The sequence below is a fragment of the Diuraphis noxia genome, unplaced genomic scaffold, assembly GCF_037042655.1.
Source record: "Diuraphis noxia isolate RWA-SAM2 unplaced genomic scaffold, SU_Dnox_SAM2 contig0006, whole genome shotgun sequence".
Taxonomy (NCBI): domain Eukaryota; kingdom Metazoa; phylum Arthropoda; class Insecta; order Hemiptera; family Aphididae; genus Diuraphis; species Diuraphis noxia.
The window spans coordinates 2,865,865-3,010,043 of NW_028301716.1; the positions used below are offsets into that span (position 1 = coordinate 2,865,865).

Consider the following 144,179-nt stretch of genomic DNA (forward strand, 5'->3'; position numbering starts at 1 on the left):
CATGGGTAGACGCGAACCGCTGAGACCCGAAGGCTGCCGCACCTGATCGGTCCAAGGTCGTGTCCTCCCTGGTTCAGGATGTCACTACAACACCGGTTTTTTTACGAGAAGAATGTCGCAGACTCTTTGCCGTGCAGAGAGTCCCTCTCTGCCAGACGGGGGTCCTACCGAGCTGGGGTGAAGGGGGGCCAACGAATTTAAAGAAAGTACTAGAGACAGAAAATAGGCGGAGTAAAAGGGGACGAGGGGGGGACAACGCGGAAAGTTACGAATTAAATGACCCGGGATGATTGTTGCCACAACCATTTGTGCAACACCTGAGTATTGCATAGAGCTATCGTACGGTGATGGCCCCGTGTTAAGCAGAGCACATCCCACACAACCAGAACGGGTAGCACGCTATGGCGTGGAGCACGGCTCCTACACAGTGGTGGTCCCGTGTTAGGCAGAACACACCGTGTATTGACCCCCCATTTATGGTTGACTCCCAGGGTATACTAATACACTGGTATCTGTTTCGACAGACATGGTTATTTTAATTTAGGGATTATGACGTTTGACGTTGAAAACAAAATTATACTATTGTAATAAAAGATATATGGGTCTGTATTTATTTATTGTTATTTGATGGGAGGTATATAAGGTCTCAAGTGTATGATATTGTGGGTACCTTGAGGAGTATCATTATCCGGATGGACCAACTCATAGGCATTTGTAGTTTTGATGCTTTTAACCTTATATGGTCCCTCGTATAATAAAAAGAATTTTGATATTTTTTTATCTATTTGATTACTAAGTTTGTGGGTTTTGACAAGGACGAGATCATTTACTTTAAAGTGAGTGGGGTTTAATTTGGACATTTGACTTTTCTTACGGGATTCTGCTTTTGTTAGTTGAACTTCTTGGGCTAGGGTCAGTTGCTTATGGAAATCGACAGGGGGGTCTTGATGTGGAAATTGTATGAATTGAGTTAAGGGATTGTATTTTGAATGTTGTAGAAACAGAGTAGAGGGAGTTTGGTGGGTGGACTCATGACGTACGTTGTTGAGTGTCCATTCAATATATGGTACATACTGGGGCCATGTAGAGTGTTTTTGGTGACAGTATGTCCGGAACATCCTACCTAGCTCTCTCATGACTCTTTCTGCGGGGTTTGATTGTGGATGGTAAATACTAGTGTGGGAAACTTGGATATTATATTTTTGAAGGGAGGTCTGCCAATATTTGCTTATGAATTGCCTACCATGATCGGATACTATATTTTTTGGGACGCCGTAATTGGGGAAATAATCCGTGGTTAACTTTTTAATACATATTTTTGCGTTGGCGCGTCGGAGGGGATATAATTTTACAAAACGGGTGAAGTTATCTACAATGACGAATATATAGGAAAATTGAAAAATACCGGTAGGGAGGGGACCATAAAAATCGACTAATAATTTATCAAGGGGCTTATTTGAGAGAATGGGTTGTAACGGACCGGCTATGCGAGTGGTCTTCGGCTTGCACTTCTGACACAACTCACATGCCTGCACGATACAACGAACGGTTTTATTAAATGAGGGGAAATAACATATATTTCGGAGAGCGTGAGCAGTTTTAAGGGGACCAGTGTGAGCATAATACTCATGGAATAATACTACTATTTGTTTGACTAAATGATTAGGGATATAAAGGGACCAGTGGGGATTGTGTTGAGAACGTCGGGTAAGAGAACATCATTTTTTAAAATATAAAAGCTGTGCCAGGGAGGTTGCTTTTGACCTTTAAGTTGGGAGATAATTAATTTCATTTTGGGTTCTTTTTGTTGTTCGGATGCAATATTATTAAAAAGGGGAACAATGTCAGGGGGAATAGGTGGTGGGAGTGTATAATGTAAGATGGCGGGGGAGTCTTTGGGGGGTTGGTCGTCGCGACCGAGGGGGTGTCTTGACAGGGTATCTATGGGATTGTCTTTCCCAGGACAGTGAATAATTTTGAGGTCAAACTCTTGGAGTGCAAGAGTCCAACGGGTGAGACGGGAGTTTTTTAATTTACAAGAGAAAAGAAATGTTAAGGCTTTGTGGTCAGTATATAAACTGATTGGGTGGCCGAGAATATATATTTTGAATTTCTGACAGGCAAACAGAATACCCAGCAGCTCCAGTTCAGTCACTGTGTAGTTCCTTTCGGCACCACACAGTGACCTACTTGCGAAGCACAGGGTGTTACGTTGGCCCGCAGCGTCGATTTGAAAGAGTTCTGCTCCAAGTCCTATGTATGAGGCATCGGTTTGGATACAGAAGGGAGTATTAAAATCAGGGTGAGTTAATGATATTTGTTGGGAGAAAGCAGTTTTTATTTTTTGGAAATCTATTTTCTTTTGTTCGGTGAATATCCAGGGGGAGTCTTTGCAAATGAGATGGGAAAGAGGGTGTAATAGAGAAGCATGATTTTGGGAAAATTTTGGGTTCAATTGAATAATGATATTGTAGAGGCTAAAATTCTGTGACGTTACAATATTTTATTAATGTATTTTTTTTAAACATATTTTGCTATACATTTTTATTAAATAATTTACATGATTATTATTTAAAGTTGTAAATTTTTGTAAGTTGTAATATTTGGACCATTACTCAACGCTATCAGTGCACCGTGTTGTAACCTACCTATACACGGATAATCAACTATAATATGTGACACGCTTGCACTGTGCTTAAACTGACCAGTACATGGATAATCAATGGTAATAATTTACCTTCTTGTACTGTGTTTTAACTGACCTATACATGGGTAAAGCACTGTTTAATGAAACACCTTAGCATAATATTTAAATCAACCGTAGCATAATAGGTGCACAGTGTTTCCCATATAAAAAATCGGTATTCAAATGACATATAAACACCATGCCCCGACCCGAAATATAACCGTGTTAAACACCATGAAATACATTCTACTGCACTCAATGTGAAATTAGAATGTTACCCGGGTAACGGATAACGCACTTGGTGGCATACTCGATCGACATGTTTCACAAGAAAAATTCGTTCGACAACAGTTTTCAAGGTACTGAACTTGTTCTGGTATTGTTTTAAGGGATAGGAGTAAATCTATACGGCAGTGTAGCCAACATAGAAAAAAAAAATTATTCCCTATGGCCGTGAGAGCCTCAGTACACTTATTTTCCTGGACACGCCTCGTATTTAGGAATCATGAAGTTCCACCGGCACGAATGGTTTTAATTACAATACGTTTCCTTGCATCTAGTGGTATGTTAATTCAGTGGCGGCTCGTGGGTTTTTAATGAAGTAGTGCACATCAAAAAAAAATATATATAACCAATATAATATATACATATATATATATTATAAATTATATTAAATAATTTTTTTCAAACTTTAATTATTTACCAATTACTTTTTCTCATGCTTATACCTATTTTTACAAGTATAATAATAATAAATACATAATAATAATAATACATTTTCAAGTAAAAATACTACTCCAAGGTACATACAATTAGAAGTGTGATAACGGAACAGTTAATATAGATAAAAATCTGGAGTTTGAAAAATATTATAGCGTAACGTATATATTTAGAATATAAGTTTAATTAATGCTGTTAAGTTTCAATAATATATAACTTAAAATTTAAAACGTAAAAACAAAATGCAAGTTTTCTTGTTTTTTTTTTTCTGAGTATACATATTTTGATGTAATGTGAGTAGTATATATTTGTATGTTCACAGCCAGCTTTTCCACGGTAAAATTTTTTTTTCAAGGGGAAAATTCCCCCCTGGAGCACACTGATTTACCGCGTAACACAATACGGTGATTACACAAGATTGTCCACCTATTTGCCCTTTACACAAAAATATTTACCGTATCAACTATTTTTTCCGTTTTTTTTTAATTTTTTCAATCAAATATCGCTAATTTTTATAAAAATTACAGGGAGATTGTTTTTATGTTTTTAATCATGTTGGTTACACTGTTCTAGTTTTTAAAAATTTATATATTTAATTTCTACTATTTAGTTGCAAGTTAATAATTTTACATTTAGTTACTGCTGATCCGTCGTGTATTCGAGTTGTGTTTTTTCAAGTTATTATTTAAATTAATTAAAGAAATGAATTTACCAAAACTTACAAGCGATTTTCAATCATTAGTTCATCGTATACGAAATAATTCAGTTCCAACCCATCCAGGATATACTTCAATTTATTCAAGATTAAGATCTTTCGAACATTTTCCTTTAAATTGTTTTCAAAATAAATATGCTCTAGCTGAATGTGGGTTAAAATATACAGGAGTAGAAGATATCGTCGAATGCTTTTGCTGTGGACTTATTCTTCATAATTGGAAACGAGAAGATGACGTTTGGATTGAACATTGCAGATATAATCCAAAGTGTATATATGTATTATTAATGAAGGGAAATCAGTTTGTTCAAAAAGTGTTAAGTAAATATTGTAACAATGAATATATTTGTAATTGTGAAACTAGGTCATACGACACCGTTTGCTAAATCATGTCTTTTCATTATATGTTGTAATAAATAAAAAAAAAATATTATAAACAACTTATATGTGTTAGTTTTTAATCTAATATCTCGTGGACGTATAGTTCAGTGGATTAGTGCGTTAGGTTAATTTAATAAGTTAATTTCATGTTTCAGGTAAGTAAGTATAAATAATTCCCTCTACTCCCTTCACTACACACTAATCTACTGAACTGTACGTTCACATTTTTCTACCATTTTTTTTTTCGCAACAGATTTAGTATATAATATGTTTACTGATGAAAAAAAACCTCAGTTCAAAGTATATGTTCCATCAGTTACATTATACTAGATTTTTTCATATTGATAGTCTGAAACATTACTATAAATATTATTCATCATGGTTCTACCTATAATCGTATCAAAATCAACCTTCGACATTCGTCCGTATAGTAAGAAGAGCGTTACAGTCGGTTTATTAATTAATAAACAAATTTCGATTATTGTGTTATTAGAATGTAAATTATCAAAGAAGATAATTACTTTAAACTTAGAACAATGGTTTACACTCATGTCTGAATCTAATTACATTTCAATTACTAATAATTTACACACCAGATGTAGACGAACAAAAATATCTGATAACTTTACATATTCAACTAATGTTAAGCAGAGTTCAATTACTTTACATATCAATGATGATTATATCACTTTATCACATATAGATTTATGTAGACTTAAACAGCTTCAACATTGTGTAGATCTCTACATTGCAGAAAAACAGAAACGTCTACCAAGTTACCAAGCTACATTTAACACAGCTTACGATCTAATAAAAAACGACGTCCGTGGTCTACCTATCAGTTGTCAGAGAAATGAATTCACAAACCAGTATATACAAAACTATGATTTTAGTTATTACACTCATCTGCAAAACGATGACACATCATTCCTATATGAAATATTACAATACCATTTTAATACAATATCAGACTTAATACTTCAGGATTTAATAGTATAAAATAAACAAATATTTATATAATATATTGTATTGTTTATTCAATAAAAAACTCATTTTTTAAAAAAACATATAATAATTAGCCTATTATTTTACTTTTGATTGTACGACGTCCTGGGTCTTGTAGCATCGTGTCAAATATTGACTGCATGGTCTGATTCAAGCTTACATTCAATGTCTGGTCTTTTGACTTTTCGCTTGTATACAACTTAACACCAGCTTCCACCTATAATTATATTTTTTTTTTTTTTTAAATCATGAAATGAAGTGATAATAAAAATACCTATTGAAAAAGATTAACAATAGTTTAAAAAAAGTAAATTAATTATAAATTATTTACCTATCCTTAACCGGAACATTTTCAATATTTGAACATTTATAATGTGTTATCACCCAGTAATCTGTTGGCTTCTCCTCAAATGTAGTTTTTATCGTAATTAAACCGTCACCTTGTCGAAAAGTTAGCGAATTGAAAACTTCCTCATCATATTCTTCTGATCTTAAACGATCACCAACATTGTCTCTGTATGATGCATTCTATAAATGAAAAATATAATTTATATATATATATTTTATTTATAATAAAAAATAATTTAACTAACCATTTTCATCTGCTTCTTATTTGTAGATTTTTTTTCATTCGTCTTCTCAACACCACGTTTTAAAGTGGTTTTTGTTTTAGATGTTGATGCTAACGGTTTAGCTTTAGAGTCAACGGATTCACTGAAATGTTCATTCTATGGATCATAAAAATAATATTTTTTTTTTTATTTAAAAAATGTACAAGTGGTTTTATAACCGATATCTAAAAGAAACATATTTTATTTTTTATGTTTCTTAATAATTATAACCATAACGTTGAGTAGTGTTACGACTGACCTCCAATTTGTTATTTGGTTTTTAAAAAAACTTTACTTACCTCTGATTCTGAAGAAATAATTGATGTTCTATAAGACATTTTTTGAGCTGCGTTGTAGACTGTGTTGAGGACTGAATTGAAATCTTGAGACTGATGAACGTTAATGGTTTTACACTGGCTTTTTATACACAGATATTAGCCACTACCACAATAATTTTATATGTAAAATGCTAATGTTAATAGCAATGACTTGAAAAACCTTTCTACAAACTTGTTTTACATGAACACAAGTGGCATTATATGAATTATTAAAGAAACAGGATCTAAAATAATCACCCGCCTTGAAAATCAGATTTGATATAACAACGTTAATGACCTCAAAAGACTTTTCAACAAACATTTTTAATAATATGAACAATAATAATAGTATAATATATATATATATATAATATTAACATTTATTAGAATCAAAAAAATAATTAGTATGAACCGGATTTCAGATATAAAAACGTTAAAGGTTAATAGCAATGACCTGAAAAAACATTTCCAAAAAAAAAAAAAAAATGATTATATATGAACATGACATTATATGAACTGGTTAAAATATCAAATATAATTTAAAATAAATTAGAATGTATATATTCAAATATACTTCTCATATAATAATGTAATAAGAATTTGCATGAAAGACTACAAACATGTTCTTACATGGACAAAAGAGAATGGTATTAAGTAATATAATGTACAATCACCTCAGGATTATGAGAGGTACCTAATACTCAACGTTCAAAGAGAGGGTTAAACTTTAGTATAAAACACCGAATTTTTAAACATAAAATCATCAGTTCACCAGCAGCACTAACAGACCAAGAAGCTATCAGAACAGCAACCATCCTCGACTCTCCAGCAAAACAGTTGCCGACCATCAAAAACGTAAAAACATCTTCAACAGCAATAGCAACCGTCAGCCAGACTCAGAAAACAGTCAACAGTCAGACTTAGAATACTTCAACACTAACTATGTAAGTACCTATTTTATTATTTTATTAAAACTTTTAATCTTTACTCCTATTTTTTTTAAAAAAAAACTAGAAACTGAATAACAATGATTTAAACACATCATCATTATAATAATATAGTTTTATGATAATATTATCTATGTTTATATGATAAAATGTTAACATCATATTTATAAGATAGTAATCACTAGATAGTAATTACATTTTATTACACATCAGCAATCTACTATTCATGAACATAACCTTAAAATATATACCGTCTCTATTACCATAGAACAGTTAGCACTATCACCGCTTAATATTATCACCGAACGCGATATTTATTATTTTATAATATTTGATATCAATAATATAAAATAATGTTATATTATCATAGTATAATATTCAATATTTACATAAAAATATTACAATTTGAGCTAAGTTTTTATAATTGAAATAAGTAGTATAATATTCTTATTCTAATGAGTATTCAATAAGACTGTCTGCTATTAGATATAAAAAATATGTCCATCTATAACGAAATGTATGTATTCATTTGACATTAGATAGGAGAAAAAATAAATTTAGTATATAACATTAAACACAGTTATACTAATATATGATATTATGTGTTCCTATATTTTAATCTTCATGATTATGTTTTTATAAAGTTCATTTAATTTAGATAAAAATTAAATTATTTACAATACAGTTAGTTAATATATTTTATTACATTTTTTTTCTATATTAAATTGTAGGTATTCATTTAAAATTATTCAAGGGAAAAAAATAAATTTAATATACGACAAATACACAGGTATAAGTAATATAATATATTTGTGTACCTATATTTTTTAAACTTCATGAATATCATAGTATAATATTCAATATTTACATAAAAATATCTCAATTTGAGCTAAGTTTTTATAATTGAAATAGGTAGTATAATATTCTAATTCTAATGAGTATTCAATAAGACTGGCTGCTATTAGATATAAAAAATATAGCTATCTATAACGAATTGTATGTATTCATTTGATATTAGACAGGAGAAAAAATAAATTTAGTATACAACAAATACACAGTTATAAGTAATATATAATAATATGTGTACCTGCATTTTAATCTTCATGATTATATCTTTTTATAAAGTTCATTTAATTTAGATAAAAATTAAATTATATACAATACAGTTGCTTGATAATATATTAGATTATTACATTTTTTTCTATATTAAATTGTAGGTATTCATTTAAATTATTCAAGGGAAAAAATAAATTTAGTATATAACAAGTATACAGTTATAAGTAATATAATATATTTGTGTACCTACATTTTTTAACTTCATGATAATATTTTTATAAAGTCCATTTAATTCCTAGATAAAAATTAAATTGTGTACAATACAGTTGGTTAATATCTTTTATTACATTTTTTCCATCTATCTTTATTAAATTTTATGTATTCATTTAACATTATTCAAGGGAAAAATAAATAAATTTATTATACAGCAAATACACAGGTATAAGTAATATATGATGTGTGTACCTATATTTTTTAAACTTCATAGTATAATATTCAATATTTACATAAAAATATCTCAATTTGAGTTAACTTTTAATAATTTAAATAGGTAGTATAATATTCTAATTCTAATAAGTATCCAATAAGACTGGCTGCTATTAGATATAAAAAAATATATCTATCTATGACAAATTGTATGTATTCATTTAACATTAGACAGGAGAAAAATAAATTTAGTACACAACAAATACACAGTTATAAGTAATATATAATATGTGTACCTACATTTTTAAACTTCATTTTTTTATTTTTTATAAAGTTAATTTAATTCAGATAAAAATTAAATTATATACAATACAGTTGTTTAACATATTTTATAATTAGATTTTTCCGTATATGTTTCTACGATTTAACATACTGTGTATGAACATTAATGAATTTGAAATAATATTACAGACAATGGATTCAAAAAACAAAGATGAACTTATGAATAAATATCAATATAATTTACAAACCATGGAATCATTAAGATTAGGGAATATTGAAGATAATAAAAATAATATATTAGAAACGAAAGAAATTAATAAAAAAATTAAAGAAATAAAACATAACATTTATTTAATCAGGATATGTTCATCATCAAATGAATTTGAAATCAATCAATTAAGAGATAAATTGTTTTCTTTAAAAGAAAAAAAAAGAGAAATATTTAATAAATATGGTAATAAATATATTGATTATGTTAGAAAAATGGAAATCTGTTATGGAGAAAGATATAGTATGGATATGATGATACGTTCTCAAATATTTCACGACATTTACTTTTCTAAGAAATTATGATTTTAATTTTATGTTTATAGCTATGTTTTTTTGCTTGTAAAAATAAAAACAATTATTATTTAATGATGATGTGTGTTACTATTTTAATATTTTATTACTAGCAGATAGTTTGCAAAAATCTATATAATTTACAGAAACATGACATCATACATCGAAAAAGAAATTAATGGAGTATTGAGACAACAGGCTGAAAATGAGAAATATGGTGAAAGAGAAGAGAAAAAATTTGAAAAAATGATTTACGATATTAATATTAAAATCAGAAAAGCAAACCTGAAGTCGACTAGGGAAAATTTGTTAAAAAAAAAAAAGGAAATTAAAGCTGATTATGACGAATCAAATCATATAGGTTATCGATGTCAACAAAGTTGTACATCGCATTTATCATACCTATATGATTTATTAAATAATAATTAAGTTCTTTAATTTCTTTTTTTTAAATCTAGTTGCTTAGGTTTGCTAAATATTGTATGATTTATATTAATAAAGTGATTACAATATTATTATTGTTTATTATATTTTTTTTTTCATTTAATTTATTTTCAGCTTAATTATGAAAAGAAAAATGGTGACAAAACGTCAGCGAATGGCATATGCTGATGAAGGAATATTTGAAATTGAAAGATTTAAAAAATGTTCAAAAACTTTTATAGTTAAGAATAATTTAAAATTTTTAGACTACACACTTTTTTTTAACTATACTTTAGACAAAATAATTCCAAAGTTAAAGGAATCATGTCTACAAACATCTATAAAATTTAATTTATATGTAGATAGTGTATATGAACGAATTATCACACAAGAAGTACAGGATATAGCATTTAAAACCTCTAATACACTTGCATGTAATTCCTCTGATTTTAATAAATTACTGAATGGGATGTTCAATAAATTATTAAGTGAAGAAGATGATTTTTTAGCAAAAGCTTCTGGCTGGTCACTTAAAACAATAGATGCATTACAATTGAGAATTAATATAGTAAATCCTCTCAGAGGAGGAACGTATCTAGATCTTCCTGAATATATCAAAGATAAAAGAGCAGTCATAAATGTAAAAAATAATGATGTTAAATGTTTTAAATATTCAATACTATCAAAGTTTGATAATCGTTCAAATAAAACTTTTTTTAATAAGAAATATTTTGAAATGTTAGAAAAAAAAAGTGGCTTAGATTTTAAATGTATAGATTTTCCTACACCAATCAGTCAGATAAAAAAATTTGAACGTATAAATAATGTATCAATTAATATTTATAGTTTAAATGATAAAAAACATATTTTCCCTCTATATATTTGTAATACTGAAAGAAAAAAACATTTTGATCTACTTTTGTTTAATAATAATAACACATCACATTATTGTTATATAAAAAATTTTTCAAGATTTATTAGAAGTCAGAAAACTAAAAACTGTTCCAGATTAATTATCTGTAAAAGATGTTTTACTACTTTTAGTGAAAAGCCATGTAAAAGCAAACTTTGGGGTAAGAAAGGGTTGAGTGAACACCAGCATAATTGTAGAAAGAACCAATTAGGGAGACCAATAATGTTTGAAAAGGGGGATGATGATTTTATTTATTTTAAAAACTATAAAAATACACAGAGAATACCAATTGTTATTTATGCAGATTTTGAATGTATTTTAACTCCTAAAAATAAGTCTAGTGAATTTAATAGATGCGAAAAATCTAAAACTTATGCTACACATTTACATGAAATTATGAGCTATGGGTTTTATGTCAAAGTTAACTATGGTGTTATATCAAAAGAACTAGTAAAACAGTTCAAAATTCCGAGAAAGGTGGTAATTTATAGAGGTGAAAATGCTGCAAAAAAATTTATGGAAAATATGATTGTTATTGGAAATAATATTAATAAAATTTATCAAACAAATAAACCGATGAATAAATTAACTAAAGAAGAAGAAAGTAATTTTAAAAATACTAAGTTTTGTGGAAAATGTTCGAGACATTTTAAAAATAATAATTTAATTAAAGTTCGAGATCACTGTCATTTTACTGGTAAATATAGACAATGTCTTTGTCTTCAATGTAATTTTGAAATAATTAACCCCTCATTCGTACCAATTTTCTTCCATAATTTATCGTACGATAGTCATTTCATAATTCGGGAACTTGGTTGTAATGATAAAGATATTCACGTTATTCCTAATTCGTCAGAAAAATATATATCCTTTAGTAAAGAAATCGCACATAGATTTAGTATTAAATTTGTCGATACATTCCGTTTCATGAGCGAATCATTAAGTAAACTTGCATTAAATTTATCAGAAGATAAGTTGAGGTTTAGAGAAACTCTTAAAAATTTTTCCATGAAAGCATTAGATCTAGTCACTCAAAAAGGAATCTTCCCTTATGAATATGTCGATAGTTGGAGTAAATTAGATGATACTTTTTTACCATCAAAGTCTGAATTTTATAACTCTTTGACAGACGAAAAAATAAGCGATAAAGATTATATGCATGCTAAAAATATATGGCGAACATTCGATATAAAGACTTTAGGTGAGTATAGCGATCTTTATTTAAAGACTGACGTTACCATACTGGCTGACGTGTTTGAAAATTTTAGAGACTTATGTTTATCTACTCTCAGATCATACTGATTTAAATGCGTTAAGCCTTAAAAGTGATGTAGTTGCTGCTTTAGGTAAAGTTGTATTAAATAAAATAGTTTGGAAGGTTCCGCATATTACTGTTGATGATGAAGAAAGGTTAAAGTTATTGAAACTTGTAGAAAAAGAAAAAAAGTTTGTTTATTCCTTTTAGATCTTTCGAAACTTTTGAATATCCTGAACTCGGAACTACTAAAAAAGTAGTATGGAACTTGAAAACCGCTTCAAAATTAGAAAAACCACGATTTATTATAATTGGATTACAAAAAGGTCGTAAAAATACAATAAGTCGTAGTATATTCGACCATTGTAGTCTAACGAACGTTAAAGTATTTCTAAACTCGATTGCATATCCGTATGATAATTTGAATTTAGATTTTTCAAAAAATAATTTTACATTATTATATGATATGTATACATCATTTCAAGAATCGTACTATGAAAAAAGTATACGGAACCCTATATTGAGTCCATCTACTTTTCTATCAAACGCACCCATCATAGTTATTGATACTTCAAAACAGAATGATTCGGCAACAGCCTCAGCAGTGGATGTTCAATTGGAAATTGAAGCATCGGAATCCCTTACAGGTGTAACTGCTTATTGTTTATTAATTCATGATCGTATTGTAGAATATGTACCTTTTACTAGAGAAGTAAGAAAACTTGTGTAATTGTATTGAACAAAATAAAAAAAGTTTATTAAATAATTTGTGTTCTTTACTTGAAATATAATTTTTTTAAAAATTAGCGATATTTAATTGAAAAAATTTTAAAAAAAGGGAAAAAATAGTTGATACGGTAAATATTTTTGTGTAAGGAGCAAATAGGTGGACAATCTTGTGTAATCACCGTATTGTGTTACGCGGTAAATCAGTGTGCTCCAAGGGAGAATTTTCCCCTTGAAAATACAAATATATACTACTGAAAATATTTACTAAGTTCTTTAAATTGATGTTTTTCAAGATTATTTGCTAGTTTATCTAAAGAACTTGGTAAAAATTTAAATGAATCAATAAATCTTAATTCTGATGTTAATATTGTTTCTTCACCTTTGATAACTTTTGTACGTTTTATAATTTTTGAAAACGAAATATATTTTTCCTCATTATTTGGAATTAATTTTATATCATTGTTATCATTCCCAAATTCTTTTATAAATAGATGAGCATCATAACCTGAAAGATTATGACATACGATTGGGATAAATTTAGGATTTTGATAAGTAAGATTACATATAGAATGAGCCGCCCCTCTATATTTTCCTGTCAAATGATCATGATCACAAACTTTTCTCATATTAATGTTTTTATTTTTTATTTCTTTTTTCCTTAGATCTTGATATTTTTCAATATTTTCATCATCATTATATTCTTTATAATATTCAATAGCATTGTGAAAGATTTTTAATTTTTTCTCTAATCTTGGAGGTAATTCACTTAATAATATTTCACATTTATGACATTTATTAGAATTATTAAAATTATTTTTTTGGTTTGCAGTCATTAATTCCTCAGGAACTATTTTATCATATATTTCTGAAATAGCTATTTCTTCATCATACATACATCTTAAAAATTCTTGAGCTACATTTGGACCAGAATATACTACAGGAGGTTTATAATCACCATTACTATATTTAATATAGTAACAAAAATTATTAGGTATATGTTTCTGATAACATTTTGTAAAAGACTCTTTATCATTTGGTTGATAAGTGTATATTGGTACGAGTGTACATTCATAGTCAACAATAATCTCAAAAAGGATTCTAAAAGAATGGTTATACTTCTCAAATTCTAAAGTTTTATTAAAAGGTTCTGGTAGAATCATTTTAGCAGCATTATTATTACCACAATAATGTTTACGTTCATTTAACTTATTTTCTGTATCAAAACTAAACACATTTTACATAACTTTCTTTTATGACCATCTTTTGTAATTTGACTCCCAACAAGTTTCCATAAATCCTTAATCCAACAATAATGACCTTTATTCTCATTATCCTCTCTTAAATACAACAAATCTATATGATTAGTTTTTTCAATTTTAGTTATTTCTAGTGGTAAAATTATATTTATATATTGTCCTTGTTCTTCTAGATAGTAAATATTAATAGAAATTATCTTTTGTTCTTTTAACAAATTTTGGAACGTCTGTAGTTTTTACTGGAAAAGAAATACCTTTTAATTCTTCATCAAATTCATTTTCCCATTTTTTATATTTTGTAACTCTTTGTGCATTTTGTTCAGCAGGGTGTAAAGCAGAGAGTATTGACCAAAGAAAACATTTATCATCTTCATTTTGAACATTTATAACAGCGTGTTTATTTTGAATATCTTCAGGTAATGGAATATATGAAGAACCTTTAAAAGGAACATATTTATTTATATTTATTCCCAAACTTAAAATTTGAACAAGTCTCCATTGAGATTCTTTCATTACAAAATCTTCTATTTCATTTACAATTTTAATTTTTACATTTGTATAAAACTCATTTAAGTTAGAATTTTTTGTTAAAATTTCATTTTGTGTTTTAAAATTACATTCTTTATATATCATATTTTCTTCAGATTTACCTTTCTTATATATAGCTAACATCATAATATTTACTTTTAAATCTTTCTTTTTTAATTCATGTTTAATGCGTCCTATTACTGGGTTATCTAAAGGATTTAAAAACACTTGTGGATCTTTAATACCCATGTTATTTTTAATAACATAAGTTTGTAATCTACTTTTAAATGCAGTTTCTTCAATTTTTAGAATAGGTCGATTATCTTTCTTTTCAAACATTTTTGCACTAAAATTTAAAACCTTATGTGGTTTTGGTATTCTTTCTTTTTTTGTTCTTATTGGTTTTGTTGGAATTTTATTGTACATTTTATTAAATTTAGGTTTAATTGTTTGATCTACATCATTTGTTTGATGACGAATAGATTTCAAATGTCTAGACCAATTTTTGTAAGTAACTGTTAAGTTACATTTATCACAAGTTTTGTTAGGATATGTTTTTTTGTTCTCCATTTTATTATAGTTAACATTTCCTTTAACTAAGGAATCAATTTTATTTAAACTTTCCATTCTTTATTATGGAGGATATTATTTTTTTTTACATTCAAATTTTTAATAGAAATTATTCTATTAAAAATACATTTTTTAAAAACAGATAAGAGTTGACCTACTTACTATCCCACCTCTCGTCTGTTGTATTATAGATATCACTTCCTTTAACTCATGTCATTTAAAAACAATGTGAAACATATAGTCGATTTATTTAATTTAATATTATTTTAATATTAAGATCCCATAAAAAATTTACACATTTTAAGATTTCCTAAATCTTGAACAACCTTAACATCTTCTAGAAAACGATGTCTATAATTACCTGTTGTAATTATCATATCATTGGCTATTTTACAAAGTTATAACCAAGTTGGTGAATGTAATAGATTAGAAACATATGGTTTTCCATTTCCAAACATATCATCTCCTTGATCAATAATGATAATATTTCCATTAATTGGAATTTTATGTAGATTATATTTAACTATTTCAGTATTTTCATGATATTCAAACGCACAAAATTCATATTTTATCTTTTTTTCTATATTTTTTTATGCATCTTTTTATATCATTTTTCATTAATTTCAAATAATTATATTTGTTTTGTTTTTCTTGATTAATTGGTATACCTTTGTATGTTTTATTATATCTAAAAGGTACAATTGTTTGATCTATATCATTTTTTTGATGACGAATAGATTTCAAATGAGCAGCCCAATTTTTGCTATCAACTGTTAAGTTACATTTATCACAAGTTTTGATATTCATTTTATTATTGTTATCAATTTCTTTAACTATGGGTTCAGTAATATTTAATCCATCCATTCTTTATTATATTCCATGTTATTATTTTTTGCATTCAAATTTTTAACAGAATAATTTCTACTAAAAATATTATTTAAAATTTTGTTTTTTGTAACTCTTCGTTATAAAAACTCCCTTCAATCTCTTCATTGTTTAAAGCTATAATTTTATAGGTTATAGGATTTGTGTTTAAAATTTCATTAACTATAAATATTTCTCTTGTCCAATTATTACTGTATTTGTTACCAAATGTTTTTTTATAAGCATTTATTCTTACTCTATCACCCACGCTAAATTTTATTTTTGATTTAGTTTTGTTTTTTGTAGAAAATAATTTGTGTAGAACATCGTTTTCGTTAGATTTATTTACTTCACAAGGTTTCATACCAATAGATCTATGTACATCATCGAAATTATATTCATCTATTAAAGATTGTAAAATTTTAATCCATTTTTTAGAATTTTGAACTTCAAAATATATTCTCATTTTTCCGTTTAATGTTCTATTAAAACGCTCAATAATTGCAGATTTTTCTTCGTTTTGTGTATGATACATATGAATATTATATTTTTCCAAAGTTTGTTTAAAATGTTTATTTACAAACTCCAAGCCTTTATCATCATGTAGTAATTTTGGTGGTTGATGTTTTTGTGATTTAGCTTGTTTTATTATTTTTTCAAATGCTTTTGAAACATTAATACCATCTTTATTTTTGAGTGGTAATGCCCATGCAAATTTTGAAAAAGTATCTATAACAGTAATTATATAACAATAACCTTCATTTTCATTTGAATAATTTCTCATTATAACTAAATCAGCAGCCCATAAATCACCAATACCTTTAGTGATAATCCTTCTTTTAGGAAATCTTAATCTGGCTGGTTTATGAAGTTCTTTAGCTAATAAAAATTTGTCTGTATTATTTGAAATATTTTGATTTATAGATTTATTGGTGACGAGTTGTTCAATTTCATGTGATGTTGTAAATTTACTTTTATTTGTTTTACAATCCAAACATTTTGTTGAAATTCTCCATCGACCATTAACTGTTTGAATTTTAATAGGATTAAAATTGTTTGTTCTTTTTTTACATTTAAGGCAATGTATAGTTTGTAATAATTCATCGCTCATTTTATATTACAAAAATTTTTTCAAAAATCTTTGGAAATGGTTTTAGACTACCAGACTTTGAGGGGGACTTAAAGAGAATTAAAATTAAAAATGTTTAATCAAAACATGAACATTCTAACATAAATAGCATCGGAGTTATACTTAAATCAAAAACATGAAGTGGAGGGTAAACTTTTAATATGTAGTGTAGATAAGTATATAAAACATGTATGTGCTGTTTCGACTTGATAATATCAAATATTAAATGAATTATCAGACTTAATAATAATAATAATAATAATAATAATAAAATATTTTAAATTGAAAAAAAAAATTCAAAAAATCGGTAAAATCATTCCCAGCTTTACAGGTACCCGTTATGAAAAAAGGAGGCCGGAACTCTTTTACAGATATCTGTAAAGCTATCGTGGGAGGGAGAAATTATCCAAGTGTTGTTGATCGTCAACTACAGTTTTTCAGTAGTACTAGATAGGTGGGCGCCTACACCTATCCAATTTACTGTAAACGTCTTCAAAGCATGATTAAATTAGCAGGAGAATATGCGGCGCCACACATTCCCCACTAATTACGATCTTACTAAGAACACATTTAAAACAAACGCATTAACTGACCAGGCTACAACACTTGGACATGTATAAATAATATTTAAACACTATTTAAATAATTCGATAAATAAAAACCTCATTATAAATATATGTATATATGATAAGATATTCAATACCGGATGTTAAAAAACTAATCAGTCTAGCTACACAAACGTTGATATAATATATTATTATACGTAATTATTCAGCTTATACTTATACAATAATAATAATATACTTAGGGCCGTTCTTACAATGTCCGGTTAAGTGTCGGTTAAGACTAACCGGTAGAATTCTATCGGTTAACTCATGATAAATTCTTCCGGTTAGTGTTATCAGGCACTAACCGAGCATTGTAAGAATGGCCCTTATAATGCTTATACCATGAAGAATAAAGATAAGGAGCTCGCACTCGCTGATACAACCAGGCCGACTTTCGCTCGTACAATAAAAGTTGCGCGGAATCACCACGGGTTGCGCGTCGTTCGATGGTTATACTAAAAATATTTGAATAACATGACGAATGCATACAGTAATTTGGAAGTTTTTAGCATTTATTTCCAAAATAAAGAATGCGATGTTAATTATATAATATTGTAGATATAGAAAAATTGTTAACTGTAAACTGGTGTTTAATAATGTTAGTTAGGTTATAATTATAATACCTACAGGCTATAATAGGTAATACAATAAACACATTCAACAAAATATTAATGATGTAATTCTTTCTGACCTTTAAACTTAGTTTAAATAACTAACTAAACAAAATTAAGAGTTATAATACAATATACAAGAAATCAATTAGGAAAATAAAAAAAATTATAATAATAACATTAACATTTTCCAACGTTCTAATATTTTGAGGTCTTCCTGAGTGCTCGTGTTTTGTCCTTTTATGTTGTCAATAACATTATTTGATCTTTTACAAATCATATGCATCCTTGTCACAGTATAAAAATGGAGTATTCTTTGGGTAAATTCTCGACAATGTTCAATGCAACCAATAAGTGGCAAGTTTTCAACATTTTCTAATGTACCGGCAACATCAAAAAATGTATCTACATTCAATTTATTAATTTCGATTGTTTTAACAATAACTGATTCTAATGTTGAAATTAAATAATAAAGTCTATTGCTAGAAGCTAATAATCCTCCTCTGCTACGTACTTCTAACACTTTATTTCTGTTAAGTTCTTCAAAGTTGTTAAACTTCAAACTATTTTGACAGTTCTGGCAGGTAGAAAAACGTATTGCTTTACGTCTTACATATCCAGATATGTATGTTATTATGAAATCATTTGGATTATTAGGAGTTCTTTCAATTATTTCTTCAAGATCGTCGCAATGTATACCTTGGTCCAATATACGATCCATGCTATCCTCCCAAGAAATTTTACTTTTTTTTGAAACATTTTCAGTCACATCCTCTAGGGTCATCAGGGTTTCCAATATTTCACCTCCAGAAACATTGCTACCTTTTGGTGGCTTAACTAATGAATATGTGGAAATTAGTCGAAACATTTGTATATAAAGAACTGAGTCTGGGTGGTCATTTGACCCACAAGCAGACCTCATCATTCCAAAAAACCTCTAAAAATACACATAAAATATAATTTAACTAATTTTTAGATAATTGTTAATTTTTATTTTACTTCAAGGGCATCTTGATTCAATCTAGATGTCATCACATATTTATAACCACAATTCATTTGCAAAAAACTTGATATTTCTAAACATGCAGTAAGTGATATCTTAAAACCAGAACATGTATTATTCGACATAAAGTGTTTGCCATCTACCATAGATTCCCACTGTTTCATATAAGACAGAAATTCACCAATTGCCTAAAATTCAAAAGTTATGGTTTATAAAATGAATGCAAATACTATAAATCTATACATAAAGTTATAAAGTAGGTATATTTTAATTACTGTCCAGTGTATTGAATTTGGTCGTAATGCATTCAATGGAGTTCTGGAATTCATTGCAATAATTAATTTTTGTATTCTAGTTATAAATTTAATAGTTGGTTCACAATCTGCCAAGTCTTTATGGAATCCTTTCAATAATTGCATTGCTGATGCAATAGGCTCACCGAAAAACTGTATAATATATTAAAATTAACTTAAATTATTACATTAAATAATTAATCACAATATGTATTAGAAATTACTTGAAATGCCATAGCTACATTCATTTTTTGATAATGTTTTGGTCTGATGTGATTACTTGTTAATTTATACGCAATTTTCAAATTATATGATTCTTCATGTTCTATATCCAATAGTGCTTCCCAATGTTTTAATTTTAAAATACCATCGGGTGTCTGTACAAGTATTAAAATATTAATCATATTTACACCAAATTTAAACATTATTTTATAAATTACCCATGTTTCTTCATGCTTTACAATGAAATTTCGTAAATTTTTTATTAAATGGGGGAAATCCGATAGGAACCATAATTGTCTTTTAATATCACTTGGATGGGTTACCCACACTTTTTCTTCTGTTACACCAAACTGGGTCCACATATTTCTATTCCAAGAGGCCCCATCCGTTATAACAGCATCAACAAAAAACCCAGATTTTTCCAAAAGTAGTATACATTCCATAATCAAATGGTGCAAAACAGTTCCAGCAGCACATCCCTTCGACAAAAAGCAAGCTACAGCCTGAACCCATCTTCCCTGGAATGGCTGAAACATAATGACAAGACCATGGTCTCCCTTTTTTGACTGCTGGTGAAGAGAAGTGTGTTCACCTAAGTCGGTAAAACCAACCATTTTTAATTTTTTTGTATCAAATTTCACAGCTTCGCCAACTTTCATTTCATCAATCAATATAACGCCTAAAAAGAATTATTCTCAGTTGTATTTCTATTAATGTTTGAAATAAACTTACCCCTCCTTTGTTCCATGGACATTTCAGATGATTTTTTTTTAAGCAATTCAAAAATACCTTTGTGAAACCCATAACCACTATCCATTTTATTTATGTATCTGTTTAGAGTATCAATACTAGGAAGTGCCAATATTTTATGTTTCCTCAAATGTTCATATGCTTTACGACTCTTAATTCGAATCAGCAAACATTCATATACCCAATAAGTATTATAACGCATACCATGTACACTACTAACTTTGGCAGCAGCTATACAGCTTTTAAAAGCTTCTTGCTGTTGCAAAGGCAATTTTGAAATTATTTCGGTAATATTTTCAGTTGTTAAACTTGCACATTTTTCTCTATACATTTTAATAGCTGTTTGAAGTTTATATACCTATATAATATGTATAAAGAGAGAGAGAAAGAAATAACAAATTAAATAAGAATATAAAATATAAAAGAAGAGTTAATACACTGATGAATTCTTACATTTTTTTTAAGTCGTATGTTTTTATTTTTAACAGATTTTACTTTTTTTAGTATTAATTTTCTTTTTATTTTGTATTTGGTTAAACATTTTTGTTTTGAAGCAATGCAATCTTTTTCCTTTTTTCTAACTAACCGACACTGAAAACACCTACTACTTTTCATCCCTTTAATACCAATTTTTTTGTTTGGTAGATAACCTACACATTGGTCAGAACTTCTATAAAGAAAGTACATAAAGAAAACTATTAATAATATAGATTTAAACTATAAGTACATAATTTAATTTCAATAATACACAATACAATTTATATATTTATATTATAATATTATACATTATAATAATATACTAATAATTAAAATCTAAATAAAGTTAGTAGTTAAAAGTTAATTCAAAATTGAGTATCAATTGAACTAAGTTAAAATAAATAATATTTTTTGTTACTAAAAGGTAACAGTACAAATTTTATTGATATTATTAATACATATCAAAACAATGTGTACCAGCAACTTCATTTTAGACTAATTAAAAAACTTAATAACCTCTTATTAAGTTTAAAAGTTAAATAAACTTAACATTGTAACTTAGCTTTAACTGATTAACATGTTAATGCCTGTTATGTTTAATCTGGGCTGTTTATAATAAATAAACACAAATACTATATAGTATGAGTTATATTATACAAATCACTCTTGTATTATTACAATTATTACAGACTACATTATGTCTAGACAAAAACCTAAAACCGAGTAGTAACATATATATAGCACAATACAAAAATTAATGCACTGAACTCAGTACGCGTAACCAACATTACTTAACCTAAAACATTACAATGCCCAGCCTTGTAGTTTAACTACTTTTATTTACCTGGCAATGCATACTCCTTCACATACATTAGAAATTTCATTAATTTTATGGAGAATTAATTCTAAATTTTTAAAACTAGAAACTTCAGGCAATTCTAATTCAGGCAAACAGCGCTCAGTATTATTTATGATAATCTGTAAACAAAAAATTACATTTTTAATTAAATATATTAATTATTATTTTATTATATTACATAATTTCAAAACATCAGTAGACAAGGGCAGCTAGTAATAAGAATACTAGGAGCTATTGCCTATTATACTGCTATTTATTATATAATACTGCTCCTGCTTTGAAAATGGGGAAAACATTTTTATTTTAGTTTAACAGGTTTAATCATAACAGGAGATTAGTCAACAGTAAAAATTAATGAAAATTTAACTAAAGAAGAACCTAAAAATATTGCATTGGTCCTGGTAAATTTAGTTGGTGGATAGTGTAAGTTTTGAAGATTCAAGCTGCCACTATCAGTAAATATACAATAAAAAATAAAATAAATATAATTTGTTACCTTAAGATTTAATTTAATTCCAACAGCTGCAATTATTTTAACTATATTATTACTTATAACTATTTTTTATTTCTCTCCAACGCGAAAATATTATATTTGAATTAGTACAGCAATAAGCCCATGAACTATTTGGCAGATTCAAACATTTTAATCCATTTTTAAGATCATCAAATGTAAAAGAAATCAAAGGTGTCTCATTTGTTGAAAATGGTTCCCTGGCGATAGTTACATTCTCAAAATTATTTTGACAAGTCCTGTTAGGTTCAAATTGATTTGGTTTTTGTCGTTTTTGAGCACTTAAAGATCTTTTCTTTGGAGATTTTCTTTTCTTAATTGTATATGATAGGTATTTTGGCAAATTTGGAAAAATTGTTGGAACTGAACCAGATTTTAATAATGGTATACCTCTATCCATAGTGAATAATGAACCATCTGATAAAACAGTACTATACGTTTTATCAACACACTCAGGTTGGAAGTGTAACTCACAAACATAGTTAGACATTTTCAATATTCTATCTGCTCTGGGTATTGATTTATTCCATATCATTCTTTCTTCTTCGTCCTATAAACAATTTCGGTTTCAATAGTTAATATAGATACTTACATGGGTATTATAAAGGAAGTTCAAAATATATATATTAAATATAAAATGAATTACCTTTGGTTTGAAAACAGACACATTTTTCACTCCATTTTTTTTGTTTAACATTCTTGTTTTTGGATTGCCAGAGACACAGCCTGGTACAAAACAACTCATTTTTAAATAATATCTATTTACTTCTCACTGCTTATAAAGTATAAATAATAGTATTTGTAATTTAATAATTAAAAATTATAATTATTCATAATCATCATATTGTTATCATTTACTACTAATACACTATAACTTATAAGATATAAAACATAAGTCAACAACTGTAGAAGTGTATAGTGTAGTACCGAGACAGACGTATAAAAGTATAAATAAATAAATCATGAATTAGTATAATTAGTATAAACATCGAACGACCTGCGACCTAGTGGCGAAATCACACACCTTATTTCGTGCGGATGGAAACGAGTGTGTTTTATTTACGCGCGTCAACGGGAGTGCGAGCTCCTTATCTTTATTCTTCATGGCTTATACTTATCGAACTACGTAAAAAACAGTGTGAAGAATATGAACAAGAAATCAAGAACAACAAGAATATGCTTATAAATTTCCGCAATGTGACAAAAAAAGATAATAGAACAACGTGAATGTGAACGTGAACGTGAAAATCAACAACGACAACGTAAAAACACTAAACGTCGACGTGAACATAATTAATTGATTTACGTAGTTATGTTGTTATGCTTAAATGTATATTTTAATGTTTCGATGTTTAAAAATTTTTATTTTTATTATAATAAATAATAAAAATGGAAAATTTTAAAGCATCTTTAAATAAATGCGGCAACACTCAATATGATTTTGTAAAATTAGATACATTAGAACAAGGAAAAAAATATGAGGTGACTTTTTTCGAATATTTTGATACAGAGCATGGTAAAACAATAACTGTTGTATTAGATAATAAAATTAGAGTATTTTTACCAAATAGATATGTAATGAAAATTCAACGCTTACTTTATTTTGTTATTTTAGTTAAACGTTTATTTCCAAAACTTATTGTATTAGTACAATTTAGTCATTTGTGGTACAATATTTTAAATAAATTATACTCTTACGAGTGTACAATTAAAATAATTTAATGGATAATCACATTAAGTATGGGGGGAAAATGTGCGTACATAGAACTCACGGTTTGCTGTCGGGTCTTCGTGATTATTGTCTCGGCTCGTGCCGCATATAATCTGAACACAATGGTGTACTGCTCGGATGGCGGTATGTTGACAACTGATATGAACTGCGACTGACGGCGAGTAGTGTGGATAATTCTTGGTCTTCCCGGCAACGGTTGTCGTACGTGGTTTTTTCTGTGACTGGCTACTCAGCTCGGACGGCGGTGCTCAGCGACTATACACGTAGTGATTTAAAAATACAACTCGCGACTCACGGCGGCGGTGGTGGAGTGTATGGAATTGCTGGGTTAGACTCTTTGAATGTCCGTTCGTGATGGTACTTAAATACCACCCGTCTCACTCAGTCTAGGGCAGTTGCTGTTATATTGATCAGGGATTAGCGTCCGTTCGTGGCGGTCTGTAAAAACCGTCCGGCTCGCTAATTACCTTTTCTCAGCGGGGAGAAGTGTGTATTATACGGCGACCAGCAGCTTATACTTATGCAGTTCAATGCTTGCCGGTCCCGGTTAAAATATCGTGTTTTACTTTTCCGTGTTTGGTTGTACCATTATAGATTTTACACATTTGATAGTAACCACTTTATGGTTTGTTATGCGCTGATTCCGAATATGTATATATTTTGCTCGTAACTTTAAATCCTTCCTAAAGAAAACTTGATTTCACTGTGGGCGGCGCGCGTTAAAGTAATAGGAGGTCGATCGGCGCTATCTATGTTTTTCTGTCGACGGTTATCGTTCGTAGGTGGAGACGGGTTTCGAGGCGACGGTCGGTCTAGACCGTGGGTAAAGAGGACAACTAGAGTGCGCCACTTAATTGGTCACTCTGTTTTTTCTCGTTACAGATATTTAGATAAAGATGAAATGATAGATGAAAATATATCGTTATATAAAAATTTGAAAACAAAATTTAATCTTATTTATAATAAATAAATGGTATTTATAAAAGTAAAAAAAAAATGGTTATATTCATTTACCACAACCAGAATTCAATGATAATAATAAATTTAAAATAGGTCTCGAATCAATGTATTTAAAAAGTTTAAATTTGATTAATATTGAATCAGATTGTAAAATAGAAATTGAACATAGATAAATATATATAAAAAAAGGTATATATAGAATTTCATATTTAAATAAATTAATTGAACCGGTATTTTTATCTTATAATAATAAAAAAATTCAAATTGAATCTCCTTGTTATTATAAATTAGATGAAAAATTTAAAAAAAATTTAGGATTTGAAAATACAGAATTTGATTTTTCATTAGTTGGTAATACTTTAATGTATTGTCCTACTTCCGAAGAAAAATATATAAATATAGATCAAGAATGTATAATTAGATTAGGTAGAAATGGTGAAATACCGAAGATTGAAATTCCAATAGGAATATACACAATAAATGAAATTGAAAATTTAATGAATTGTTATGATTTTCCTAAAATTAGTCTTGAATTAATTGATGATTTTTTAAATATTACAGCCTCAATGGGTCTAAGTTTTGATGAATATTTATCAAATTGTTTAGGTTTTGATTATATGGGATATTTAATCCCTATAAATAAGGTATGGCCTGGTTCATGGAAACTAGCTCCTGATATTGAATATACAATAACAGGATCAAACAAACCAATTTTTTATACACAATGTTTTTTAAAAAATATAAACGGTGTTATATTTAGCCAAACAAAAAAATCTGATAAAATATATAAAACTAAAATTGAAGGTAACTATTCAATTGATCAATTGAATAGTATATTATCTTCAAATATCAAATTACTAAATGATAATAATTTTATTAAATTAACTTCAAAAAATACTTGTTTGATAGACGAAAATTTAAAATTAAGTTCAAGGATTGATAATAATTTTTTATATAAACATGTAGGAGATTCTGAAAAATTAGATAATAATATAAATAAACAATTATTAGAAGTACATTGCAACATAATTGAAAAGTCTGTTTCATCTATTGATGAAAAAGTTATCGAAGAGGAACTTTTGTTTGTTTTTTATTATGATTCAAATAATCTTTTTATAAGATGTAATCCAATAATGTACAGACAAGTAAATGTAAGAACAATTCAAAAGATAAATATATATATTCTTGTTCAAAATGGTGATATTGTTAATTTTGGTGATGATTTTATTGTTTATCTTGATCTAATTGAAGAAAAACAAAATAAATATTAAAATTATTTTTCAATAGAAATATTTCTATTGAAAACATAAAAATAAAAACATTATTTAATTAATAAATTGTTAATAATTGTACCTCTTTCAATATCAAATAAAAATTCATCTTGTGTGATGAAAAAAATATAACAAATTGTATTACTAGGTAAATTTTCACTAAAATCAACATGTAAAATAATATTTTTTCTAGTTGCAGAAATATTTGGTGGTTGTCTACTCATGTTAACAAGAAATATTGATCTAAAAAGTTTAAAATCAACTGGATTATTATACATCAATGGTTGTTCTCTATGATTTTTTTGAAATAATCTCTTATACTCCATAAAATTGTCATATGCTTCACAGTATTTATTATTCTTAAAATCTAAATCTTGAAGTTCTTCAGGATAACGTTTTCCGTTTATTTCAAACCAATAATTTTTAACATTACAATGATCAAATTCAGTAGGATCATGATCTTGAGTATTTAATTTGTTTGTTTGTAATCCAAAACCTGCAAAAGTTGGTGTATTAGAACTTCTTTTTAGATTTGTTAAATCAATATGTAAAGTCTTTCCTGTTATATTTCTTTCTTCAATACATTGAAACGAATTAAATTTAATAGTATACTGTTTTTCTTGAGAAAATTTAGTTAACTCATTTAATAATAAAAATTTTGATTTATTGTATTTTACAATTGGAATTCTAATTGTAAATTCATCAATAATAATTTTTCCATCTTGTACTCCTGTAACAACTTTTCCATCTCCTTTAATAACTTTCCCATTTATTGATCTTGTAATAATTCTTTTTAACAAAGCATCATCATCTGTATTTCTCGTAAAACTTATTTCCATATTAACATTGAAAACAGGATATGGATGGTCTTTAAAGATTCCTAAAGCTAGTTGTGATAAGTAACCATAAGCCTCAAAATAACCACCACCATGAAAATTGGTTACAAATCCTAAGTTTATAGTTGGTCCGTTTTCATCAACAGAATCACTTATAACACCTTTAATTGTACTAATTCTTCCCATATTTTCAATTTCATCTATTCTGACACTCTTTATTTTAACTTCACCATCCCGTAAAAAGATTTGCAACAAAATTATCATTTAGTTGTATATTTAAATTTTCGGGATATTCTTTTCTATCTTTTTGCAAATATCTACCACGAATATGAAACTTTGAATTTTGAAGTAGCAGAAAATCATTCATACTATCTATTCTAAAAGTCGTACTTTTATTAGGCATATTAAGTTGATCTTTAGTCACAGGTCCAAAAGTTTTATATTGAACACTTTCAATATCATTATCGTATTTTTTTAAAATAGTACTCAACATTATTTATAATAGGAAAAAAAAAAATTTTTTTAATATAAAATGGATTATCTTAAAATAAAACCAACTAAAATAGGTAAAGAGAAAATAAAAACTTTATTTCATTTGCCTTTGCGTGGGGCATGTTGTGGTCCATCAGGAAGTGGTAAATCTGAATTGATTAAGTGTATCGTTCTAGCCCACTGGACTAATTATGAAGTTTTATATGTTTTTACAAAAAGTCTCGACCAACCATGTTATAAAGAACTAATAGAAGTATTTAATGGTGATATTGATATTGACATTGAAGCTCATTTCTCTGATACAGATATAATATCTATAGATGAATGTAAACGTAATAGTACAATTATTATTGATGATTGGCCACTTAAAGATCTAATTGAAGTTTATGAGATGTTTAGAAGATCAAGACCAAAAAATATTTCAGTTATTTATTTTACACAATGTTATACTACTGAAAATTTACAAAATATAAGAAATAATTTATCTATTTTATTTCTTTTTAAATCAACTCATTATACTAAAAAAATTTGGGAGGATTTTTTAAGTAATACTATTTCTTTTAATGATTTTAAATCTTTATGTGCAAGTTGTTGGAAAAATAAATATGGTTTTATAACAATCGATCTAATCAATAATCGTTTCTACTATAAACTTGAAAAATTAATAAATTTGGAAAATTAATATTTTTTTTATACAATAAATGAATGTTAATCAATCAAGAAAGCATTTAAATGATATGATAAAAAAAAAAAAATTAAAAAAGTTGTATTTGCAGAACCACCAACAGAAATATCAGAAACACAAAACATTTTTAAGAAAGAAACCCATTTAGAAAACAAACCAGAAAAAATTAAGCAATTAATTCGTGTTAAACAAAATTTAGAAAATAGATTTAAAAAATCAGAATTAGAACATTCTGAAAAAAAGTTAAATGTTATAGAAAAAGATGAAGATGAAGATGAAATTAAGATAAAAAAAATAAATAAAAAACAACCAGCAGAGGTACATAAAATAATTAATCTTAAAAAAATTTACAAAATAACTATAGAAAAACAGTTTTAAACGATAAATATACATCAGAAGAAAAAGTAAAACATTAAGAACCAATATTAAAAGCCTTATCAAATGTTGAATCATCTGTTAATGATGTTAAAGAGGTTGCTATTAAAACTGATAATGATATTCAAAAAATGATAATACCTACTCCTTATAAACCTACTTATACAACTCCTTATAAACCTCGTAATCCAGAATTATTACGACTAACAGAAGATCAAGATATTATGCAAACGCCTAAAAGTTCTCTACGAATAACAACAAATGAATCTCCTATGCCTAAAAATATAATAATATTAGGTGAAAATGCGCAAAAATATTTACCGACTTTACCAAATGAAGCTAAAGGTGTTAATCCATTTGGAATATATTATATTAGTAAAACTGATGAATTCATGATTGGAAAATACCCTAAAATATTTGATTTTGATGATATAATTTTAAATGGAAAAAAAAATCAAGTGTAAGTGCTAAATATAATGAAATGATTAAACCTATTTGGGAAAAAATTAAACTAACAACAACAACAAAAACTAAAGAAAATAAACCAAAAACATCAAAAAAAGATAAATCACCAACACTGAAAGAATCACAAAGTTTACCCAAAGGAGAAGGTTTAATAAAATATACAAATAATCCTATTGAATTTATTTATATCGATAATATAATAAAAATAATTGACAGACTATATTTTATATTAGCAGAAGAAATAGCGGGAAATTATGGTTTTCATAATGAAAAACTTGGTATTGTTCATTTGTTTAAACGAAACATGGAAACACTGATTGATACTCCCAAAAAAGGTGTTGAATATTTACTACAATCTTTGTTAAATTTACCAAAAGAAACAACAAATAAGTTAGAATATAATATTAAACAATTAATTGACAGACTACATGTTATATCATCTGCAGAAAGATCGGGAAAAAACACTTATCATGTTGAAAAACTTGAAATTCTTAATTTTTGTATTAAAAAAATAGAAAAGATAATTGATATTCCCGTTAAAGGTGTAGAATACTTAATGTCGTATATTTCACATTTACCAAAGGATATTATAAAAGGTTCAGGGTTTTTTAATGATTTTTTAAATTGTTCAAAATTACCTCCGATACATTGGCCTGGATATAATTATCTAGGACCATTTACAAATTTAGATGAAAATATTCCCCCGATTAACAAGTTAGACGAATATGCAAGAGAACATGATTATTTTTATAAAGATCATAAAGATACTAAAACAAGACATATCGCTGATAAAAATTTACAACAAAAAGCAATGGAAAGATTTTATGCTTCTGATAGTTCTTTGAATGAAAAAATTGCTACTTTGACAACTGCAAATGTAATGAAAACAAAAAGATATTTAGGAATGAATTTAATATTTGAATAAAATTTAATATTTTGTATAATAAAATGCATTTTAAATTAACTGAAAACCATAAAAAAAGTTGGCTGAAGCTCATAAAAAAAATTCTAATGTAACAATTCATATTGCTAGTGATAAAATATATAAAGGAGAAAATAAATATTATTTAGATCAAAATCAAATAGATAAATTAAAAAATGCCAAGAAAAAAAATTCTGGAGTAAGGTTGGAGATTACACCGAAGCAAATTAAAGGTGGATTTTTACCATTAATTTTACCTTTTCTAGAAGCTGCAGCAGTAGCTACTCCGTCTTTAATTGCATTGTATGATAGTTATAAAGATAGTAAACATAAGAAAAAAATAGAAGAGGAAATAATTCGACACAATAAAGAAATGGAAAAAAATAAAGGTTCTGGATTGAAGACAAATAAAAAAAAAAATCGAAAAAATGATTAATTTCGATATATCAACATTTAGAAAAAACATTAAAAATTATCTAGGTTGTTATACAACTTTTTGGAGTAAAGTTAAAAATATAAATATCGAACCGTTAAGTAATTTTGATATAATAAAATTTAGAAATAATATAAAAAATTTTAGAGGTTGTTTCATGATAAATGAATTACCTGAAAACCCTTGGTTAAATGAATGTGGGATATTTAATTTAAATAATTTTACTCAAAACGGTTCTCATTGGGTTGCATGGAAAAAAAATAAAAAATAATAAAATATACCTATTTTGATTCATTTTCGAGTACTCCTCCTCCTGAAATTTTAAATTATTTAGGTGATGATAATCTGTGGTATAACAATGACAAGTTTCAAAAATATGATGATCCTCCTATATGTGGACATTTATGTTTAGAATTTATTGACAATTATAAAAAATTTATTTAAATATAATATATTAAAATATTTTTAATAGACATATTTCTATTAAAAAATGATGATTATTTAGTTATATTCTAAGCAATTTGTGATCGGAATCTGTACCTCCCATGCCAAGACAACAAATTTTAATATTTCCTAAATCTTGAAAAACACAAATATCATGAAGATATTTGAATAAAAAAGTACCTGTTGTAATTATCATATCATTGGCTATCTTACAAATTTCGAGCCAAGTTGGTGATTCTAGTATTTTAGAAGCATAAGGCTTTCCATTTCCAGAAATATTGTGTCCATTATCGACGATTATAATATTTCCTTTAATAGGAATTGCATTTAGATTACATTTCATGATTTTAATATTTTTATTATTAGTAATATAATATTCATATTTACAAAACTTAACAAATATTTTATTATTTAATATTGATTTTTCTATTTCATTTTGCATTTCATTTTCTTGTAATTTATTAAAATCTTTGATAGTTGTATCCATTGTTTTAGTATACATTTCAATTCCTTTAACTAAGGTATTCAATTTCTTTTTAATAATTATTGCAATTAAATTTTTAATTATTAAATTTTTAAGTTTTGCGAAAAATATTTTAATAAGTATTGCATTTCAATTGTCTGATCTTTTTGCACATTGTTTTCTTTGTGATCTTTTACTGATGGATTTAAGGACTGTGCCAGGAATGGTACATCTATACTACTTTTATATATCCCCAATCGAAATAAACAAAAAGCGCTATCTATCAGTATTATAAGCGCCAACGATGATAAACGTTATATAATGGATGATGGGATTAATACATTGGCTTATGGCCACTATAAATTAAAAAACTTTATGTATCCCCAATCGAAATAAACAAAAAGCGCTATCTATCAGTATTATAAGCGCCAACGATGATAAACGTTATATAATGGATGATGGGATTAATACATTGGCTTATGGCCACTATAAATTAAAAAACTTTATATATCCACAATCGAAATAAATAAAAAGCGCTATCTATCAGTATTATATAATGTTTTAATTGTTAAACGTTTCATGTAAATAAACAAATTTAATCATTGTTATCAAAGAAAAACAGTGAAAAGGTAAAATATAATAATAAGATAAAAAATAATATAATATAAAATGTTATTTTAATATATCTGACAACGTTATCCATGAATTATAACTTGTATCAAAACCTCACCACTTGACAAACATTTTATCCCCAACTTTTTTTATAACACGTTCAACAAGAAAGGTGTTTGGAAAATCAGTTAGTTTAATTTCCTGTTCATACAAACCGCCTAAGATGATATTGTTCGATTCATCTTTTAATTGATACGTTACTGGATTTGTATGTAAAATTTTTGAAATTGTAAATATTTCTGTCGTCCAATTTGGTGTGTATCCCTTATCAAATATATGTTTATATTTAGATATTCTTACTTTGTCATTAATTTTAAATTTTGGTTTGTATAATGTTTTGATATTTGTATGTGTGATAAATTTAATTTTGTTTGCATCCATTCGAGCTTCACTTGGTGTACATTTAATTGTTCTATGTTTTGTATTATTATAGTTTTGTATAATTTTTGATATTGTATTATACCGATTCCCTGTTGCAGTAAAATGTTTATATATTTTATTTTTAAGAGTTTGTATTACACGTTCACAAATTGAACACTTAATGACACTGAATGAACTATAATGTTTAATTTTATATTTTTTCATTACATCTTGAAATTGATTATTATAAAATTCTGTACCATTATCTGCCTGTAACAATTTTGGATTAGCTTTTTTCAATATATTAAACATAGCTTTTGTACATTCCTTCGCTGTTTTATTTTCCAGTGCTTCTATCCACACATACTTGCTAAATGTATCAATTATGATTAAAATGAATTTAAAACCTTTATTTTGTCTAGAATGTGACTGCATGTCTATTAAATCAGCTTGCCAGAGATCATCTTTAAACCGTGTAATTACGCTACGTCTAGGAAATATTTTTCTCGCTGGTCGATGTAGCTCATTAGCTATATTCTCTAAGGTTGTCATTATACTATAATATTCCTCTCACGTAATTCTTCTAAAATAGATATGATTTCATTACTAACGCCAGTATTACCAACTCTTTGTGATGATGTTAAAAGATTTAATCTAGTTACTAATTCATTTGGATCATCATAATAAACTAACTGTGTTTGAGGTATTACATCTTTATATAAACCAGAACCTTTCTTAGCATGTGGTGATGCAGTAAAATTAAACATATTTTCAACTGGAGGATCTACAGACATAGAACTGTTTGCTGTAGGGTTAAAATCAAATGGTTCATTTGTTATGGTTGTATTATTATGAACATTACTACGTTTAGCACTCGAACTAGATAAATGTTCGTTTAATTCTTTAAAGCTTATCCGAGGAGCTCTAGAGTTATTAATTTTAGCTATTTCTTCGTTTATCTGTTTTTCTTCATTTTTCATTCTTTCGTAGAGAGGTTTTACAACGGTCGCCCATTTATGAAACTTTGAGGTTTTTGGTTTCCCATCCGCTTTTAAATGAACTCGAGAAGTTTTCAAAATATCGTAATAAGATTCCATATCTTGTATAGTTGTATTTTTTGGTTCTTTCTCACATAATAAAGACTGTAGTCCTAATGTCCATGGGTAGTATTTATTAAGCAGCTGTAAGTTACCATGGCTAAAAGTTACAGAGTAATCTCCTATTTTGTAAGAATCACTAGTTCTACCATAATGTAAACCATAAGATTTATCATAACGTTGTGATTTAGGACGTTCAAAAAAATTTACAAATGTTGAATTTAATTCATCATCTTCATTTTCACCACTAGTGTATGAGGTTTCTGCATTTTTATAATCAGCTAGTTGTAAGTTACACGATGTATATTTTTCTATTTTTGTACTGAGTGGTTCAGTTATTGGTTTAAATGCTTCACGGAAATAGTTCTGAATCTATAATACCACGTTTCATTTCCATTATTTTTCGTTTAATATATTTTTTTTTTTGATATTATTAATTTTTTCAGCAAAACCTTTTCTTTGTTCATAGTAAATAATAAACTCAATATTACTGTATCGTATGACCACTGGCAAGACTATGTAGAAAATAACAATATTACATTATATATATTTGTATTATATATAATTATTTTATTTTAATAAACGTATGAAAACCACATCTATATCTTCCTTCATTCATTTCTCTAATTTTATCAATAACCATAAACCCATAATCACATTGATTTCAACATAAATGAGAAATTTTCCGAAATTCTGAGAAATCCATATCTGTCGACGAATTATCATTGAATATATGACGTAAATTCATATCATCTTGTCTCAGAATTATTAAAAAGTTTTAGTTATCTCTTACCAACTGTTTTGGTATTTTAGAATATGTTTGTGCTAAATAAAATACAGAGCTAGCACCTGAATGTCTACAGATGCTAAAGTATTCTCTAATAACAGACTGTGAGTCACATATTACATCATCAAAAATTATAATAGAATTTTTCTTAGTTAAGTTTGGTTTTATAACTTTATCTGCGTTTGTAAATATGAACAAATTAGCACCTTGTATATCATCCATTATATTTTTTAACAAAACATATTTTTCTTGATTAGAGGTTTTAGAATATAAATAAATATTTTCAAATCTTAACCAGTTTTTATGTGTGATTAGATTGTACATTATATTTGTTTTACCTGATCCACTAGGGCCATATAATATAGCACGTATAGCATCAGGTAATAACGAACCATGTCTTGATGGATTTTTCGATATTTGTATCTACGTTTATTATTTCTAATTTATCTTTCTGTTCAATTAAATCCATTTTCTTATAAATACTCGAAGATTTTTATTTTATATTCAGTTATTGATGATGCGTTCAACTCGAAAGTGTAAATCGAAAAAGACTGGTAAAGGTATTGTAAACTCTCTTATAAATAGTCTTCCGTTTGAAACCCATGTTCCAGGTTATCAATTTTGTGGACCAGGTACAAAATTAAAAAAAAGATTAAATCGTGGTGACATAGGAATAAATCCATTGGATACTGCTTGTCTTGATCACGATATTACGTATGCATCTAGTAAAAATTTAAACGATAGACATAAAGCTGATGAAGTGTTAGAAAAACGTGCTTGGGAGAGATTTAAAGCTATAGATACTCCTAAAAAGGAGAAAATTGTTGCGTATGCAGTAACAAACGCGATGAAAGCTAAAAGAAAAATAGGAATGGGTTATAAAAAGAAACGTGCTACAAAAATAAAAAATCTTATGATAGCTGTTCGCGCCGAAAGCTAATCGCTTATCGTCCCGTCGATATGGTTGACGACACCGTCCTAATTACGTCTTCCCAGTCTCCTTCACTCCACTCCGTTCGTTATGTTTTAATTGTGTAATTATTAATATTATTATACTATCTAGGTATTTATTCTCTTTGTTTACTATTATGTTATTTAATTATTAGTCAGCCCGTTGCTGCATATGTTTATTATCATATTTTGCATATCTTTCGTATTACTGATTTTTATTGTCTTGTCACTGATTTTTATTGTTCTTGTCATATTTATTATCATTATTGTTTTTTTCTTTTATACGGCCAACGCCCTTGTTTATATGTTCATTACTGTTGTTGTTGGCGTCAAACTGTCTGCCGCTGTGTCGTTTTTTGCTGTCGTGTTTGTTCGCTATTGAAGCGACAACAAATACTTTTTTGTACGTAAGTTGTATTTTTCTTCCGCTATTGCAGCGACTTCGTATTTTGTTTATATTATACTTTGTTCACTGTTTTATTGTAAGTCGCATTAAGCGCATATGTATAATTTGTTGTCACGATAAGTCGCATTAAGCGCATATATATAATAAACTGTTTTTAATAACCTACACCAATTACTTGAAAGTGTCTAACAATCTCTAACAAACCTAGATTTGTTGTTTGAGCAAAAAAAAAATGTTCTAACAAACTTTTGCACTGCTGCCGTGAAGATAGCAGTGCAAAAGTTAAAAAGATTATTGCGCCGAAAATAATGTCTAACAAACTTTGAAAGTTGTCTAACAATCTCTAACAACTCACTAACAAATTTGTTAGACCATTTTAAAAGTTATCTATTATCATTGCACCGCTAAGTTCACAAGGGTAATTCCTGAATTGTAATTGGTTGGTGGTCGCGTGCAAATATTCTGATTGGGTTGTCTATTATTATTTCAATTGTTATTCATTCTACACTGTGAAGAGAAGTGGCCTTCGCGATTACACGTAAAACTACGCTTAACATTAAAATTGTTGCTCCGAGAATTTTGGTTCCTATTAGTATTCTGACCATAATTTCTTCCCGTGTAATTATAATTATTACGATAGTTTTGATTTTCATTTTGCCTAGTGTTAAAATTTAAATTTTTATTAGGATTTCTATTATTGTGGCTCGGAATATTATAGTTTGCATTATTTGAACGGAATATTTCCTGTACGTCATTGTAAGTTCTAATATTTTTATCGGCGATTACGGCTAACTGCATTGTCTGCTCAAGGGTGGAAGGATTTTTAGTTTTTACTTCAAATTTTAATTGATCACTTTTTCATATCTCCCCATTCCTTTATTTCCTGATACCTTGTTACGTTAAAAGCCCTATCAGTTAATTTGGTAGCCGCTATCATTTTTAACATAAAAGAATGTTGTTCCGCATCCACTGTATTTATTATTACCTCGCATGCACTTAAAATTGGGTATATCTCAGTTTGCCCTGAATAGGTGGGAATTAATTTAATTGCGTCGATGGCGCCTAAAGATTTCATAACTTCACTGCTTCCTGTCATTTTCTTTTTTACTATTCTTTTTGTTGGTGTATTTTCAGTATGAATGGTATTTTTATTACTACGTAGACCTGTACGAGTTGCGCTAGTAGTAGGACTATTTTCAAATGCTTCTAAATTAATGAGTCTTAAACTTTTATTTAACAATTCACTAGATATTGGGTCTTTTTTTATTTCTTTATTTTCACCTTCACTAAATATTTCCGCGGTAATAACGTCTAAATTTTCTACTAAATTAGATAATTCTAAATCATCAACTACTTCATTATTATTTTATAAATTTATTAAACTCAATATATTTCAGTTGCTACCAATTTTATGCTATTATCGTTTTCAATTATTTCAATTATTCTGTCTAGCGTTTCCCTAACTATTGCTTCGAATTCATCGGAATTCATTAATATCTATTTATTATTACTAAAAAAAAAATATTTTTTTTTATCTTTTACTAATACCTATCTCATATACTTAATTATATATATAATTATAATTATAATTATTTATTTGTTATTTGATTTATTACTTATCCTTATTTACCTAATAATATAATATCTACACCTATATATAAAATTTTTAATTAATATAACCTTTTATTTATCTGCTTCACTATAACTTTGATAAAATCTCAATATACTCTTCAATATAATTTTCCTCTTATACTCTCAATATAACTTCAAATAATCGTCAATATAATATTTTTAATATAATCTCAGTTTAATCTCATTTAATAGTCTAAATAAAACTTCAATATAATCCTTTTAATATAATCTCATTTAATAATCTCAATAAAACTTCAATATAATTCTTTTTTAGTATAATCTCAATATAATCACCAATATAATCTCAATATAATCTCAATAAAACTTCAATATAATTCTCAAAAAATCTCTTTCATAATTTAAAAAAAAAAAATAAAAATAAAAATTCTTACCTACGATGGACCATTAGACCAAAGGAGACGGTTATAAAATTTATGCTTACAATACTGCTGTATTCAACCCGTAGCTTGATCTTCTCGCCGTTTGTCGATTTGTGACAAAATGAGCTCGATTTCTCCAGAATTGTTGGAAAGACGTCTCCTTACAATGATGATTCACGTGAGTGAAGTTGCCTCTGTTGTCTGAAGTTGACGGAATCCAAAATGTTTATGAAAAATATTTCAGCTGTTCTGTCTCGTTCTTGGAAATCAAACCCTGTCCACAGCGCCAATTTTCTGTTACGTCCCGACTGGACGTCGATTCATACATCAACGTAGAGATGAAATACTGATGTATACAATGTAATAATTTCTTTATTTTCAAAATTTATTAATACTTGATACAAAAATACAGTTTATATGCTATAAAGGTGTTGGTGAGCGGTGTTACGACCTTACTCTGAAATATTGTTTTAAATGACAATGAGTGGTTTTACGACCTGCCTCTAAGTGTCTTAACACGTTCACTGCGGATGACGCCAATTGGCGTCATCTGCACACTATTTTTCAATGCACTATAATTTAGTCAGCGTTACGGTCAAAAATCTCATTTTCGGTCAGAGTTATCTATACATATTAGTTACGTATTAGATATTATTAGTTACATATTAGATACGTGTGTGCAATCGCACATCAATATTTCTATTTTTAGTTCATTTTATTTTTAATTTATTATGGGATTTTTACTACTCCTTTATCAAATTAATCATCGGAATTTTCAAGAAATTTATAATTGTGGCAATCTTTTTTCCATCGTCGATCGTTGATGAAACACGTACGTATTCACATTGTATCGTTATTATACATTTTAGAGTTAAATTGTATCCATTTTATTTCTTTACAACGATTTTTTTTATTTATTTCGTTTACTTTCGTATTACTTGTATGAATATGGATAATACATTGAATGAACCCGGTCCATCTCGACCAAAACGGTTTTGCCGTATGAATCGAAATTATGAACAACAAATTGAGCAGATGCTTTTTGACTCTGATAGTGGCGAAAATTATCATTTTTCCGATTCTGGTAGCGAATATGAATTTGAAAATATTGAACAAGTGTCTGACGATTTTGAGAGTGATAGTCAGATCGCGAATAATGTACCAAGTGTAAATACTCAATCATCAACAATTAATATTAATAATGATGGTATAGTTGGCAAGAGGAGGAAATTGAATTGTCTAATTTACTTTTATAAAAAAAAAAAATGAATTGTTGGTTTCGATAGAAGGCAAACAAAATCCTATAGATTATTTTTTTATGCTTTTCGATGAACATTTTATAAAACTATTGGTTGATGAGGTGACCGGTCAATATATCTCCGCAAAAATATCTCCGGTCAAAATATCTCCGATTTAAAATATCTCTTGTTAAAAATATCTTTAATGGAAATTTCTCCCATAAAAATATGTTATTGTAATCATAATATGTTATTATTATTATTTATTACAAGTATAATACAGCGATTTTTACGTGTATACAATAATATTTGTCACAAAAACAGAAAATAAAAATGTATTACAAAATTAATATTACAATTTAATAATATAATATGTTAAATTATAATTCAAGGTTACGGACGATTGGGTGATGTAATAAAATTAAGCAAAATTAAATAAATTGAGTAGGTAACTAATGTAATAAAAATTAAAATAAAATAATAAAAAAATATTAAAATTTAAGATTGTGGGCAATTCCCCTTAAATATTTCAGAGATGTCATTTCGTTGTATTGACTTACCATTTTAAATAGTCGTTCATCGTAATCATTGTATTTTTTTATAGAAAAAAAAAGAAAAAAAAAAGAAAAAAAAGAAAAAAAAGAAAAAAAGAAAAATGTATTATTTAATCACCTTATATTCACATAGAAATAAGAAAACATATGGGAATGATATATTTTAATGTAATTATAGGGGATTATGGGAATTAATATTATATAAAGGGGTGAGTAACACTTAATATAAAAACTAACACTAACCAAATATACTAACATATTAAAGGAAATATATATATTGTAATACTAACCGCATATTTTAATGTAATAACTAAATCGTAGACTTATTGTAATACGAAAATATATATTTTATTGTACTAACAAAAATACTATTGTAATCAAAAATGACAAACATGAAATGTAATAATATATAATTGTAAATGCTTCATGCATATGTAATATTGAATGTAAAACATAAAATATGAAATTAATGAAAATTGTATTGTAAACAAGTTGTTTGAACTTGTGAAGATATTATTGTAACATAACTATATTGTACACAGATTGATTGATTTCTGTCTTTAAAAACATAAATCAACTTTTTAGAGGGGAGGTGCTATGGACTAGCGTTCCGCATTGTATATTTCATGGTCAACTAGGTACCAGCCGCATCAATCTAGGGAAGGGTGCGACGAACTTTGTAATTGTAGGAGGGACAGCATTTCTGGAAATCATTAAAATTAGGGACATACTAAATCATGGGAACAGACGACTATAAAATGTCCTCAATAAGGGTGCACAAGACGTAGTTTTATACATCATTACAAAAATTCAAAGAACCAAATGTTTAAATGTAATATAATAATATATACTCTTAATGTTAATTATAATATCAATCACCAAGGCCTGCAGCTGCACGGGATGCACATTTGGCTTGAATGTGGGCGAGTAACATTTCCGTCAGTCTAGATAATTATACCACATCCGTGAGAACAGCGACAAGAACGAGTAGACTATGGGGAGTAGAGGGTAGCACTATATAAGGGACCCCGAAACAGCCTGTATTCAGACGCGACTTGACCAGACTAGCCAGAGCACCTTCACGCCAGTCTGTTGTTTAATTTAATTTATTGGACTTAGAAAATTTCTTATAAACAATATTTTGAACTTAGAAAATATTCGAGTCAAACCGAATTTATTCTATCATTCAGAATACTTAACTTACATTCAGCTTTCATGTTATAAATAAATATATGTTTTACCACAATAAATAAACAATTAATCTAATTAAGAAGAATTCTACGTTGTGTAATTAACTCAAGAGTCACCTTCCAAACATCATCCTTGACTACTGATACCTGTAGGCGACGTGATCACTACAAGTATATAACTGGATGGAAAAAAACTTATTATCACTTAATGTAAATAAATCAGTATACATGCCGATAGTTACAAAAAGATCACAGCTTCCAGTTGGAGTTAACTTCATATTACATCAATGTTCCGCAAATAAAACAATCTGTAATTGTAAACCACTTAAAATGGTACAACAATTTAAATATTTAGGAGTCATAATGGATCAGGAGCTGAAATGGTCTGAGCATATAAAATTTATCAAAAATAAAATCCGGAGATTAATTTCCTTATTTTATAAAATTCGCTTTCTTAAGAAATCATTGGTATGGCAAATTTATATGGCATTATGTAACTCACTCTTATGATATGGTATAACATGCTGGAGAGGCGCCAGCAGAACAGACATAAAAGTAGCCTACTCGTTACCGCCAACATACCCTTCAATAGATATTTTTTTAAATAATAACATAGTATCAATCTATAAATTATACATTAAACAAACACTTATAAAAACATTTCAAATGCAGATACTTAATACTATAGATATAATAGACAGTAGAACAGGTAATAACATAAAATTACCTTAAATATCATTATCCAGTACAAAAAGTGCTCCCGATTATATGGTCAAAACTATATTCAACAATTTAGGAAATGATGTAAAGAGTCAAATAAAGTATGAATGTGAAAATCAGTCTAATAAAACCAATGTAAAAAATATAATTTCTAAAATAGTAAATGACCTAGATGAGAAAGTGTGTAAAAATCAATTATTAAAAAGTATCTATGTGTAAATATAAATGATTATCTATTAGTATCGTTTAGTTATAGAATTATAAGATAATGTTTATTTAGAGAAGTAAAATACATCATTCTCAATCGTATAAGACACATGACATTTTATTTTATTACATTATATAAGTAATATGTATAGGAATTCCGTATACCACGAAACGAGCTTGCTCAGTTGGTATACGTATCAGCTCTTATCACTATTATTGTAATAATTTAACTTTTGAAATTAGATTATTGTATTGAAATTATGATATTGATTTTGATGAAATAAATAAAAAATAAACATTTAACAATTTTTAAACGTTGTGCTAATCATAAACTCTGTCAACTTCTCCTTTGAAAAACCTAACCGTCAATCCAACATCGCTGAACTCAAATATAGCCGTTAGTGAGGGATCACTTAAAAATGTATTATACCTTATTAAAATAAACATGAGTAATAATCAAATAATTGAAATATTCATAAAATCACAACTATTCACACTAGCAACTAGACAGAGAGACAATTCGAGTTGCTCAATAATAGTTTCCAAACCTTTGAGTTGTTTTTCAGTCTTGTTGCGACCTGTAAAACACGTCAATTTAATCATACATGTCGCAGTTGCGCCAGTTGCTTTTGGTGAGTACACGCAATTGAATAAAAAAAGTATACAAATAATTGCTTTAAATTAGACATAAAAAGTGTTGAAATATGTTTTTTTTCCTGCTTAAAAAATCCAACTGCGCCAGAATGAACATTGTTCTTCTCTACTAATATTCTAATTCCTATTTTATAATTATAAACAGAATTTGTTTTTTTCTTAAAGGAGGATCATAAATAAAATAATTGACTCTTTATTTATTCATTTTTTTATTCCATAGTAACAAATAAAATAAAAAACACATTATAAAGATTCTATGACAATAATTACAGTTTTAGGTTGAAGTAAATAAATAAATCGTGATTAAGTTAATCAGTTAAAAATTTATAAAATAGTATTAAAAATTTGAGCATAAAATGACAGAAGCCATGGTACATATTTTAATCCCAGGTATTAATCATGTTTTTTTTGTATGTTTAATTATACATATTTATATTCTTCAGAAATTTTCAGATACCCTCGATATAGTAAATCAAGAATCGTATTCTAATGCGAGACAAAACGAATTAAATTCACCGATAAATGAACAACTTCTTAGTGAAGCCCTGGATAATAAATCAACACCAGATAAATCGATATCTACATCATCTAAACTCAATGACTCTGAGATTCCAAGTAAATTTATACATGAGTAAAATTATTATTTAATTTAAGTGCTTACTTTTCCTATGTATTTAGCAGCACCGAGTGTTTGTAGAATATGTTTACAATCCGATTTTGATGAAATAAATAAATGCATTTCCCCTTGCTTTTGTCGGGGAAGTATATCCAAGGTTCATAGAACATGTTTGGAAAAATGGCTCCTACAAGCCAGCTCTAGTGTTTGTGAGATTTGTACATTTGTATATAAAATCAGACGGGTTACAAAGTAATGATAATTTATGTATAAAATTAAAACCTATATATCGATTATGATGCACAATTGGACGAAGTTCATGTTAAGGGTTCAAATCAAAAACCGCTGCTTTTCAGGAAATAAAAAGTCAGTTTTATGATTTATATATTTAATTATACTATACATATTTTGAAATTATTTCTAGAAACTCAAATAATTTGTTTCAATTTTATGACTTATTCAGTTTCTTATATTATGACTTGTTACTATCGTCATCTTTAATATTTTAATATAATGACTATATATATGATATATAATATATGATATTTCTTTATTTGTGGTATTCTAACAATTTAAACAACAAAAAACAAACATTTACAAAATTTCAACAAAATGTATAAAGATATAAGAGTTAAGCTGTTATGAATTTAGTCTTACTAACTACCAACTTGAGTCAAGTTTTCTTTATAGGTGGTAATACCCTCGATAATCTGAACTAGACTGTGGAAAGGGGTCTTTCGGATTACCTATGGCTTTAAAAAAAACATCAATTTTATTTTTATTTTTATTAATCGTGTAAAAACTCGTCATTTCAACAGACAATGAATACATAAAAATATTAATATAATTATGAACTTTACTATTTAAAATATTAATTAATGTTTTTTTTGTACATTGGTTCCCACTATGGATTAGTATGCCTTGTCCTACATAATTGAAAAATTTTATTCCCAGAAATATTTATAAATACATACATATGTATGTACATATTATGACGATAAGATAATTCTCAAGCCCGTTCGGATTACCGGTAAACGGACAGTTTGTACTATCTATTGTTTAAGTTGCATATCGCGGAAACTTTGTACGGTGAATATAATTTGGTAAAAATCGATCGCGGACACTTTGTACGGTGATGATAAATTGGTAAAATTCGATCGCGGACGTTTTGTACGGTATAAATAAACCGGAAAATATATCTTAAAAGATGAGATAAAATTAAATTGCTCAAAACTTTAGATTGCGAATCATGATCGCGATTAGTATGAGACATGTGTTTGGTGTCACAGGCCACAGCATTAAAAGTATTAAAATATTAACTTAGGATTATCCAAAATGTATAAAGATAACGAACAAATTGCAAAACAATGTAAAATGATAACATCTTTAGCGTTTTTACCAGTTGAAGAAATACCTAATGAAATAGTTAATATGTATTTAACTTTTACTCCAGAACTATTTCCATTAATATTTTATTTTGAATCAACATATATTAACGGAAAGAATGGTGCACCAAGATTCCCTCTTGAAATTTGGAATGTGAGACACCAAACAATTAAGAACTCACACAGGACAAATAATTTTAGTGAAAGATGGAACAGTTCGTTCAATAAATTGGTTGGATCGGCTAATCCAAGTTTCTGGAGTGTTTTGAGGTCTTTGCAATTAGACGAATGCTATAGTCATTTGAACAAAAACACAAGAAAAAAAAACCAAAATACACAAAATAAAATTCATGATGCCTGTGTACAGCACGAAAGTAAAATAATAACTAATTTCCAATTGCTCGAAATAATTTGCCATACGTTTAATTTTTAAATATATATATATATATATATATTATGATTTATGTGACAGTGAATGTTTTAAAAATACATACCACGAATAAAATTATTCCCCTGATGAGAAATTGCGGCTTGTAAACATTTGTCACAAATACAAACACATAATAGAGAGCAAAATGACCGATGCAGTTTCGTGGAAGCAAAAAGAAGATGCATGGAAATCAATAACAAATGATTTCAATTCAAATTCTACTGTAATCCGTGAAATGCAATCATAAAAAAAATTTTATGATAATCAAAATAAAAAATACTCGTAAAGTAACTAAAAATAAAATTTACCGAATAGAAATTACTCTTGCAACTCTATAGACTATACTGTAGATACTGTAGATAGATGACATCCCATAAAATCTGCAATACTTATTAAATGCACATATTAATTAATATTTATTAATAGCACAAAATCTTAAAAAACATAAGATTTGATTTACTGGGGCAATTGATTGATTTCTAGAACAAAATAAAACATATTATATAACTAAACAATTTTTTACTAAAGTAATGTTTAATATAATTAAGACACAGTTGAACGTTGGTTTAGTTTAAACCTCACTTAAGAAAATTTAAGTTGACATAAAATGATGGTGCAACAATCTTAAATTTTAAGCAAATCTTAAGCTACCCTTAATTTTTAAGTAGTATTGGTGCAAACGACTATTAAACGTATAATGTATTTAAAGACTATATAAAAATTAAGAAAACACCTATTTTACTTTTGGTCAATACCTACTTAAAACCATAAGTAATAATGTAGGTAAAGGAATTAATAATAAAAAAAAAAAAAAACAAAACAATCAGTTTTTAAATGGATTTTTATCACAATTCATAAACTTAAAAATTTACTATTTTATAAAAATTAGAAATTTGATTAACATCACATCAATAAATTCTCTTTAAGATATAACCATAACAAATAATAATGTAGGTATTGAAATTAATAAAAAAAACAAAAAAATAAAAACAATCAGTTTTTAAATAAAATTAATTATCTTAATATTTTTACTTTTTATAAAAAGACCATTATAATCTTTAGGTTTTAGTTAATAAATACAAATTTAAGATCAAAATAGGTATTATAGGTACCTAACTTATATTTAAGTCTTTTTGGCATATTTTACAAATTGGTAAATAGGTTTATTTTCACCCATGTCACAGAATTCATCTGTGGTTAAACACTTCAAATGATGCATATGTGAACACAAGGCACAATCAACCCCTTTCAACATCCCATATAAATTTTTTCCACAACCAAAACAAAGTCCTGCGGTTACATATGTGTTTTGAATATCATTATCTATTTCTTAACAATATCAGTTGCTATACCATTACATAAACTTTCAGCCAACACAACACTAGTTAGTTTCAGATAGTTTTTTTTCTTAAATACAATATCTTTTTTAAATATATTTCTCAAAACCTTTGATTTAGTAACAGTTTTTAATTTTTTATCATTGACCGAATTCAGTTTAACTAACCTATTATTGATTCTGTTTTTTTCCAATTTTATTTTTCAAGCTCAATTTGTTTCTTTTTATCTTTTTTAGACTGGTTTATACTTTTCCACATTTTAGATGATCCAACATGGTACTCTTTCAATATTACGTTTACCTTTCCTTACTGGAATAACAGTCCACACAAGACATGATTCTAATGGAGAGATTTGAAAAGTATATCCATTTATATGTCTGGGTGTAACTTACATTCTCCTCTATTCAAATTTCAATTTCATCCTGTTTTCTTGTATTTTCTATTTCATTAATATCTGTTTTTTCTTTATTGACTTCTACACACAAATCCATTTTATTTTACTCTATTAAATCTTGAAAAACTTTAGTACTATCAATAAAACTGTCATCAATTATAGTTACTTCATTTTGTTCTTCTATAAAATCGCACCAGCCTCTGAAATATACTACACACCACTATTTAATATATTTTTACCATTAGATTTAAGTAATTAATTCAATTTATATAATGCATGAAATTTTATTCTTCACTAATAACAGTAAATTTAACAATATCATTAAAATTTTCAAACTTTTTAATACATTCAGGACTTACAATATTACAAAATTGTTCAAGAGTAAGAGGACATTGATATTGAGTATTAATAATTTTCTTTGACTAATTCAGTTTTTTTTTTTTTTTTAAGTAACAATTAAAGCATCAAGGCAGTTTTTAAAATCAATAGAATTAAGATTCCAAGAGCCAAGGGAACAATCCACAAGATTTAAAACCATTAATTAAAGTTCCTGTTTTAACAATTTCATCAGTTATCTTTTTTAATATAGGGGCCAATTTTTTTTAGTTACAGCTGTACTTATATTATTGTCTTTTCTCCACTCAATCACACCTTTTTTCCAACTAGATTTAAGTGTTCGAAATGCAGTCACATCTGCTGGCTGTAAAATTCTGGTAGAGTTTGGATACAATGCTATTAGCATAATTTTTAAACTGGAACATAATTCGCTTATTGATAAGTAAGATAGCTTTTATGGCCATCAACAAATAAAATTATAGGAAATTGTATCTCCTTTTCAACTACAAAAGCTTTAAATATATTCACAATGAATTCAAAAAAAACTTCAGATTTCATCCAACCTGATTCGGAATGACTTATTCCCCAATTGGGAGGAACTGAATTTACAATATCTTGTCGGATTCTCTGATATTTATAAATTACCATCGGATGGCACATACCACCAGCAGCATTAAATGTGAAAATAACTGTAAGATTTTCTTTAGAATTACTTACTGCTACTTCATAAATATCTTTGGCTCCTTTTGGAGTTATAATTGTTTTGGTTTTAGGATATAGTGAGAATCCAGTTTCATCACCATTAAAATAATCTTTGAACTGCTATGAATGGATGGATTGAATGGATATCTTTGTATGAATGCCCTATACCAATCATTACCTACAAAAAAAAAAATATATATATATAGGTACCTATATATTTACACATAAACCCATAAAAATTACAAAACCGATACCCGGAATATTATTTTTAAAAGGAGTTTATCTGTTGTTTATATCCAAAAATTAAGAGATTTTACCGCCATCACGATCTGCCTCCATTCTTTTCTGTTATTAACTGATGTCCTCCACTCTCGTACCCCTATTTTCTTGAGGTCTTCTTCTACTGTATCCAACCATCTTTTTCTAGGCCGTCCTCGAGGCCTCTTTCCCGTAGGCCTCCATTCCAGCACCGCTCTAACCGTCTCTTCCTCACTTTTGCGCATTACGTGACCAAGCCCTTGTATTCGCTGGCCACTAATGAAACTAGTGACTGGTGACAGTTCTAACTCATCCTGTAATTCCCGATTGAATTTTCTTTTCCACACACCTGTTTTGTTATCATAGACAGGACCACAAATTATTCTCCATATTTTATTTTCAAATGTCCTTAATCTCCTTTCTGTGTTACTAGTGGTTGTCCAGGTTTCGCATCCATAGGTTAACGTGGGCTTTATTATAGCCGTGTACAACCTTGCCTTTGTTTTCTTTGAGAATAATTTGGATTTCAGAAACTTACTTAGTTCGAATGCTGCCCTTTCAGCCTTTGTTATTCTTATTCCGATCTCTCTTGACCAATCATATTTGACACTCAGCATGACTCCTAAATACTGGAACTCGTTAACTTTTTCAAACACTACGGCTTCATCATCATCGCCCGTATTCTCTTCATTCTCTAATAATTTCATTCTCTTCGTTTTTTCCCCATTATTTTTTAATCCTATTTTACGGGCTGCTTGTTCCAAGACTTGGCTGCTCTTTTGGTGTCGTTTAACAACTTTCCCAAAATGTTTAAATCGTCCGCAAACCCAAGCACCTGAATTTTTCGCTCCCCTATTGTTATACCTGTTGGCTCCTTCTGCATTTCTCTAATTGTTTTCTCCAGCGCTAAATTAAATAACATTGGAGACAATGCATCTCCTTGTTTTAGGCTAGTATTTACTTCAAATGCTTCTGACAATGTACTATCTACTCTTATTTGATATTGTGAATTCTCCATACACATTTTGGTTAAACCTATTAACTTCCTCGGGATTACAACTTCATCTATTATATTTTACAGACTTTTCCGATGTACACTGTCATGTTTTTCAGTTATAATAATTTTAAATTCAACTTTTTTATAATTGTTTTATCATCTGTAACCTTATTTTTGCAAATACTTTTTAATTCTTGTGAAAACTGACAATCGTCATTATTTTCAAGATATGCGTATATTTCTTCCATTGACAAAAACAATACCTATTATTATCTTCAGGACGACTAATTTTATCTCCTACAGAAGGCCTCAAAAAATAATTATAACAATGGTTATGGTACTTGGCCTCAGCAGCAACTAAATTGTATTCATACTCTATACGTATTCAGTTCGATACGAGCGTTCGTCGCATCAGCATCGTCCGTTGGTATTACGTACAATTATTTTCAAAATTTAATTTTCTTTAATGTGCCTGAGCTGTCTTCTGATTCCAATTCGAATGATAATGCAATCTATACTCGAAGTGTTTCGTCATATTGACACTGATGTTATTCCAGTTAACTTACTGCGCCTGGGTAAGGTCTCAAATCAATGTCGACCAATTCGAATTACGTTACCTAACCAACATGATGTTTTTAATTTGTTGAAAAACAAAAGCAAATTACGTCAATCTGATTTGATATCAAATTCTATAGCAGTTAAATAAATAATATAGGTTCATATTTAAAAATGTCAATAATGATATAATATCTATGTAATTATATTATATAGAATATACATACATACATTGTCTTTAATTGAAATGGTTGTTGAGACAGTTTCCCTAATTTCTCGGTCATACATAACTGCATTATTAGTATTATTCGACACCTAAAATATAAAATACTTTCAATAAGTAAATTCGATTGAAAATTATGTTATGCATAATATTTTAAATAATTAGATCAAACACTTGAACAAAATATTTTAAATAAATAAATGTAGATACTTACATTAATTTCAGGTCTGAAGGTGTAATTGATAAGTTTTTGTTTCACTCTGGTAATTAAATCCATAATTAAAAAGTAAAAACACAAAATGTCAATATGATTTTGATATTTAATGAAACGCGTTCGGGCTGTTCACAGTGACACGGTCGCGAAAATAATAACCCGAGTCCCGAATACCCGATATTCGATAACGTGTTTTTCGTCGAATCTCGAACACAACGAAATAAGTTCTAAAAATAGTAATTTTATCTGTTTTCATTCCAATAACGGCCAGTGGTTTCCAAAATAGATATTATGTAATCAATTATAATGCGTTATTACCACAATTTAAAATATTTATATAAGTAAAAATACAGTTGTAGTGGTCTGGTCTGTGTGGTGGGGGGGGGGGGGAAAGCCTCAAGACCCCCTCTTGGATCCGCCATTGATTTCTATGTAGATTTTGCCAATTTGGAGTACACAAATGCATATTCATTTAGGCATTTATTAGGGCATAAACTTACGAGACCTGGTTATTATTGGTAACTCTTCGTGGTAGGCCATAGATAGATCATTATGCAATATTTTTTTATGAGATAGATCAAGTTAAAACCTCATTATTTTCTTTAAGTGTTGTTTTATAAGAAACAATATTATTTTCTTGTTTCACATATCTAAGCCATTTTACCTTTCCAAACTAAAATTTTTCTCCAGTCATATTGTTTTTTTACATCTCATATATTTGGTTTTAAGTAAATTGTTGAAATCGTAAAAATCATTTAGGTTTATGTATTTTACATTAAATGTATTTTTCCTTCCCAAAGAATCATTTTTTCCAGTTATTAGGATGATTTATGGAAGGAGTACCTTTTACTTGTTTTCTCAATCTTTGCATGGTCTGGATCACATTCCATACGCGACAAGTAACGAAGAATTAACTCAGTTTTCTTATTAACTTTACAGGAAACTATCTGATATTTGCATATATAGTCTGTCACATTGTGCGCAGGTCTTTTTTTTTTTTGGACTTTTTATTTTTAATCTAGATATTCCATAATATTTTTCATAAATCTACTAACTGGAATTTCAACTGTTTTAATATATTCATTATAAGCAACGTGTAGAGTGAATTAAGGTGGTATGTATTATTTTCTCGTCTCTTTTCGGCAATAGTGGCTTTCGTAAGTTGGAAAGCTATTTAAATGTTGTTTATCAATGTTATATCATCAGACGTTATTTTATTGGCTGGACTTACTTTATTCCTTTTATTTGGTTTAGTTTTATTTATTGTTAGAATATAATTTTTGCATACACACATTGCTAACAATTTTTTTAGTTTCTCTAAAATGTTTTATTTTGTTTTTCTGGTGTATTTCTCCGCTTTCTTGAAGTTTTAGTATCCGTAAAATGCATACAACTAGAAATATTTGCAATTCTTCTATTAAAATTGTTCATTGGCAATAACAAGCAAATAACTTTTCACGTAAATCATTATCTATTTTAGTGTTGCATTTGGCTCGATATCTAAGTAATGTCTCAGAAGATCTTTAACTATTTTTCGTTTGTTAGTAGTATATCATTTATCAGAATTTCTTTTACATTTTTATATTTTCGATAATTGACTGAGTTACCTTAAACACTAACTCTAATTTTAATTCCATTGAAATTAACATCAATCTTCTCATAATTAATCTACTTCATGTCCCGATAAATTATTATGTTTTGGAAACCCGGGATCAGTATCGGCGCAACGTTTTGCGGGTCCGGGGAAAATAAAAATATGGGGTCCTCATTCCTATCTTATACATTACATCCCCATTCTAAATTAATTATAGATTTAATTCAAAAAATAATTTTGTCCATCGATTTAAAAACAAAGAATTATTGTACAATAGTTAGATATGTAAATAAAATCAAAACAATTAATAAATTTAATAAATGTATTATAATATTATTTGCATAAAATATAAACTTATCATCTTTATCATTATTATAAAAACTCAAAAAACAAATATTATTTATAATTATTTTTACTAAATAAATTTATAATAACTCATAGATAAGTACTAAGTAATAACTTTAATTTATAAAAGAAGTTCAAAAAAATGTATAACAATTCATCAATTGAGAACGGCTGGGCCTATTTGGCTTATTCTTTTTTTGTTGGTTTTGTAATTGCCAGGAGAAGATTCTTACGGATGAAAAATTTGAGAAAGTTACTAGGTTAGAAGAATATGGGGCGAGGCGGTGATGAATTGACAATGGCGCCATCAGTCCAGCAAAAAATGAGCTAAATAATAATAATATTTTTTGATAGTCAATGGCAACCATTTAAACAAAACAGTGCTCTCGAGAGCAGCTGAACTTATTTTTAGGATGGAAATGTTTGTTTATTTATAAATGGTTGCTTTAGTGACGGTTACAATTAGTGATAATTATGTATATTTAAATTTATAGATTATGATATATAAAATAAATAAAAGTTGCTAATAACGAAAGTTGTCATAACGCAAGCACAAAACCACTTATTTGACATTTGGTCTATAAATTCATCTATAAAAAGTGTTATGTGTTTGTGACTTATTAAATATGCCACCTATAAGGCGGCGGGCAAATTTAGTCAGAAGAACCCGAAATTCAAGGATTCTAATTAATTAATTAATTACTGGCAATGGAGGGATTTACTTCTTATACGCTCCTGGTGGTACAGGAAAAAATTTTTAATTACTTTAATATTGGCGACAATTCGTTCAAAAAATTAAATTGTTCTAAACCTTGCTTTGTCAATCATCAGGCATTGCAGCAAATTTGTTTGAAGGCAATCGAACAACAGATCCCATTCAGCTCTAAAATTTCCATTGAATATACAGAGCAACGAAAATCTAACTTGCAACATTTCCAAAAATTCGGCAATGGCAAATGTTTTGCAACAATTTAAGCCAATGGTGTGGGACGAATGTACGATGGTGCATAAAATATCTTTAGAGGCTTTAGATAGAACCTTAAAAAATCTACGAAACAACCAAAACAAATTTGATGGCGCAATGATTTTACTATCAAGTGATTTTCACCAAACATTGCCAGTGGTTCCACATTCAATGAGAGCTGATGAACTGAATGCGTGTTTAAAGTTCTCCAATTGTGGAAACATCGCTAGATATTACATTTAAGCAAGAATATGCGTTTCATGTAGAAAAATTATCAATCTATAGACATATATTATCTAAACAACTCATTGATATTGGTAATGGCAATTTTTCTATATATGTAATGACTGGCTGTATCACCTTTCCTAAAAGTTTATATCAATTAACACAATCAAAAGCTGAACTCATTCAAAAAGTGATTACAAATGTTACTCAAAATTACTGCTTACATGATTGGTTGAGCGAATGAGCTACACTGGCTCCCAAAAACACTGATGTAAATTAATTAAATTTTAAAATTCAAGATGAAATTCCTGACGAGATGAGGACTTATAAATAATTTGATACGGTAACTAATGAAGATGATGTTGTGAAATATCCACCGGAATTTTTAAATTCAATTGATTTTCCTGGATTGCCGCCTCACAACCTTCAATTAAAGGTTGGATCTGTATTTATAATGTTCCGAAATATTAACCAACCACAACTTTGTAACGGAACACTATAAGCAATAAAAAAAAAATACCGACTAACGTAATAGAAGTAGTCATATTGAAAGGAAAGTATAAAGGAGAATACCTTTTGATACCACGCATCAAATAATATCAAATAATCAAATAACCTCAAATAATTAAATAAAAAATAATGTGTACCATAAAGTACTACAGTGAAAATAAAACTTAATTCAGACTAAGTAAAAATAAAATGAAATATTATAAGAAGGTATCATAATAACCAAAAAACAAACAAAAGAAAAAAGCACAAGTTAATTATAAATTTGATTTAAATTTTATCACATTAGGGCTGTAATATTTTGATTTACACCATTGCCTAATTAAAGTAAAGAATAATTTAAAGTGTTCTATTTAATTAATCTAATTAATAAATCACAATCGTTAGTATGTTTAATGAGAAATTCATATAGAAATAAAATAAATAAAAATGGATTTCTATCTGTTAATCCTTTATGCATTTCAATTCCAATTGGTGGACCGATTGCGACGAAATTTGATATAATTATAATTGCACTATTTATCCAAGCGTGATTATTGGAAAAACGTAAAAATTATGTATTTATAATAAAGCATTTAAATAAAGGATAAACAGACATCATATACATAAATTATATTATATATATATATATATGTTTGTCCTATATACATTCTTAAACAGCTGGACCGATTGTGACAAAATTTGGTACATAATTTTATTAGACATATGGGCAGAATATAGGTTAAGTTAGAGAGTGATACTTATGCTTAAATATCATTCAATTTAATGTTTAAATTGTTAAAATTATATTGATAAAACGAAGAAAATTACATAATGATGTACGAAATTGAATATCGCTGTATGATTATAATATTTTATAACCACTATCTATCATTATGTATAAAAATATACTGCGAGAATCATCACATGAAATTAATTTAACACACAGTATGAACCATATAAGATGTAGGATTTTTAACGGGCTACGAAGTGCACGGGTTCAGCTATTTTATAATATTTTAAATACATAATAATATATTGTTAAAGTAAAATATTGTCAATTATAAATTATAATTCTTTAATTTTTCTAGCTTTTTTGGATTCAAAGTTACTTATAATATCTTCATAATCTAGTTGTTCTGAAAGTTCTTTTTGTATACAAATTGTAGCAAGTCTAGTAAGTCTTTGTTGTGACATGGTACTTCGTAAATATGTTTTAATAATTTTTAATTTAGAGAATGTTCAATCTGCTCCAGCGGACGTAATCGAAATTATTAACATAATTCGAAGTGCAATATTCAAGTTGGGAAATGTGTACATTTTTTAATTTCAGATAGTACTTGAAGTGGTGTAGTATTTTTATCAATCAAATGGCGGAAAATTAATATTTCTTCATATAAATCATAACTATTTAAATCTTTTATGTCATTCTCTGACAAACGCATTTCCAAATCTTTGCATAAAATTTCTAAATCGGGAACATGACAAAGTTTCTTAACATCATACAAAAATCCAAAAACTTCATTAAATGTATTGGTTTGATCGAATCACTTTGTTATTGAATTTATTGCACCATATTATACTATAACCAAGAAGTAATTGCAATTAAATACATCTGCTAGGTTTTGTATGACGTCATCGGCTCCTTCGTATTCAAACATTGTTTTTCTTTATCGATGTATTTTAAAGACTGATTCAATTTTTAACTTGTTTGCTAAATCGCATGCATCTTTTTTGGTCGCATCAAAACCATTATTCCTGTACTCGGTTAAAAATATTTGGAGAGCTTTAAGTAACTTTGTAGATGTATCTAAATTAATTTGTGGATTTTGAAGTGATTTACTAACAATATTTACTTCATTCAAAACGCTATACCAAATACAAAAACTAATTAAAAAATCATTAGTACACATTTCTGTAGATAATGAATTCGTTTCACTATATCATGGCTAAGTTAATAGTTGATTCATTAATTTCGTCAAAAGCATCTATGATTTCCTTAACCTAAAACCTAATCGTTTCAACCAGGGGCGGAGTGGGAACTAATTTCGGGTCTGGAAATAATATTTTACCTGCCCATTAGCTCATCGGCTGATTGTTTCAGGGGCTAACCTACCGATAGACTTGAAAAAAAAATATTACTGATCTATCAAATAACTAAATAAAAATAACAAATACAGTATACACATTTTGTTTTAATATTTTCATTAAATAATTACAAATACATAAAAAATATGATATACATACAAATATGATTAAGGGTATTTTAATTTTTAATATACCTATATATAACTTATGTGAGTAATTTAGAAAGTAGTTTTGATTTTTCACCAACTTTATTTATTATAATATCATTATCTAAACTATACAGAATTTGTTTTTCAATCACCATCAACATGAATGACCCCAAATGTTCGGTTGTCATTGAATTTCTCAACCTGTTTTTTAAATATTTTAATGTAGAAAATGACCGTTCACAGGCCACTCGTGTTACTGGCAAAGTTAGTAAATATTGATAAGCAATAGATAATGTAGAGTAAGCATTCGAGTAAAGATTGTACTTAATTAATGCATTATAACAACAAATACTACAGTTTTTTACATGTCTTACATTTGATTCTACTGTATTATTGCCTGCAGCTTGATCTATTTTAAATAAAAACTAAATTTATATAAGCACTAGACAATTTTTATTAAAAACAATAATTTACCTTCAAGTACTGTATATGAACAAGTAGGCAAGTCAGTATCGACAGCATCAGTTTTAACACATTTTTCATTTGATTCTACTGTATTATTGCCTGCAGCTTGATTAATAATAAAAACAAAACTTACACGAGCCCTTAACAGTTTTTTTTAAAGTAATAATTTACCCTCAAGTGTTGTATATGAATCAGTAAGCAGGTCAGTGTCAGTTTTATTAATACTAAATATTTAACCATTAGAAAAATATTAACTAGGTAATTACCGGCTGGTCCGGCTGTACGAAATAACGAAATAATCTTTGTGCAATCTTGAGCAGACTTGAGAAGTAATTTTTTTTTTTTATCACGTTATTTTTCTGCTCCTCCTTTTCTTTTTTCCAACGTGAGTGAATTGTTCATGATGAGAAAATTAAATTGTAAAAAGGTAGAGTCAAATGGGGTAATTGTAAATAAATTTTGTTACTTTTTAATATTTTTTTTATTTTCTAAATTATAATTAACAATACATTTTCTTTCTCATCAAAACCATTCATAAACATATCCTAGGCTTATAAAATTTCCTACACAAGACCAGAATATTAAATCACTTAAGAAAAAAAAATAATTTACATATGCCCCATTCATTTACATTTGCCCCATTTATTTGGGGTAAATGTAAACAATGATTTCACGTTATAAGAGTGAAATAGAATCTGGATCTGGGGCATATGTAAACAACCTGTACTACCTTTTATTTAACGTTTTGATAGACCCAATACACACAAATTTACATTAGCCCCAAATATTATACTTTGACGTTCATACCTTCATGTTATTAATATGAAATACATTAAAAATGATTGGTTAATTTTTTATGATTATTATTTACAAATGCCCCGATTTACAATTACCCCATTTGACCCTAAATCGTTTTGTAGAGAAAAAACCAAAACGACTAATAAGGAAAAACGGGCGAAAACAGCGGTTTTAATCATTTAGAATATTGTGATAATTCTGTTTTTAGTTTTTTCTAAATTAGTTTATATTATTGTAACAACTGATATTGTTATAATGTACTAATGTACATTGTACACAGTTACGACTTACAAAATATACTATTCAATTCTATAATTAGAATTTAAAACTGATGCGATAGATAAGAACAGTTCGTGCAGTCGTGTGTACGAGGAAGTGGAAATACTTGCTTGACAATAATATTATTATCGTCATTCGATATTTAATAATATATAATGTTCTAATGTTGGTATTACTCTTATTAGTATAATTCATATAATATCATATTAATATTAAATTGATATATTAACGTCATCACGTAATACTTTCAGATTATGTATAATAAGATTTATTTGTAATAAGGGTCATTCAAAATTATTTTAAATTTTGAACAATTGAGCACTAATTATACAAATTACAAATATTATTATTTGATGTTTGAATATTTTTTTTTCAATTGTTGTGGCAGGTCCAGCCCATCTGATATCCGCGAGTACCGGCCCATCTGGAAAATTCCAGATTTCCAGATGGGTCACTCCGCCCCTGGTTTCAACACTTGAGCAGTGACTCTCCCACTTGGTTCTGACTACTTTAGTAGAATAATAAATATTTATAAAATCTATGAGGAATTCTTTAATTGTAGGATTTGTAATTTCATCGTTTAAACATATATCTACAATATTCTTATAACAAAAGAAAGTTGCTATTGGCGGCTTATGTCTGGCTTTGGGGCAGTAAAAATGCTTCGATTTTTGACTTCAGTACCTCGTTCGATCAGAAAGTGAATCTAGTTGGTACTTTGTGAGGTTAAAAGTAAAAAAATTCTCAATACTTTTCTAAATAATCGAGAAAAATAAACTAAAAATTAAGGCAAACACGGGAAATTTTACGCACACTCATTTTTCGACAAAACCGATTTTGATTTTTGATGTAACGTTAAAACAAAAGGCTCATCATATATTTTTACAATAGAAATTGAAAAATAAAAGAAATGCTTAGTCACAATTTTTTTTTATAAGCATTTAAAGTTCAAATTTTAACTTAATACGTAAAAATTACGGCAATGTTAAAATTATCTTAGATAGAAATTCATAAAAGTTTTTCTTTTTAATTCTAAGATTTGAAAATTTAATACAAGGTCCTAATATATTTTTACAATAGCAGTTGCAAAATAAAAGGAATACATAGTCACAATTTTTTTTTTAAGCATTCAAAGTTTGAGTTTTGACAACATATTATGTAAAAATCACGAAAATCCATAAATTATTTTGTGCTAGAAATTCATAAAAAATTTTCTTTTATATCTAAGATTTAAAAATTTAATACATGGCTCCTATAATATTTTTACAATAGCAATTGAAAAATAAAAGAAATGCGTAGTTACAATTTTTTTTACAAGCATTCAAAGTTTGAATTTTGACAACATGTGTAAAAATCACGAAAATCACGAAAATGCGCAAATTATTTTAAACTAGAAATTCATAAAAATTTTCTTTTTAAATCTAAGATTTGAAAATTTTTAATAATCTATAATATATTCTTGACAGATAAACCGTCTTCGCTCAGAATCGTTTTTGGTATACAATGATATTATATCATTGGATTCAAATTTAATTCCATCCATTACAGTAACCCACTTGTAACCTACTGTACAGCAGAGCGACATCACGACTTACCCGCCTTTTTTAAATTTTTTTTTCGTTGGCCATTATCTCAATTAACTCATTTTGTATATCATACCCTAGATAATGAGTATGAATTTTATGATTTATTATTCTTTTCAAATGTTCACAAATGAAAGGGTCAAATTTGGCAAACATTTCTATCAGACCTAAAAATTTTCCATTATTAGGTTGGTAAAGAACGTCCGTGGAACATCTAAATACGTCATTATGCTTAGTCAAAAAATTTATTTCCGCTATAATACGATTTAAGTCTTCTATCCAATGATTTTTTTTTTTTTGTATGATTATCTGATGGGCCTTATCAATGGTCTCTAATTTTCCTAATTTTAGCCTCAATTCTGACCAATCAATTGCAACTTTTATGTGTGTTTGTGAAATTTCATGCGATTTCAATCTTTAGTATGTTTATGTTTCCAGTCCCTTAAACCAACAGTAACCAAAGAACTAATATGTAGATGCATTTCACGATTAGGAAAAAGTTAACAACAAAAAAAATAGGCGCGATCACACGAAACACTATATACTAGCCTCTGACGATCACTAAACTCACCATTAGTTAATTTCCTAGAATAGAAACTATTGGAAAATTGTCTTTCCGTTTTATCAATTAAACTAATAGGATATTTTATATTAATTTTTCTTTTTGGTCCAAGTTTGACTAAATCAACTCTTATACTATATTATTATATTATTGTACTTATACAATCTGGCCAGTTATAAGGATCTGTTAAGTCGATGATTTTAAAAGGATTTAAAATAGTTGTTGGATTTAAATTATGCGATATTGACTCTTAACTTTTTTCACTCGAAGGTGGTAAAACAATATCTACATTTACATTAAAAACATTTTCTATACCTAATGGTTTGTGGTTTAGATTAGTCTTATTTATTTGATATTTGTTCATTATTAGAATTAGAAGTACTACTAGACCGTGGTAATTGAAGAAATCGCGACATTGACATGTTTTTTATGCATTTTTTTTTTGTTTTTACATTTTTTTTTTTTTTTTTGGTGCTCGGGAGAATAGAAATGAAATTTATCACAATCGTGACAGTCCATAGTAGATTAAATAAATAACTAAAAATATAAAAATAATGCAATTATTTTACTGATAGCTAAATGTCCATTATTCATATAATTATAATATATGAACATCTGCACAAGAAAGTTACAAAGAACTATTAATCAGTAGTGATAGTATTATTATCTTATCAGTATAATAAGAAGGGCTATGATGTATATGCAAATATCCATATTTTTTTTTATTAAAAATGTGCAATAAAAGTATGCTAAAATATACCACATATGTAAATATTATGAAATACATTTTTGAAAAATACTTGATATTTTCATATATACTTCAATAGCCTTTAAAATTAGATATTAGGAAAATTAAATAAATGTAATTAATCTACAAAGATTCATTACGTATTAAGTAGAGAATTGATATAACAAATATTACTTAAATTATTTAAATATAAAGTTTTTATGGTTTTTATACTCAATTTTCATTGACTTTATCTCATTAAAAATGTATGGTTGTACTTATGGTAACACTATTTCATTCAAAATACTAAAACATTATATTTTAAACCTATTTAACGAAAATAATCTGGTAGAAATCAACTTAAATTTATTGTGGTACTTGAGTATTTAGGGTAATATGTTGTGAGTGTGTGTTGGGTAATATTTAGACACATGATCAAAAATTAACTTTATTTTTGATTTCATTCAAGTGGGAGCATTATAAATAACGGGGCCCCAAAATCGCGAAGCCCGAGGTATGTGCCCGCATTTAAATATAAATAAATGGACTGCGCTTAGAGAGAGAAATTATGAAACCATTGACCTATAATAGGTCAATGCATGAAACCGATATTGAATGAGAGAGATAAAAACAGTTGGGGGCAATCATGGAGGAAATAATTTAACACTTATATTATGGTATTACCATAATATAAGGTATATGATATTACCATGGTATTATAAACCATTATATCACTATCGAGATTAAAAATAACACTATCTAGGTATATTATATATAGCCGTGATCAGTGATTACTGCAACCGATTGCAATTTGCAACGTCCTGCATCCAACTCAAGCATAACTAATTGACACTTCAGGCTTCGACTAATTCAACAAGTTTTTTCATTTATAATTTATTTATTTACATTAGATATATTTATTGTATATTATAACATTTTAAACTACAATATCACCTTAAAATGAAGACTTATTCTATTAAAGGTTGTAAAACTACCATTAAAGATCAAGGTATTAAAATGCATGGATGAGTAGATATCAGATATTATATTATCAGTTAAATAATTTATGATTTATGTACTCTTTATATATAATATTACTTCACTATGATATTAATTTAGCATATCTAAAGGGAATATTGGTGATCAATGGGTCCATCAAATTTTAATAATATAACATCTGTGATAATATATTGAATACATTTCATTGACCACTGTATCAAATATCAACAATTATTATCAGTAATACCTACTACAATCTATAAATTACAATAATTTCATGGCATAAATGAAATATAATATTATTTCTTTCATGATTGCCCCTAACTATATCCATCTCTCTCACACAATGTACATTTTAGATTCTGATTGTCGAAGGGTGAGGAAAGCGAAGTCCATTTATTAATATGTCTATGCGTGCCCCGCTCGTCCCGATGCTTGTTCCGGCGGTGCCCGTGATTCATACTTATTTACAGAGCCTGATTTACCAAATATATGGACCAGGACAAAATAAAAAAATTGGGCCATAATATGTATTATATTACATAGTTAGTGTTAGTCACCGGTGGGCCCATTGGCGACATTGGACCCAGGACAAATGACTATTTTGTCCGTGCGAAATTATGGCCCTGCTTATTTATCTGATGTATTGGGGCTTTTATAACTTTCACCAGGTACCTATTAATAATTGGCTTTGTAACTCATATATTATTCTCAAAGCAGTTCCATTTGTTGATACCATCAATCTAATACAGAAAAAAAAATTGTAATAATATTATTATCCTATAACTGTTTAAGATTTTTAACAAATTAGCCATTTATTTATTTATCATAAACTATTTTATATAAAATAATTAGACAAACAATTCATTTAACTTAAGCATAATAATTTTAATATACATTAATACTAGAAAGACATGTGTAGTTTATCATATATCCTGTATCTTGTATAAAAAATAATTAAAATGGTGTATATTGTAACGTCACAGTATTACCACAACAATAACTATAGAGATACATCAGGTTTATTTATAATGGGTTTATAGAAAATATAAAATTCATAATTATTATACAGTTAAAATTTTGTCTTTCATTGAAGTATATAAACTTCATATAAACTCAATGATAAAAAAGAGAGTAAGTGGATGTCACTCTACTGTACATTAGGGGGTTACTCTGACTAGGGTAGGTTAAATTTGAATGCAACGGTAGGTATCATTGTATACGAAAAACGATTCTGAACGGAGATGATTTGTCAGTCTAGGATATATTATATTTAAATATTGTCATATATTCTATTTTGAAACAAATATTTTATTTTTTAATTAGGACGCATTTTGCATAAGGTTAGTCAATTTTTCCAAAAACATTACATGTAGTTATCATAATTCATAATACCTTATATTATCATAGATATACAATATACATATACCTGGTTTGATGATAAATCATTATATCGTTATCATTATACGTGATTTCATAAAAATTTAAAACTCATACGCACATAACATTTTTCCTATAATGATGCTTCGAGTTTCCTCTATAGCTACTTGAAGGAAAACTCAGTGTTGTATTTTTAATCCTTAGTTATAAACAAAAAATATTTTATGATTTTTCAACTTCAAAATTACTTGCAAATTTTCGCGTTTTCGACAGATTTCGTAAAAATTTGAAGTATAAACGGTTATAAAAAAAAAATTGTGACTAACGATTTTTAATTTTTTTTAGCTACAATAAGAACAACTCATAAGGAACCTTATATTAAACTTTCAAGTTTTTTTGATCATCCAAAATTTTTTTATCGTCACTTCAAAAAAAAAAATTTTCAGAAAAATCGAAAATTTCAGTGGTCTATAAATAACTCAAATAAAGTCAACATTTTTGAAAATTAAACTTTTTATAGATAACACTAACATAAACATTTGTTGAAAATTTCAAGTATATACAGTGATTAGTTGTTGAATTACAACCATATAAAAAAATCGATTTTTTTGAAAACTGTTAGAAAATGTTTATTTTTAACCTGTATAATGCATCAAGGATATTCACTTTTAAATCGGAAAACACCCCCAAAGTTTGAAATTGAAGCATTATTTCGACGAGTTATGCTGTACACAGACACACACAAAAAAAAAAAAAACACATCATTGTAAAATCAATACATTCATCACTTCGTTCAGAATCTATAAATAAAGACAAATACAATAGATGCATAAATATCAAATAAACAGAAAAAAAATAATAAACTATATAAAACAAATAACCACTAATAATAAAATAAATTTGTGAAAGTACATAGGTGTGTCTATTATCTTTAATCTGTTTATACCTAAATAGTAAATTTAACTATATATAATGTTTTTCAACAAAGATAACTTATTTTTATGGATCAGAAATTTAACAAAATATTAGTTGTCATCGTATTGGCTTAATAGTATTTAAATAATAATTATATTGATGATCTTTTGTTTATTGTAATTAAATAATTCACCAATTTTTTAGAGTTGATAGTTAATATTTTATTAAAAAATGCTGAATATTATTTAAAAAATATTCAATTGATAGATTAAAAATAATACTCCTGAAAAATGTATAATTTTAATGTATATATTTAAATGTAAAATAGATATTTTTACTATTAATGATATAAAAGATATTTAAATAAAGAAAATAAAAAATAAATTTATGATAAAATTTAAAAAAAATTTAGAAAAATAGTGAATAAACGATGATATAGAAGTATAAATTATATTATTACGAGTATATCTAAAAACTACATATAATATACATTAAACATTGACTGTAATCAATTAATGTTTTTAACTATAAGATATATTATTAAAATGTTTATCTCATGTAGAATAACTTTGGACTGATTACCAAATACTATTGTAAAATATTCACCATTAATGTTCACTTCACTATTTGACTTGTCTATACCCTAAATTTAATATAACAATTAAAACAATATTTATTATTTAATCTAAAGTCATGAAGGTATTTAAATATTTTAATAATTATTAGTATAACATACACTATTATATGAATCAACTTCATTAGTTTTATCTATAACATAGGATGGATTACTTTGATTCACCTATTCTTAAAAACATTGTACAATAAAACATAATATAAATATTTTTATTTAAAAATACAGTTAAGTCATATAATAAATCATAAGTAAATGGGTATAATTTTTAAAAATAAAAGTTTATTCATAAAACTTTATAATTTTTTAGGAATTTTAAATACACAACTCCATAAAATATAATAATTATTAATGAAGTTGGTAAATGGAAAAACTATTTATTACACATCCCAACAAACAAACATATTTATTTTGTTGTCTGTAATTTTTTTACTGATTAAGACTATGTTTGGTGTGCTGATTTCAATTACGTAATTAGTTTTTTTCAATCAGTTCTATTTATTGATATTTGTGATGACTAAATATATCTTTGCAAGTGGGTATAGTAAGTATTGGACTAAAGCTGGTTACACTCATAAATAAATAAATAATCGCACCAAATAGAACGTGGGTATTTTGATGTTTATATTCAAACGGAAATACATAGACGCGTTCTGTCGCGAGTGTACGCGATAAATCGCTCCGGCTTAATTTTAGCACGTTTGGTCGCGATTGAACTCTAAAATTAAACTGTGTTTTCCAAATATTTATATACACACCGTTTCTATCTGTTTTTCGTTATCGCAAAGATAAACTGTTGACTATATATTTTCAATACGTTATAAAATATATAAAAATAGATTGATATATATTAAACGTAGGTGATAAACGAAACGTGAGCGAATCAATTTAATCGCTTTTAATTTAATTTTAATCTGTGTGTAGTGTAACGAGCCCTTCTAGGATTGTCAAGAAGTTGAATGGAATAATCAACACTTGATGTTTTTTGAATAATATTTTATTTATTACAAGTCCAATAATTAATAATATTGAAAAAATGACTAAGTTCAATTAATTTATTTAATGGTAATAACGAAATGTGACTTCTAGTGTGTTCAGCTTCCAGTCGCTAGTTGTTGGTAAGTTCGTCTGACTATCGTACGGTCTACGAGTCCTCTTGTAGAGAAATCCCTAGTCCCTACTCCAGTGGTCATATCTATGTTACGTAACTCCCATGGTCATATATGGTGCGTGTGATCGTGGCGTGTGGCTACACGCGACACTTAACCGGATGTCCCTTACACAAAACATTATAACACGATCTCCGTTTACATAAAACACACAATTCCTGCGTGACCTACTTAAAAGAATATTTATATGAGTAGTGAAATATATAGTGTCATATGAATTATTACTATTATTACTATTATTAGCACTACGCCGCTGCTCTTCAGCATTATTATTATGATATTACTACCAGGGACTCATAAGTAAATATAGATAAAGTCACAGCTCGTTACACCTCACCGCTAAAAAAAAGGTTTTTGTAGGGCTATAACATCATAGAACTACAAAAAGCTTAAAATTCATTGTTACAATTTCAATAATATGACTAGATATCAAACTATCCAGTTTACAAAGTTTACAATTATTGTTGATAATATTATAAAATTACAGATTACATATTTTTATATATATATATATAATTTTGTTGATTAATTACAATAAATATTTTGTTAGTATAATAATTATATAATCATATATATTTTTACAATGGTATATATTTTTTTTTTTATACAATAATAGTTGATTAATAGTTTTGTTAGTTAATACATATAATATTTTCCTTTAATTACAATAATAAATTGATTAGTAAATTATAAATTTTTTTCTCTTAATATTATTGACCATTCATAATTATTTGTCTAAAATGATTATTATTTTATCTTTCATAGAATAACATATCAGTGGCGGTTGGCACCCTTTCTATAAATCTGGCTAATTCCATACATATAGGATTATTTAAATTTCTATTTATCATCATATCTACTAAAAATCGTTTTATAGAATTTATTATTTCCAAAATTTCTTTATCTTCATACGGTACTAATATAGATTCATTTGCAGTTATTATATGATAATCAAAACAAGTTGTAAAATTATACCATTCTCCTTGGTTTGGATTAATGTGTGTTTGTATAGCTAAATTTATATTTAGTTCCTGCAATAATTGATTGTTCCTATCCATTATGATTTATTTACTGATTCCTACTATTTTATTTAAATGTTATCTGTTTATTCTTACTTATTTATACTATTATTATTTTTTTTTTACAAAAAATGACTTATGAGGTTTTCATATTTATATTTTCTAACCATGAAATCAAATATACATTTAGTTAAGATTACGTCTGTACGAGGGTCATGAGCATAAGTTAATTTATGGTTCTTTGAACATATTAATCCATGAGTTTCTTCTAGGTTTAGTTATCTTCCCTTCTTATCGAAAGTTCCTACATCCACCTCGAATAATATCTGCTTAGTATCTGATTTCACTATCTGTATTACAAATTGTTGATTAAAATATTTATCATAACACGTTAAATTTATCATAGGAAATTCGATGATACCTAATTTCTTTAAAATAACCTTATCTGAACTACCGTTCCACACAACTAATATATTTATTTTATTATCCCTTAAAATATAATTTTTTATATAATCTGCATTTAGACTGTTTACATCTGCTCTCAGACTTTTATTCAATTGGTCCAAGCAAGCATCCCTTAGTTCAGTTTTACACTTAAAAATCCTACGGATCTCCTTTTGTGCTACTTGTATTTCCGAATTTTTCATTGGGTCCGGTCTTATTCCTGTTTTCGATATAACATGACCTAAATATAAACATTCTCGCTTTACAAATTCACACTTATCGGGTTGTATTTTCAAATTGTGCAATCGTAATCGTTCGAACACATCGATTAATTTTTTATTATGATCTATTAAATTTTTCCCATATATTATTATGTCGTCAAGATATACTAAACATTTTATTCCAATTATTCCAGACAATACGTTATCCATTAACCTTTGAAACGTAGCAGGGCTAGTTTTCATTCCCATTGCCATTCGTTTAAACTGATAATGCGCGTTATTAGCTGAAAAGGCTGTTAATTCACGTGAAGCTTTAGATACAGGAATTTGATGAAATCCAGAAGCAAGGTCAATGACACTGAATAATTGACATTGTCCTAAATGATCTAATATTTCCGTAATGTTCGGTAAAGGATGAAATTCATTTAAAGTGACCTGATTCAGAGCTCTAAAGTCTATTACAATACGAAACTTTTCTTTCCCACTGGCGTCTGCCTTTTTCTTTACTAACAAGAGTGGTGCGTTCCACGGTGAACTAGAAGGTTCTATAATATCATCTTGCTCCATTTTATCTAATTGATTTCTTATTTCTGTCTGTTGTGAGTAAGGTAACCTATAAGGTCTTTGATAAATTGGTTGTTGGTTAATATTTAAATTAATAACATGCTCGGCTGCATCTGTAAAAGTTAATCGATCTCCTTCTAAATAGAATATTTCTGCGTATCGTTCACATATTTTAAATATCGTTTGCCTTTCCTCATCACTCATATGATCGCTTCGTATTAGATTTAAAATTTTGATTTACACGATTATCATTATTAATTTCGGTTTTTATCGCGTGTATGTTATAATTGTTTGCGGTTTCATACAATATTTTATTCATAATATTCGTATCTATTTCTTGTGAAAGTTCGGACACATTTAATAAACTAACCATGACCCTTCCTGTTTCCACGGTCCCTATTATATTCGCACAATATACATCTTTTATCAGTTCCTGTTTGTGTATTATAATATTTTTATTTTCCATAGCTGGGTCTGCGATAGGCACTGCCACAACGGTTTCCGTTCGTGGTTTTAATACAAATTTCATTTCATTTTTATTTATTTCATTAATTAAACTATCATTACTATCATTATCTATAATTAACGAATTTTTAGCTATATCTATAATTGCTTTATTCTCTATTAAAAATTTTTGTCCTAAAATACCATCCTTAGGTATTGGAAACGAATCATAAACTACTTGAAACTCAGTTTCTATATTAATATCATCAAATCTTAAAATTATTTTTACTAAGCCTACTGTTGGTACAATTTTGTCATTAATTCCTTTTAAATATATTTTTTTTTTCATTTACTAGTGTATCTGGTATCAAAGTACTACATTTTATTAAATTAACATCACTTCCAGTATCTAAAAGTAAATCTATAAATTCCTTCTTTATATTAACACTTTGGCATGACACATGATTATCATTTATAACAGTTACAAAGTATAAGCATCTTGTTCCTCGACAGCGGCTATTAAATTTATCGGGCGAGCGCCACTTGCCTCGTTCGATCGATTTAAGTTTCCCGAAAAATTATTAGTTTGTTCCGAATTTAGTTTCTTATAACATCTCGATATATCATGACCTACTATATTACAATATGTACATTTTACAACTCCAGTATTATGATTTATTGCTGGTCGCGTAAAATTATTATGTGCATTCGGATTACGCGTATTATTTATACCTCGCGCTTGCATACAATCCCGTGCGTAATGGTTTCCTCCGCATTGGTAACAGCTTATATTACTCAATACGTTATTATTTGGATAGTTATTATTATTGCGATTATAGTTATTATTACGTGGTGGGAATCTATTATTATTATTAAAATTATTTCGATTCTGATTATTGTTTAGTCTATTAAAATTTTGGTTTTGATTAAATTGTGGTCTAATAAAATTGTTGTTCGGTCTTTGATTATAAGATTGTCGCGGATAATTATTAGTGTTAAAATGTCTGTTACTATTATTTAAATTTCTGTTATTATTATGTCCGTACCTATTATTAACTGTTTCAAAATTATTGTTATTTCGCCTATTATTTCCACCATTATCATTTCCATTTCGCGCGTTATTGTTCCCATAATACTGATACGCGTCATAATCGGATGTAAGTTCGGATTCTTCCTCTTTAGCTAACTGCATAGCAGATTCAAGTGTAGGAGGATTACGTGATTTTACTATCGTTCTTAAACTTGGAATTAGACCTTTTAAAAATACTACTAATGTTTGTTCCTTTAATTGGTCAGTTATTACGGTAGATTGCTCAGGCGTTTTGTCTTTTGTACTAACTACACATAAATTAAAATATAATTGTTCTACCCTATGTGCATAAGAACTAACGTCCTCATTATTTCTCATTCTTACCGAATTTAACGCTACCTGTAAAGATGATGCTGTTCTCTGTGGTTCAAAAGCGTCTAACAAAATTAATTTTATTCCTTCCCACTCTGATACGTTCCTATATCTACACACTTCTAATGCTTTATCAAATAATTTCGTATTTATAAATTTAGTAAGTATCGATAATTCCTCCTTGTCTACCATTGAACATGCTAAATCGCAAGCTCTTATAAATTGATGTACATCACGCTCACCTGTACATGTGGGTATCATACCTGTAACCTTGTCTAAAGAAACTTTAGTAACTGTAGCCATTTTATTAACCTTCCTTGTATTACGTTTAGTTGGTTCTAATTGAGTATGTATTAACCCTTTCTTGGTACGTGTTCCTATTTGTCGTAACTCTATCTCGTTAACTAAAATTGGTCTTATACTTGTATTTAATAAATCTTTTTCCCTTAATGACTTCAAATATTTTTCCCTATCTAAATCTACTGAATATTGATAACCTTCTTCTGTACTTAAATCAATTAATATTTCACTTTCAACTATTTTTACTTTATCGTTATTTTTATTATCTTTAATATCTACTACGTTTTTATTATCAATAGTAACGTTAGTGGGTTCAGTTTTTACAAGTTCCTTAATTTCCTGTAATTCTTCCGTTAATAAATTTTTACTATCTGTTTCCTTAACTTCTAATGTATTATTTTCTTTATTCATTAATCTTTCTTATCATATTCAATTAATACTTCTAATACGTAAATAATTTAATTACTCAAATTTTTCAACTGACTATCAATTATAATTTATTATTTATTCGCTTCAAATTAATTATTAATTCTATTTCCTATTTATTTATTTTTACTAAATATATTAAATAATATTTAATTATATATAATTTTTATTCAACTCAAAATTATTAAACTCATAAATTCCTACACATAACAATATTCGTTATTATTTATTTTATATATAATTTTTTTTTATTATCTTTCACAATTATAAATTTTTTTTTACTTAAGGACTTATTACGGCCTTATTATTATTATTCTCTTTAATTCATTTAAATCTCAATAATACACAAAATTTCTACAAAAAGGACTTATTCCGGCCTTATAAAATTAATTCCAATTAAACAATTCACAATATACTTCATTTATCTTCAAAAAAAAATCACAAAATAACAGGACTTACTTCACGGCCTACAATAATAAATTCAAACACAGACTTCAATTGTCTAAAAAAATTTCTCTAATATCAGGACTTACTTCACGGCCTATATAACTTCAATATATAAATTCACAAAATATTAGGACTTACTACTCGGCCTATAAAAATCAAAAATACAGACTTCAACTGTCTTCAAATAATTTCACAAAATATAAGGACTTACTTCACGGCCTTTATCTGATCTATCTTCTCTGCCTTTAAAAAAATATAAATTCTTCTCAATAATTCTCAATTTCACAATATTCTTTATTATTAAATTCTCTCAATTATAAATTCTCAATTCGATGTTACAACAATTGTCAACTAGGGAAATAAATAAAAATAATTTTTATTTTTATTTTATGTTTTAGTGTACAGTGTACACTATAAAAATTTTATTATTTTTTTTAAAAATAAAAATAAATACGCAAACGAATTAAAATTCTTTATATTATTTATATTATTCTTTATATTCTTTATAATTTCTTATATTTATAAATTTTACAATTTGTTGAACTATATTTTATTAGTTTTAAAATTATTTCATTAATTATTTCGTTATATTTAAACTTGTTTTAAATATTTAATTTAATTTAATAACTATATTTATTTTAATTTGACTTTTCTTTATTATTTTATTATTTATTTAATTCTTTATATTATGTTAAATTAAATTAAATTATTAAAATATTTAAATTATTTAAAGTATTAAAAGTATACTTAAAAGTATTTTAAAAATTTAGCGTAGAAATTTAAATTAAATTTGCGTAATTTAGAATTTTATTTATTTTCAATAAAACGTTTAAAAAAAAATTTTTTAATTTAATAAATTATTATTATAATTGTTTTTCTGTTATTATATTTTTTAACTAATATTATTATTTATTCCCCAATCTTATTCCTTAATTAAAACTATACTATGGTCAATAATACCATAGGAGACGAACAAACTAATTTTCACAACTTTATTCTAATACTCACACCAAAGCGGCTGAATTGACGGATGATGATGATATTCCTTGATTTTCCTTGACTGCTACTGCTGGGTTTTCGTTTTCACGGAGTCGTGGGAAGATGGCCTGTCTTCTCACGGTGATCGGATATGAATTGGTATCACGTCAATTGTTCGCCGAAAATAGTTCGCGCGACAATTGCTCGCGCGTCTAATGTTCGCCTGAAAATAGTTCGAATACGAAAATTGTTCGTGCAAAAATTGTTCGTATGTTCACATAACATTAAATAAAAATAAGTAAATAATTGTAATAATAATAATAATAATAATAATAATATATTAATAATACATAAAAAATAATTATAATGTTGAGTATTTTTCCACGTTTGTAGATGTCAATAATATTAAGTACATGGTTTTTATATTTGTAGTTGGAAATTGTATGCAACACCACGAAGGTAATCCATTGTTACACGGTTATTATAATCTGCACATATTTTTTTTAAATTTTCACTTTTATTTTTATAAATTTTTTTGGATGGTGGTTCTTGACCCGCGACATACTGCTGAATTTTTAAAGTATTAATACTTTCTTCTTTTTGGAGTGCATGTATAAACCTCCAAATTGATGGATGTTTGGATGAATTAAGTGTAGACGAAAAACAATTGTGCCATCCTTCAACTGAATTATTAGTTCGTGGAAGGTCTGCCGCTACTAAATCATAACAATTCCATACACTAATGGGGATGATCGGATCTCTTCTTTGGCCTCTACGATGCAAACGGCCAATCCAGGTGCCCTCAAAGTAGTCTATAATTGGCATTAAAAGTTCTTCATTTTCAGAAAAGTATTCAGAGTCTAAAAGTTTTTCATAGTCTTTTATAACTTTGTTTTGTGGCACAAAAGCAAGAGCAGGTAACATACGAATATGTAAGGCAAATTCAGAATCTTGTATGTAATTTTTTTGTAACCCTGCTTCTTGTAAGTGGCGCCAAATACATTGTGATAGGTGAAAAAAACATCCATTAATTGAGGCATTTGGAAATTCAGATTTAACAGCATTCATCGCTGCTTTTTCGAAATCCATCATAATAGACTTGGGATTTAAATTTTGGTTTAATGATTTAAGAGCCTTAAACATTTGTATATATGTATCTTCTTTTTTGTCGGGTAGAAGAGCGTAAGCAGAAGGGATAACATTTGAATAATGTACAGCGTGAATGGTATATAACTGTTTAAACGGAATAGGCGAACAACTAAAAGTGCCATCGCAAAACCAATTAAGGCAATTATTCATTAACTCCAAACTATTTTTCGTTGAAAACAATAATATTCTTTTTGTATCCGATTTGTTATCAAAAAGAAGAAAATCGTCGCCATTTGTCGTCTTTGTAAATTCGTCAGGAATATCAAAACTAAAGTTTAAAGGGTTTACAGGAGCATTTAGTTTAGTTCGACGAGCACGTTGTATTGTTCTTTTCAAACTAGCTACGCTGGGTAATTGACCTGCAACCGATAAGGGAACCTAAGAAAAATATAAACGTATATATAGTTCTAACATGACATGTATATTATTCCTATAAACATTCAGCCTAAAATTCAAATTCTTTACGCAAGTTTCGAGCACTTTTTTATAATTTTAATTTAAAATTCAAAATATTTAGATAATTCAATTTACCTGACTTGCTAAATTTCCTATGACTCCATGACTTGTAGCAGCGGAGGTTTGTGCATCGTGTTTCATGTTATAGATTAATTCCTTTGTCTCCACTTGAGCATTATCTGGTACATGATTATGTTCATAACTTTTGACAACTACGTCATTTTCCACACGAACACGACCACCACACTTATATTTTTTATACAATGAACATTTCCAAAAAGTTTTTTTTTCCGTTTGTTTTTCGCGGTAGAACATGTAACTTTTATGTACGAGTATATCTGTACCACGATCACTTTTTACATATTTTAAAACCATAGTAATTAAATACTTATTGCGGTAAAATAAATGATGGTCAAAATTACTGGTTGACGGTTGTACTGTTGTTTGATTTTTGTGACAGGTATGTGTTAGTATTAGTATTGTTATTAGTAGATAACTACTATTCCAGAACACATTGGGATTTTTGTGCCCATTATATTATAATGTTCGATAACGAGATACGTTATCGATATGGTTTTAAAACTTCACACAGTTCACACTAAATCAAATAGTATGTTATTTATACTGCCGTATAGATTACAAAATATATTACGTGATAATCAAGTCTTATTATTTTTTTTTTTTACGAACAATTCATGCACGAACAATTTTCGTATTCGAACTATTTCCATGCGAACATTAGACGCGCGAGCAATTGTCGCGCGAACTATTTTCGGCGAACAATTGACGCATATCCTATGAATTACCTCCGTTAGAAGTAGAAAGAAGAAAAATTTTCGAAAATAATTTCAAAAATATTCTAAGTATTCTTCTTTTTTCCTCTTGAAACAACCCTGTCCACAGCGCCAAATTGTAACGAGCCCTTCTAGGATTGTCAAGAAGTTGAATGGAATAATCAACACTTGATGTTTTTTGAATAATATTTTATTTATTACAAGTCCAATAATTAATAATATTGAAAAAATGACTAAGTTCAATTAATTTATTTAATGGTAATAACGAAATGTGACTTCTAGTGTGTTCAGCTTCCAGTCGCTAGTTGTTGGTAAGTTCGTCTGACTATCGTACGGTCTACGAGTCCTCTTGTAGAGAAATCCCTAGTCCCTACTCCAGTGGTCATATCTATGTTACGTAACTCCCATGGTCATATATGGTGCGTGTGATCGTGGCGTGTGGCTACACGCGACACTTAACCGGATGTCCCTTACACAAAACATTATAACACGATCTCCGTTTACATAAAACACACAATTCCTGCGTGACCTACTTAAAAGAATATTTATATGAGTAGTGAAATATATAGTGTCATATGAATTATTACTATTATTACTATTATTAGCACTACGCCGCTGCTCTTCAGCATTATTATTATGATATTACTACCAGGGACTCATAAGTAAATATAGATAAAGTCACAGCTCGTTACAGTAGCCTGTGTACGTGAAGTAGTATTTCGTTTGTTTTTCTACATCTTTCCTCTTTTGTCAGTGTCTCATTTTACTATTTCGACTGTTCTAAGTTCTGTGTATAGCAATTAATGAAATTTAATAATGGCATCTAGTCGAAGAAGTCGTGTCAATCATCCAAATGTGTTTTGCTACGTGTGTGCTGAGTACACTCTTAAAGAGAACAAGAAGACCATTTCTGATTTTTTAAAAGAGCTTATTTTGTGTACTTTGGTGTTGGACTTGGTGATCAAGACAAAGTTTGTGCTCCGCATATTGTATGTAAAACTTGTACAGAGCACTTACGGCAATGGATTAATGGGAAGAGAAGGAGTCTAAAATTTGGTATCCCAATGGTTTGGAGAGAACCTATAAAAAATATTGATGACTGTTATTTTTGTATTGTAAATATTACTGGTATAAATCGAAACAACCGAAGTAAGTGGAAATATCCTGATTTGGCTTCTGCAAGACGACCTGTTCCTCACTTAGACGAAATTCCTATTCCAACGTTCCATCAACTTCCAGAAATCCCTGAGGATGAATTTTGCAATTTCGATGTTTCTGATGCAGACCTTGGGAGTGATAGTGATTATGAGGGAGCATCGTCAAGTCCTCAGCGTTTCAATCAAAACGAGTTAAGTGACTTAATTAGAGAACTGTGTCTCTCAAAAGAAGCGTCTGAGTTATTAGATTATAGATTAAATGATAAAAATCTATTAAAAAGTGGAACAAAAATTACATTTTACCATACTAGAGAAAAGGATTTGTTATCTTTTTTGTCTCATGAAAACGATCTTGTGTTTTGTAAATATGTTAATGGACTTTTACTAAAAATGGGTCTTCCTGAATATTTCCCAATTGATGGGTGACTGTTTATTGACAGTTCTAAGTGTAGTTTGAAGTGTGTACTTTTACACAATGGCAATAGATATAGGTCAATACCCATTGCTCACACAACCAAAATGAAAGAAGAGAATAATAATATAGCTTTGGTTTTAGAGAAGATTAAGTTTGACGAACGCCAGTGGTTCATTTGTGTGGACTTGAAAATGGTTAACTTTCTTCTTGGCCAACAAGGAGGGTACACAAAATATTCTTGTTACTTGTGGTTATGGGATAGTAGAGCTAAACAAGATCACTGGATAAGAAAAAAAGTGGCCTACAAGAGAAAACATGATTGGTGGAGAAAGTAATATTATTTGTGAACCCTTAGTTGGATGAGAAAAAATAATTTTGCCGCCACTGCATATAAAGATAGGAATGATGAAACATTTCACGAAAGCCCTTGATTATGATAGTCCTTGTTTTGCATACATAGCACAAAAAAATGCGTGGTGTAAGTTCTGAAAAACTGAAAGCAGGAATTTTGGATGGACCTCAAATTAGATAGCTTATTAACGATTCTCATTTTGTCGACTCTTTGAACGAGAAAGAAGGAAAAGCGTGGGTGGCATTTATTCTAGTTGTCGATAACTTTCTGGGCAATAAAAAGCAGAAAACTACGTTGAATTAGTTGAAACAATGCTTAAAAGCTTTAAGGATCTTGGTTGTAATATGAGCATAAAGGTTACACAGCCATTTAGACAGATTTCCTGAAAATCTTGGTGATTTCAGTGAGGAACAAGGTGAGAGGTTAACCAGGACTTATAAATAATGGAAGACCGATACCAAGAGGCAGATGGGATAATCATATTATGGCTAATTACTGTTGAAATCTGCAAAGGAACGATGTGAACAAAGTAAATTCAAGAGTTTCCATCAAAAGAAGTTTTAAAAGTACAACAAAATAATTTTTCCTTTTATTTATATTTGACTAATAAATTAATTGTTTTATTAGTTAAATTTACTGAAAAATCTTAGAAAATGTATGAGTAATTATTTTTTTTTTATTTTAAAATTTTGAAGTATACTTCACCTAATTTACGTACCTAGTTAGTAACATATATTATAATAATCATGGTATGCCATATCCCTCAAACAAGAAGTGATTATCAAAAATAGACATAATATTTAATTTCAGCACTTAAAATACATATAAAATCCATTTTAAAAAACCCGGCACTAAAATATGTGTTGGGCTGTGTTATCTGTACATGTTGCTGTGTGGGATTCTGTTTAGGATCTTGAAAAATTATTAATCATCTGTCGTAACTCGTATTCTATTAGAATATATTGTACTACTACCATAGAAAATAAAAAATAACAATGTAAACAAAAGCTATTTTGAAAAATATTAATATGACTTGGCATTTAACACATTTGGGAATTTAACTCGATAACAAATAGTCACACGTTAACTACAGCGTGATCATCAGATCCGGCGTGAAATTTCGTACACTTTTAACACATAAACCGAAAACTTCAAGAATTGACTTGTCCCCCTTTGGCCTTTACGTGAACTCAGTCCAATTATACTTATATGATATAATTGCAGATAGTAGAATTGCACACTACATCATATTTAAAAATATAAATCCAATATTGTACTATTTTATTATCACAAAAAAAAATTAATATATTAATATAACACGGCTGAATTTCTATATTATTATACTATATTATAGATACTCATTATTGGGATCAATTAAAGCATGGTTTTTCAGTAGTGAAAACAAAGAAGAAATAAAAGAATTGTTTTATGATGGATGTGTCTTGCTAATTACATTACCATTTATATCTTTATTTTCGTATGTTGGATTTTCCATAACAGAACATATTTTCAACACAGATGTACAGGTAATAAAAGGAAATAATATAATTTCAGTAGTATTACATTTTAACGTAAGACATTGATTATTTCAAAATGTATTAACATTTTTCAAATATCAAAATGTTATAATAATCAAGCATTTTTCATACCCCCTATTATTTCAACCCTTAGTTTTGTTGGTTAAACAACTTTCACTATGTGTATAAAATGTATGATATAAAACTATTTTTTTTTAATGCATTTTAATTTTTGAATTATTTTCGTTCATATGATTTAACCCCTAAAAGTTAGGTGCTATTGTATTCTTCAATTATATGAAGTGAAAAAACCTCTGATCCATTTCATAAAATTGATGCAAACGTTGTCCATAACGCGATATGGATGCAACATTTCTTGAAACACATTACGTATATCTCCGATACGATATCACTCATTGAACTATTTAATAGCTGGAACGCTCACCACGCAGTGTTGTCCAAGCAAGAATTTAAAAGAGATGGCTAAAATATTGAGTATTTCTAACTATGCGCCAATGTAAAATTGTATTTTATATCACATTGTCAAGCAATAGGTAATTAATTGTACTTATTATTTCAATCCATCATAACTGAACTACAATATAATGATTTATCACAAAAATATACATATATATTATATACATGGTGTTCCAAATTTCATGTGACAGAAGATTTCAACATCATATATTTTAATTATGGGAAAATTACCTAACCTTACCTAACCTTATTGAATCTACTAATTTGATTTTAAATATTTTTTTTTTTTATCAATTAGGATGAGCAGTTTCGAGGGCTAACTTTTAAAATTCAAATGGAAACTTATATTTTTAAAATATGATTTGTGTTCAGATTAATTTTTACTGAATTTTGACTGGTCGTTTACATTAATGTGTTAATAATTGAAGAAGCTATGGATATCTGAATATTGGCGTTAATTTTTAAAATGTCAACAGCAGATAATATTTAATGTGCTTCCGTTTTGCGACCTAAATAATCTGGGTATCGAATTATCAATATATAACAGTACCTATACAGTTAGTAATATCAAATTATTTTATCCACGATAATATTATAATATTTTAGCACCTTAAAGTTATTTAATATTTTCAAAATACTAAAATATTAGCCATAGCCCATTCGTTAACGAATTAATTTGATGAATAAAAATACAACTGAAAAACTTATAGTTATTAAATTAATAAAAGAAAAAAAATTCTAATATGTGATTGTTTGTTGATAATCTGATAATTGATAACACTTATCACTTCTTACTTTATAATTTTTATATGACAGTTAAAAACTAAAAATTAAATTAAAATACATATCTAATTATTTCATTATTTCAGTCAAGTTGATAATTTTAAGTTATTATAGTTGTGGTGTTAGTACGTTTGAATTTTTGTCAACTGGTTGTTATTGTCTAGGAATATATTTTGTATTTGTTTTAAACTGACTATTTTATATCTCTTGTCTGAATCATAGAAAAATTATATTTTTATTCATCACCATCATTATTTAAAATTTGAGAATTTGTATAGTTTAATTATCTATCAATTTGTAAATACTTTCAATGTCATATTTAAATATGTTAGTAAAATAATTTAATAACGCAAGATAGATAATATTTACTTATATATGTACTTATTATTTGTTTGTGACCGATGAGCCTTTTAAATCGGTTGTCGTCATACACACAGTCATCCGGAACTTTTTGATAGGGTTATTGATTATAGATTACAAAATTTCAGATTATTAATGAATAAAATATATCATCATTTATCATATAAAATATTTATATAATATAAACGGATGCACATGAAACGGGGCGGGGATCACTGCTTCAATGGGCTGCCGCGAAGTCACGTCGAGATGCTGAGCTACAGACTCCTTGAACTTCGGTTAGCTTGATTGACAAAGGCTCGAACGTTTTTTGAGCTTGTACTGGCGCAGTAGCTCGTAAATGAAAAGGCAAGTTTAGACGTTTTATAATTTTCGATTAAACAATGCGGCACGAACAGACTGAGCCAGATTTTAGTAAGCACCGGTGCTAGGTAGTAAGAGCAAGAGCTATGAGAGCTTGAATTGCACGTCAATCGACGGCAAAAAATGTCGAATCAGACGTAAAAAACTACGTGAGACCACACAGGATTAAAAAAAAAATTAACAACGGCTGAGCAGCACACACAGCGCAGCTCGTAGGCAGCAGCCAACGCAGTTTAGCCAATATTGCGGACGGTGGGCCGTGATGACAATGCCAGTCTGGTTAATGATATAGGTTACCAAACGGCGGGACATTTGAGTCGCCAGAAAGGCAGAAACAGCGAACATTATTGTATTTTGATCTTATCCAAGTGAAAAATTACTTTCATTCATGGCCTGTAATTCTTAGGTAGATACCTGCTATAAATCTCTTGTGTTCTGGCCAAAAAAGGTGCTAAATAATAAAATATGACACTGAATAACCATGTTTAATTATTATATTGGTAATTGATATGTCATCATAGAATGCTTAATCCAGTTTTATATTCTGAGTGGATGTTAATACATTTATTGATAATCTATAGGCTATAGTCCTATACATTATATTATATTACAATATACAATTTTATACCACTAGATAAGATATTGATTTAACCCTAATATTTATTGGAGATTTTGAAAACTAACAATTCTTTACATTTCAATTTATTATCTTATTTAATGGACATTTTAAATTCTTGAAATGTAGATGACACCTTGTTAGATTTTTAATGGAAGATCTACTTATTTTGCATATATTATTATCAACTTATTAATTTTCTGAAGATGATTCATATTATTCCATTATAAGTTATTGTACATTTGTACCTATCTAAGATTTCAAATTTGAAATTAGCTTTTTTATCCAATGTGTAGTCTTTGTTTAGTTAATTTTTGTTTAGTCCATTGATTTAAATAAAAAATGTTATTGAAATGATCCATTTTCTTCAAACCATTTAAAAAAAAAAGGTTATTGTTATTTTACCATAAATATTATTAAAAAACTAAAAAGTAATGTTTGATTTCCCTAAAACTCATTCTTAAGATTTCAAATGTGACATCATTTATTTTTTCATCATATTCTCTCCATATGTATATTCGTATTGTAATGTTGCAAAATTCAGCATATCCTGAATATCTAGATTTGACAATTAATTTATCAACAAGGAGTCACTAAAGAAAATCAAGACAAAGAATACCAGAAAACACTAAATATATATCTTTCAAATAATGAACAAGAGACATATATAGATGATTTATGGAGAAGTATAGAAAAAGCGGTAAAAGGAACAGCCGTTGAGGTACTAGGTCATGAACCGCAGAGAAAGAACAAACCATGGTTTAATGATCACTGTAAATAAAACGCAGAAGAAACAGATAAAGCAAGATTAAAAGTAATACAGAACGCGAGTGAAGAAATAAAATACCATTAGCCATAAAACAAAGAGAGGTAAAGAAAGTCATAAGGATGAACAAAAGATCATAAAGAAAGAATAGAACTCATAGAAAACAGTAGGAAAAATAACACACGAATCTTCTTTGGAAGAGCAAACGAAGTTAAACTTGGTTTCAAACGCAGAACAACGATGATTATAGGAGAAGATGGAAATTTATTTATCAAGAACGCAAAAATAGCAGATGAGTTTAAAAAAATGTTTAAGACACCATTAAATCAACCCAGTAGAAACACAATCATCGAAAAACGTGCTTCAGTAGAACAAAACTTAGAACCCCCAACAAGAGCAGAAGTAGATATTGCTGTGGAAATGCTCAAAAATGGAAAAGCATCCGGAGAGGATGAAATAGTATCTGAGCGCCTTAAGAAAGGAGGGCCAAAATTGATAAAAACAGCTACATAATCTGATAAATAAAATTTTGGAAAAGTGAAGAAATACCAAGTTCGTGGCGTACATCTGTTCTATGTCCTATCTTTAAAAAGGGAAATCCTATGTATTGTAAAAATTACAAGGGGATCTCATTATTGAATTATTCATACACAATTTTATCTAATATTCTACTCAATAGAATAAAACCTTATGTACCCGAGATAATTAGAGATTACCAGGCAGGATTTATGACAGGAAAATCAACCTTGGATCAAATACATATCATTAAACAAATTACCGACAAAAGTCACGAATTTGACAAGGATATATACCTCCCCTTTATAGACTTAAAAGCTGCCTATGATTCAATTAATAGAAACAAAGCAGGTAAGTCGTGGATGTCGCTCAGCTGTACAGTAGGTTACTGTAATGGATGGGATTAAATTTGAATGCAATGATAGGTATCATTGTATACGAAAAACGATTCTGAACGGAGATGATTTGTCAGTCTAGGATATATTATATTTAAATATTGTCATATATTCTATTATGAAACAAATATTTTATTTTTCAATTAAGACGCATTTTGCATAAGGCACGGTTAATCAATTAGTATAGTTATCATAATTCATAATACCTTATATTATCATAGATATACGAATACCTGGTTTGAGGATAAATCGTTATCATTACGTGATTTCATAAAAATTTAAAACTCAAACGCTCAAAACATTTTTCCTATAATGACTCTTCAAATTTTCCCTATAGCTATTTGAAGCAAAACTTATGGAAAACTTGATGTTAAATTTTATAACCTTAGATATAAATACAAACAATATTATGAATTTTGAACTACAAAATAATTTGCAAATATTCATGGTTTTGACGAATTTTTGTCAATATTTAAATTCAAATGTTAATAAAAATTTAATTTGAATTTTCAGTGGAAATTTTTTTTGTGATAAAGATTGAAAAACTTGTAAAGACCCTTGTATTAAATTTTCAAATCTTAGGTATAAAAGGAAAATATTTTATGAATTTCTAGAATAAAATAATTTACGAATTTTCGTGATTTTTACGTATGATGTCAAAATTAAAATTTGAATGCATGTAAAAAAAAATGTAGCTATATATTTCTTTTATTTTTCAAATGCTATTGCAAAACTATATTATGAGCCTTGTATTAAATTCTCAAATCTTAGAATTAAAAAGAAAAACTTTTATGAATTTCGATCTAAGATGATTTGAACATTGCCGTAATTTTTATGTATTTAGTCAAAATTTGAACTGTAAATGCTTATAAAAAAAATTTGTTACTATATATTCATTTTATTTTTCAAATGCTATTGCAAAACTATTTTAGGAGCCTTGTATTAAATTTTCAAATCTTAGGTATAAAAGGAAAATTTTTTATGAATTTCGATCTAAGATAATTTGAAAATTGCCGTAATTTTTACATATTAAGTCAATATTTGAACTTAAAATACTAATAAAAAAAAATTGTGCATATGTATTCTTATAATTTTTTAATCACTATAATAATAACTTATGAGGAACTTTTTATTCAATTTTCAAGTATATTGAAAGGGCCAAAAAATTTTTATCGACACTTAACAAAAAAATTTTCAGACAAATTGAAAATTTCAGTTGTCTATAAATATCTCAAAAAAAGTCAAAATATTTTGAAAATTAAATCATGTAAAGAAAATGCCAATCCTAATAACTGGTAAAATTTTCAAGTATCTAGGACTTATACTTTTTGAATAATAACTAATATTTAAAATCGTTTCAGGATAAATCGTTATCGTTACACTAATTCGTAAAAATTTAAAATTTAAACGCACTTAAAATTTGTCCTATAATGATGCTTCGAGTTGTCTCTATAACTACTTTAAAGGAAAACTTAGTGTTGTATTTTTAATCCTTAGTTATACAGGGTGATTTTTTAAGCATGCTCGCCCCATTTTTATGCTTAAATTATGCATATATTCAAATTTTGATTTTTGGAATATTTAAGTGTAGTTAAAGGCGATATTTTTGAGTACTTAGATTTTTCACAACTTTTAAGGAGTATCCTGTAGCGATACCAACTTTGGTTTTTCAAATGACAACCTATATGTTTTAAAGCAAAATGTGATTCAGATAATTTTTCTGAAAATTTTGACATATTGCAATCAAAATTCGAACGAAAACTTCCAGAGTTATTCTACTTGAAATACTAAGGAATAAGGATAAAATTCTAATACTTAAATGCCTACGTTGTAAATGGATACGATAATTATAATTCGGTATACAATATAAAAATAAAATATTTGTTAATAATCACTACTTATTACTAAATGGCCAAATATTGCATCTGACAATTTTCAAAAGAAAAGAAAATATGAATAAAATAATATCCTTTTTATTTTATCCATGTTACCTATACCTTATAGGCAACGTTAATATTTGTATAGCATAGGTATACCTACTTATAATAAAATACCAAACAATAGTGTACAATAGCACATTTTATATTGTATACCGAATTATAATTATCGTATCCATTTACAACGTAGGCATTTAAGTATTAGACTTTTATCCTTATTCCTTAGTATTTCAAGTAGAATAACTCTGGAAGTTTTCGTTCGAATTTTGATTGCAATATGTCAAAATTTTCAGAAAAATTATCTGAATCACATTTTGCTTTAAAACATATAGGTTGTCATTTGAAAAACCAAAGTTGGTATCGCTACAGGATACTCCTTAAAAGTTGTGAAAAATCTAAGTACTCAAAAATATCGCCTTTAACTACACTTAAATATTCCAAAAATCAAAATTTGAATATATGCATAATTTAAGCATAAAAATGGGGCGAGCATGCTTAAAAAATCATCCTGTAAACAAAAATATTTTATGATTTTTCAGCTTCAAAATTACTTGCAAATTTTCGCGTTTTCGACAGATTTCATAAAATTTTGAACTATAAACGCTTATTAAAAAAATGACACGATTTTTAATTTTTTTTTAGCTACAATAAGAACAACTCATAAGGAACCTTGTATTAAATTTTCAAGTTTTTTTGGTCGTCCAACAATTTTTTAACGACAATTCAAAAAAAAAATTCTCAAAAAAGTCGAAAATTTCAGTGGTCTATAAATAACTCAAAAAAAGTCAAACATTTTTTAAAATTAAACTTTTTATAGATAGCACTACCATAAACATTTGGTGAAAATTTTAAGTATTTACAGTGATTAGTTTTTAAATTACAACCATATAAAAAAATCGATTTGGTCGAAAACTGATTTTGCATAAAAATTCCCGTTTTTCTGTCATTTTTTTTTTTTGTTTTTCTCGATTTTTTTGAAAAATGTTGGAAAATGTTTACTTTTAACCTGTATAATGCACCAAGGATCTTCACTTTTACATCGGAAACCACCCCCAAAGTTTGAAATCGAAGTATTATTTCGACTAGTTATGCTGTACACAGACACAAAAAAAAAAAATAACACACATCATTGTAAAATCGATACATTCTTCACTTCGTTCAGAATCTAAAAAATATTTAAAATCAAATTAGTATAGATTATAATATGATTCAAAAAGGTTTTCACATAGGTAATTTTTCCCTACTTTAAATATATCAAGCTAAAATCTGCTGTCACATGAAATTTGGAATACCCTGTATATAATAATACATATGTCTACAATCAATTTACCAATTAATTATATAAACATTGTTTTTAGAATTTCAAATCTATTGTTGATATATTTTAACTATTTAATTATTTACTTTTTATTACTGGTGTTAAATATGAAATAGTGGCTTCGTAATACTCGGTCGTAAGATTTATCTACGGCAACGAACTGGGCGTACGCCGTACGTATTGGCCGCAGTTGTTAACTCCCGGATGGGTGATAACCTGGAATTTTAAGCAACATATCCTTGCTACACATATATAAACATGTATTACAACTCTACCGACTCAAAAATCTACAAACAAAAATATGCATAAGCAACCCCAACCATACCACCCCATGACAAATGTTGACGTGGATTCTACCCTAAAAAAAAAAAATGAAAAAACTATGATATATTTTCTTTCCCAATCGATATTTATTAGATTTTATGAAAAAAACATTAAATTATTTTATAAAAACCATGAGAAAATTCAAATATTTTTTTCAATCAAAGTTTAGGTTTAATGATAGACAAATATGTTTTTATGAACATTAAATTGACAGAATATTAATTCATTATTTACATCATTTTACTGGAACAATGAAAAGCACTACAAAAATTATCTAAAGTTTAATTGTATCTTGAATTGTAGGTATGAGGTATCTATAGTCTAGACTGTCTAGAGAATATAGAAATTACTATTAATTATACATCAAACAACAAACACGATTAAAGAAACTGTCGTTGATTACAATCCACCAGCCTGTTTGGTCAGCATTGAAAAATGAATGCGATATGGCATATTATCAATAAAAACAAAAATAGAAATACCTAAAGTATTCACTATTTCTTTCTAACTAACACACTAGCTCAGTTTTATTTACATTAGTTATACGGGCTGTGAGCATCCCAGTTCAATGATAACACTATGCTTCTCGTATAATTCCTTTACGGTGTCGAATCTGATTAATTTATTCTATGCATGATTATAAATAACAGGTTAGTCATCTACAGTACGATTTATATACAACCGCCCGGTCACAACTCGTTACGGCATAGTTCACTATCTGCCGAGCGCTGCTAATCAAACGTGTCAGATTTTCATTATTTCATAAGATCGTACCTACGTATAGTTTTATTCCAGGTCAATTGAATTGTAACACGTACCAAAGAACTATTTGATCGTTTTATTCATAGACAGAATCGTAAATACTTCTATAACTTAAAAAGACATACGTAACTTTTGACTTTAATTTATTTTAATTTACTTTAATTCATCACATCTTGAAGATGATGTGATGAATAGTGCACATCCGGCTACAAATTAAACACGGAGAAAATATGATTTTTCCTATAATACAAATTATCTATACGACGTGCATTTTTCAGTAGGCTGGGGACATTTCTATGAAAAATTGGTACCAAAAAAGAAAATTTGTGTTGCTACCTGTTGATTATTATGCAAATTCTTGCTGAGGACAAAAAAAAAGTGTTGCCATTAGGACGGAGTATACAGAATACGTAACCTTAGCACACCTCATAAAAATTTTTTAGATCCACCACTCTTACCAATCACTGTCACAAATGTATGAGACTACCAAAATTGTTTTTAACAATTTTAATATACCTACTATTTATCTGTTTTAGTCCGTCGTTGGTCACGTCTTTTTTTATACTTCTTTGGTCATCATCATCTAAAGGCATCGCATTGTCGTGATAGCCATAAGCTCTGTCATTTGCCATATTTTTCAATTTTGAATATGTTGTGACCTCCGTGAGATGTTTGAGGTCTTGGAAATATGATGTTCTTGGGCGCCCTCTAGATATTTTCCCCAAGGTCTTTCCTTCGAGGATATTTTTACATAAATGTGTTATGTCTGAATAGGTGCACTATTTATTTCGTTTTTCTTTTTAATATGTGTTTTATTATACTCCTTTTTTCGCTAACATATTTTATCACTTGCTCATCTGTTTTCCTTTCAACCCATGATGTATTGTTCATTTTTCTCCAAATCCACATTTCCATTGCTTCTAAGCAGTCCTCTTCATTTTTTCTGATAGCCCAAGTTTCACATCCATATAGTAACACACTCCACACAAATGTTTTAATTAATTTTTTCTTGGTTTCGATTTTAAGATGTTTGCTAGATAGACTGTTTTTCTTTATGAATGTTTGTCTTTGTTTGGCTAAAGTTATTCTTTTTTTTATGTCAATAGTGAATGTATTATTATATGTTATTATACTTTCCAGATATGGGAACTGATCAACTTCTTGGATTACAATGTCGTTTAATTTAAACTGGGTTGGTATATATTTGTTCTCTTCGGGCTGTCATTGTTTTTGTTTTGGTAGCGTTTATTTTCATATGAAATTTATCCATAACCCTTGATAATGTGTTAAGCATGAGATTCATGTTGTCTTCACTTTCTGCCACCAGTGCAATGTCGTTCGAAAATCTTATACTGTTTACCTTTTTTCCTTTTATTCTTACGCCATTAGTTACCTCTTTTATTTCTTCAATGGTTTCATTCATGAATAGATTGAACAAATAAGGCCACACGGGAAAACCTTGTCTTACACTTTTTCTTATCTTAATTTCCAGTATGGTTCCATTTGTATCTATCAATATTGCTTGATCCTTGTATAATCTCAGGATAATCCATCTGTCTTTCCAATCAATTCCTCTTCTTTTTAATGTGTCAAACAGCAAGAAGCAATCTACTTTGTCAAAGGCTTTTTCTAAATCTATAAATGTTATATATGTTGGAAGGTTCACGTCCAACCTTCTTTCTATTATTAGTCTCAGAGCCAGGATCGCTTCCCTAATTCCTCTCTCCTAAACCCAAAATGCTCTTTTCCTAGCTGATCTTCTATTTTCCCTTTAAGTCTATTTTTAATGAAGTTAAGAAGTATTTTCGAAGCGTGTAATTGCCCTGTAATTAGTAGAGTTGGTTGCGTTTCCTTTCTTTGGAATCGTTATTGACTTACTCTTTATAAAGTCCTTTGGCAACTTCCCTGTTTCCTAGCAATCATTAATAATCTTAAATAACAGTGATTTGGTATGTTCATCCAAATTCTTCAATATTTCCCCAGGTATGTCATCTATACCAGTTGCTTTTTTGTCAGCTAATGTGGTCAGTGCACAATCAAATTCAGTTATTATCAGAGAAGGTTCTTTGCAGTCAGGATTAACTTCTTCCTCATTTTCTAAATAATTCAATTCATCAATAATCTCTTCCCCTTCGTATAGCACTTCTAAATATTCTTTCCATTGTCCGGCTACCTTTTCACCTTTTCATTTTCAAATAGTAAGTTGCCAATTTTATCACTTACAATATTAATTGTCCTGGGCTTATATTCTAGGCTTCTTACTTTATTATAATATGCTTTATCTGTGTTATTTTTTATCAACAAGTACTCAATTTTTTTGCAATTTTCATATAACAATAGGTCCTTAGCTTCACGACATTGGTTTGTGATTTAATTCTTAATTCTTTTGTATTCGACATGATCTACTGTCCTTGGTACATTTCTCTGCTTAATTAGTTCCAGTATCTTCTGAGTCATCCATGGCTTTCTGGGTTCAAGAATGATTTTGCCAAGAAATTTTTTGCAAGTTGCGTTAATATCACTTTTCATTTTCTCCCAGGTTATTTATTCCTTATTCCTATTTATTTCTCCTAGAATTGATTAAAAAAACTGCTGCTATTCTTTCGATTCTGAGTTTTTCCTGACACCAATTCTTTTTTCTGACTAGTATTCTTTTCTTAAATCTAATATTGCACTTTGCTTTGACTAGAATGTAGTCATATCTATTTGGATAAGTTATTATCCACACTAAAATAATGCACAGATAAAATATACTTGTTTGGTCACGTATAGAGAACTTCTGTCGCCATGTACATACGAACCACGTTAGGTGGATTCTGATAATAAATAAACAATTAAAAATTGGTTAATGCCCATCTATTTTTAGATTAAATGTGTCCGAAAAGGTATAGCATAACTAATAGGCAATAAACTTAGATAAAAGACAGTGGTGACTAAAATATTATAATGGTGAGAGAATCTCTCACCACGCGACCAATGACGGGTTAATTTGCCGTGTGTGTATTCCAATTAGGCTATGACTCAGTCTCAAAGACCTGGAACCTATATACTAGTTTATAATGTATACTCAAAATTCACATGGTCATGTATCACCTGCATTTACAATGTGTAAGAGATGAGTGTAAAATACGAAAAAATGGTGTGTGGATACGTACTAATTTAAGGTAGTTCCTTCATAGAAAAAAAAAGGTTATAACATCTCTATCAATTAAGTACCTAATACATTATTTAAAATAAAAATGAATAAGAATTCAATAAATGATATTGTATTTAATACGAGCTATGGTTTAATTGCACTAGAATATAACATATTATTGTAACAATTTTTTTTCTGAAAGTTAAGAAAATTGAAATTTTTTAAATGTTAGTTTCAAAAAAAAAAGTTTGTAAAAAAATGTCTGTTTCCGGAATGTATGATAAAGTTCTCAATTATCAGCATTCAAGCATATATATACACGCATTAAAATACTAAAATTCCTAAGAAATATATTTATATAAATCCGTAAAAGACGTGGTAAACTAGAGCGTTATGCATATATATATAAATACGGAAAATAGAGAAATTTAAGTGATAATAACTTCGAAACTAATGATTCGATAAAATTTTTTTACTACCATAGTTTTCTAAACGTCAATTAATTTAACTTTCAAAGAAAAAATGCGGGTAAAATTGTTCCCAAACTGTGATAGGTTATACTAATATGAAATAACGAAATTCTGACACGTCTGATTAACAGTGCTTGGCAGCTAATGAAACTAAGGTGCATAACCTGTTCTTTTTAATTGTGATTTTGTGCTATTACCTCGAGAAAAACCGACAACAGTCACCAAAAAGTGGTACACGACATGAATAGTATTAAGCCCACTTTTATCTGCACCTCAATCCCACGCTGTTCTAAACCCATATGGATTGTATATAATATAAAGTATAAATTAATTAATTATAAACATAATTTTGTCAAAATAAATAAATTTAAATTTAATAAACATTTTTCAGATAAAATATGATATGGCTTTTCGCGTTGTATCATTTAGCGCTTGTTGGTCAATGCTGTGTGCAGATTTTTTTTTTTGCTTTTGGACTTCTTGCCGAGTACAACATCATATTCTAAATTGGTATAATTTCTACAAAAATAATCAATCAATAGTTTTAGAATCAGAACCAGAGAATTCTATGTAAATCGATTGACTGCAAAAAAGTTCAATCGAAATCTAACACTTTGAAATTCTTCAGGATTTTCAATAAATATAGTATTAAATCAAACATCTTTTAAAAAAATTTTAATAAAAATCTTATAATTTTAAAATATGTTTTAAACGTAGTATATAGTGTGAGAATTTGTGGTTTTTTCATGTCACAAAAACTACCCACGAGGAAAGGGGAACACTTTCCTCGTGACCTGTGAGCCGCACCGCGTGAGACCCGAGGGTCAAGTCGGTGGAACTCACAAGCTTTGATACACGCATGGAGCAATGAAGTTCCAAGATTTATGTGGGGAAAGAAAATAAGTTAATTAATAAATAAATAATGAGACTAATAAGTTTAGGGTAATCATACGGGTGTATTTTAAACAATATTCAAAAATAAATTAAATAAGTAATAATGATGGCATTGCTGTCTTTCTTTAAAAAATATTTAAAATATAAGTTTGGTGTACCGCAATGTCGGGTACAATATAATATAGTTTGGCACATGGCAAGTGTATAAGAAATATAATAAAATAGATATAATAAAAAAATGAATAATATTTCGGCACATGGCAAATGCATAGGAAATGTAATCAAAAATGAATATAGTTGGGCACATGGCATGTGCAAGGAAATGTAATGGATAAAAATACAAATAATAATGCTACGGCTCCGACGAGTGGTTACCGAGCACATGATGATCATCATATGCCGGTATGACATACATATAACATATTATACATTATATGTATTAAAGGAAACGACCCACGGCTCCGCATGACGGTTACCGGGGCACTTCTTAGGAAAATCGGAGTGTACATAAAAAAGAAATGATGGTGATGCATAATCAAAATAAAAAAGGGGAAATGTGAGGGGAAACAATACGGGTACTACGATATGGTTTATTAGGCTGATTTGCGATTAGGTAAAATCGTGAGTAAAACTAATTTTGATCAGCTGTTATTTGTTTTGTACGTTGTGGACGATTAAAGTCTGGTACCATGGTTACATGATATGGAAGTAAACCTTATACCTGGTTAACGTAAATCACATACCAACAATACGTTGAGTGAATAAACGGTTATAATTTAGGTTAAAATTTTATAAGACAAGTCATAACAACAATATTTGAATCGTGAGTCGGTAATAAGTAATAACTAATAAAGTATTTTATTTGTTAATACTTAACAATTTTAAATGTTTAAATTTTAATGGTGAATTTATAATATTATTAGTTCTTGTATATACTTAAATTATAATATTTACCATATACTGTATTTTATTTAGTAATTTAATCAAACATTTAAGTACCTAAATTGGTTAATCACACGTGAATTGGATACTTTGCAAGTGCATTTGTACAATGTACCTATTGGTAAGTTTTGCTAGTTGGTAGTTGCAAAAATTAAAATTAATAAAACAATCTATCTCATTAGCTTAAAGAACACTTAAACTTCACATACCTATTCAATCACAAGCGATGAGAAAAGTTGTACAGATGCAGTATGTAGAATAGCGCATGCCAAACAGGCCTACTATAAAAAAATAAATCTTTTTACCTCAAATAGAATAAGTTTGGACAACAGAAAATCACTTATAAAAGGCTTTGTGTGGAATGTAGATCTATATGGAGCAGATATTGGGACACTACTGAAGACTGAGAAAGCCAAAATAAAAGCTTTCAAAGTATTATTGTTGTAAAACGCTGAAAATTCAATAGACAGAAAAGATAAAAAAAATTTTGAGGTATTCAGGAGAATCAAAAATCAATACGGAGTACGCTAAGATTGAGAAGAAAAGCATGGATCGGACACGTTATAAGGAGGAAACCTGTAAAAGGAAGGGCTAGAACTCCATTTCTGAAGCAAGTGATTGAAGGTACTAGAATAGGAACATACTGAAAGTTGAAGAGGAATGTAAGTGGAGAGGGACATCAAAAATCATTTAACCGATTTTCGGAATGAAAAAAAAAAATGTATTGAAAACTAAAAATTGTGCTAATGTTAAAGCTTTATAATTTGTATGCTAGTTTATAAATAATTTAAATTAGGTGTACCACAAAGGCTCCTGCGGGGGTGGCGGTTGGCCTTAGATGGTGATAAATAATATATATAATAAATGTTACCCAGATTATCTCCAAATAGAATAACAAAATAAATTTTAACGTGACCTGCAAAGGATCGGGTGACCAGAACAACATATATATAAGAAACTATTTTTGATTGCACCGTCGTGCTATAAATGTATAATAGATTAACAAAGATCAAGTAGATTATAATACAATATATGAGTACTAACTGGTGGGCGCCCAAAAGATTATAATATAATAATAATAATTAATACAAACACTTAGGTAATACCGGTAAATAATAATAGATATGCTAACGTGATTGTTACCACAGCTCAAACATAGATACAATTTTTGTGGTACAAATAATAGTCAAATTCAAGGTGTTAACGATACCGGTCCGGCCATCCACCTCACCAACTCCTAGGCTTGGAATGCTTGGACAGTGTACCCACGGGATAATGTATAATGCAGCTGCCGGGCCATGGATCTCCGACTCCGCGTCCGCGTGGTCAAAAACACGTCGTCTGAGGGCGACGTCGCACAAACGGACAACAACGGCACAAGACGGCCAACAACGGCACACAAAAATGGCCAACAACGACGCGGAACGGTGTGGACGTAGCACACACACACGCACAGAGAGCGAGTACGTTGCTCGGGAGAATGAACAGACGACCGATCGACGCTGGACATACGCCGATTTTATATATATCAGAGGGGAGGAGGGGGACGTAGAGCTCGGCGAGCTTATCGAGTATAAAGGTCATTATATTCACGCTGTAATACGAAATTATAACGATAAGCTTAATATATCTCGAACATTAGGTGACAACATCAATCATTACAACTTAAAAGATAATATACATAGATATAGATATTTATTTTGTGTTTAATATGTAGATTATGTCCTAAATCAAATTAAAAATTTTTAAGTGGTTGTGTGATTAATAATTATTTTATTTTTATTTTTTACGGACAAGCCCTTTAACAAAAAAGATATAATAATCAAAACATCCAAAAACATTAGTCTATTGTACTACATTGTATAATGTCATAATGATAAATACTAAATTATTTCTGTCAATGATTGGTGTTGTCACCAAATAATAATTAGTACCTACTAAATTCAAGTTAGAATATTATTAATACCATTTTTAAATTTTACTTTTTAAGTCTGGGGTGATTGAAAAGTTTGTTTTAATTTTTTGAATACATGTTTTATCTTTACTCATATTTTGCATATTAACTGCAAAACGAACATTTATATTAAACTGTATCATCATTTTGAAATAGGTTTTTCATAGTCCTAGGTTTATTAAAGTAAAATTGTTTAACGGTTCATAATAATATCAGTATAATATGTGAGGAATTTTGTCGTGAACAGGGTTCAGGGCTAAACAGAACCTAAAATCATCAAATCAAACGCTTAAAAAAACATTTAAATAATCAAAATTAAGCAATCTAAAAAATGGTAATTCTCTCCCTAGTTTTTGTTAGTGGTTATCACTTGCATCATATTAAAGTAGAAAATATACATTAAAAAATTTAAAACGTGGGGTGCTATAATATTTTATATTTTAAAAACATTAAATTGAGGGTATTTCACTATAATAATGATAGTTAAATCTAAAAAAAACAAGAGGTGCTAAAGACCCTTTTGCACACTCTAGTTGCGCCAATGGTCTCAAACCCTGTTTGCGACATTGAAAATATGATTTTTTTTTACATAAAATATAATTATATAAGTTGATCAGTGCCTTATATGTATATTTGAACGTATGTCATTGTTATTTAAATACCTACATATTGATTAAATTCATGTGATTGGTCAAAAAGATCTAGTCCTACAAAGTATATTACAACTATTGAAGCGATGTATGGTGAATTATTTATATTATACTAATATTTGATTTGAAATTGTAAATGTATTAAATTGAAATTGTAAACATAAAAAAAAATGTTGTTTATACTTAATATTAAATTAGTTCAGAGTATTGTATTTCCTGATTTGTAATAAACATATGTACCATAGTGTTATGTACTTGTCTAATTTCTTTATTCAATGTGCATGTGCTCAAATGATACTTTATATGAGATTATGAGAAGAGGTATTGTTTAGTCAAGAAGCTCCTACGAATTTAGTGGTCGGCTTCATTGACTACATCAACGAAAGTCAACAGTTTAAAGGAATACCAGGACCAGTGTGATATTAGGATTTTCAGACTAAGACCTCATCAACTATACTCTGAGATATATAACGTGCACGTATGGCAAGGCACATACAATAATTTATTGATGAAATATACAAGAAATAATAATAATATAATCATTCGCTAGTGACTCGGTACCGGCGCCTCAGTACCAATCAATAGGAATACAAGGTATAAGTAATAACATAAAATAATCAATAAGTAAATAATAAATAGTACTATCAACACATATGATAGTAATAATAGGTAATCATAATAATAATCAACACCGGATTATGATAAAGAATAATACAACACAAGATATTATGACAATAATTACGCGCGTCTCCTGCGACCGTTGGTGATCACTTGGTGGTTGCCAACTCTGAATTGATAACAGGTACGGCGACACTATGACCACTGACGATTGAGTCCACACGTAGCACTCATCATTGGGTGCGGCGGCTAAGATGAGTAGATGACGTATATCAGAGACTACCGGTGTGGGTTCGGTTTAATCATAACCGAACGCACGCGTATTACCGGCGATTCACAGCTGCTTGCCAAACAGCGACCGTATAACAATATCACCACAGGTCTCACGAACAACACGTGAATATAATCTATGTCGGACGACCGGGCACCGTATCAAAGACACTAATACGATTAACGGAGCGGCGAAACACAGCCTATGGAGGTTACGGCAACGGATATTTATAATGCGATTATTACGGCGCTGATATGGCGGCACGCGTCGCATGAACGGCAAAATCAAGTCGCGATCACAGAAGCACAGGCAACGCTTAACCGCAAGCCGGCCAGCGCAACGACAGAACGACGGACCGTACGTTGACAAAGGTCGTTGGGTAACTAACTAGGTCAACGTTTCACAGAGTCTACGGCGGACGTGCGTTTTCACTTATCGGTGACAGCATGCTAGACGGGCGGGGGAACGGCACGACCGGTTCATAGACGTATTGGCTATACATCGACTGAGGCGCTCGAACAGGTACAATATTTGATTTGTTAAAAAACAAAATTATCATTAAAAAACTTAAATCCTAATAGGCATTTACATGTTCAAAGTATCCATATGGTAAACAGCATTAAATAGATATATTAAATCTATAATAATAATTAACACATTATTTTGTATTAGTTAAATCTACCAAAGCTATACACAGTTATATGTATATTACATGTATAAAAAAATTAATTAAGTTACCTATTAAGTTAATTTATTGTTAATATTATGCCATTAAGGTCCATTATTAGATATGGTTATTATATAATATATTGTACATTTATTATTAATTGTTATTGCACTCATTTATCATTGAAAATACCATTGGTTATTACCAATGACCATAGAATAAAGGTTATTACTTTTGATAATACCATAGAATACCTAAATAACTAAAATTAATTTTGCCAATAGTGTGTGTAGGATGGTAGGATGGTAGGATTAATAAGTTTGAAGTCGTATTCAGTGCTTACTGTTTAGATTTTTGTTTTTATTATTAATTTAAAAATCTTAAAATTAATGAACTAAGCAAGTTCGTTGGGGTGTGAATGTTTGGTGTGGGAATATTGATGAGTATTTAATTGGTCCTTATTTTTTTGAGGAAAATCTTAATGGCAATAAGTATCTTGGTTTTTTGAAAGATGATATACCCATACTATTGGAAAATATTTCACTTCAACAGCGCTTGAATTTGATTTGGCAGCAAGATGGTGCACCAGCACATAATACCTTGGCTGTACGTGCATACCTCAATAAGATGTATGGAGACAATAACTGGTTTGGAACTCACAGCCCCATTATTCAATGGCCACCTCGTTCCCCCGATTTGAGTGTTCTTGACTTCTTTTTTTGGGGCCATCTAAAAAATGAAGTGTATAAAGAAAAATGCAATAGTGTGGAGGAACTTAAACAAAGAATAAGAGATTGTTGCAACAAAATTGAAAACTCAATATTGAAAAAATCTACTTCCTCTGAAGTATTAAAACATTTTTGTTTAACTGAAGATGGCAAGCAATTTGAACATAAGCTAAAATATAAATAACATGTATTTTTTATTCAAATTGTATACAAATACATACATGTATATTTATGTATGTATGTTACATTTTTTCCATTCTTAACCAAAGTTTGTTAAAATTTATATTTAATATGAATTCTTATACTTACGAACGAATGAATTTTTGGTAGGCACATGTACATCAAGTTAATAAATTGGTCTTGGAATTTTATTGAAAATAACAAAATAAGTAAGTTGATAAATTAAACATATTTAAATATTTAACTAGAGCTCCAGTTAACTAGATCAGCTAGTTAGTTCGTTAAAACTACAAAGGCACAGAATATTATTTATTATGATAATATTATTGTGAAAATGTGAAATTTATTAAGTTTACTACTGTAGACTGTAGTACACAAGTAATTAGTACTTGGTAGTATCGGTCGCTGACGCCATAGCACCATGCTATAAATTATACTGACCAGTAACGAGTAACAGACAACGGAAAATAAATTACTGTACACTACAGCAGTGATTTAAAACAGTTAACAGTTGTTGCAACTGTAGTACAGGCTGTCTACTAGAGTAACAAAAACGGGATTTTATTTGTGACATAAATAAACAGTAAGTTACTATTTATTTTGTAAATACATATATTGGTAACACTGTATTTTCTTTATGATAGACAGTTGTATTAGTTGTAATGATAAACCATGGACAGCAGTAACTTTTATGGACTAAACACTAAAATAATTCTGTATTTCCGTATGTTATTCTATGGTGTGTTGGAGCATAGAATAGAGGTGAGATCGTGATCAAAGCTACAAACAGAAGCAGACCAATAATAATAGTAATATTATGATCGTGTGTTATTGTATGTAGGTATTATCGGCGATCAGGTACAAAGATTATCGCCGCTATATCTTTGGTTGAACGATATCGAATTTATTACTTATAACTTCTGGTCTTTATAATTGATAATAATTATTACGACCACTGACCATTGACGTAATCACCTTCGTGGAAAGAACTTTGTGTCTCCCTGCAAAATTGGCATAATAAAATACATTTAGGGGCTCTAAGTACTTTATGAACTGATTTGAAAAGTGTGATATCTTTTGCCCTGGGACATAAAAATCCTGATAGCTGCGGTATCTGCTGACGAGGTATAACACATTTACACACTATAACTATCTCCCAAAACCACCTAACTTTGAGGAGCAATATCAGTAGTATAGATGTACCATTCCTGGCGCACTTTTATTTTATCAGTAAAAGATCACAAAGAAAACAACGTGTAAAAAGATCAGACAATTGAAATGCAATAATTATTAAAATATTTTTCATAGAACTTATGATATTAATAATTGAAAATTGAAATGCAATAATTATTAAAATATTTTTCATAGAACTTATGAAATTAATAATTAAAAATTGAATTGCAATAATTATTAAAATATTTTTCATAGAACTTATGATATTAATAATTAAAATTGAAATACAATAATAATTAAAATATTTTTCATAGAACTTATGATATAAATAATTGAAAATTGAATTGCAATATTCCCCAAAAACATTTAGTAATAACATCAGAAATATCATAACTAATATTCCTTCAATAAAATATCATAAATTAAATAATTGATATAAGTTCAGAATAACATCAGAAATGAAATAACGAAATGAAATCGAAAAAAATAAATTGAAATACAAATGCAAAATAAAACTATCATTCTCACCTGAATAAGTTGAGCGTCAAAAATAGAAATGAAATACAAATGCAAAATAAATCTAACATATTCCCTACCCCAGTCTCGACTACCATATACAATATTATTTTCGTACAATTTTGCTTTAGGATTTAAGAGTTATACAATTTTTTAAATATTTCTGTTGAGCTGTTGAACTAATGCCATAGATTTCTGATAGGTAATAAAAAAGTCGAGCCATACTTTCAACTATCTAGTTTCGACTACCTTAAACAATATTATTATACACAATTATGCTTAAGGATTTTAAAAGTTACACAATTTTTAAAACATTACTTACACACAATTTTGCTTAAGGGTTTTAAAAGTTATACAATTTCTAAAACATTACTTATACACAATTTTGCTTAAGGATTTTAAAAGTTATACAATTTTAAAACATTACTTATACACAATTTTAGTTATACAGTTTTTAAATGTTCCATAGAGATGTCGATTCCTGTTGAGTTGTTGAACTAATGCCATAGATTTTATAGGTTGAGTTGTAGAGCTGTTGGAAATTGTTTGAGTTGTAGAAAAAAATGCTATAAATGTTGCCAGTTGACCTTAACATCTCCAAAATCAGGATTGTTGGAAAACTTGAACATTGCTTGTAAAATATATTAGTGATAAATAATATTATTCATTAACATGTTCCTTAAAATATATTACATTATTAGGTGTTATATTCCAAATTGCTAGATACTAAATAAAGAAATTGATTTGTTTTTTATTTATTTTATATATCAATGAATCTGTAATGAGTTCAATAATTAATAATTTACAAAACGAAATAGATGTTCCTTTGAGAAGTAGTTTGGTTGAATGTTTTCTAAGTGATTTTAATGCTATATTTTCATATGATAATAATGATATAGAAGTAATAGGAACTGTAGATAAGCCTTGGTTTAAAGCTAAAGATTTATTGAATATTTTAGGTTATAGTGACAATAAAAATACATTAAAAGATTTTATAAGAAATAATATTCCTGATAAATATAAGAAATAAAGAAAGGGGTGGATGTATTGGACCCACCCACCCCTCATCTCATACTAAAAAAACAAATAAAGATAAAGAAATATTTATTTCAGAAGCGGGTTTATATAGGCTTGTAATGCGATCAAACAAACCGAATGCAGAACCATTCCAAGACTTTGTACAGGACGTATTGATACCAAATATTAGAAAACAAATAATCCAAAATATTAAATCCGAAAATAATTCATTACGTAACGATATGCAAATTGTTATCAAAAAACTAGAGTCTATGGAAAAAAGTCATGAAGAAACAAATATTAGATTGGATGACATAAACAACAAACTGGTCAAAACCTTACCTGATCGAAATGTTGATCCAAATGATAAAGAACTAAAACACTACTATATTTTATTTAAAAATAAAAATTCTTCAAACGAATACATGTTTGTAAGAGGACAGGAAAAATATACAAAAACTAGAAAGAATTTATATAAGACAGAATTTGATATAATTATAGATTCAAAGAAGAATCCTAATCCCATAGATTTAGTTAATAGACTTAAGGATTTTGTTAAAAGAAATTGTTCTGATATTATAACTTTTCGATCAAATAAAATAATATTATTGGATTATTCGGAGAAAGCATTTTTAGAACTAATAAATGAATCAGATAACGAAAAGTATAATGTTTAAATTAATATTCTATATTTTATTTTATTTTATTAAATATAACTATTTGAGTTTATAGAATTTATAAAATTAAAAAAATTAAAAGATGGAATGTTTAAAAATAAAAAATATAGAATTTTTAAAATGTTTGGAAAAAATTAACAGATTAAGAGACATAGATTTATAGAGAAATTAATATACGGTGAACTAAGTCAAAATGAAATGGAAATGTATAAAGATTCTATTAAGGAATCAGGTGTTGATGAGTTTTTAAAATATATAAAACAACAAATCCAACCTAAATGTATACATTCATCGTTGAAAGATAAAAAAAGAAATAATATTACATCCTTAATGTTGGAAAATTATATAATATCCCATCAAAAAAGTAAACAGTTTTTAGACGATTTGAATTTAAAAATTAATTTAAAAATTATTCCGGGTAAAAACATCATTGTTAAGAACGGAGAAATTGTGAATATTATTTTAAATGATTAAAATGAATATAAACAATCAAGAGAATATGCAATTTTGGATTATAATTTAAAAATAAAAAAATAAATTGAGTTTGTAATTGGAAAATATTATAGAAAATGAAATAGATATGGATTTCAAAAATAAAGATATTCTTAAAGTATATAAAGATTATCATCCCTGGGATCGAACTATACTATACGATTTTTCAAAAAAGTTATTTTATTTTCAAAATCCCGTACAATATTCAAATTCAACCTACAAGCCTTTGGAAGATTATATTTATAATAAAATTACAGATTTACCAGATTTCAAAAAAGAATATTATATGACGAAAATAAAAAATATTAATGCTCATCTAGCTGTTTTAGATAGACATATTGAAGACGATTCCATAAGACATTGTGGTGAAGTTTTTGATGCTATGGAGCTTGAAATATCTCTTATAATTTAAATATTATAATTTTAAAATTTTATAATTCTAATAATGTCGCATTATTAAAACTTGATTTAAATTTGGTAATTTAGTATTTGATTAGCATTCCTTAAGATATAGGTACTATCGCAAAATTTAAAAAATAAAATATTTTAAGACAAATAATCTTGAGTATGTTTAGCCCAAATAATATAAAATATTCATAATAAATCTATAGAGTTGTATTGCAGATGTTATCTGTTCATGGATGCCGGATTCTGCTCAAGTTTGGAATAGCTGAAAAATATACTTTTTACACAATTAGTAAAATGTATGTATTATAATATTTAAGAATTCAAGACGAATTGAAATGTCCATGTGCCTTTACTAATTGTGTAAAAAGTTTATTTTTCAGCTATTCCAAACTTGAGCAGAATCCGGCATCCATGAACAGATAACATCTGCAATACAACTCTATAGATTTATTATGAATATTTTATATTATTTGGGCTAAACATACTCAAGATTATTTGTCTTAAAATATTTTATTTTTTAAATTTTGCGATAGTACCTATATCTTAAGGAATGCTAATCAAATACTAAATTACCAAATTTAAATCAAGTTTTAATAATGCGACATTATTAGAATTATAAAATTTTAAAATTATAATATTTAAATTATAAGAGATATTTCAAGCTCCATAGCATCAAAAACTTCACCACAATGTCTTATGGAATCGTCTTCAATATGTCTATCTAAAACAGCTAGATGAGCATTAATATTTTTTATTTTCGTCATATAATATTCTTTTTTGAAATCTGGTAAATCTGTAATTTTATTATAAATATAATCTTCCAAAGGCTTGTAGGTTGAATTTGAATATTGTACGGGATTTTGAAAATAAAATAACTTTTTTGAAAAATCGTATAGTATAGTTCGATCCCAGGGATGATAATCTTTATATACTTTAAGAATATCTTTATTTTTGAAATCCATATCTATTTCATTTTCTATAATATTTTCCAATTACAAACTCAATTTATTTTTTTATTTTTAAATTATAATCCAAAATTGCATATTCTCTTGATTGTTTATATTCATTTTAATCATTTAAAATAATATTCACAATTTCTCCGTTCTTAACAATGATGTTTTTACCCGGAATAATTTTTAAATTAATTTTTAAATTCAAATCGTCTAAAAACTGTTTACTTTTTTGATGGGATATTATATAATTTTCCAACATTAAGGATGTAATATTATTTCTTTTTTTATCTTTCAACGATGAATGTATACATTTAGGTTGGATTTGTTGTTTTATATATTTTAAAAACTCATCAACACCTGATTCCTTAATAGAATCTTTATACATTTCCATTTCATTTTGACTTAGTTCACCGTATATTAATTTCTCTATAAATCTATGTCTCTTAATCTGTTAATTTTTTCCAAACATTTTAAAAATTCTATATTTTTTATTTTTAAACATTCCATCTTTTAATTTTTTTAATTTTATAAATTCTATAAACTCAAATAGTTATATTTAATAAAATAAAATAAAATATAGAATATTAATTTAAACATTATACTTTTCGTTATCTGATTCATTTATTAGTTCTAAAAATGCTTTCTCCGAATAATCCAATAATATTATTTTATTTGATCGAAAAGTTATAATATCAGAACAATTTCTTTTAACAAAATCCTTAAGTCTATTAACTAAATCTATGGGATTAGGATTCTTCTTTGAATCTATAATTATATCAAATTCTGTCTTATATAAATTCTTTCTAGTTTTTGTATATTTTTCCTGTCCTCTTACAAACATGTATTCGTTTGAAGAATTTTTATTTTTAAATAAAATATAGTAGTGTTTTAGTTCTTTATCATTTGGATCAACATTTCGATCAGGTAAGGTTTTGACCAGTTTGTTGTTTATGTCATCCAATCTAATATTTGTTTCTTCATGACTTTTTTCCATAGACTCTAGTTTTTTGATAACAATTTGCATATCGTTACGTAATGAATTATTTTCGGATTTAATATTTTGGATTATTTGTTTTCTAATATTTGGTATCAATACGTCCTGTACAAAGTCTTGGAATGGTTCTGCATTCGGTTTGTTTGATCGCATTACAAGCCTATATAAACCCGCTTCTGAAATAAATATTTCTTTATCTTTATTTGTTTTTTTAGTATGAGATGAGGGGTGGGTGGGTCCAATACATCCACCCCTTTCTTTCTTTCTTATATTTATCAGGAATATTATTTCTTATAAAATCTTTTAATGTATTTTTATTGTCACTATAACCTAAAATATTCAATAAATCTTTAGCTTTAAACCAAGGCTTATCTACAGTTCCTATTACTTCTATATCATTATTATCATATGAAAATATAGCATTAAAATCACTTAGAAAACATTCAACCAAACTACTTCTCAAAGGAACATCTATTTCGTTTTGTAAATTATTAATTATTGAACTCATTACAGATTCATTGATATATAAAATAAATAAAAAACAAATCAATTTCTTTATTTAGTATCTAGCAATTTGGAATATAACACCTAATAATGTAATATATTTTAAGGAACATGTTAATGAATAATATTATTTATCACTAATATATTTTACAAGCAATGTTCAAGTTTTCCAACAATCCTGATTTTGGAGATGTTAAGGTCAACTGGCAACATTTATAGCATTTTTTTCTACAACTCAAACAATTTCCAACAGCTCTACAACTCAACCTATAAAATCTATGGCATTAGTTCAACAACTCAACAGGAATCGACATCTCTATGGAACATTTAAAAACTGTATAACTAAAATTGTGTATAAGTAATGTTTTAAAATTGTATAACTTTTAAAATCCTTAAGCAAAATTGTGTATAAGTAATGTTTTAGAAATTGTATAACTTTTAAAACCCTTAAGCAAAATTGTGTGTAAGTAATGTTTTAAAAATTGTATAACTTTTAAAATCCTTAAGCATAATTGTGTATAATAATATTGTTTAAGGTAGTCGAAACTAGATAGTTGAAAGTATGGCTCGACTTTTTTATTACCTATCAGAAATCTATGGCATTAGTTCAACAGCTCAACAGAAATATTTAAAAAATTGTATAACTCTTAAATCCTAAAGCAAAATTGTACGAAAATAATATTGTATATGGTAGTCGAGACTGGGGTAGGGAATATGTTAGATTTATTTTGCATTTGTATTTCATTTCTATTTTTGACGCTCAACTTATTCAGGTGAGAATGATAGTTTTATTTTGCATTTGTATTTCAATTTATTTTTTTCGATTTCATTTCGTTATTTCATTTCTGATGTTATTCTGAACTTATATCAATTATTTAATTTATGATATTTTATTGAAGGAATATTAGTTATGATATTTCTGATGTTATTACTAAATGTTTTTGGGGGATATTGCAATTCAATTTTCAATTATTTATATCATAAGTTCTATGAAAAATATTTTAATTATTATTGTATTTCAATTTTAATTATTAATATCATAAGTTCTATGAAAAATATTTTAATAATTATTGCAATTCAATTTTTAATTATTAATTTCATATTTTTTGTGAAAAATATTTTTGGGGAAATATTGCATTTAAATTTTCAGTTATTAATATCATAAGTTCTATGAAAAATATTTTAATAATTATTGCATTTCAATTTTCAATTATTAATATCATAAGTTCTATGAAAAATATTTTAATAATTATTGCATTTCAATTGTCTGATCTTTTTACACATTGTTTTCTTTGTGATCTTTTACTGATAAAATAAAAGTGCGCCAGGAATGGTACATCTATACTACTAATATCTCATCAACGGATTAACGAAAATGAAAATTAGAACGTATTAATTAATGAAAAAAATAGTTTTATTCAATTATGAAATTTTAAGTATAGGTTACCATTTGAAAATCAAAAGTTGACAGTGGTTTACCTAATAAATATAAGGGTGAAAAATATAAAAAAGATATACAATTCTAGAACAGCGTAAATCTACAATTTTGAAAAAAAAAAAAATTGAAAAAAGTCAATACTTTTTCAAATAATGAGTGTTGTTTAATAAAAGAATCACCCTGTATACTTTTGTTGTTTTCGATACTATTAGTTAAGAATTTAGGGTATTAACCAAGTAAGAATTATTTTTAAGTAATTATTCTATTCAATTATGTACAATTTAATATAGATTTTATGAAGGATGTTTTATTATAAAAGTATTATATTTTAACAATTATATGTTACATTTTTATAATACGGGTTTAGACTGCTTAGTGCTTAGCTAAGTTTTTTTGTTTTTTATTTTTTTCTCATTTTTCTCACATATAAAATACATTCTGGAATGTAAATAAAATGTTATTATATTTTTGGTTAATGCATTTACATGTTCATCACACTCGAGTAATTTTATATTAAATTTGTCTGTCCTAAGGACAGTGTCCTTAGCTTATCTAATATTAAAAATAATAATTTTTTTTTGTATTTTAGTTTTTGCAATAATTGAGCAAATGGCATCTTCGAGCTAAAACTAATAATAATAATTATTAATTAATATACAAATACATAATACATAACCTATGTAAATTGTTTGCTTATTTATATTTATTATATTACTATAAATAATTTCATAAAGTTCTTTAGATGGTACAAGTAAATAACCAATTAGGTATCTAAATGAGAATTAAAAATAGAATATTATCAATTTATAAGTATTATTAATTATTATTATGTATATTATATAATTATTTTATTTGATAATATATTCAATTTCTATTTTAGATCTATCTTCTCTACATCATACTACTTAATATTAAATTTTTTTTACTTATATATTATAATATGAGTACCTACATAAATATAATTAAGATTTTTTGTTTGGATATTTGGGACTTGGGTGTACCTACTTTACTCAACTGACTCAAGTAACTTGGGACTTAGGTTAGTAGGTATTAGCAGTATACACAGTACCTTTTACCTATTGTAATAAATTGTACCTATTTACTAATTCCATTTTCGTACATATATGTATCAATTAATAAATGAATATATAAATATTATACTTTTTTTTAAAGCTTGCTTAATGGCAACAGCTTGCTACAATGGAAAAATGTCTTGTTGAAATATCGAAGTAAGTGTATATTTTTACTTTAAACTCATTTAATTGTTTAGTACACGTCATACTTAGTATGCATTAAGTAAAAAGTAGCCCTTAAAATATATTACTGATTTAGTTTAGTAAACACGTTTACTGACCCATATGTGGTTCATGGCTTATTTCTTAATAAATCCTTGTCGAAAATTGATTAACAGTACGCGCTAGTCAACTTCGATAAGATTATTTTTGATAATATTTGGAGTGCAAGAGCTACATCTATAAACAATGATAAATACAAACCAGTTATATTTAAAAATAGCATGGCCCGTAGTATGTGGTTCTTGGACTTGAAATCAATAGGTTTTTTGTTTATAGTTCATGTACCCGTATGTGTTACATATTAAATTGTTACGCAAAACATGCGTATATTATTATTTTTACATGGGATTTCCTCGGATACTATTTAAAATGCTTGTTCTTATCTTTGACGTACAGTTGTATAATATTACAGTCGAACGAAAACACATTAGTTGCGTACGTAGTCTTATTATTGAAACAACTTCTGGTATAAAGACATTCTTCACTGATTCTGCAATTTCTTGTCAATATCGTATACGTTGACGACGAATAGATGAAGTGTTTACATTATATTTTAAAGGATCACTGCCAAGTCGCTTAATAGTATTCATTAGTACTACTGTAGCTTTCCGATCACTTAATTTTGCAACATCAAGACTAACAGCCAAATTGCTGTCAAGAAGTTTCTTTCTACCTCTTTTTTTTTCTGGTGATTTATTAATTAACGAGTCATCAACAGTAGAAGTATTGCTGTCAGATAAATCACTATCATCTTCACTTGAACATGAAGATAGCAAAATGTGAGACTGTCCAATTTGTGATTTAATTATTTCGTCTTCTTTATTCCGTCTTTTTTTAATATTATCGTTTTTCTTCTTAATCTCAGCTTCCTTTTTTGTGAGATGTCTATCAATATTTTCAATTTTACCAGGTCGTCCTTCTTTCGTTGTAAAAGTAAAAATTCTTTATCCTCCAGAATACGAATTGTATTTAAGGCATCAGCATGGGCTAAAATTACAGTATAGGGGGTATGATAAAAGTGGAATAACTCACCTTCTAGATGTAGGACCTCGACGATGGCGGTACCCAATAGTCCGTCTCAACGAACTGCATGCGTCCAGCCACCGCGCGCGAACATTCAACTTGTCGATTGTCGACAATTGGGCTGTAGGCTGGTGGGTGGGGGTGACGCGATTCCCCGTGAACGGGGGGTCCTAGGTAGGCACTCGGTACGTCGAAAGATGCGGGGGGTGTGGGTGATTTTTATCAGGTCGACTTAACACCAACACCGACCCGATCTCGCACTTTTTAAACAGAAAATCGTGATCTGCGTAACACGGTAGCAGATGCGCGTGTGTATCGTGAAAAATTGAGTTTTCTCGGTGAAAACTCAACCAAATTAGACGCGGTTTGCACCAGTCGACGTAGGACGAACTAGCACGTCGATTTGAACTGGGCGCGCTAAAAACCGTGACGTATTACCGGAGAAAAGAGAAAAAGACTCGGGAGCGACGCACGGGCACGTCTATTCGCCACGACAGCCACCGCTGAACTAAACTAACCTAACCTTTTTTGGAGCACAAATGTGAGGCCGAGAGGACCCGGAAAGAACCAGCGACGGGAGTAACCTAGTTAAGATTAATTAATGTAGGCGAAGCAAAATGAATAGGGCTAGAACCCCCATAATATGTAATAATATAGTATATATTGTAAAGGCTGGTTGGGGGGGAATGTCCCCCGGACTACCTATTTACCTAATTCGCTAATGTAAAGTTTACTCTTGTTTTTTCTTTAATAAAGGATAGGGGCCTGGAGGAAGTAATTCTAATGCAGTTCCCTCCTGGTTTCCTTTAAAAAAAAAAAAAAAAACCTAACCTAACCTAACCTAACGATATTTCTACTGACACGATCAATTTTGCTTTAAAACAACTCGAAGAGTTTCAACCCAGAGATGATTTTAAAGAATTATTACCTTAAAATATACCTTAGTTAAAGGAATTGAAATGTATAATAAAACAATGGATACAACTATCAAAGCTTTTAATAAATTACAAGAAAATGAAATGCAAAATGAAATAGAAAAATCAATATTAAATAATAAAATATTTGTTAAGTTTTGTAAATATGAATACTATATAACTAATAATAAAAATATTAAAATCATGAAATATAATCTAAATGCAATTCCTATTAAAGGAAATATTATAATCGTCGATAATGGACACAATATTTCTGGAAATGGAAAGCCTTATGCTTCTAAAATACTAGAATCACCAACTTGGCTCGAAATTTGTATGATAGCCAATGATATGATAATTACAACAGGTACTTTTTTATTCAAATATCTTCATGATATTTGTGTTTTTCAAGATTTAGGAAATATTAAAATTTGTTGCCTTGGCATGGGAGGTACAGATTCCGATCACAAATTGCTTAGAATATAACTAAATAATCATCATTTTTTAATAGAAATATGTCTATTAAAAATATCTTAATATATTATATTTAAATAAATTTTTTATAATTGTCAATAAATTCTAAACATAAATGTCCACATATAGGAGGATCATCATAGTTTTGAAACTTGTCATTGTTATACCACAGATTATCATCACCTAAATAATTTAAAATTTCAGGAGGAGGAGTACTCGAAAATGAATCAAAATAGGTATATTTTATTATTTTTTATTTTTTTCCATGCAACCCAATGAGAACCGTTTTGAGTAAAATTATTTAAATTAAATATCCCACATTCATTTAACCAAGGGTTTTCAGGTAATTCATTTATCATGAAACAACCTCTAAAATTTTTTATATTATTTCCAAATTTTATTATATCAAAATTACTTAACGGTTCGATATTTATATTTTTAACTTTACTCCAAAAAATTGTATAACAACCTAGATAATTTTTAATGTTTTTTCTAAATGTTGATATATCGAAATTAATCATTTTTTCGATTTTTTTTTTTTATTTGTCTTCAATCCAGAACCTTTATTTTTTTCCATTTCTTTATTGTGTCGAATTATTTCCTCTTCTATTTTTTTCTTATGTTTACTATCTTTATAACTATCATACAATGCCAGCATACTTGGCCAGCGATCACGTCTATATATCCTACGCTATGGTGCATCCGGTATCTCGCCGTTTGAGAAATACTCCGGCTAGAATCTCGATTCCAGGATGGTCAATTAAGAAGTTAAACCGGACGGTGCTGAATCACCATTGGGACCTGGTCGCCGTTCCCCCGCGGTCAGAGGGTGACTCGGCAGATAGCCATGCGGACGACCTGAATAACTTTCTAGTGGTTGCATGCGACGCAGTGATGCCACACAGAACTGCACTGACCCGCAAGAAGACAGTACATTGGTGGAACGATGAAATTTCTGAGCTACGGAAAACTGCCATTGTTGCCCTGAGGAGGTATCAGCGCGCTGGCCGTAGATCGAATGGACTCACACGAGTGGCTGAGCGGGAAATGTATAACCTGGCCAGGAAGAATCTCAAGTGTGCTATCAGGCGGGCGCAAGAAAAGAGTTGGCAGGAGTTGTGTCTTGCAGTCGACAAAGACCCTTGGGGGGTCCCATATAAGTTGGTTACTAAAAGACTTGGCCGTCGTGCTCCAGCCTTGGACCGAGACACAATTAGCAGCGTAGCTCGTGGTCTGTTTCCTTCACCACCCGCCACGGAATGGGACCGCATTCCCCTGGTAATACAGCAACCTGTCGTTATTAATGATCTTTCAGATATACCTGATGACGCCCCTCTGGTGCCTTCCATCACTAAGGAGGAAGTGAAGAGGGCTGTCGCAAGACTGCCGACAGGCAAGGCGCCCGGGCCAGATATGATCCCGAATGAAATTATAAAGTTGGCGTTTAATAGGCTCCCAGAGAAATTTATAGATTGTTACAATGCGTGCCTCGATAGCAGATCATTCCCATCTCGATGGAAAGTCGCAAAATTAGTGCTGTTGTACAAAGGCCAAGGTAAAGCGCGGGACACACCGTCCAGCTACCGACCGATCAGTCTGCTAGATGGGGCTGGCAAAGTGTTTGAAAGGGTGTTGTTAAACAGGCTCGAGGCTCACATCACTCGTGTTGGGGCCTTGAGTGACCAGCAGTTCGGGTTTAGAAGAGCAAGATCAACCACAGATGCTGTAGAGGAAGTAATCAGGATAGCAGACCAGGCCAATTGCGGAGTAGTTCAGAATAGGGATTTGTGCGTCCTCATCACCTTAGATGTTAGGAACGCTTTCAACACGGCGCCATGGAGATTTATCGACGAGGCACTGAGGAGATCTTCGGTCCCCGAGTATCTGATTAGAATTATGAGGTCATATATGGATGGAAGGTGGTTAAAAATCTCTGAAGATATAGATATGCCTGTCACATGTGGTGTTCCGCAAGGATCTGTCCTGGGCCCCACACTGTGGAATATTTTTTATGATGGCATTCTACGACTCCCAATGAGAGATGGCGTCAAATTAATAGCTTTTGCGGATGACGTGGCGGTCGTGGCAGTCGCGCATGATGCGGGGCTTGTGGAAAAACTGGTGAACCCCACTCTTGAAGACATAGCAGCCTGGATGACAGCAAACGGTTTGCAGCTCGCACCAGAAAAATCAGAATGTGTCGTTTTAACTAATAAACACTCTTTCCGCCCCCCAAATTTGTTCGTAGAAGGGCACCAGATCCAACCTAGACGTGCCATAGGATACCTCGGAGTTCAACTGGATACGAGACTCTCCTTCATCGAGCATGCAAGTTCTGCAGCGGCAGGCGCTAGGAAAGCCGCATCTGCACTTGGCAGACTTATGCCCAACGTTGGCGGTCCAACGCAGGCAAAAAGGCAACTGTTAATGAGCGTGGTCCATAGTCGACTGATATACGGGGCTGTAGTCTGGTCGGAAAAAGCACTTAACCACAAAAAAGCCAGTAATTCACTATTACAAGCCCAGAGATGTGCGTCTTTAAAAGTTGCTAGATGCTACCGCACAGTCTCTGAAATGGCATCACTAGTGCTGGCCAGGATGCCCCCAGTAACCCTACTGGCGATGAGCAGGAAACGGATAGCTGCAGCGAAGAAAGCTGGCTCTAAACTGTTGAAGGGCGATGTCATGACGGAGGTCATTGAACGTTGGCAGGTGTTATGGATGACGACCACAAAGGCTAACTGGACTAGAAGACTCATACCAGACCTGTCGAGGTGGTGGCACTTCGGTCCGAAGGAAGTTAGCTTCCACGTGGCACAGGCGCTTTCCGGCCATGGGTGTTATCAACACTATTTGTGGAGAATGGACAGGGCGGACAGCCCAGCTTGTCCACACTGCCCCTCGGAGTTGGACGATGTGGAACATACCATATTTGTATGAGTATACTGGTGCGGCGAGAGGAGAGAACTGGAGGAATCTCTAGGCCGCCCCATCAACCCAGAAGATGTCATCGACTTCCTATGCGGGCCAATTCCATCGGAGTTACCTAATGAACCACAAGCGAGAGGCAGGATTCTGGCAGCAGCCGACAGAAGGAGGGTCATTTTCAGCCGAATGGTGGAGACTATCATGGGACTAAAGGAAGAATTGGAGAGGGAGAGGCAGCGGCGCATTGCTGCAGTTCCAGTCGTCTAAGACGCCCGCGTTTTTTCTTTTTACCAAATTATTATTTTTCACAATTAGTTAAGTAGCGTTTGTTGTGGGCCAACCGGCCAAATTAAGGGTGGTTAGATGCCCCCAACTGTTGTTATTAGTTGCGATTGTATAAGTTATTTTATTGTAGTACACGCTTTTGTTTAATAAAAGATGTGGGCTGGGAGGCCGCAATGGGGAAACCTACTTCCCTCCCAGTCTGCGATTTACGCCCTGAAAAAAAAAAAAAAAAAAAAGGAATATTGTTACCACCTCAGGGGCCTCGGAACCCCAGGGGTCGGCAGTAGTGGGTGGATCTGGGTTGCTAACACGACTGTAGGTGCAGGTGCCGGCGACCGGAAAGTGGCTTCGGCTACTGCGGAGGCCACATCGGTGACTGGAAATGAGACAGCAGCGGAGGCACTAAGAGCTGCGACTAAACAGCTTGGGTCCAAGCTCTGCACACAACAGGGTGGTCTGGACCTCCTGTTCGAAAAGGCGTCCCACCTGGAGCTTGTGTCTAAGAAGAGCCAAAGCCCCACGGTCAGCTCGGCGATCAGGGACATTCTGGAGGTGGTGAAGGGTATCCAGAAATGTCGAACTGAAGTAACCTCGGCATTCAACCATTCGCTGCGGTGCGTGAAGGCGCTGGTAACAATTAGCGACTCGAGCACACCAGCCAAGCGAGAGGGCAAGGATGCGGCCACCAACACGATGGCCCCCGGGGCACTCGTCGGCCGAGAGGTCAAGGACGCTGCAACTAACACTGCTCCCCCGCTTGCAGTTCCCGAAAAAGAGCAGCAACAGGGGCAACAGCAACAGCGGCAGAAACAAAAACGGCAGCAACAGCAACAGAAGCCACAGCAACAGCAGCAGCAGAAGAAACGCCAGCAACCCTTGCAGCCGGAGGTGCAGCGCGAGCAGCGACAACTGAAGCAGCCTTGGCAACAGCAGGAACAGCAGCAGGAACAGCAGCAGGAACCGCAGCAGGATCCCCAGCAGCAGCAGACCTGGAGCGAGGTCGTTAGAAAGAGGAGGCCACCGAAGCCGGCCCAACAACCACGCTCGGCCACCGACCAATTGGCTCTCCTGCGGAAACGGGCTCAGTGATCCATGGCGGTCACCATCGACCGCCCGGCCGAAGGAAGCTCCCTAGCCTCCGTGATGAAGAAGGTATCGAGCTCGATCAACCTTCAGTCCCTTGGCGTCAAGGTCTTGACGACAAGAAAGACCAGGGCGGGAGGAATTCTCCTCGAGGTCGAGGGGAGTGAAAAAGCCACGCTACTAGCCGAGAAGATCCGGGAGGCCGTAGGCGATGAGGCCAGGGTCAGGTTACCTGAGCCGCGTACGCCCGTTCTATTGCTGGGAATTCCAGAATGGGCAGAGGCAGAGAACGTCGTTGAGGGCGTCACACACGCGGGAGTCACTGGAGTCACCTCTGAGAACGTGACCATCCGCAAGAACTCCGGTGGCAGAGGGGAGTTCGTCGCGAGCCTCCACTTGCCGCTCAAGGACGCCATCACGCTGGCGGAGAAGAAAGCGGTCACCGTGGAGTGGACCAGGTGCAGGGTCAAGCTGTTGGCTAACAACCAACCAACCTGCTTCCGCTGTCAAGAGAAGGGACACCTGGCAGCTGAGTGTCGGGACGAGGCCAAGCCCCGCCGCTGCTACAGATGCAAAAAGGACGACCACCTAGTGAAGGACTGCACCGCGCAGAAGCAGACGCAGAATCAGCAGCAGCCGCAGCCCTCAACCTCAAGATGCGAGGCGCCTGCAGAAGCAAGTGGAATGGTGTGATGGGACTCAACTTCGTGCAGTGCAACCTCAACCATTGTCTCGTGGCCCAAGATCTCGTCGCGCAATTCATGGTTGAAGGAAGAGTCGACGTCGCTCTGATCAGCGATCCCTACAAGGTGGATTCCGCATCCAGCGCCTGGCACGCGAGCGCCGGACAACGGAAGGCGGCCATCTACGTCGCGAACACGAGAGTAACCGTGGCCAACGTTATCAGCGACCCCGAGTTCGTACCTAACTAACCTAACCCTGGCAGCCCGGATCACAGACTGGAGGGTACTGGAGTCGGTGTTCAACAACAGCGACCACCATTACATCAGGTTCTCCCTGACTCCCGGACGCGATCAAGTCAGAGCCACTCCCGCGACAACCATCGCCCCACGCGCCTGGAACACCGCGGGTGGTGTCGCCAACGACACCTTCCTCGCCGGACTGATTCTGGCTGAGTGGCTAGAGCAAGGCGACCTCCAGGACTGGCAAGACACTGAACGCGGGGCTTCCGCGCTTCGGTCGAGGCTCACAGCCGCTTGCGACTTTGCCTTTCCCACCCGTCGGACGACTAACCCGAGGAAGCCCCCCGTTCACTGGTGGAACGCGGACATCGAGGCTCTCCGCGTCGAATGCACCATGGCCAAACGCCGGATGACGAGGATGACCGCCCGGGTGTCGAGACTACGACGCCGCCAGACCCACGAGTTCGACGAAGAACGGGCAGACGCTGAGTTCGCCTCGACCAACGGCGCGTACCGAGAAGCCAAAAGGCAGCTGAAGATCGCCATTCTGCGCAGCAAGAGGACGTGCTGGAAAGAGCTAATTTCCTCAGTGGACGCCGAGCCGTTCGGTAAACCGTACAAGTTGGTGATGCGCAAGCTGAGAGGTCCCCCACCAACGGCCTCTATGGAATACGCGACGCTGCAGTCGGTCGTTGATACCCTATTCCCGAAACACCAAGCGAGAACGGACGGCCCGCTGGTCCCTGCGGATCCAGTAGTCCCGTTCACGGCTTCGGAAGTGGACTCGGCGGTCGAGAGGGCTGGAAGCAAGAACAAAGCCCCTGGCCCGGATGGACTCACCGGCAAGATACTCTGGGCGGTGCACAAGGCACACCCGAACATCCTGCCGGACCTGTACAACAGCTGCCTTCGCAATGGGACCTTTCCTGCGGAATGGAAGACCTCCAGGGTGGTGCTGTTGAAGAAATGGAACAAGCCAGACGGTGTGCCCTCTTCCTACAGGCCTCTCTGCCTGTTGAACGACGTCGGAAAAGTCCTCGAGTTCCTACTCGCGCGAAGACTCGAGAGCCACATGTCGGACAGCGGTGGGCTTTCGGTCAATCAGTTTGGCTTTAGGAAAGGGAAGTCCACGGATGACGCGGTACGTGAGTTGCAGGCCAACCTCTTGGAAGGAGTCGATGGTGGAAAATTTTGTCTAGCAGTCAGCATCGATATCAAGAATGCATTCAATTCTGTCAAGTGGTCGAGATGCCGTCCTGAGAACCGAGCTTCCCAGCGGAGCTAAGCTGCTGGGATTCGCAGACGACACGATGTTGGTCACCAGGGCCAAGTCGACTCAGGAGTTGGAAGCCGTGACCAACGAAGCACTGTCCTTGGTGGAGCAGCGGATCACCAACCTTGGCCTCCAGATTGCGGTGGAGAAGACGGAAGCCGTCCTCTTCACATATAGATACAAATACACGCAACCCACGATCAAACTGTGCGGTGGCGACGTTCAGCTCTCGACCGAGATGAACTATCTCGGAATGGTGGTGGACAGGTCGATGCTGTTTAAGGGCCAGACGAAGAAAGCGGCAGCCAGAGCAGCGGAGATCGGCAACCAGCTGGCTAGAATCATGCCGAACGTGGGCGGGCCCCGAGAGGACCGACGGCGGCTGCTGTCGTCGGTGGTGCACTCCGTTCTCCTGTACGGTGCCCCTAGCTGGGCGCATACGCTGGAGTTCGTGCCAGCGAACGTTCGGACCCTGAACAGAGGACAACGGAGAGTTCTTCTCCGGTGCTCCTGCGCGTACCGCACTGTCTCGCAGGCGGCCACAAACGTGGTCGCATCAACGCCGCATGCAGACCTCCTGGCGAAGGAGAGAGAAGCGGTGTTCGACCGGAGACGGTCCCCCGAGGCAGCCATGACAGGTAATGACCCGAGAACCAATACTATGGATGCATGGCAGGAGAGATGGTCGACGGAGGATTCAGGAAGCTGGACCAGGCGGCTGATCCCGGACGTCCGTCCCTGGTGCGCCAAGAGCCACGGGCTGACGACGAACTTCCACCTGACGCAATTTCTGTCGGGACACGGATGTTTTGGTCAGTATCTGCATCGGATCCGCAAGTTGGACAACCCCAGGTGTGTGGACTGTCTTGCGCCATTGGACGATGCGGAGCACGCATTCTTCCTGTGCGACAGGTGGTGGCGTCGGAGAACGGAGCTGAAAGCGGAAATCAACGACCCATTCACTCCCGAGACTGTTGTGGGGAAGATGCTGGAGTCACGGAGCAACTGGACTGCGGTGGAGCGGTTCGTGAAGGACGTGCTAACCAAGAGGGAAACTGAGGAGAGAGATCGGCAGCGTCAAGATCAACTCCATAGTTAAGTCTGCTTTTCCTGTGGGCCGAAGGCCGTTCTTAGATGGTGTAGGGCCATCTATTACATGTATATAGGCTGTAAATATATGTGCATATTAATATTGTTAAATTTACCGTCAATAAACGATGTAGGGGAGCTGAAGAAATGCCTCTGGGTGTCTCCGGCCTCCTACGATACCATCGAAAAAAAAAAAAAAAAAGGTTAGTTTAGGTTTTTTGCACAATAAATGATGGAGGCTGAGGGGTGAAATGACTAACGTCGGTGCCACCCTCAGTCTCCGATGCAACATGTAAAAAAAAAGGTAAGGTTAGGTTAGGTTAGGTTAGGTTAGGTTAGGTTAGGTTAGGTTAGGTTCCCGGCTCCCTTCGGGGTGGCATGAGCATGCCACCGGGCGCGTCCCCAGGTTGCGGATAGGGGAACGCCCCGTAGATATACGGGGTAGCCGCGATATAAGCCATACCCCTCGGGTTTGGTCGAATAAGCGGTCGCGGACAAGCTCAACACCGGGGGAATGATCGAACCCCGGTGTCCCGGAAGATCAGGGCAAACGGACGGCAAAGGGAAAAAGAAAAAAAGGAAAAAAAAAAAAAAAAAAAAAGACAACTGACGCGAGGCTGGTGTCGGTAGTGGCGGCCAAGCCACACGCAGAAACTATGATGGAACAAACAACAGTAAACGATGTTACTGCTACAGGGGCCTCGGAAACCCCAGAGCCGGCAGTTGGGGGTGGCTCGCCCCAAAGGTCGTTATCAGCAAGCCAGATCCCAGTTGAGAGGGTGTCCAGCATGGCCCTCTCCACTGGTAAAGCTACTGCTGAGACAGTCGTGTCTACGGGCACGCAAAGGACCGGACAAGTTGGAGCTTACGGAAAAGGTTCGGATAATAACAGTTGTTCCAATCCGATGGACGAGGCGGACAAAATGTCCAAAATATCAAAAAACGTCAGATCGCTAAGGGCTAATATCACGACCCAGGACGGGGGTCTTAAAATGTTATTCCAGAAGGCCGCAGCTCTCGAGGCTTCTTCTGATAAAATCAAAAGCCCACCAGTGAAGGAGGCCCTCCGAGAACTCCTTGCTGTGGTAGGTGGCCTCAAAGAGAGCAGAGAGCATGTCATCCGTGCCTTCAACTCGACGCTGATCAGCACTTTGGCTCTAGAGACAAAGGCGAAGAGCTCGGCAGCACCGAGCAGTCAAGGGGTCAACGCGTCGTGTCAAACCGACGGGGAGGCACCGCCAGTGATGTGTGTCATGGAGACGCAAACCCCTTGCTGGTGGGAACTTGTCAGCCCTACTCCGCAGCATACGGAACCAAGAGAAGGTCCCGGTGACAAGAACAGCAGTGGAGGGTCAAAGAGGAAGCGTGCCCGTCAGCGACAGCAACAGCAGAACCGTCAGCCACAAGCGAACGGGCATCCAGACCTGCTGCAACAGCAACAGCTATGTGAGCCGGGGACAGATGAAACGCCGGGCAAAGCCGAGGTGTCATGCGGGATGACAACAGAAGAAGCCGGCTACACTGTGGTCTCCAGGAGGAAAGCGAGGAGGAAGAGCTCTGCGGCGGAACCCAAGTCAGCAGAGGTTGGTAATAGCTCCACCGGTCGCAGGAGGGTCCATAGGAAACAGGCCGTGATACTTGAGCGTCAACCTGGATCCGCCACCTACGCGGACATGCTGAAAGCTGCCAAAACCGCTGTACAGGAGGAAAATCTATCGCTCGACATAACTGCTAGAAGGGCAAAGTCTGGCAATATAGTAATTGAAATCTCCGGGAAAGAACAGGCGGATAACCTGGCCGGTGTTCTTAAGGCTAAAATGGGTAGTGCGGTTGGCATTAGACGCCCGTCTCCTAGTGTTTCCCTCCTGCTTTCTGGCATCGAGGATTCCATCGACGAAACGGAGCTAAAGAGGGCATTAGTGAAGTTCGATGGCGAACTCAACAATATCAAAGACATTAAGATCGCCGAGGGTAAAAGCGGAGTTCGAAGTACCATCATTCGCGCTCCGCTCAAGGCGGGTCTCAGGTTGATCGACGCCAGGAGGATTAAGGTAGGCTGGGCAGTCTGCCGCGTTCGGGAGTTTTCCAGGGACTTTGGAAAGTGTGACAGGTGCAAGGAGCACGGGCATATCTCTAAGGCGTGTACCGGGCCGGAGAAGAGGAAGTGTTTCCGCTGCCAGGCAGTAGGTCACCTCATTGCCGACTGCAGTGAACGCAGTAAAAATGCTGAGAACCAAGGGCGTCCTGAGAAGGAGCGGACCGCCGAGAGAACGGTGCAACATGCAGGCGAACAGTAGTCTGACGTTGGCGATTAAGGTGCTTCAAGTGAACCTTAATCACTGTTGGGCGGCCCAACAGCTGCTGCTCCAAACCATCAAGGAGCGAGGCATAGACGTCGTCATCGTCAGCGACTTCAACCGCCATATGGGGGCGAGCCCGCAGCAATGGGTTGCCAGCGCAGACGGCAAATGCGCTATCTACGTAACGAACAGTTCGTCAGCAGGCATATCAGATCAAGGCTCCGGGGTGGGATTTGCGTGGGCCAGGATAGGTAGTACGCTGTTCTACAGCTGCTACTTCACACCCAATTGCAGCCTCCTGGACTTTGACCGATACCTCGGCGACCTCGAAGCGTCTATTCGGACCCAAGGCGAAGCGGGACTAGACACCATTGTGGCCGGGGATTTCAACTCCCACTCCGCCGAATGGGGCTCGGCCAAGGACGATGCCAGGGGACATCTCCTGACCAATTTTGCGTCGTCGCTCGGACTAATGGTCTGCAATATTGGTTCCACGCCGACGTTTCGAAGAGTAAACGCGACATCGGTGATTGATGTCACCTTCTCGCGCTCCGGAGGCAATCGGCCCCTGGTCTCGGACTGGTCCGTCATGACGGAGTGCTACACTGCCAGTGACCACGAGTACATAGGATATTCAGTACTGAAACCGGTGACACCCAGATCAGCGGTCAGTCACGGAGCGACTCATCCCGCAGGCTGGTCAATCAAAAAGTTGTCCCTGGAAGCCATCAAAGCCTATTGGGACCGTACGGACACCCTGCCATCCCTCTCGGCGGACGCGTCTGCGGAGGAACACTCAGATCGACTTCAGGACTTCCTGACACGGGCGTGCGACGCGGCAATGCCGAGGAGATCAGTGTTCCAAGGTAAGAAGGCAGTTCATTGGTGGAACGAGGACATTGCAGACAGGCGGAGGGTTGCTATTGCCGCTCGCAGGACGTACCAACGTGCGGGGCGCAGAGGGAACGTGCCTGGCCGCGTGGCAGCAGCGGAGGTCTACAGTCGCGCCAGAAGCGAGTTGAAACTGGCCATCAGAAGGGCGCAAGAGAGGTCTTGGCGGGAGCTATGCAACACCGTGGAAGGCGATCCCTGGGGCGCCCCATACAGGATAGTAACCAAGCGGTTGGGACGTCGCTCTCCTGTTATAGACGAGCAGGCGATGGCACGGATCGCTGAGGGACTATTTCCAGCGCTACCACCCGTGGAATGGCGGCTGGTCCCAGCAACAGAGTGCACATCCACCGAGCTGATCACGCTCCCTGAGGTTGAGACTCCCCTGTTCACGGCGGACGAACTGCTGCGGGCGGCCGATAAGCTGACCTCGGGCAAGGCGCCGGGACTCGACGGCGTCCCCAACGAGGTAATCAGACTGGCTGTGAGTCGTAGGCCGGAAACGTTCCTGACAGCGTTTAACGCATGTATTACTAAACGGGTGTTTCCGACCAAGTGGAAACGTGCTAAGCTGGTCCTTTTGCATAAGGGTGCGGGGAAACCACCAGACCAGCCGTCTAGTTACCGTCCCATCAGTCTACTAGACAGCGCCGGCAAACTCCTGGAGCGAATGCTGCTAGACAGGTTAACACGGTACGTCGAGGGGTCCGGCGCCATCAGCGATTTACAATTCGGCTTCAGGCGCTTCAGGTCAACCGCGGACGCCATTCAAGAAGTGTTGAGGACAGCGCGTAGTGCGGGAGAAGGCGCAGTGCAGAATAGGCACCTGTGCGCCGTGGTGACACTAGATGTCAAAAACGCTTTTAACACCGCGCCTTGGACGATGATTGACGCGGCTCTGCACAGGTCCGGGGTGCCCGACTACTTAACAGGCATCCTGCGCTCGTATATGTCGGAGCGAGAAATCCAGATCGGTCCAGGGTCGACCCGGTCAGTGACCTGCGGTGTTCCGCAAGGCTCCGTCCTGGGGCCAACGTTATGGAACCTTTTCTATGATGGTGTCCTACGGCTTCCTGTACGCGACGGAGTTACGCTCATAGCGTTTGCGGACGATTTGGCCGTCGTAGCAGTTGCGCATAACAAAGAGCTGATGGAGCAGCTGGTTAATCCCACACTAGAGGACATCGCTAGATGGATGACGACCAATGGTCTCCGCCTTGCCCCCGAAAAGTCGGAGTGCGTTATCCTTACGAAGAAACACTCTTATGGTGCTCCTGTGCTTTACATTCAAGGCTGCGAGATCCCGGTTAAGAAGGCGATAAGATACTTAGGGGTCCAACTGGACACGAGGCTGTCGTTCATAGAACACGTCAGTACCGTAGCGGCGGCAGCAAGGAAAGCTGCGGTCGCTCTTGGGAGGCTCATGCCTAACATCGGCGGTCCCTCACAATCGAAGCGGCAGTTATTGATGAGTGTGGTACATAGCAGGCTACTCTATGGCGCAGACGTTTGGGCGGAGAGTGTGCTTGACGTACAGAAACCCAGAACCCTCCTCCTACAATCGCAGAGATGTGCGGCGCTGAGGGTGGCGAGGTGCTATCGCACGGTCTCGGACATGGCGTCGCTTGTCCTGGCCAGGATGCCCCCTGTGTTCTTGCTGGCGGTCGCCAGGAGTAAGACCGCGAATGCGAGGAGGGCCGGAACGGAACTCAGTAAGGGCGAAATCATGGCCGAGACAATCCGCTGTTGGCAAGGCGTTTGGGAATCGACCCCCAAAGCGGCATGGACTAGGAGACTGATTCCGGACGTAACTAGGTGGTGGCGGTACGGTCCCAGACAGGTAAGCTACCACATGGCTCAGGCACTGACAGGGCATGGCTGCTTTCAGCAATACCTGTGGTCAAGGGGCAGAGCACGCAGCCCGGCCTGCGTCCACTGCTCGGCGGCGGTAGACGATGTGGAACACACCATATTCCTCTGCCCTTTCTGGGACAGGGAGAGGAGTGTTTTGATGCGGACCTTGGGCCGACCCACCCGCCCGGAGGACGTGATCGACCTGTTGTGTGGCCCGGTACCAGCGGAGCTGCCAACGGACTTACGGAGGGTTACGATCTTGGCCACAGCATCCAGGCACAAAGTGGCGTTCATGGAGATGGTCGAGAACATCCTGAGAAGGAAGGAAGATCTAGAAAGGGCAAGGGAGAGGATGGAAGCAGCAGCACCGGCATCTGCATGAAGCACTAAGAAACCTAGTTAAGATATTGTTTTTTGTGGGCTGAACGGCCATATTAATTTAGGGTGGTTAGAGGCCCCCATTATTTATGTATCCCCCCACAAGTTGTACTCCCCGATTGGTTACCAATAAATGATGCGGACAGACGAGGCAGCAATGGGGGAACCTACTTCCCTCCCTGTCCGCGATACACAAGGAAAAAAAAAAAAAAAAAAAAAAAGGTTAGGTTAGGTTAGGTTAGGTTAGGTTAGGTTAGGTTAGGTTAGGTTCCTCCCCACGGGATCCGCCTTGACGTGGCGGGGAGGCTTGCGGGCTCTTAATTGAGTCTTACTAAGTGATCCCGGTCTTAATTAGACCAAAACACAGAGCCTGACCTTAATTGGTCGGGCAGGTCTGGTCCACCTGCAAGCGCCTGCAAACGGACATAGGTGAAGGTAACACTGACCTAAAATCCCCCTGGCGGCAGGGCTAAAACGCAAGGGAGAGGCACCCTTTACAAAAACTACAAATGGACGTTCAAAACAGAAATTTGGTTACCGCACCAGGGGATTCGGACCCCCAGGTGCCGGCAGTCGGGAGTGAGCAAGCGGGCTCCCGGCGGTCGTCATCCAATGACTGCAGGGATGCGGGGGTGGCCAGCCAGGCCCCCGTCATCCTCACTGCTACTAGTGCTGAGACAGTCGTGTCCCAAGAGGGCACGCAACGACCCTCTGCTAATGGCAGCAAGAGGACTCTGGCCTTGGCCATGAGCTCCCTCAAGAGCCAACTCAATGGACAACAGAGTGCCTTGAATTTAATGTTGGAGAAGGCCAGCGCCCTTCAAACCATCAGTACAAAGTCCAAGAGCCCACAGGTGCAAACGGCCATTAGCGATGTCCTAAACACGATTGATCTAGTCAGAAGTGCCTATGACAAGGTCGCGAAGGCCTTCAAGTCATCCATGCGCCTCGCCCAGGATAACATCTGCCAATGTTCCCAGCCCGCTTCCAGCGTTCAACCGCTCACAAGTGCGGCTCCCCCGAAGACCAGGACCTCTACAACGCAGACCGACACCCCCTACCCAGAACAGAAGTGTGCAAGTCGCGTGCAAACTAAGGATTCCACGACAAACACCGCTCCTCTCACTCAAACAACCGCCCACCAAAAGCCAAAGCAGCAGCAGCACCAGCAACAGCAACAGAAACGGCAGCAGATGCAACAGCCGCGACAACAGGAGAACCTGACCCTGGCCGCGACCAACTTCGCAACATCTCCCAGGGAAATCGGTACTGGAAACTGGTCTGTCGTAAGCCGGAAGAAACCCCGCAAAACAAAACCTCCAAATACCTCCAGCAAGCGACCTAAACGCCCTCCCCCGGATGCAATCGCCATCAGGCCTAGCATGGGTCAGACATTCGCTGACATTCTAAAAGCGGTCAGGAAAGACGTTGACGTAGACAGTACAGGCGCCCACATCACTTCCGTCGCTGAGAGCAGAGGCGGTGAAGTGCTGATCAGGGTAACGAGAGGCGAAGACAAGAGGTGCGGCCTCGAGGTTGCCATAAGGGATGCATTGGGAGCCCGGGCCACAGTAAGAGGTCTGGTAAGCTACGTTGACCTCGACATTACTGGTCTGGATGGCGTGACAACCGACACAGAGATTGCCGATGCCCTGAAGAACGCAGCTGGCCTACCAGAATCTGACACCTCGGTCAGAATAAAAAACGTGAGGCCTGCTCCTAACGGCACAAGAAGAGCCACAGCCTCAATGAAACGTGTCGACGTCTCGGGTATAATCAAGGAGGGCAAGGTCAAAATAGGGTTGGTCAGGGCCAGAGTACGTCTTCGCGACAAAGCTCCTAGATGCTTCAGATGCCTATGCTACGGTCATGTGAGATCCAAGTGTATCGGTATGGATCGCACCGACGTATGCAGCCTGTGCGCTTCTGCCGGGCACAGAGCAACGGAGTGCAAAAACCCCCCAAGGTGTGTGGCTTGTGAGGATCTGAAAGCCCCCACGGACCACTACCCTGGCAGTAGCAAGTGCCCATCCTACAAGATGGCTCAGTCACACAGTGGACAGGCTTCCCTTAGCCTACCCATAGCCGCACCGCAACAACAATGATAGCTTTTCTGCAGATAAATTTGAACTGCTGCAAAGCAGCTCAAGCACTAATGCATCAAATGGCGGCAGAGAAATCAGTCGACTTTCTCATAGTGTCCGAACACAATAAGGCAGACCCCACCTGGCACGTCGACGCCAACAATAAAGCGGCAATTGTCAACACAAAAAATGCAGTCATCTCCTGTACTGGGACCTGCGAGACTGGATTCAGGTGGGTTTCAGCAGCCGGGATAAGGATGTATTCCTGCTACTGGTCCCCTAATACCTCCCTCGCCGATTTCCAAGACTTCCTTCTTAGGCTAGAAAGAAGCATCAGGCTTACCACAGAGGACATCCTGCTCGCAGGCGACTTCAATGCGAAGCATTCAGACTGGGGATCAAAGACAAACGATCGCAGAGGTGAGGCACTGTCTGACATGATTCATGCACTTGGCCTTGTAGTCTGCAACAAGGGCAATGATCCTACATTCAAGTCCGGCTCCATCATCGACATCACCTTCTGCTCCCCCGGGATGGCACGGGCTGTCTCCGACTGGTGCGTCTTGGATGCGGAATCCCTAAGCGATCACAGCTACATTAGTTACAACATTCACACGGACCAAGCCCCCTCTCCTAGCATCCCTCCACCCTCGATCAAGTGGAGATTTAATCGCAAGAAGCTGGCAGAAGCACTCTCTTCGGAGCAACTGTCCGAGGCCTCGGAAACATCAAGTGCTGAGGTGTGTGCTGCCCTCCTGACCTCCAAACTACACGCGGCTAGTATGACGAACTCGGCTGTCGGGAGCGGCAGAAAATCTGTTTATTGGTGGTCACCAGAAATCAACGCTCTCAGAAAAACGGCCAATCATGCGCGCAGGGTGTTTCAAAGGAAGAAGAAACGGCTAGGACCCCTAGCAGCATCGACGTTAGAAACAGCCGCCAAAGAAGCTAAGCTAGACCTGGTTAAGGCAATGAAAGCGGCCAAGGATAGGGCTTGGAAAGTGCTCTGCGACCAAGTTGAAAGCGATCCCTGGGGCACTCCCTACAAACTTGTTATGGGTAAACTCAAGAGGCACCAGCCGATCCCCGGTCTGGACTCACCTGACGTCGTCAGTCGCATAGTCGATGCACTCTTCCCAGCCCATCCACCCCGGTCACACGTCAACTGGCCAACCATACCAAAATCAGACCTCACAGATGTCGCCATCACGGCCGACGAGGTGCAGCTAGCAGCAAAGCGCACTAAGAACAATATCGCACCCGGACCAGATGGAATCCCGAACGAGGCTCTGAAGCTCCTGGCCGCCAAACGTCCGGAGCTTTTAACCAGCGTCTACAACAAATGCATCCAAGAGGGTCTCTTCCCGATCGCCTGGAAGAGGGCTCGGCTCGTGCTGCTAAGGAAGGGAGACAAACCACTGCACGACCCATCATCCTACCGACCGCTCTGTCTGCTGGATAGCACGGCAAAACTATTTGAGAAGATCATCGACCACCGGATTAGGAATCACTTAGACAACACTAACGGTCTCAGCGACCGTCAGTTTGGCTTTCGCAGCGGCAGATCCACCACCGATGCCGTGAGTCTGCTTATGTCTATCGCGCAGGGCAGTGGCCCAAAGAGCATGACAGGGGTCCTCACACTAGACATAAAAAATGCATTCAACTCAGCACCCTGGGCCAAGATACTTGATGCCCTCCGCGAAAAGGACACACCCGTGTACCTATGCAAATTGATTGATAGCTACTTGTCTGGGCGATCCATCACGTACACCACCACAGGAGGACAGACGATCACGGAGCTGTCCAGTGGCGTTCCACAGGGATCGGTTCTCGGACCCACCTTGTGGAACGTTCTTTATGACGATCTCCTGAACGTCAGACTCCCACGCTCCGTCACTCCCATCGCTTTCGCTGACGACATCGCCCTTGTGTCCAAGGCCAACGATAACTACACCATTGAGAGCGACCTGACGGAAGCAGCCAAACGATCCTGCAGCTGGCTGAAGGACGTAGGACTCCGGATCGCTGCTCAGAAATCCGAAGCACTGGTCATCACGACCAGAAGAACCCACACCGAAGTGAACGTTGCGGTAGAAGATTCCTTCGTGCAAGCTAAAAAGAGTATTAGATACCTGGGTATTCAAATTGACTCCAAGCTTTGCTTTACTGAGCACGCTATAAATGCCTCAGCAAAAGCCAGCATGGCTTGCCAGAAGCTCAGCAGAATCATGCCGAACATTAGCGCTGCCACGGCCAGAAAGAGGAGACTACTCGGAAACGTAGTCCACTCACTACTACTTTTTGGCGCCCCAACCTGGGCAGATCGCATGAGTGCCAAAGGTACAGCGGAGATGGCTAAAGTTCAGCGGAAAACGGCGCTCAGGGTGGCGTCCGCATACTGCACCGTCTCGACGAGCGCGGCACTCGTTGTGGCTTCCATGCCGCCGATCGACTTACTCGCCAAAGAACGCCTTTTCATCTTTTCGTGCAAGGACGACCCAGAAGCCAGAGGAAAGGCCAGATACGGCACCCTCGAGTCATGGCAAACGCGGTGGGATCAACCCGGTCCAGGAAGATGGACTCATCGTCTGATACCGTCTATCACTCATTGGATGAACAGGAGGCACGGCGACGTTGACTTCCACCTCACGCAATTTCTAACCGGCCACGGATGTTTCCCGGAGTACTTACACAGGTTTGGAAAGTTAGGCTCTCCCGAGTGTTGGTACTGCGGTCACGCGGTAGACGATGCACTGCACACCATCTTTAAATGCGACGCCTGGGAAATCAAACGTGCCAGAGTCAACATCATGTGCGGAACTACGGTCACTCCAGACAACATAATCCCGATCATGCTGTCAAGTAAGAACTCCTGGGACACAGTCGCAGTCTTTATCCATGAAGTTTTGATGAAGAAGGAGAACGAAGAGAGACGGAGACAAGCAGCCCAAGTCAACTTATGAAATTTAATTAAGTCTAAGATATTGTAGGCCGAAGGCCTCTACTGGGTGGTTAGAGGCCCCCGCATTTGTACCATAGTCATTGTGTATACTTTATTTTTTGTAATTTATTTGTTTTTTGCACAATAAATGATGGAGGCTGAGGGGTGAAATGACTAACGTCGGTGCCACCCTCAGTCTCCGATGCAACATGTAAAAAAAAAAAAAAAAAAAAAAAAAAAAGGTTAGGTTAGGTTATTAACAATCAAGATCCTTGAAGCAAAGGATAGGAACTGGAAAGATTTATGCGCACAGGTGGATGGTGACCCCTGGGGTACCCCATACAAAATAGTGATGAAGAGGCTAGCACACAGGAAACCAATCCCCGGCATGGAGACCCCAGGCCGGTTGAACTTGATCGTAGACACGCTCTTCCCGAGCAAGCCCGTATCGGGGAGGATGTTGAAACCTGTAAGCGATGAAGAGTTTGATCGAATAAGATTCACAGAGACCGAGTTGAAAGTTGCGGCAAGCGGCCTTCCCAACGGCAAAGCGCCTGGGCCTGACGGAATCCCCAACGAAATACTAAAGGCGGCAGTAAAGATGCACACGGGTTATTTCGAGACGCTATTCAACAGCTGCATTAGACAGGCGTACTTCCCAGCTGAATGGAAAGTAGCTAGGTTGGTTTTGCTGCACAAGCCGAGAAGACCCCTTGATGATCCGTCGGCATATAGACCACTGTGCATGTTAGACACAACCAGCAAGTTGTTTGAAAAATTGATTGTTAAAAGGCTTCGTGAGCACCTGGGGAAAACGGGAAACCAGTCAACGAACCAGTACGGCTTTAGACCCGGAAGGTCGACGGTAGACGCGATGGAAAGGCTAAAAACAATAATTAAGGACTCGAAAGGTCGTACAAGTACCTACAACAAGTTTGTCGGCATGCTCACACTTGATGTAAAGAATGCCTTCAATAGTGCCTCTTGGGATGCCATCCTCAGAGCCCTCGAAAAGACGGCGGTTCCCAACTACCTCCAGAACATACTGGGACAATATCTTTTGAATCGTCGTATCACATTTACAACTCCAGACGGCAACCCTAAAGACAAAGACGTAAGCTGTGGTGTTCCTCAAGGCTCGGTGCTAGGTCCCGACTTATGGAACATAATGTATGATGGATTGTTGAGAATAAAACTACCCAAAGACACCGAGCTCATTGCGTTCGCAGATGATGTAGCTATAGTATGCACGGCCGAGGTTCCCTTTCTAATGGAGGAAAGACTAGGAGAAGCACTTCAGGATGTGGTTAGATGGATGACAGAAAACGGCTTGGAATTAGCCCTTCAGAAGACCGAAGCCATAGTCTTTACCAATAAAAACGTACATAACACAATGACAGTAGAATTTCCTCCCCACAGTTTCGCGTCGAGCCGATGTCTGAAGTATCTCGGGGTCCATTTCGACCCCAGACTTCGGTTTGCACAACACGCAAGGATAGCAGCGAAACGAGCAGTCGATTCTTCAAGACAACTAGCGCAGATACTGCCGAATTTAAGAGGGGCAAAGCAAAAAACTAGACGTGTACTGGCGACAGTGGTCACTGCAAGGCTGCTATACGGAGCCCCCATATGGTCGCCCACTATGTCGTCGGAGGCGATGAAAACGATGAGTGTGGTGTATAGAAGGATCATGCTAAGGGTCGCCTGCTGCTACCGCACTACCTCGTACGACGCCGCAGCGGTTGTATCAAGCATGCCCCCCCTGGACCTCCTAGCAGAAGAGAGAAGAAATCTATACGATGGCATGGAGAAAGGAGCTGCCAGGAGACTGCTCTTGTCTAAATGGCAGCAACAGTGGAACGCATCGCTAAAGGGGAGATGGACACATCGACTCATCAGAGATATCGCTTCATGGTACAACAGGAACCACGGCGAAGTGTGTTTTCACACTAGCCAGGTACTAACGGGCCATGGTTGCTTTGGAAAGTACTTGAATAAATATTCAAATCTGGCGCACGATGCGTGTGCGCAATGTGGGGTAGCCCCGGACGATCCAGAACACGCAGTCTTTAAATGCGATGCGTGGAATGGTTGGCGAAGAGAAGCCTGCATATACCTGGAAGTAGACTCCATCACACCGGATAATATCGTCAATACCATGTTGAGTTCCAAATCAGCGTGGCAGAGGGTTCAACGCCTCATCGTAAGAATCATGAAGCTCCGAGAGGAAGAAGAAAGGATGATACAACGCGGCGACACGTGATATGCGAAGTTACAAAACAAGTAGTATTAAGTTGTATATTGTAGACCAATATGGTCAAAAATAAGAGGGGTAGAGCCCTCCAGTTTGATGTAAAGCTTTTTTGTGAGATCTTGAGCAAGGGGACTGTCCTTGCCAAGATTACTTTGTGTTGTATTGATCATCAATAAACGATGGCTACACCGGGGAAGTAATGCTAACGCAGTTCCCCCGGTGCAGTCGAATTAAAAATAAAAAAAAAAAAAATAAAAAAAAAAAAAAAAAAAAAAAAAAAGGTTAGGTTAGGTTAGGTTAGGTTAGGTTAGGTTAGGTTCGCACTTATTGTGACTGGACGTACGACAGATATCCTGGAAGATAGAGCAAATGAAGCGCTGGAAAAAGTTTCATCATGGATGAAGGAGAACGACTTGAAATTGGCTGTCGACAAGACAGAGTGCGTGATGTTAACAAAGAAAAGAGGGTACAAGGAACCAATATTCACACTCAACGGTACCATAGTTCAACCAAAGGAGAGTCTTAGGTACCTAGGTATAGAACTTAGTAAAAAACTTGGATATGGTACGCACATTCAAGCAGCAGCAGCCAAAGCAGGAAAAACTGCGAGTGCCCTACAGCGGATTTTACCAAATGTAAGAGGCGCCAGACAATGTAAAAGGAGGATTATGGCTTCAACGGTTCAGAACCACACACAGCACAGATTTGGGCAGGAGCTCTAGGACATGAGACTAACGTTAAAACACTGCTGGGACCACAAAGACAAATCGCCTTACGGGTAGCCATGGCGTACCGGACGGTATCAACCCATGCGATAATGGTGGTAGCAGGGATGATCCCGGTCCATTTATTGGCGAAGGAGAGAGAGAAGATGTACAAACAGACCAAAGAAGGAAAAGAGGTGAGTAAACAGGATCATCGAGTCAACACGTATAAAGAATGGCAATTTGAATGGGACCAAGCGAAAAAGGGCAGATGGACACACAGATTAATTCAGGACGTAGAGCGATGGTCAACAAGAGGATTTGGTAATACAGATTATCATCTCACTCAAATGATAACGGGTCATGGGTGCTTCGGCTCCTACTTGTATAAGTACAAGAAACGCCTGAGTCCGGAGTGCGTGGATTGCAAGGCTGTGGAAGATAGCGCAGAGCACACGATATTTGTGTGTGATAGATGGTGGAATAAAAGAAGAGATCTGGAAGCGAAAATAGGAGGAGACTTCGAAGTGGACTCGGTGATAAATTTAATGTTAAGGTCAAGAAACAATTGGAAGGCGGTGAAGACCTTTGTCGGGGAGGTTTTGAGGACAAAGGAAGAGGAAGAAAGGCAAGCCCAAAGAGAAGTTTTTGTAGAAGCAGTTAACTATTAGTTAAGTTTTTTCTTACGCTGTGCACCGAAGGTGAAATTAGAAGGGGTAGAGCCCTTCATTATTATGTATTTATTATGTATTTTAATGTATTTATGTGTTTACGTTTTCAATAAAAGATGTGGATAGGGTAGAAGGAAGGACGGCTCTACGGAGTGTAGTGCCCTTCTATCCCTAGCGCCACGATACCGCACAAAAAAAAAAAAAAAAAAAAAAAGGTTAGGTTAGGTTCTCCCCCGAAGGGACCCACCTTGACGTGGTGGGGGGGCTCACCGACTCCGGTCGGTGCTAAGAGGTACCCAACACCGGGGAAGCGATCGCTCCCCGGTGTTCCGGAAGATCAGGCAAAACATTGGAACCAGGACATTCGACGCGAGGCTGGCGTCGTTGGTGGCGGCTAAGCCAAAAAATCAACAATATAATGATGGACTTACTAACAGGAATTGGAGTTACCGCACCAGGGGATTCGGACCCCCAGGTGCCGGCAGCAGTGAGTGGATCCGGGGTAACAGCCGGGTCCAACGTAGCGGGCTCACTGCGGTCGTCAACAAGCGACCGTGAGAGCGCGGGGGTGGCCAGCCTGGCCCCCGCCACTCTTAAAACTACAAGTGCTGAGACAGCCATGCTTCAGGACGCGGTTAAGATAGCTGACCTAACACAACACGATGGCAGTGGTAGAAACCAGAAGACCACCCTGACAGATAAGCTGATTGCCTCCAATAGGAAACCTACTCATGCGTCTGAAGTAACACAAACAAAAAAGGGAAGTCGTGAAGAAGCCGAGGATCTGTTTGCAAAATCCATAGAGAAGACTATGGAAGAACTGGCAAAACTTGAAGAGGCTGTGGCGGGAGCACCCAATACAAAGAAGGATGTTAAAGATAGTTCCAGATCACTTGGAATATCAATAAGAATGATGATGAAGCACATGTCACTTGTAGACAAATTCCCCTCACGTGATCGAGTAGCAAAATGTCAACAACAGCAGTCACAACAGCAACAACAACAACAGGCTATACAACAACTACAACAACAAGTACAAGCTCAGCATCAAACACAAATAGAACAGTACAATCGCACACAGGAAGCTATTAAAAACATCCAAACGGCCCAAACCAATACTCTTGCAGAACTACTTAAAATGCAAGAGGCGTTAAATGAAACACGACTCCAGAGGGAATCGAGGTCGTGGGCAACAGTCACCGCAGAAACGCAGAAGGACGAGCGCAAGAAATCGAACGACAGCATTCAAGTAGAAGGGACCTCTAAACTACTTAAGACCGACGATAGAAATAAAGAAAGAAGTAAAAACCTGAACCCCAGCACCATGTCCAAAGAAATGTCCGACAAACAAAAACATAGATACAAAAGGACCACCACGTTCGTTATAGACCCTGGACCTAGTACCATTTCTGACACAATCAAGCGCATAAAGGCTGAAACTGACAAAAACACAATACAAGACAACATAACAAGGATACGATCAACGAAAAATGGTGGAATACTTATACATGTACGAGGGGACCAAAAAACCTTAAATGAAGTAATGCAAGATGTAACCAAGGCAGCTGGAGTGGATGCTAAAGTCGTACATCAGAAAGCACTACTAGAAATTAACGATATCGATGAATGGTCGACCAAAAGTGAAATTGTGAATGAAGTATCACAAAACGCGAGCCTAGAGAGCAACCTAGTGAGCATAATCAGCCTCAGGAAGAGGTTTGGCACGCAGACAGCACTAGTCCTATTACCAACTCACTACGCTGACACCTTAGTAGAGAAAAAACATATAAAGATAGGGCTAGTAAGCTGCAGAATCCGGCTCCGAGGAAAAAACGAGAGATGCCACAAATGCTTGGTATTTGGACATGACCCGAAAACATGTTCTGGCCCAAACCGCTCAAAATGCTGTCGAAGATGTGGAGACGAAGGCCACTTCGCAGTGAATTGTGAGGCGCCGGATACTGCACTCATAGAATTCAGACAAAAACTTAAAGATGAGAGACAAAACAAGGAAAACCGAACGGGCCTAAATGAAGCACTAGCAGACCAAGGCGACCATCGGACCCTGCAAAATGATTAATTTTATACAAATAAACACTGGCACATGCCGTGAGTCACATAGCCTACTCTATGCGACTGCGGCTCAACACAGCGCTGACATACTGTTAGTCTCGGAACAGTATAAAAAAGACAGCAGACCAAAGCTAGAAGACACAAGCAAGAGAGCAGCAATAATCAACTTCAGTGGATTAGCGGTAGACAAAGAGGGGCAAACAGAAAATGGGTTTGTATGGGCAAAAATCAAAAACATAAATATATATTCATGCTACTGGTCCCCAAACTCCACTATAGGAGAATACAACGACTTCTTGGATAGATTTCAAAACAGCATCCGAAGGGTAGGAGGTGAGACAATTATTGCGGGAGACTTCAACGCAAAGCACGTAGCATGGGGTTCTCCAATCAACGATACCAGAGGAGAAAAACTAATAGAGATGATATACTCCCTAAACATGATAGTATGCAATGAAGGACAAAGGCCTACATTTGAAAGGGATGGCTCATCTTCATATATTGACATCACGGCAGCAACAGAGCTAACGGCAACAAGGATGTACAACTTGAAGGTACTGACAGAGAACTCCCTTAGTCTCCACAATTACATCACTTTTAACATTGCAACAACAAAAAGCAACGCCGCCACGCCAACAGGCTGGAACACTCATACAATGGACAAGACCAAAGCCTTAGAAATGGTTGAACGCATTTTACCCTCCACATGGCCAGAAACAGCAGAAGACAGCGCTAATAAGATGGCCATCGAACTTGAGAAAATATGTGACTCGACAATGAAAAAACGAACGAGAAGTCACCGGAAAACAGTCTATTGGTGGACAAGAGAAATAGCTGAACTCAGGAAAACTAGCAACCATTTAAGGAGAAAATACCAACGAAAAAGAAAAAGGCAAGGAGCTGAAGCGTGCGCCGTTGAACGTGCCGAAGCCAAATCAGCAAAACTACAACTAGTTAAAGCGATCAAACGGTCCAAAGAAAGTTGTTGGAAGTCACTCTGTGACCAAGTAGAAAATGACCCATGGGGCCTACCATATCGGATAGTCATGGGAAAACTGTTTAAAAACCCACCAATACCGGAAATAGAAACACCAGGAAGAATAGACCACATAATTGAGGGCCTTTTCCCAAAACACCCGCCTAAGCCCCAAATCGGATACAACGTCGAAAGCGAAATTACAGGAATAACTAGAGAAGAACTACTCGAAGCAGCTAACTCACTCCCAAACAATAAAGCCCCTGGACCCGATAAAGTTCCAGCTGAAGTACTAAAAGTCATAATAAAACACAAGCCGGAAATATTTCTTGACGTTTTCAATAAATGCCTTTACCAAGGGTGCTTCCCTAAACGTTGGAAAAACGCAAACCTAGTTCTCATTAGGAAAGGGGACAAACCATTGGAAAACCATTCATCATACAGACCACTCTGTATGCTGGATACAACAGGAAAACTTCTAGAAAAGATCGTGGACAATAGACTCAGAAAACACCTAGAAGAAACAGACGGGCTTACACACTCACAATATGGTTTCCGCAAAGGAAAGTCGACAATTGACGCGCTAAATAGACTGAACGACATCGTTATGAACAAAGGAAGAAAAAACTATGCTGCAATGCTCACAATAGATGTCAAAAATGCATTCAATTCTGCACCCTGGGGCAGAATATTAGAGTCCACATCAAAAAAGTCCATACCCCCATGCCTTTGCCGCATAATAGATAGCTACTTTACAGACAGACAATTAAGCTACGGAACAGGAGAAACTGGAAAAAATATGAGTTTGACGAGCGGAGTGCCACAAGGTTCGGTCCTTGGACCAACCATGTGGAACCTACTCTACGACGAATTACTCAGAGAAACCATGCCCACAGGGGTTGATGTCCTCGCGTTTGCAGATGACTTGGCACTAGTTGCAACAGCAAAAGAGATGCCAACTATCAAACAGCTATTAGAGGCAGCAGCCGAAATCACGCTACTATGGTTTCAAGAGACAGGCCTAGAAGTAGCGATCGAAAAATCAGAGGTCATAGTATTTACAAACCGCAGGACACAGAACAACATTACAATATCGCTAAGAGGAACCAGAATAGAGACAAAAACAAGTATCAAGTATCTTGGAGTCCACCTTGACCCCAAGCTGAATTACTCAAGGCATGCAAAAGCAGTAGCAGACAAAGCGAACATAACAACCAAAAAACTAGGACGTATCATGCCCAACATAGGAGCGTCAAAGGCGACAAAAAGAAAACTATTGTCGACCGTCATTGTATCCCAGACGCTATACGGATGTCAAGCATGGGCTGACAAAATGACACTCGGAGGATGGAAGATATTAGAAAAAAGCCAGAGGTCCATTATGCTCAGAGTAACGTCAGCATACAGAACTGTAGCAAGCGATGCACTAAACGTACTTTCAGGAATCCCTCCCATAGAACTAAAAGCATTTGAGAGAATGCAAAATCATAATGCGAATAAGGCAGGAAGAAATATGATAGAGGCCAGAGAAAAATCTAAACGGGAGCTGCAGGCAAAGTGGCAAAACAGATGGCAGACTACAGGAAAAGGACAATGGACAAAACACCTGATACCGGAAATACGAAATTGGCTAAACCGTAAGCATGGTGAAGTAAACTACCACATCACCCAGGCACTCACTGGCCATGGATGTTTCAGCTCATATCTATTCAAGTACAAAAAGGCGGATTCACCAGAATGCTGGTACTGCGGCAATGTAGAAGACAATGCAAACCACACCCTGTTTGTATGTGACGCTTTTGAAACTAGACGCAGAACACTCAGACACGAGATCAATGTAGACGATATCAACCCAGAAAATTTGATTGAACTAATGTTAAAATCCAAAGAAACGTGGAATAAAATCGAAGACTTCATAGTGAACGTCATGAAAAAGAAGGAAACCGATGAAAGAAGAAGACAAGCGGTACCGATATAATATCGTTTAGCATAAGAATGTATTATAGGCTAAAAAGCCAAAAATAGAGGGAATAGAGTCCCTCATAACATTGTACTAAAGTTGTAAGAGCACAGCCTAGGGGGATTGTCCCAAAGCTGACTCACAAGTAATTGTAATGCATCAATAAACGAGGGCAGCTGAGGGGTGAAATGAGGGAACTCAGTACCACCCTCAGTTGTCGATTGTCAATGTAAAAAAAAAAAAAAAAAAAAAAAAAAAAAAAAAGGTTAGGTTAGGTTAGGTTAGCCTTCTATTACAGCAAGTGCCCTACATAAAATGGAGTCGGCATACCGGAGAATCATGCTTAGGGTTGCTCGCTGTTATAGAACGGTTTCGTACGACGCTGCGGCGGTTGTCTCCAGCATGGAACCCCTTGCTATGCTGGCCGAGGAGAGACGTAAAACGTACGAGGGTACCCCGAAGACCGAGGCTAGAGAGGAACTAATCAGCAGATGGCAAGATGCGTGGAACAATTCCTCGAAAGGCAGGTGGACGTTCCGGCTGATTGGTGACCTGAAGTCATGGTTAACCAGAAACCACGGCGAGGTGTCATTCCACCTTAGCCAGGTACTGACCGGTCACGGCTGCTTTGGGGAATACCTACACCGATTCGGTCTATCCGAAAGCGATGCCTGCGCGCTGTGTGGTGTGTCTCCCGACAGTGCGGAACACGCAGTGTTCCATTGCGACGCTTTTCATTCCTGCCGACGTGAAGCATGCGTCTACCTGGACGTTGAGCTCTCCCCGAGCAACATAGTTAGCACGATGCTAAGTAGCAGCTCGGCGTGGCAGAGGATCGCGACTCTCGTCGGGCGAATAATGTCCACCAGAGAGCTTGAGGAGAGGAAGAGGCAGCAGGCTCCTGATGCCAATTGATTAACGAACGAGTTCCACAAGAGTGGCGGAATAAGATCGGCTCGAGAAGCACTGCAGACCGAACGAGGTTCCAGAGCGACGGGCTGAGACCGGCTCAAGAAGCAATCCCATCTAGCTGAATACATACTGTACATATCGTAATAACTTTTGTGAGGAGGTGAAGTGGGGGACTGTCCCACCCACCTCCAATTTTTTCTGTTGTGTATTTTGATGTGATATTTAGTAATAAACGATGGGGCCGGAGCGGAAGTAATGCGCAAGCAGTTCCCGCTTTGGTTCCCGATACCAAAAAAAAAAAAAAAAAAAAAAAAAAAGGTTAGGTTAGGTTAGGTTAGGTGCTTCTTGAACGCATTATTAAAGGGAGATTGGAGATACATTTGGACCAGATTTGTGGGATTAGTAAACACCAATTCGGGTTCCAAAAAGGACGTTCTACAATAGATGCATTAGAAACGGTAATGGATGTGGTAAACCGCGCAGGCACAGGTCCGCTGTACAAGAGGGAGTTATGTGCCTTGGTATGCCTAGACGTGGCAAATGCTTTCAACTCGGCCCCTTGGGCCAAAATCGAAGAAGCTCTAAGAGGGAAGAGAGTGCCAACGTACCTGTTACGCATTCTGAGGAGTTACCTGAGTAATAGGTCACTCTTGTACGGCGACGCGATGCGTCGGGAGGTGACCAGTGGAGTTCCCCAAGGGTCGGTGCTTGGCCCACTGTTGTGGAATATAATGTACGACGAGTTATTGCGGTTGGAAACGCCGGGAAATATAAAGGGCATATCTAGTTCAATGATTATCGCATTTGCCGACGATGCTGCTGTTGTAGCGACTGGACATACAACTACCCTACTAGAAGAGGCCATGAACCAAACGCTGGACTTGGTGACAAAATGGATGAAAGACACAGGCCTTACGCTTTCCGTTGGCAAAACGGAAGCAATCATGTTGACCACCAAACGCGGCTACACCTCCCCGAGGTTCATCTTGGAAGGCACGTTGCTGCAACTTAAGGAGCACGTCCGCTACCTCGGAGTGGAGCTATGTAAGAAACTCGGCTTCGGTAAACATTTGCAGTGTGCTGCTGAGAAGGCTACAAAAACGGTGAGCTCACTGTCGAGATTAATGCCGAACGTAGGCGGCCCGAGGCAGAAGAAACGCCAGTTGTTAATGTCTGTCGCTCAAAGTCAGCTGATCTATGCGGCGCCTATATGGGCCTCGGCGCTAGTATTCGAAGTAAACGTCAAGGAGTTACTGAAACCTCAACGGAAGATGGCCATTAGAGTGTCGTCCGCCTATCGCACCGTATCGACTAACTCTATACTGGTCGTGTCAGGACTGTTGCCCTTACACATAAAGGTGTCTGAAAGAACGGCAATGAGGGTGGCACAGAAGGCGGGCTTGGCTCCTCCGACGAAGAAAGAGTTGAGAGAGGAGTCACCAAGCAAGTGGCAGAACGAGTGGGAGAAATCAGGAACAGGCGAATGGACCAGGAGATTAATTCCTGATCTCCGACCATGGGTCACAAGATCGTTTGGGCTAGTGAATTTCCATATCACCCAGTTGCTTACTGGGCACGGATGTTTTGGGAAGTATCTGTGGAGGTTCAGGAAGCTGGATACCCCCGCGTGCCATGACTGTCAGGCGCCGGTGGACGACCCTGAACATGCCCTTTTCATATGCGACCGCTGGTGGAGGCGACGAAGAGCACTTGAGGTTGCCACGGATACTGAGTTTAACCCTGAAACAGCGGTGAATACAATGTTGGAGAGCAGAGCCAAGTGGGACGCAGTATGCGGGTTTGTGGTTGAGGTCCTAAAAACAAGGGAGGAAGAAGAACGGCAGCGTCAGCGACACATCCGGGAAATATAAATATTTTATTTTAAGCAATTGATTTGTTGTGGCCTGAAAGGCAATTTGAGGGGATAGAGCCTCTCTGATATGTACATATTTATATTATATTAATGTAAATTTTATTGTGAGGACCAGGGCGTGGGAGATTGTCCTGCCACGGTCCAATTATTGATGTTGTTGTTTATTACTAATAAACGGCTTTCGGCCACTTTGGGGTAGGATTACCGAAAGGCAAAGTTCCCCCTTGTGGTCACGGAGAGCACATGCAAAAAAAAAAAAAAAAAAAGGTTAGGTGAGAAGTCATACTGGCCGGGGACTTTAATGCAAAGAACACAGAATGGGGATCGAAGAGTAATGATCAAAGGGGCACCGAGCTCGCAGAGCTAATTGCTTCACTGGACCTTCAAGTGTGCAATGTTGGAAGCAGCCCCACGTTTGAAAGAGGCTCAAGCAGTTCCATCTTGGACCTAACATTTGCCTCTCCACGCACAGCGAATCTAACGATCGACTGGAAAGTCTTGGAAGAGGAAACAATGAGTGACCACAAGTATATAACGTTCATGATAGGGGCACAGACGAGGACACAAGACCAACCACAAATAGGATGGTGCCGGAAGAAGCTAGACCCTCAAAAGCTCCAAAAGCATTTGGACGACTGCGAGCCACCCCAAAACGCGCAAGAACTGATGGAAACCATCAAGGGAGCATGTGATGCGGCCATGCCAAGGACGCGAAGCACACAAAACTATCGTAAACCGCAACACTGGTGGACGACGGAGATAGCCGAGCTTAGGAAAGCCGCGCTAGCAGCTAGAAGAAAGTACCAAAGGGCAGCAAGGAAAGGACCAGCCGATGCGGAAAATCACACATTCAAGGACGCAAGGAAAGGCCTCAGGTTAGCGATTAAAAGAAGCCAAGACACCTGCTGGAGGAACTTATGCAATGAGGTGATCCATAACCCGTGGGGAACAGCTTACAAGATGGTCATGAGGAAAATCGGAAGACGACCAGCAATTCCAAACAACCTCATCCCCAAAATAGTTTCGGAACTCTTCCCGACCCACGCCTTGGTAGAACGGGCTGCAGAGCAGGTGACGACGCCGGTGCCGCCAATAACACCTGAGGAGCTAGAGGTAGCAAACCGAAGACTACAACCAGGTAAGGCGCCTGGGCCGGATGGCGTCCCAAACGAAGCGCTGAAGGTCGCAGTGAGAACGCACCCAGCAATGTTCCAGGGGGTGTATGAGCGATGCATGAAAGACAGCGTTTTCCCGAAGCCGTGGAAGCTGGCAAGACTGGTCCTCCTGAAAAAGGGCGATAAGCCGGCAGATCAACCCTTGAGCTACCGTCCGCTCTGCATGTTGGATACAACGGGGAAGCTATTCGAGCGTATATTGTGCAACCGCATCGAGGAAGCCTTGGCCAGTAAGGAAACCGGGTTAGCTGGGAACCAATACGGGTTAAGGAAAGGACGGTCGACTATCGATGCAATTAACAGGGTCATAGCAGAGATATCTGACGCTGGAAAAGGCACGATATACGACAGACAGCTGTGCGTGCTCATTACGCTGGACGTGGCAAACGCCTTTAACTCGGCGTCATGGGAGGCCATACTAAACGCAATCGCCAAAAAGAAGGTACCAGACTACCTCACAAGCGTCGTGCGGAACTATCTCTGTGACAGGGAAGTAACCCACGTGGAAAGCCAAGAGACGATAAACCTAACCAGTGGAGTACCACAAGGATCCATGCTCGGTCCCCTGCTATGGGGCATAATGTATGACGGTTTGCTCACCGAGAAGATGCCAGAAGGAATAACAATGGTGGGCTTTGCTGACGACGTGGCCATCGTGGGAAGGTCATGGAGGGTCGATCATCTCGAGGACATAGTCAATGAGGCTCTCGGTGCGGTCCACAAATGGATGACCGAACATCAACTAAGGCTAGCCACCCACAAGACGGAGGCCGTCATGTTAACCCGGAAAAAGGGTTACCGGAAACCAACATTCGTGGTCGGAGGACACCAAGTATCAATCAAGAATTCGCTCAAATATCTAGGGGTCGAGATAGATTCTGGAAGAAGGTTCAAGGTGCACGAGCAAGTGATCGGGCATAAAGCAACCAGAACGGCACAGGCACTGTCGAGGATCCTACCCAACATCGGTGGGTCGACAACTGCCAAAAGAAAGCTCCTGGCAAGTGTTGTCCATAGCCAGCTGCTATACGCTGCGCCAGTGTGGGAGCCACTATTGGACCACAGACCAGACAGTGTCGCCCCGTTAAAAGGGGACACAGCAAAAAACATAAAGGCAGCACAGAGGATAATGGCGCTAAGGGTGACGAGAGCATACCGAACTGTATCCTTTGAGGCAGTGACTCTACTAGCGGCCATTCCCCCGATCATGTTACTAGCGAAGGAGCGTACCGCAGTCCAGAACGCGAACAACAAACAGCAAGCACTCCAAGAGGCGCGAAGGCGAACAATGGTAACATGGCAACAGAACTGGGAGAACGCAGTGAAGGGCCGTTGGACATACACACTGATCAGGGACGTGGAAAAATGGGTCAGCAGGAGATACGGTGAGACCGACTACTTCCTAACCCAAGCCCTCACCAACCACGGATGCTTCAACGCTTACCTGTATAAAATCAAGAAAGCAGCCTCTCCGAAATGTTCAATGTGTGATGCGGAGATAGATGACGCCAAACACACGCTGTTTGAATGCGATGCGTACGAGAACTGGCGCCAACAGCTGTATGCGGAGATTGGGCACACGCTGACGCCGCAAGACCTCATCGAGACGATGCTGAAGCGGAAGAAAACATGGGACCTGATCGCGGCCTACATCCACCGGGTCATGGAGAACAAATGCGCGGCTGAGAGGACCCGACAAGCAGCAGCGACGTAAAAATAGTACTACATTCAACCTAGTTAAGTTTAATCAATGTAGGCGAAGCCGAATAGGTAGGGTTAGAACCCTACAATGTGTCATATAATGAAATTGTAAAGGCCGGTGCTGGGGGCCTGTCCCCAGAACTACCTATAACTATAATTATTGTACTGTAATGTTTGTCAATAAACGATGGGGCCTAGAGGAAGTAATGCTAACGCGGTTCCCTCTAGGTTTCCAATTCCATAAAAAAAAAAAAAAAAAAAAGGTTAGGTTAGGTCCCCCCCCCCCCCCGACGGGACCCACCTTGACGTGGTGGGGGGGCTCACTGACTCCGGTCGGTGCCAAGAGGTACCCAACTCCCTGGCACTGACTTTAACTAGTTGGTCCCGGAGCCTCCAGAGCCGCTCTTGACCTTAACCGGTTGAGGATGGCAGGTACGGCAATCCACCTGCTGCCACTAGCAAACGGACCCTGAAGGACACAGTAAACCAACGAGAAGGACACTCCAAACCAAAAGATGGATCAAAACATTAACGGAAACAGTACCCCTGTCCCAGGCCCCCACGGATTCGGGGGGGGGGGGGCGTCCATCAGGCAACAAACACTGGAAACCGGAAACAAGGACATGAAGATTACGAAGATTCAACTAAAGGGGAAGAAATAGAGGATGAAGATCTTAGCAATTGGGTGTTCGAATTACATGGCGACCTCCACCACAGTGTTGCCAGGTGTGTGGGAATTTTCCACGGCGCGGGGAAATTTTACCATAATATTTTGGAAAAGGGACAAAGGGAAATTTTTCAATTATTTCTTAATATGTGGGAAATTTAGCAACTCTTGAAGTTTATTCTATGTTATAGTGATTTGTGATATTACAAATATTTTTATAAATAAAAAAAAAATTTTATCACTAAATAGTTCATATCAATGTGTCCACAATATTATTCTAGATAAAACCAATAAAAGTAGGTGTATACCTGGTTATGTTTTAACTATTGATAACTAGACTTTATTATCAATTGTTTTAACCGGTGGTTCTATCTTGGTTACGAGGAAATTATAAACTCCCACAAAAACTTATCACTTATCAGTTATTATCATTTGTATTTTCTCACCAAATAGGCTTTTTAACATTATTAATACCGTAATTTAATTGTTTAAGTTTTGTAGCTCTTAATAATTTAAATCAAATATGTCAGACTCAGACAGAAGTGTAACTCCAAAAAAGAAGCGTTAGGTTAGTCCAATAATACGTTACATTAGTTTACAAAAAAAAAGTATTCTAACCGGAATGGTTATTAAAAAATGAATTTAAACTATGGCTTAGAGAAGTTCCATCGGATAATACCAAGTGCAAATGTATTGCATGTAATACAATACTGGTAAGTGGCAAAAGTGAAATTGAAAAGCATTCTGTTGGTATCAAACATAAATTAAATGTCAAAAGTATACAAGGAATGAAACCCACATTCTCCTTGTCTAATCTTAAAGAAGTTGAAACGTTTCAAAATAATGTAAAAAAAGCTGAAATCAAATTAGCATCTTTCTTTGGATAATATAACATTGCTTTTCAAACTGTAGACCATTTGACGCCTGTGTTACAAGACATTTTCCCAGATTCTAAGGTTTGTAAAGCAATAAGTCTTCATCGTACCAAACTAACAAGTATTATTAAAAATGTTGTTGCTCCTGTTGAAATTAATAATACAATTGATATTTTAAAAACAAATCCATTTTCAGTGTTAGTCGATGAGAGTACTGATTTAACATGTAGTAAATTCTTATGCTTATTGGTAAGATTTGTCCACTCTGAAAGTGGTGTTATACATACCAAGCTTTTGGAACTTGTACCTGTAAATGCCCTTGATTGTTCTGCAAAAAGTATTTATAATCATTTTAAAGAATGTTTACTGAAAAAAGATATTCCTATAAAAAATGTTATAGGAGTAGCTTGTGACGGTGTGTCTGTTATGGTTGGTAGTCAAAATTCTTTTATGACTTTAATCAAAAAGGACTCTCCAAACGTTATTAAAATGCAGTGTATCTGCCATTCGTTGGCTTTAGTTGCCTCTAAAGCATGCATGCATTTACCAAGAACAGTTGAACAATTAATGCGATCAATTTATTCTTATGTATCTGGTAGCGCTAAACGGTGTGCTCAATTGGTTGAGGTACAAGAATATTTTGATGGTCAGCGTAAAAAACTTTTAAAACTTGCAGATACTCGTTGGCTAGCCATGCATCAATGCGTTGTCAGAGTACTCGAATGTTGGGATAGTCTCACCAATTATTTTAGAGTTGCAGTATTTGACGACAAACTAAAATCCGCACAAACCATAATGGATGAGCTATTAAATCCATTTACTAAATGTTACTTCTTGTTTCTAAAGTATGCTATAAATTATTTAAATTTGTTTAATGCTCTATTTCAAAGCAGACAAATTATGATCCATAAAATGTTTGATTTATCATTGAATTTAATGAAAAGTTTATGCCAAAATTTCATTAAACCGTCGTTGTTAAATAACAACATTAGCAGTCTTAACTTAAAACATCTTAACAATTTATTGCCTTTAAGTGAACTTTTTGTTGGAGCTGAATGCCAAGAGTTATTAAATTTGCAGTCTGAAGAAAATGTTATAAAGTTTAAAGAAAAATGTCAAAACTTTTGCATTACAGCAGCTGAAGAAATTTTAAAACGACTTCCAGTTAATGACAATTTCTTTAAAGAAATGACATTTTTAGATCCTGAAATTGCTCTGAATTCGTCAAACCGTTCAGATTTAATGGACATGCCTTTACTAAAACATTATTTTAAAGATTTTATTGATCTATATAAATTAACGGAAGAATGGCGTCAACTTCCATTTTCATTGAGTAACTCGGATATTGTACGTTTAAAATCTCTTGGAGGTGTTAATATAGCTGATATGTGGAAAGAAATTTCAATGTTAAAAAATTTAATGATCGATTCACCTAGTTTTCCAAATTTGAGTATGTTGGCCAAGTTAATTTTAACGTTGCCTCTTCAAACGCTGAAGCGAAACGTATTTTCTCAATTGTAAATGACGTAAAAACCAAAAAAAGGAATCGCATTGGGGATGAAACTCTTAATTCAATCGCAATTATTAGATCATCGTTTCAAGACAAAAATCAAACGTGCGTTGACTTTAAGATACATAAAGACCTGTGGTGGTCCTGGACGGATACCACAAATATGTATGCGGTGGATCGGTTTTACACCAAAGGAAAAAAAAACACTTTTTGTTTAAGTCGCAGAAGTGCGGTGGTGTATATTTTATTTTGATATTGTCGGTAGA

The 144,179-nt window shown here is 33.2% G+C and overlaps 6 protein-coding genes and 2 pseudogenes across 6 annotated transcripts; 4 read left to right on the forward strand and 4 right to left on the reverse strand.

Annotated features, from left to right (window-relative positions):
• Nucleotides 1-5,513: 5,513 nt before the first annotated feature.
• On the reverse strand, nt 5,514-6,761 carry LOC149054577 (uncharacterized). The gene is made up of 3 exons (XM_089229977.1): nt 6,418-6,761; nt 6,101-6,235; nt 5,514-6,035 (listed from the first exon to the last, which is right to left on the reverse strand). The coding sequence occupies exons 1-3, from the start codon at nt 6,454-6,456 to the stop codon at nt 5,835-5,837; spliced, it is 375 nt and encodes a 124-aa protein (XP_089086103.1). The 5' UTR covers nt 6,457-6,761; the 3' UTR covers nt 5,514-5,834.
• A 453-nt stretch (nt 6,762-7,214) lies between these two features.
• LOC149054578 (uncharacterized) lies at nt 7,215-11,725 on the forward strand (annotated as a pseudogene).
• Nucleotides 11,726-33,368: 21,643 nt separating this feature from the next.
• Nucleotides 33,369-33,798, reverse strand: LOC149054579 (uncharacterized). The gene has a single exon (XM_089229976.1). The coding sequence runs from the start codon at nt 33,796-33,798 to the stop codon at nt 33,370-33,372; it is 429 nt and encodes a 142-aa protein (XP_089086102.1). The 3' UTR covers nt 33,369.
• Nucleotides 33,799-42,990: 9,192 nt separating this feature from the next.
• Nucleotides 42,991-90,322, forward strand: LOC149054580 (E3 ubiquitin-protein ligase MARCHF3-like). Its single transcript, XM_089230140.1, has 5 exons — nt 42,991-43,024; nt 43,088-43,249; nt 43,313-43,502; nt 77,363-77,534; nt 90,140-90,322. The coding sequence occupies exons 1-5, from the start codon at nt 42,991-42,993 to the stop codon at nt 90,320-90,322; spliced, it is 741 nt and encodes a 246-aa protein (XP_089086266.1).
• On the forward strand, nt 44,500-45,068 carry LOC149054581 (uncharacterized). Its single transcript, XM_089230010.1, has 2 exons — nt 44,500-44,512; nt 44,575-45,068. Exons 1-2 carry the CDS (start codon nt 44,500-44,502, stop codon nt 45,066-45,068), a joined length of 507 nt encoding a protein of 168 aa, XP_089086136.1.
• Nucleotides 68,570-70,245, reverse strand: LOC149054582 (uncharacterized). Its single transcript, XM_089230011.1, has one exon. The coding sequence runs from the start codon at nt 70,243-70,245 to the stop codon at nt 68,614-68,616; it is 1,632 nt and encodes a 543-aa protein (XP_089086137.1). The 3' UTR covers nt 68,570-68,613.
• LOC149054583 (uncharacterized) lies at nt 72,106-72,999 on the reverse strand. Its single transcript, XM_089230012.1, has one exon. It carries the CDS (start codon nt 72,982-72,984, stop codon nt 72,106-72,108), a length of 879 nt encoding a protein of 292 aa, XP_089086138.1. The 5' UTR covers nt 72,985-72,999.
• A 21,257-nt stretch (nt 90,323-111,579) lies between the features above and the next one.
• On the forward strand, nt 111,580-113,519 carry LOC149054584 (uncharacterized; annotated as a pseudogene).
• The last annotated feature ends 30,660 nt before the right edge of the window (nt 113,520-144,179 follow it).

Bases quoted from the DNA above. Each gene is read 5' to 3' on its own strand.
- LOC149054577 (XM_089229977.1), bottom strand. From the start codon at position 6,456: ATGTCTTATAGAACATCAATTATTTCTTCAGAATCAGAG. The intron at 6,236-6,417 runs GTAAGTAAAGTT...TATGATCCATAG, and splicing joins TTATTTCTTCAGAATCAGAG to AATGAACATTTCAGTGAATC. The intron at 6,036-6,100 runs GTTAGTTAAATT...TTTCATTTATAG, and splicing joins ATAAGAAGCAGATGAAAATG to AATGCATCATACAGAGACAA.
- LOC149054579 (XM_089229976.1), bottom strand. From the start codon at position 33,798: ATGAAAAATGAAGAAAAACAGATAAACGAAGAAATAGCTAAAATTAAT.
- LOC149054580 (XM_089230140.1), top strand. From the start codon at position 42,991: ATGACAGAAGCCATGGTACATATTTTAATCCCAG. The intron at 43,025-43,087 runs GTATTAATCATG...AGAAATTTTCAG, and splicing joins GGTACATATTTTAATCCCAG to ATACCCTCGATATAGTAAAT. The intron at 77,535-90,139 runs GTAATAAAAGGA...AACATTTTTCAG, and splicing joins TTTTCAACACAGATGTACAG to ATAAAATATGATATGGCTTT.
- LOC149054582 (XM_089230011.1), bottom strand. From the start codon at position 70,245: ATGAATAAAGAAAATAATACATTAGAAGTTAAGGAAACAGATAGTAAA.
- LOC149054583 (XM_089230012.1), bottom strand. From the start codon at position 72,984: ATGAATAATTGCCTTAATTGGTTTTGCGATGGCACTTTTAGTTGTTCG.